Consider the following 144179-nt stretch of genomic DNA (forward strand, 5'->3'; position numbering starts at 1 on the left):
GCGCATCTAACCTACACTATTCCATGTACGTCCATATGCTTGTCCAATGACGACTTAAATGTGCATAAAGTTGGCGAATCTACTACCGTTGCAGGCAAAGCATTCCATACCCTTACTACACTCTGAGTAAAGAATCTACCTCTGACATCTGTCCTATATCTATCACCCCTCAATTTAAAGCTATGCCCCCTCGTGCTCGCCGTCACCATACTTGGAAAAAGGCTCTCCCTGTCCACCCTATCTAACCCTCTGATTATTTTATATGTCTCTATTAAGTCACCTCTCAACCTTCTTCTCTCAAACGAAAACAGCCTCAAGTCCCTCAGCTTTTCTTCGTAAGATATTCCCTCCATACCAGGCAACATGCAAGTAAATCTCCTCTGCACTCGTTCCAAAGCTTCCACATCCTTCTTATAGTGCGGTGACCAGAACTGTACACAATGCTCCAAGTGCGGCCGCACTGGAGACTTGTACATCTGTAGCATAACCTCATGGTTCTGGAACTCGATCCCTCTATTAATAAAAGCTAAAACACTGTATGCCTTCTTGACAACCTTGTCAACCTGGGTGGCAACTTTCATGGATCTTTGTACCTGGACACCGAAATCTCTCTGCTCATCTCCACTACCAAGGATCTTACCATTAGCCCAGTACTTTGCATTCCGGTTACTCCAACCAAAGTGAATCACCTCACACTTGTCCGCATTAACTTCCATTTGCCACCTCTCAGCCAGCTCTGCAGTTTATCTATGTCTCCCTGTAACCTACAAAATCCTTTATCTCTATCCACAACTCCACCGACCTTAGTGCCGTCTGCAAATTTGTAAGGCACCCTTCTACGTTCTCACCCTGACTCACTGTGTAGGACACCGTGACTGACTGTGGACAATTATATCAAGCTTCCTGGTTTTGTGTCTGTACTCGATAACCAGACAATACAGCAGGCGGGTGAGCCTGGTAGCTCTGGCTGAGGGGAAACGCTACTGAGGGCAGGGTAAGACAAGGCAATAATTCCGTGAGGATTCAAGTCAGCTCAAAGTGAGCGTGTACAAACACGGAGTGAGCAGCCCAAAGGGACAGTCCATGAACTGGGTGTCTGTGCCAGAGCACAGTGTCCTTGCAGCAGCATTGAGTGTGTACAAACACGGAGTGAGCAGCCCAGAGGGACAGTCCATGAGTTGGGTGGGTGTCACTGAGCACAGTGTCCTTGCGGCAGCATTGAGTGTGTACAAACACGGAGTGAGCAGCCCAGAGGGACAGTCCATGAGCTGGGTGTGTGTGCCAGAGCACAGTGTCCTTGCAGCAGCATTGAGTGTGTACAAACACGGAGTGAGCAGCCCAGAGGGACGGTCCATGATCTGGGTGTGTGTCACTGAGCACAGTGTCCTTGCAGCAGCATTGAAACGAGAGTTGTCAGTGCACCATGAGCTGCAGCGTTGAAGTATAGAAGCGTACTGTCAGTGGGTCACAGATGTGCTGGGATGGCATGGTGAGGCTGGCATGTGACAGATACCAGCATTGGTGGGTGTGGAGTACATGCAGCATCTGTGTGTGCAGTGTCCCCCGAGATGTTGGTGTCCTAGATAGAAGGCTGAAGGCGCAAAGGGCGAATTGAAGTCACCAGTTACTATCTCTGACTTTCATGTCAAATTCACAATATTGTTTTTCGCACAGTGGGAGGGAGGGCATGAAGCTGCAAATTGATGAGGAGAGAGCTTCTGAATGTGGCTGTTGATCATCAGTCATCATTCAGTCAGCATCTTGCCACTCGTGCGCTCAACTTTTGTTGGAAAGAACAGTCCAGCACAGGAACAGGCCATTCAGCCTAACAAGCCCACACTAACACATGATGCCCTTCTAAAGTTAAAACAAAGGTTTTTGCTCCGATACCTTCTGTGTCATTCTGTTCCCTACATACTCTTCTCTGTGACTAGATGCCTCTTAAACCTTGCTATATTAGCTACTTCCCTTCTACCAGTGCATTCCAGGCACTTCCACACCCTGTATGGAAAAGCAAAATATATACTTGCCTATCATATCCCCAAAACTTTCTCTCTTTTACCTAAAACCTACGGCCCTGAGTAATTGATATTTCTGCTCTGGGAAAAAGTCTCTAACTGCCCTTCTATCTATGCCTCTGATAATTTTGTAAATACATGTCAGGTAGCCCCATAGCCAATGATGCCAGGTCCACGCAGACCATGTTTGTTCAATTTCTCCTTCTGGCTAATACCCTCCAAACCAGACAACATGCTGGTAAAACTTTTCCATACCCTCTCCCACACTTCCACATCGTTCTGCTTGTGTGGCAACCAGTACTGTACACAATATTCTAAATGTGCATAAAACTAGGTTTCTCTAAAGCTTCAATGTGACCTGCTAATTTTCATACTGCATGCTCCGATGCATGTCTGCAAGTTGGCCGTCAGTCTTCTTGATCACCATAAAAACCCGTGTTACCACTTTCAGGGAAGTGTGGAGCTGTACATTAAGATCCCTACGGATGCTGATGCAATCAGTAGTTTTTCCATCCACTTTATACTTCTCTCCTGCATGAGAACTTCTAAAATGTATCACGTCACAACTGTCCAGATAAAGTTCCATCTGTGTTTGCTCTGTCCAAGTCTGCAGCTGACCTACATCCTGCTGTATTATCGGGCAATCATCCTCACAATCTGCAACTCTGCCAATCTATTTACAGATCTCCAGTCACAAAAACACTGTTCCACCACGACTTTGTTTTCTATGACCAAGCAGTTCTCCATCCACCTTACTAACTGACCGCTTATCCCCTTTCACTTCACCTTCCGTATCAGCCTTCCATAAGGAACGATATCAAAGGTCATGCTAAGGTCCAAATGGCCAACATGCCCTCATCAATCAATTTTGTCACTTCCTCAAAATAATCAATCAAGCTTGTGAGACAGGATATTCCCCACACAACTGCGTTGCCTGATGCTAGTAAGTCCATACTAGAATACTGTTGGAGCTGCATTCATTCAGACAAGTGATTATTCCATCATATTCCTGACATGAACCTTGGAGAGTGGATTAGATTCCTTACAGTGTGGAAACAGGCCCTACAGCCCAACCAGTCCACACCAACCCTCCGAAGAGTAACCCACCCAGACCGATTTACCTCTGACTAAAGCACCTAACACTGTGGGCAATTTATTATGTCCAAATCACCTGACAGGAAACCCACACAGACACGGGGAGAACTTGCAAACTCCTCACAGACAGTCACCCCAGGACCTTGGTGCTGTGAGGTAGCAGTGCTGCCCACTGAGTCACCGTTCTGCTCTTGATGGTTACCATAGAGTGGGAGGTATGTCGGGCCATGATGGTTACTGTACAGTGGGATGTATTTGGGGCCATGACAGTTACTGTGCAGTGGGAGGTATGTCGGGCCGCGATGGTTACACTACAGTGTGAGGTATGTCAGGCCGTGATGGTTACTGTAAAGTGTGAGGTATGTTGGGTGGTGATGGTTACTGTACCGTGGGAGGTATTTGGGGCCATGACGGTTACTTTACAGTGGGAGGTATGTCGGGCTGTGAGGTTGCAGACAGAGTTGTATAGAGTTTGATTCTGCTGCTGCCGATGGCCCATTGCATCTTATGGATGCATCGTCATTTGTTGCTCAATCTGTTTAAAGTTTGTCCCATTCATTGCCCAGAGAGCTTCATATCATGGTGAGGAGGGTCTGCAAAATGTGAAGATAACCCTTGCTTCCCACTGTGCATTGACCATTCTTACCGATATATTAAATGGAGAAGTGTATCTGCAGCAGGCAGATCGGTGGCAATGTGGTCAATGATATGTTTCCCTTTTACTAATTCCCTTATAACCTGCCGCAGAGCAGTCTAGCAGCCACAGGATCCAGCATCAATGCTGAGCACTGTTTGATTTTATACCAACGACCTGCCCCCTCTGCCGTGTTGTGGTCCTGTCAGTGGGTCAGACCCTACCAGTGAGGATGGTGATGTTGCCTGGGACATAGTCCTGTTCACATAACCCTGCTCAGAGGCAATATTTAAATTTTATTGATTAGTCTGAGGGAAATATACAGCAGGTCACTTTTACATTTTGTATAATGAAGAGTTAATATCACTGTTTCTTACATTTTTAAAATTAACCAAACACCGTTGTTCTCCGTTGAAAACAATTGAAGTGAACAATAATTACAACACCAGAGTACACAGCTAACTATTAAATAATTCAGTGACTGTAGTAAACAGCCGATTCATGTTCAGATCAGAGAGCACACCATCTTGCAGGCAGCAAAGCTGTTCAAAATGACTTTGAGAAAAAGGTCTGAATTCAGACACAGTGTTACTGGCCCTCACCACGACCTCCAAACATTGGCCATCTTCACAATCTGTTCAGAGAGCTTCCAAACTGGAGCTGGGCTGTTACTCACACAATGCCTCACAACAGACTGGTCAGAGACATACCTGAACAACGGGGAGATGTGTGTGGTGCTGATTGGTCAATGGACTAGAACATAGCACTGATCGAGATGCAGTTCAACATTTGTAACAATGACCTGTAAACAGCCATGTCTTGCAAATATATCGCTTCTGTGTGCCACCTAAAACCTTTAATTCTATACCTTAGACCCGATTCTGAATGAAGGTGTTATAAAGGTAGTGGGCTTCTGCAGCATATGGCATCTTTCATTGAATCCCTCATAAACCATATCCAGTGTATGTTAGTCCCACAATGTCAGTATCCAAACAGAATTGTACAGCTCCATTGATGGTCAGCGTGACCCCAGCCCAACGATTTGTGTGTGACTTGAGCTGGATATTTCTGTGTAAATGTTCACAGCATTGTTTTCACCATGAACAGTAAAGTCTCTTTGCTGAAGTTTCGATAGCCTTTCATAATACCAACTTTTAGATTGTCCAATAAGCATTTTAACCCCCCTTTATTCCGTTCACTTTTATAACAACAATATGATGAAAACAGTGCCCAACTCATTGTAAGGAGCATTGAAATGATGGGTCTCATTGTCACTACCAAGACCACGTTATTATTAAGTACAAGGTCTTCGAAAATATACAACTATTTTCCCTTGTACTAATATTGTGAACGAATAGTCGACTCTCCTGTTCCTCAGATACTGCCTGAACGAGTGTGCTTTTTCAGAACCACACTTTTTGACTCTGATCTCCAGCATCTGCAGTGCTCATTTTCTCCCTGGTAATATTCAATCATAATCATTTTCATAGCAACAATATCGCTGTGTGTTTAAACATGTTCCAGTCTGATCTGAGTACATTTTGAATTGCTTCTGTCTATCTCAGAGCTCAGTAATGTGGGATGTGAATGTCAGTGTCTGTGTGATGCTCGGTATGTAAGCCATGCCTCTGAGAGACTGTCCGATTGTTTCAAACATCATTTCCCTTCAGCTGTTCACAATAAGCAAGGTACTGCCTGGACCCCTCCAGCCAGAGGACACAAAACCCAAAGCACAGTGTCCAGCACTGGGCATGACAATATTTTTCATTTTAATTTATTCATAGAATATGATTGGGATGGTATTTACTGCCCGTCCCATATTGCCCTTGAGAAGGTGGGGGTGAGCTGCCGCATTGACCCATTGCAGTCCATGTGTTGTAGATGCGCATTACGGAGGGACGTTGAAACAGTGACACTGACAGAACAGCAATATGCTCCCCATTCAGGATGGTGGGCGGCTTGGAATGGAACGTGAACATGTTGATGCTCCCATGTGTCTGCTTCCCTTGTCCTTCTTGATGGTCGTGGTTTCGGAGGTACATTGTAAGGAGACTTGGCAAATTTCTGCAGAGCACCGTGTAGATGGCAGGTATTGCTGCTACTGAGTGTCAGTCGAAGAGGGTTGAAGCTGTACTCACACAGGCAAATGGGGGTATTTCATCACACACTCATTCAATGTGTGTCTTATAAATGGTTTGCAGGCTTTGGGAAACCATGAGGTGAGTTATTTCTGCAGGATTCCTAGCTCCTGACATATTCTTGTTGCCAATCAATTTATATGTATCAAAGTGTGGCACGGGAAAATAGCACAAAAGGTCAGGCAGCATCTGAGGAGAGTCGACGTTTGAGTATAAACCCTTCACAGGAACGGGTAATGAAATTATATAGTCAGTCGAGTTCTGGGTAACTGGAATCCCCGGGACATTGCTAGGTGAGTGTTCAGTGATGGTAGTGGCATTGAACGTTGGAAGATATGGTTCGAGTTTTTATTGTTAGAAGTAATCGTTGTCTGGGAAGTGTGTAATGGAAATGGTATTGTCACTGTAGAGCACACGACTGCATATTTCCAGGTCCTGTTGCATTTGGACAAGGACTGTTTCAGGATCTGAGTAAATCACAAATGGTGTTGTACATTGGCCAATCATTGGCAAACGTCCCCTCTTGTGACTTTACAGTGTAGGGATGGTCATTTATGATTGGGCCGAGGGCAGAGAGAAATCTTATTGCTCACTGATGCTGTCCCTCTCTCTAAGCTAGGGAGCTTGCTTTTAGTTCCACCTGGTCCAGATTTGTCTAAAACCATTTCTGAGCAGAATAGTGTTACAATATCTTCCCCATGGAGCGGAGAGAGGACATGGTTAGCTCGATCAGTTGGATGGCTAGATATTAATGCCTACAGTGTGTGTTCAATTCTGCACTGACTGGGGTGACTAAAGGACTGTCCTACTCAACCTCTCCCTTACTTGAGTCATGATGACCGATGAGTTAAACTGCCACCAGCCCTCTCTGTCTTACAAGAGAGCAGCCCTATCATCATGTCGGGGTTTGGTGCCTTACCTTTCCAATTTTGATCTTAAGGTTTAGTCAGAAACCCCTCTCCCGGGGTGTTTTTTTGTTGTGCATCATTAAAACCAGCGTTCAATGACCCCAAGGGCTGAGAGCCCAAACTGAGCTTCAGTGAACAGGTTGGTGTTGAGGAAGTGCTGCTTGATCCCACTGTACATGACATCTTCATCACTATTAATAATAGGGATTAGAGCAATGGTGAATCATTGATTGTCTGATGTTTTGTCTGTGTGTGTACAAGACACACCCGGACATACCTTCAATGGCACCACCATCACTGAACACCACACCTAGCAATATCCCGGGGATTACCATTATCCAGAACTGGACTGACCATATCATTGAACCCACACCCGGATAGTTTCCCACATTGTCAGGTATGTGTCAGTGCTGTAGTCCAGCAGGGACAGCTGGATTGGAATGATATCAGGGCCCACAGCCTTTGCATTCTCCAATCCCTCCAGCCGTTTGTAGGTACCACATGCAGAGAATCGAATTAGCTGAAGACTGCCATATGGAGGGGACTAAAATAGATCATCCCATCGATACTTCTGGCTGAACATTATTGTGAATGATTCACATTTAACTTTTCTATTGCTGTGCTGGGCTCTTCCATCATTGAGGAAGGTGGTATGTGGGTATCCTCTTCATCCATTGAGTTGTTTGATTGACCACGCAATTCAATCTGACTGCATGCGACAGGATTGCAGAGATTAGGTCTGATTTACTGATTAGATCTGTCTGTCACTAGCCATTTATGCTATTTGGCGAGTAAGTGGTCCTGTTTGGTAACGTCGCCTCTTTTTGAGGTGTACCTGGTGCGGCTCTTGGCTAGACTCCTGTATTCTCCATTGAACAAAGGTTTATCCCCTGGCCTGATGGTCAGATTAAAGTGGAGCATATGCCAGGCATGGACAGTGAAAATTATGCAGGAGTAAAAAAATCTGCTTATGGAGGTAATGACCCATATCACTTCACATCGGCCAGTGCTGAGTTCTAGATCTCTGAAATCTGTTCCGTTTAGAATGGTGAAAGGATCTCTCAAATGTGCGGTCATGCGTATACACACACACACACACACTCACACACATTATTCACAACGTAAAAGTGGGGCGTTGTCTCCAGAAATACTGTGTGTGGTAGTCACTGTTCCCAATATGGCCATCGTGCAATGTGTCTGCAGCCGGTAGATTGGTGAAGAGGAGGTAAAGTATGTTTCTCCCTGTCAGTCGTTCCCTTGCGACCTGGTGCAGGCCCAGTCAAGTAGCTACAACCGTTTGAACCCAACCACCTTGATCAGCAATACTGCTGCTGAGCCCCTCTGGGTGGTGGTTTTAAAATGACCGACTCAGTATAGATTCTCGAGACTTGCTTTCCTATCTCTCTAACATCTCTAGTATTTCTTTCCTCTCTCTGCAACATCTCCAGCCTTTCTTTCCTCTCTCTGTAACATCTCCAGTCTTAACATCTCCATCCTGGCTTTCCCCTCTTTGTAACCTCTCCAGACTGGCATTTCCCTCTCTGTAACATCTCCAGCTTTTCTTTCCTCTCTCTCCTTAACATCTCCATCCTTGCTTTCCCCTCTCTATAACATCTCCAGCCTTGCTTTCCTCTCTCTCCTTAACATCTTCAGCCTTGCTTTCCTATCTCTGTAACATCTCCAGTCTTGCTTTCCTCTATCTGTAACATCTCCAGTATTTCTTTCCTTTCTCAGTAACATCTCCATCCTTGCTTTCCCCTCTCTGTAACATCTCCAGCCTTGCTTTCCTATCACTGTATCTTCTCCAGACTTGCTTTCCTCTCTCTCCGCAACATCTCCAGCCTTGCTTTTGTATTTCTGTAACTTCTCTAGCCTAGCTTTCCTATCACAACAACATCTCCAGCCTTGCTTTCCCCTCTCTGTAACATCTCCAGCCTTGCTTTCCTATCACTGTATCTTCTCCAGACTTGCTTTCCTCTCTCTCTGTAACATCTCCAGCCTTGTTTTCCTCTCTCTGTAACATCTCCAGCCTTGCTTTACTATCTCTGTAACATCTCTTGCCTTGCTTTCCAATCTCTGTATCGTCTCCAGACTTGCTTTCCTCTCTCTCTGTAACATCTCCAGCCTTGCTTTCCTCTCTCTGTAACATCTCCAGCCTTGCATTACTATCTCTGTAACATATCCAGCCTTGCTTTCCTATCTCTGCCACAGCTCCAGCCTTGCTTTCATCTCTCTGTAACATCTCTAGCCTTCCTTTCCTATCTCAGCATCATTCTGGAATAGTGGTGCTGGAAGAGCACAGCAGTTCAGGCAGCTCTGCATCACCTACAGACTTGCTTTCCTATCTCTGCAACATCTCCAGCCTTGTTTTCCTCTCTCTGTAACATCTCCAGCTTTGCTTTCCTATCGCTGTAAAATCTCCAGCCTTGCTTTCCTCTCTCTGTAACATCTCCAGCAAAGCTTTCCTCTCTCTGTAACATCTCTAGACTTGCTTTCCTCTCTCTGTAACATCTCCAGTCTTGCTTTCCTATCTCTGCAACATCTCCAGCCTTGTTTTCCTCTCTCTGTAACATCTCCAGCTTTGCTTTCCTATCGCTGTAAAATCTCCAGCCTTGCTTTCCTCTCTCTGTAACATCTCCAGCAAAGCTTTCCTCTCTCTGTAACATCTCTAGACTTGCTTTCCTATCACTGTAACATCTCCAGTCTTGCTTTCCTATCTCTGCAACATCTCCAGCCTTGTTTTCCTCTCTCTGTAACATCTCCAGCCTTGCTTTCCTATTTCTGCAACATCTCCAGCTTTGCTTTCCTATCTCTGAAACATCTCCCGCCTTGCTTTGCTATCTCTGCAACATCTCCAGCCTTGTTTTCCTCTCTCTGTAACATCTCCAGCCTTACTTTCCTATCGCTGTAAAATCTCCAGCCTTGCTCTCCTCTCTCTCTAACATCTCCAGTCTTACTTTCGTATCTCTCTAACATCTCCAGACTTGCTTTCCTATCTGTGTGACATCTCCAGACTTGCTTTCATATCTCTATAACATCTCCAGACTCGCTTTCCTATCTCTGTGAAATCTCCAGACTTGCGTTCACCTCTCTGCAACATCTCCAACCTTTTCTATGTAGTTCTCAGTATCTCAGATGTTCCGGAGTGCATCCAGCTCCAGCTCCCGAACGTGTCTCCCAAGAGCTGGATCTGGGTGTACTTCCCACACACGTGTACTCATCACGAAGTTGAAATCTCCCTGACCTCCCACTTCCTGCAGGAGGAACATGCGACTGTCCTTAATGCCATCTCGACTACTGTAAGGCTAGAGTTAAAAGGAGTTACCTGAGCTTATTTGCAACTTTTGCTGAGCTGCTGCTCACTAAAACCACTCACATCAAAGCACGACTACCTACTCTGCGACTGGCAGCATGACTACGGAAGACTCCGCATTTTGTTTTGGCGAGGAAAGGAGGGAAACACTACAGTGAAAAAGTGATAAGGCCAAAACACTCCTTGACACCAGGCACATAATGACCTTTTCGTCAGTGCAGGTCACTGCTTGACCTTGGAAGGTGTCTTGCTGAGGTCTTCCTTCTGGTAGTGGTAACTGCGCTAATGCAAGCGTTCCCCCGACATCCAAACCGCGTTGTCGCAGTCATCTGGTCTTTTCTGTCTATCAGTACTGCATTTCTGAATACCTTGAATCTATTGACTGCATTCCAAACTGCGTCTCACTCCCCAGGGAGAGCAGTTAAAATTCCACTAAACACAGGCTATTGGACAAAAAGGTTTCCCATTTGACATATGAATGACAGTATGCCAATCCGCTTGCTGATTCTGCTTTTCCTTTCAATTTGCTGATATTTATTCTGACAACCCTCCATTCAACTTTCCTGTATTTTCCCCGTAACCCTTGTTTAAAAATCTGTCCGTCTCAGCCTTGAAGATATTTAGAGATCGAGCCTCAACAGCCTTCACAATTTTCTACAATTGTTTCGCTCCCACCGATGTGAGACTTGGTGTTCTTTTAACCCATTGCGTTTTTTTCTAGCAAAGTGTCCTATTCGATCACACCACCTTTGTGGCCAGATGCAAAATTTTAAAAAAAGCACAAATTTTCTGAGCCTGCAATCTCTTCCCTCATCGTCCACATCAGCAGAGGATACAGTTCATCCAGATCTAGGGATTTGCCCACTTTTTATCCTGCATGAACTTCCAATTCTTCCTCAGCTTGTGTGTCACTTTGCTTAAAACACTCTATTAGGGACTGACATGAATCCAGGTACTGGTTCTCCAAAGTGAAGTACGTGTTTAACATACTCTCTGGCTCTGTGCACAGGCTGCTTCCTCGCGCCCTAATACACCCTATTCTTTCTCTTGTTAACCTCTTGCCCTTAATAAACCGATAAAATGTCTTTGGATTATTGAAACTATTGCACGCTAATGCTTTTGTTAACTCCCTTTTTGTTCTTCTACTAACATTTCTTAAGTTTAGCCCTATATGTTCACTGCTCTTCCGGCACCCATTTTTGTACACGCATTGATATTAGAAGTTCTCTGGAATAAATGTCAAGACATGTTTTCCCTCTTAAAAACATTCACTGCTCGAATGAATGGTTGGAATTGAAATGCCTGAATACAATAATCCCATTATTGGATTTACACAACTCAATGAATTGGTTACATGTCTGCTCCTGTACACATGGAGTAGGGGCAGCAGTATATTTCTGTAACAGCCTCGAGGACTGAGTTGAGGAGCCACACATGGCGTAGGGGCAGCAGTTGGCCATTTGGCTGCACCATTCAGAATGCTCATGGCTGATCTTACTGTGTCTGTCTATCCGTCTCCTGTCTGTTACCAATAAACATTGACTCTCCTGTCTAGCAAAGATCAGCCAAGCTCAGACTCATACAATTAATGATAAGTTCCTAGGGAGTATTGCTGAACAAAGAGACCTTGGAGTGTAGGTTCATAGCTCTTTGAAACTGGGGTCGCGGGTAGATAGGATAGTGAAGAAGGCGTTTGGTATGCTTTCATTTATTGGTCGGAGTATTGAGTACAGGATTAGGGAGGTTATGTTGCGGCTGTACAGGACATTGGTTGGACCACTGTTGGAATATTGCATGCAATTCTAGTCTCCTATCTATCGGAACGATATTGTGAAGCTTGAAACGGTGCAGAAAAGATTTTCAAGAATGTTGCCAGTGTTGGAGGTTTTGAGCTATAGGGAGAGGCTTAACAAGCTGTGGCTGTTTTACCTGGAGCGTCGGAGGCTGAGGGGTGACCTTATAGAGGTTTACAAAATTATGAGGGGCATGGATAGTGTAAATAGGCAAAGCATTTTCCCTGGGGTCGGGGAGTCCAGAACTAGAGGACATAAGTTTAGGGTGAGAGAGTAAAGATATAAAGGAAACCTAAGGGGCAACATTTTCACGCAGAGGGTGGTACGTGTACGGAATGAGCTGCCAGACGATGTGGTGGAGGCTGCTCCAATTGTAACATTTAAGAGGCATTTGGATGGATATGTGAATAAGAAGGGTTTGGAGGGATATGAGCTGTTTGCTGACAGGTGGGACCAGATTGGATTGGGATATCTGTTCGGCATGGACGGGTTGGACGGAAGGGTCTGCTTCCATGATGAACATCTCTATGACTATGATTCTATAAACGAGTATTCACAGCTCTCTGAGGATGAGGACATCACAGGTAGCACAACACTAAAGTACAAGGGACGTCCTTATTTCTTTGTTGGACCTGTTATTTTAAAACTGATCATCAAATCTCCACCTCTTTTCAGAAGTAAAGAAAGAATGATAAGGAATAAGCATAAACCATTCCGGATTCCAAACATGTCCCACACTCCCACAGACCTTTTCCAATCGTATATGTATCAAACCCAGCCTCTGCTGCTGTCTCAGGAAGTTAATATCTGATAGCATCACATCACATCAGCATGTAAAACGGAGCAGAATTAGGCCATTCGGCCCATCAAGTCTGAAATGCCATTCAATCATTCCTTATGTGTTCCTCAACGTCATTCTTCTGTCTTCTCCCGAGAATCCTTGATCCCTTTATAAATCATAACTTATATATTTGTGTCTTAATGACACTCGTGTCTGTGTATGTGTGTTCATCTGCTTGTTATCTGTGCATTTGTGTGTCTACGTCTGTCTTTCTGTGTATCAGCCTGTGTGTTTTTATCTCTGTTTGTGTCTATTTGCATGTGACTACATGTCTGTGTGTGTTTCTACGTGTGTGCATGCCTATCCCCTTGTATTTATTGTGTTTGTTCGTATATTGGGGTGCTTACCAATATTTCTCTGTATTTCTGTGTCTGCATCTCTGTGCAGTGAGGTATCTGAGGGTTTTTTGGGGTAGTGAAAGGACTGTCATTGGAACTGTCATGGGTTTAAAATGAGAATTGTCTTTCACTGAACACTGCTCCTTAATCGGTAGGTGGGACATAGATGTTTCAGATATTCCACGTGAGGCATCCCATTCCACTCCATCTCATAGTAGGGTCCTACCCACATGGCGAGGGGAGGGAATGACGGAATGGATATCGGGCACTCCAGCACCCGGCCTGGCCCTTCCTGTCCTATTCCAGGCTGTTTCTCTTGGAATGGGACAAAGGGAGGGAGGGGGTGAGGGCAGGAGTGGGTGGCCCTGCTGTTAGTGCTGGTGGAGGTGGGGCTGGGGGGAATTGTGAGGTGTCCGGAATGAGTCAGTCGACAGTTTTGAATCCATATAGTGTTATTAGTATGGGTGGTATTGCGTAGGTGACGGAGAAAGTGAGGGAAAGAAGTTGCTGAATTCAATAGTGAGAGTGGTAGTTCGTGAGCCTTATTTGGAGATAGAGCATGAGGATTGTCTGGGTATAGGTGATATAACAGGTACACAGTGAGTGTGAGGGAGCAGAGAGAATACAGTGACCTTTATCCTGACAGAGCGGGGAGGATATTGATCCTTTCCCGTCTTGATGGACATTTCTTCAGATCATCTCAGCGTCAAGATGAGTCTCCCCCGAATGTCTTGTCCAAGTCTAACACTAATAATGACAAAGGCCTGTCCTTCAGCTTCCACAGAATCAGTTTGGGTAGAGCTTACAAATGGGAAGGAGAAGCAAATGTTGGTGTGTTATATATCGAAACCAAAACGGCTGCAGAAAATGTGAGCATCACATGCACTAGAAATTAGATAGGCAAGTATTGTAGATACCGCAGTCTTATTGGATGGTCTCAAGTTGCATCTAAACTGCATCAACTGAGTGACTGCTCATGCTGTGTAAAATAAATTGCGTAAGTTTATATGAGGTGGGATGAAGAGTATGCTGTGAAGCAAACTAGAGAGCTGGTTATTTGAGATTTGATGTTGTGTGGTCAGAAAGACGAATTACTAACCGTGCTCTGAAGCAGTTTTTAAGGAATAGTGACGTTAATATGGTGGATTGTACACTGTGTCTGTATACAATATAGAATACTTCATCATTCTGGTTAAACATCATCGAAGCCTTGAGTCCAGAGGGTCATGTTTGCTCCAGCGAATTGGGAAAGTTAAATATATCATTCAGTGGGAGGCAAGCAATGGTTGTTGGAGTCATAGAGTCCCACAGCACGGAGACAGACCCTTTGGTCCAAAATAGTCCATTCCGACAAAATGTTCATCCACGCTAACCCCACTTCCCTGCCATTGCCCCGTATTCTTGTCATACTTTCCTATCCGTGAATTTGGCCAAATGATTTTTAACGGTTGTGAAAGTAGCCAACTCAACCTCTTCCGCTGGCAGCTCATTCTATATGCGTAAAAGTTTCCCTGTGTAAAAATGTCTTCCTCAGTTTCGTTTTTATTATTTTCCCTCTAGCCTTAAACTGATTGCCTCTAGTCTGTGATTGCCCAACACTGGGGAAAAAAGGCTGAGCCCCTGCCTGTCATGATTTTATACACTTCTATCAGATCCCCCTCAGCCTCATACACGCAAAAGTAAAAGGTCCTAGCTTGTCCAACCTCTCCCTATAACTCAGATCATTGAGACAGCAACATCGCTGTATATTTGTCCTGCACTCTTTCCAGCTTAATTGCATCTATGACTCTAACAACCATTGCTTGCCTCCCAGTGAACAAAACTGAACTTAACGCTACCAGTATGGCCTCACCAGCACCCTGTATAACGGCAATGTAACTCTCTAATTTCGATACACAGTGATATACACTGATGAAGGTCAGCGTGCCAAAAGCTTTCTTCACTGTCCTGTCTACCTGTGAATCATCTTTCCGAGAACCATGCACCTGAATTCCAAGGTCCCTCTATTCCACTACACTCCTTAGGACCCAACCAATCACCATGAAACTCCAACCTTGATTTGACTTGTCAAAATGAAAGAACATTCACTGATCTATATTAAAAGCCATTAACCATTTCTCAGCCCACTTCCCCAGCTGATCAAGGTATTGCTATAATTTCTAAATTTCTGATAACCTTCCTCACTCTGCATAGTGTTGCCTGTTTTAGTGTCGTCTTCATACTTACAAATCATGCCTGTACATTCTCATCTAAATCATAGATATATGTAACATATAATGGTATGAGCACCAGCCCCTGATTCATTCCAATAGTCACAGATCTCCAGTCTGACCAGCATGCTTGCAGTATTACCCTCTGGTTCCTATAATCAATCCAGTTTTGTATCGAATTCGGCAGTTCTCCTCAATTCCATGTGATCTATCCTTCCAGAGCAGCGTGCCATGTGGAAGCTTCCTGAAGGCCTTACTGAAACCAATCCAGGCTATGTATACCACCTTGCCATCCTCAATGTTGCTGGTCACTTCTTCAAAGAACTACAAAAGATTTGTGAGTCATGATCTCCCATGCACAAAGCCGTGCTGACATTTTTGAAGGGCTTTTGTCCGAAACATCGATTTTCCTCTTCCTCGGATGCTGCATGACCGACTGTGCTTTTCCAGCACCATTCTAATCTTACTCCGAATCATACCATGTCGTTACAAATGCATGTATATCCAATCTCTCCGAACCTTCTCAAGTAACTTACCTACTAGATTTTAGGTTTACTGGCCTTTAGTTCCCAGGTTTATCTTTGTAGCCTTTCTTGAATAAAGGCTCAGCATTTGCAACCCTCCAGTCGTCCAGGACCTCAGTCGTTGGCCAGCGATGACGGAAAAGAAATAACCAGGGCACCCTCAATTTCTTCTCTATCCTTCTGCAGTGTTCCTGAATACATCTGGTCAGGTCTAGGAGATTTATATAAATACTGCAAAGTCTGAAAAACATGTCTATGTATTTCAGATGCAAACACAAACGAAAGGGAAAGTGACTCAATGATGGTTAACATAACAAATTGGAAAATATATTAATCATAGGAAGTGACTTCAGAAGAATTCCAGATATTGTGGAAACCTGACAATTCTCAGAAATTAACGGTCCAGGAAAGGAAGGCCATGAAACTGATAAGGAAATCAAAAAGTGAACGTGCATGCTAATCTACGATCTATATTTCAAAGGAAACAAAATAAAAGCATGGTCAAATGTGGAAATTTGTAATCGGGAGATGAGAGCTTATTGTGGAGGATAGGGAAATGGCCAAGAAAATAACGAGTTACTTTGCTTCTGTCTTCATGGAGGAAGATCCAGAAATTGCTAAGTCTGACGAAACAGATGTACTTCCTATTAAATGTCAGAAATAAATCACCAAGAGAAGCATTAATTGCTCTGTTGATGACTGTGTTTTATTTTCCAGTACATTTCCGTAGTGCATTTCCGAAACTGCACCTAACCATTGGAGTGGCATCGATCTGCTCCTGTGTAGCAGGTCTGAAGGGCTGAATAGAATGTCAGACCACAGGGTTGAGACACGAGTGGGCGATTCGGCCCTTTGACACTACTTCACCAGTAAATGTAGTCGTGGCTCACCTCATTGTACTCCCAGCTGCACTTGTCTCTCCATGCTTCATTATCCCTGATTCACCTGTCTATGGATAATCAGACGAAGCCATCTTCGATATAATATAACATAGACGTATGTAACTAATATAACTAACGGAGAAGCATGGTGACTCTGTGGTTAACACTGCTGCCTCATATCACGAAGGACTTGGGTTCAATTCCAACCTTGGGCAACACTCTATGTGGAGTTTGAACATTCTACCTGTGTCTTTGTGGGTTTCCTCCCAATGGTCCAGTTTTATCTCACAGTCCAAAGATGTGCAGCTGAGAGTGGTTTAGCTATGTTATAGTGCCCAAAGATGTGTAGGTTAGGTGGGTTAGTAATGGGAAATATAGGGTTACATGGGGGGCAGGTCTGGGTTGGATGCTGTTCAGTGGGTAGGTGTGGATTCAATGGTCAGAATGTCCTGCTTCCTCACTGTAGAGGTTGTATGACAATGGTAACAAGGTTGGACTACACAAACACACAGTGGGTATCTACCTGATCCACTCTCCACAAGATTTTGTGCATGTCAATAGATCAGCACTTAGTCCATGTCTAACCTGTTAAAGCCTCCATAATATAAGGCCTTCCTCTCTGGAATACGTGAAGTGAAACATCTCTCAACTGCTTCCAATGTCATTATATCATTTCTCAGGTAAGAAGACAAAACAAATTACGCAGAGATGAGTTAAAATTTTGTTTTCGCGGTATTTTGAGTCTTTGTAACACTCTTCTCCGCCGAGCATTGGAGGCAGACATATTAAATATTTTTGAGGCGCAGACAGAAGGTTCACAAATAACAATGAAGTCAAAGATTATTGAGGAATGGGCAGGAATGTGCAGTGTGTGGGAAATTCTGACAGTGGTACAAATGACCCTGTTCCATAACATCCAGAAATATAATGCAAAACGAAATGATAAAATAGATAAAAATTTAACATGCAACAAAACAGTATCAAATTACCATAGGGCTTCTTTGTCATTAGAGAGAGGCCACGCGTGGTGGTTTGTCCTGAGGGTCACCACACGTCGGGAGATGGGATGAGGTTGAGAGAGCGTCCCCTTTATGGTAATCTCTGTCAGTGTGAGGAATTGAACCTGTGCTGTTGGCCTCCCAATGCATCACAAACCAGCCATCGAGCCAACTGAGTGGGAGTCAGTATAACTGTTGCAGACAGAAACAGTCACAGACAAAGGAAAGGAGAAACTTTCATATCAAGGTAAAGGAGCAATTCAGATAACAGTCAAGTTAACGGCTAAGGATGAAAACGTTCTCTGCTAGAAATTGTATTTTGTAACGAGCCAAGTGGTTAGAAGCTGTCTTTGGCTAAAAACAATAAGATGAGTCAAGTGAAATAACAAGAATTATTATTTAAAAATTGAATATCTATAACCATAAAATAAGTGTTTTTTTTATTGTTCTATGTAAAATGTGATTATAATTACATAAAAGTATAAAGCTGAAGGAATATATTGTGTGCGGGGTCCATCTGTATGGGAAATACCCTCGAACAGGTGCTTGAAAAAAAACAGGTTAAATGTGCTTCAGTGTCATCCGCTCAGTGACAGAAACCCAGGGAATTCAATGACTGAAAGTTCGAGGTGAGAGAACCAACAGACCAGCTGCGATCTCATTATATACTAGAGCACGTTTGAAGAGCTGAATGGCCTCATGATATATTTGAATTGTCTCTGTATTGAAAAAAAAGCATCCCTATTCCTTGGGCATTCCTTGACATTTTCCTGAAAATGGGAATTATTTGAAAGATTATCTGGAATATTCCTTAATCCGTATTCTCTCGAACATTCTATTGCTATGTGGGGGCATTGCAAAGGCACGAGAGAAAGAGAGAGAGAGATAGAGGAGAAAAAGACAGATAGGGAAGGTGCGGTATGCCGCAGTGAGAGTGGAATAGCATTGGCCTTGTTTTGGGGGTGGGTGTAATAACAGATATACAGTGAGTGTGAGGGAGCAGAGAGAACACCCTTTTCCTGACAGAGCAGGGAAGATTATTGATGCTTGTCCTGTACTGATGGACATTTCTTCAGACCACAGATACTGCACTGAGCTGGGTGGTGAGATCAGACCATACTGGGTGGGTCTGGTAGTCTGGCGTCCTCTGAGACGAGAATGGTCCCCATCTGTACTAGCCCATCCACATATCCTGGTCGACAAATCGTGATGTATTTGCCGCTTATCTTCCATGCTGGGGGTAAACTGTGAAGCGCAGCTCCGAACTGAGAAAGCTCAAAAGTGTGCCCATTGGCCTTTAAAAGGTGACACCAGGCCCAGGGATCACGGAATAAACAGGGAAATCCGGGTGATGGTAAATAACTCCAGCCATGGTGGGTGGGAGAATCGGGGTGGCTTTGAATGAGAGGGACACCATGGGGTCGGGTGGTTAGGTAATGAGGTGAGTTTGATCAGATAGCTCAAGGAAACTAGCTCGACATCGTGCAGACATCCCTCTGTCACATTCAAAAAAAATGTCACTGATATAAATTCTTGTTACATTCAGCCCAACGAGTCATAGAATCGGCTGTGCCCACTCACAGTTACAAAGCTGCATAACAAATGCTCATCCAAAAATCCATCACTTGAACTCACACCACTATCCCATTCACGCATCATTCCTGGCAATACTGGCTCACCTTGCAGGATTCTGTCGAAATATCTTCATTTCAACATTATGAAAACTGTGATCTTCCATGAAATTGTCTCTCAATCTTCTTTTCTCGTTTTCCCAAAATCTTTTTGTTGCAATTTAAACTGATTCCCTCACCATCTCTCTGGCAGTGGTTTTCATACCCACAGCACCCCCTTGGCATGGTGCAATGGAGATGTGGAGATGTAAATGGATGGGAGGTTCACATCCTGTCACTTCCAGCATGGGCTGCAAGTTTCCCCACACTGGGCAGGGATCGAACACAGTGTTATTGAGCAATGTATTGAGGTGGTGTCCACGGCTCTACGTGCTGGGAGGGTAACTGCTCAGGTTTACAGATTAATTCACTGCTCTTCACTGCACAGCTCCCCATACTGAACAGGTTCTTTGTTCACTTTTATAGAGCAATATATTTGTGTAGGCTACATTTCACCCCATGCTGACTGAAAGTTTCGTCCGGGTTTCTGAATCAAAGCACCGGTGTGATCTGCACTTCTCCCTATGTTGGACAGATAGCTAGTGGACCGGTGAGTCCTGCAGAGTGCACCATCCTGGACAGATTGCTGGATTGTACTGAGGCTGTTCTGTACAGTCTTCCATCCTGGACAGATTGCTGGGTTGTACTGAACCTGGTCTGCACAGTGCACCATGCTGAGCAGATATCTCATCTGGGCTTACACGTGTCTGGGCTGGATCTGTGAGGTGGATTGTGTATGCAATATAATTCCTGATATAGCTATCACTCCTCCACCTCAGTGCATTCCACTGTCGAACCGCGTATTTCTGCAATATGTTGTCCATTAAGTAATTCACCAATTAAAACGTCAAAATCTTTCCTTTTTGTATGGAACCGAGCAGACCGCCCCTCACAACACATAACGGAGGTAGTCTCGACTCGACCGTTTTCTTATTTTAAAGGTAAATGTGAGGTGCTGTGCTTGAGATACAATTCGTTTGGTCGAAATATTTGACTTTAAACAAAAAACAATCTATTCAAACACTGTAGACAGAATACAACAACAACAACAAGAGGAACTTGGGAAAAAAACGTAATTCTACTGGAAAACCTAAAATAATTACAGGTTATTTAACTACTAAACAATAACTGCTCCAATATAGTAACATCCCATAAACATACATTTGTCACAAAACAAATTCAGCAAACAGATTGTCTCACGGGAAGTTCTCCAATCTAGGAGGAAAGAACATCAAAAGCCAATTCTGAGAGAAATATCAGAGAGTGTGTAGCAGCCAGGAAAGTTTTCCACCCTTCCAACCTTGCTGAGACCCCAACATAACTGGTGAAAGGAAAAACTAAGAATTCTAGTCCCGTGAGAGTTTGACCATCACTCCACACGACCAGGCCGCATCTGCAAGGACCACAAGGAACGGACTGTATATACACCGTCTATGCCATTGTAGGAGCCTCTTTAAAATGCCTAACCGCACCTATGCCGTTAAATTATGGTAAGATAAATGTCAAATTTAAATATAAATAAATAAAACGAAAGGATGCAGCAGGCCTAGTGATCAGACACAGATGGCCTTTGGAGCTCAGCAATTCCCATCCTGCCACAACATATAAGGATCATTGAGCTAGTGAATACAAAGCATCATCACTCTACCTCACCTCTAACTTTACAATTGGAGATGTGCTATTAGCCCAATATTCAGCGATGTCAACATCCCAACCAGACCAATTATTGTTGTGACATATGAGGGTTGTATTGAAAAGGGTTTACTGGAGCTGATTGTGACTGTGATTGTTGTCAACTTCCATGGATCCTAGCTGTGTCATTAGAGTGTTTCCCTCTTCTATTAGTAAGGACCTTCATTCAACCTGTTATATCATATTATCAGCGACAGCGTCATCCTCAAGACGATTGGGCTCAGCAGCTACAGGGACAGGGAAGGGAAGAGAATCTTAGAACAACAGACTGGAATGTGCCAACAATAGACAGGAGTTTATCTGTTGGTCTTTACTATCTTTCTCGGGATTGGCCATGGTTAGAGTTGCTGATATGAGCCATATTGATGATTATTCAAGCAGGTTACTATCCCATCCTCGCTATTGCTTGTGTTCCTGGTAAGCCTATCTCTATCAATTCTATAAACGATGGTGAAAATTATTGCTAGTTCTGCTATTTATATTTAACAAATGCATAATCTGCTATCTTCACTTTCAGACACAAACTCCACTTCATTTCCATCAATTTCAGACTCCTCACTCATAGACATCTAAGGATCAAGACTGTTCCAATCCTTGAATTTTCCATTTGCCCTAAACTGTATAAATCTCTATATTCTCTCTGCCATCAAATCTGCCTACACTCACCTCGATAATATCTCCAGTCTCCACCTCTGCCTCAATGCTGTTGCTAAATTATCCATCATCTTGCCCCCATGTTAATTTCTGATTTTATGGCTCCACTTCTTTTCTGACCACGCTTCCCGTTACAAATATTTTGACCACAAACCTGTTCTTGTCACTCCACCTATTTCATAATAGGCACCTCATATCAGAGTAATAATGTTACTGGCCGTGTAATTTAAAGGCACAAGTTATGATTTTAAATGCATTGCTTCAAATCCTTCCACACCCGATGACAGAAGTTAAATTCAAATGGCAACAATTGAAATGAAATCTCATTTTACAAATAACAACCATAAACAATCAGGATTTCTTTTATTATTTCACTGATAGTTTCTTTACCAATGCTTAAATGTGACATAAAAGATTGGCTCCATATTGAATTGACAAATGGTCTCGCAGTCAACGGCAATTAGTGACGGCTAACAAATGCTGGCATTACCAGTGATGCTGACATCCTGTGAAACAACAGCATTAAAGGTGAAATACAACAAGGAACTGTGGATGATGGAGATCCGAACTAAACTTCTCTAGCGTTTGAAAATGTTGGAGAGTCTCAGCAAGTATGACAGCCTCTGTCAAGAGAAAAACAGATAAAGTTTAGAACCTAGTTACCCAATATCACAACTGAAAGCAACTGGGAAATAATATTATTTATATCAGTGATGGTCGGATGAGAGAGGGGGCGGTTAGTTGATTGGATGTAGAAATGTCCAGCGACAAAGAGCGAGAGAGAGAGTAAAATGAAAAGCAAACACAGAGACTGCTGAGAATGAATCAAAAGGAAACTAAAATGGGAGCTGATTCTAAACTTCCCCTTTTACCATATTCCTGAATATCTTGCAAATTTAGATGTGTCCCTGTTTACATTGAGTTATATCCCCTCTGTCTTTCTCTTCTAAGTGTGATGATCAACTCCATAGGCAATGCTGGTGCTGCATTTATAGTTACTCAGATACAAAGAAACGGAATGTTACATTGTCAACTGATTTTTTTGCAGAGGGGTACTGTAACTGTAGGACTGTGCAGAGATGTAACTGTTTTTTTTCTGCTAAGAACAGAAACATTTTCAACACTGAATGGGTGCACCGTGTGTGGGGGGATTTCACTTCTCCTGTCATTTCAGAATAAAGGGAGATTCTGTGGAAGCTTTTCTCTGGTTTGTGTTATCAGCTGCCGCGTCCATTCAGAGAGACCCAATGGTATAGTGACCCCACTCTGGACGAGATATGAGCACTGCATTTACAGAGTGTTCTGGGTCCATGGTAAACAAGTGGAGGCGAGGCAACACAGAAGGGAAGCTCCGGACACAGGGAGGGACAGGGCACTGCATGATCCTCCCAGGGATTTCCAGGAATATTTGTCTAAGTTGGGCCCATTCCAAGTGTAAAATATGAAACCAGCTTCTTTGAAAAATGAGGTGGTCACTGAGCTGTTTCCCAGCCTACAATATAGCCTGTAAACTCACAGCAGGGAAAGGACTGTGCTGACAACTCACCATGAAGTGAACTGGATTGATTCTGGATCTTTCCAGGTCAGTGTGAGTGACATAGACATCACCATGAAGTGTAGTGGGTTGACTCTGGAACTTTCCAGGCACGAGTGAGTAACATATCTGGAATGCAGTCCTCCGATATAACACTAGCTGATGGAAGTCATCTGGCTGCTGAGAGGAATACATTGGTTCTGTCTCCACGGAGGAAGGTGTAGAAACTAACTTCCAGAAATACTAGGGAAGAGGGGCCCTGGTGAAAATGAGGGGATGCATGAAATTAGAATTAATGAAGAGTATGTCTTTGAAAATCTATTCGAATTGAAGCTTGGTATGTTGCTGGATCTGATGAGCTACATTCTAGAGTATTGATGAGGTGGCAACAGAACTACTGAAAGAATTACTGATTATTCTTCAAAGCTGGTTAGATTCTGGAGGGATTCTGCAGACTGGAATATGGCTATGGTTCCCCTAATTATTTAAAACAGGACGGAGAGAGCAAACAGAAAACGATAAAGCTTGCTGTCAGCTATGAGAAAAAAACATTGTAACCTTTTATAAGGAATGTGACAACTAGACACTTTGAAAATAATGATATGATAACATTCGGCCTCGATTCAAGAAAGGGAAATGATCTTTGATAAACCTGCTGTAGTTGTGGAGATTGTCCATTGTGATATCGACAATTGACAACCAGTCGGTATGGAGTTTTTAAATTTTCAGAAAAAAGTTTGATATGTTTGTATACTGGTGAGTTGGGAATGTTAGAGTCCATGGGTAGGTAGGGGTGGAACACACAGAATGGATCAAAAAATGGTTAATGGACAAAATGAAGAGAGTAGTGTTTTTCTCTGGGTGGAAGGCTTGTCGGGTATCAAAAGGATCAGTGCTTGGGCAATAGCTATTCGCAAGATATAACACGATTCAGATAGGAACAACACATTTAATGATTCCATTTAAGTTCATTAAATCGTCAGAGGTTGGGAAGTGCTATTGTTGAAAAGGACTTGGATGTCCTTGGTTATAAGTCACTAACAGAATTCGGATGGGACAGAAGTAATTATAACTGAAAATGATATCTGGCCTTTCATGCAAAATACTTGAAGTACCACAGCAAATTATACCTTACTCAATGGTTGTGTTTTGTTGAAAGAGTATTTGGGGTATTGTGTACAGACTGAGTCTGTTATATAAATAATGATCTCCACGTCACCGAGACAGTGCAAAGGAGTTTCACCGCATTGAACCCTGGCATGATGGTACTATCAGGAGAGAATGCAATAATTATAAGTTTAACCTGTAGCACTGTGAGAGAATACGAAGTTGAAACGGACACTCATTATGTCCCAAACAGCCATTGATAGGGTGGGAAATTCCATACTTTCCATAGGATGCTCGATTCCAAATGGTTTACGTGCCTGTGCAGAGACCTCATTTCGATTAACAGAGAGGTACAGGCTTTGAATGAACTCTGAACACTATAATACACGGTTACTGTGTGACCGTCCACTCAACGTTGTTTCGATCGCAATACTGTCAGCAGCCACAATACCTTCATTCTGAAACAGTTAGCTATTCTCCAACAGCTTCTGACTTTCAGATAGGATGTAGGTCTGCTCTCTCAGCGATGGAAGATGCCTTTGAAACTGGTTTAAAAATTGTTTCCATGCTAACATAACACAGTTGTACTATAAGTAATGAAGCCACGAAGAATACCATGAAACAGTCCATCTGTGCAGCCCCTGGTCTATTTGTTTGTTATGTTGGAACATCTCTGACACATTCCTCTTCCTGTGTTAGTGACTTGAGAAGCTGAATGACCTCTTCCTGTTCCTTTGTAAGTGACTCCAGATGTGAAATGGTCACTTTCTGACCCCTGTAAGTGATGTGAATGCGTGAGCAGACTCCTTGTCTACCTGTGTAACGTCAGAAGGGACTGGATGGGCTGTCCCTCTTCTTGTCCAGTAGTTTTGATGGGCTGAATACCTTTCCCATATTCCTGTGAAGCCAGATTGAGATACTGAGTGAACTCCTCCGTTTACTGTGGAAATGTGCAGCGCTGTTTCATGAATGTTACCGACAGTTTAACAGCACAGGCTTGAACGTTGTCTCAGTCTTGTTGTACATGGACACAGACTGTATCAGGAGGTCAGGGATGACGAAGCTTTCTGAATATCGTGTAACAAACAGTAAATATCCCCACTTCTGATTGATGTGGACTCAATGGGGTGCTTCCTCACAGCAGGGATTGCTTTCTGACAGACTGGGTTTGCCTGGGCTGTGGTTGTTACTCTGAGGATTTCCTGCAGCGATGTTCCACGGCTGAGATGATAAACATGTTCCATTGTGCTGTTAATGACTCCAAACACTGGAGGGATTGCAATGGATTCTGATGAAGTGCAATTTTACTCCGGCTCCTTGATGTTATCTTCAATTAAATACTGCCTTGATATCAGGGCCAGTCACTCTTTGGTAGGCCCTTGTATTCTATCGCTCATAGTGATAGGTCATGGTGTAGGATCAGACAGTGATTTCTCCAAACAGAGGGTAGTGAATATCAGCAATTCTCTATTCCAGAGAGTCAGGGGTGCTATAGCAGTAAGTGACCTCCAACTGTTCCTGTCTAGCAAGTTGGAGGGTCTGAATGGAACATCAGAACAACAGCAGGGTTAGACTGTTATACACTATTAACCTTCTCCACCAGGCTCTAAGATTGTGGCTGATCAGGTTATATTCTCAGCCCCACTTTCCTGTCTGTATCCCATTATCTGTGACTCACTTCTCTGTCAAATATTTAACTCCACTGCTCCCATTAGGTCCAGTGGCTTAATGGATAAGGCACTGTTCTATAGAACCAGCGATTGTGGGTTCAAGTCCTACCTAAGTATTTGAGTAAGATAAAATCTGAAGCATCTTCTGCAATTATGTTGTTGTCCTCTGTACGATTGTACACGTTATTTTGTGACTTCAGGGTGGCACGGTGGTTCAATGGTTAGCATTGCTGCCTCACAGCACTAGGGACCCAGGTTCGATGTCAGCCTTGTGTGACTGCCTCTTTGGAGTTTGCATCTTCTCCCTGTGTTTGCATGAATTTGTGGGTGGCATGGTGGCACAGTGGTTAGCACTGCTGCCTCACAGTGCTAGAGACCTGCGTTCAATTCCCGCCTCAGGAGACTGACTGTGAGGAGTTTGCACGTTCTCCCCGTGTCTGATTGGGTTTTCCCCAGGTGCTCTAGTTTCCTCCCATAGTCCAAAGACGTGCAGGTCAGGTGAATTGGCCAAGCTAAATTACCCGTCGTGTTCGGTAAGGGGTAAATTTAGGGGAATGGGTGGGTTGTGCTTCGGCGGGGCGGTGTGGACTTGTTGGGCTGAAGGGCCTGTTTCCACTTTGTAAGTAATCTAATGACCCTTCCCTTTTAAGGCAGAGATTGATAGATTATTGTTGTCTCAGAGAATTAAGGGCTACGGGGAGAATGCGGGTAAGTGGAGTTGAAGTGCCCAGCAGCCATGATTGAATGGTGGACTGGACTTGATGGGCCGAATGGCCTTACTTCCACTCCTATGTCTTATGGTCTTAACTAACTCAGCTTTGGATGAATGTGAACAAAGAGGCACCACATACCTGTGGAAAAGAGATTTCCCACTCAAAAGGTCCTTTTAGAATTTGTCCTCATCTCTCTTACAGTTTCATGCAGCACGGAGACCTGTCCACATAATTCAGACATCCCAATCTGATCGAGTCCGAAATGCCAGCATTAGGCTCATATTCCTTTAACTGCTTCCTATTAATATGCATATCCAGATGCCTATTAAATTTCTAACTGTATAGCCTCCATCACTTTCTCTGAGAGCTCATTCCATACACACACCACAATCTGCATGAAAATATTGTCCCTTTACTATCTTTCTCCTCTCATCTTTAGCCTTTGTCTGATAGTTTAGGACTCCCCTATCCTGGGAAAAGAAAATCTTGGCTGTTCAGATTATCCATTTTCTTCATGATTTTATAAAACTCTATAATGTCACGTCTCAGACTCCGATGCTCCAGAGTAAACAAGCCGCAGTCTGTCCAGACCCTCCCTGTAGCTCATCACTCCATATCCGGAAATATCCTTGTAAATATTTTCTGCAACCTGTCAAGTTGAACAGCATCCGACCTATAGCAGAGAGAACTGAATTAAACACAATATTCTAAATCTGGCCTCACCAACATCCTGCCCAGTTTCAACATGATCTCCCAGCTCATATACTCAATGAACTGATCAATAAGGCAAGCATACCAAACCCCACCTTCACCACCCTATCTATCTGCAACTCCACTTTCAAGAATCAATGAATCTGCACACTATTGTTTCACAACATTCCCCAGGACCTCACCATTAATTGTATAGGTCCTGCCCTATTTTACCTTACCAAAATGCAATACTTCACATTTATCTAAATTTAACTCCATCTGTCACTCCTTGGTCCATTGGCCCATCTGATCGACGTCCCATTGTACTCTGTCACAAACCTTGCTGGCCACTGCACCTCCAATTTTAATGCCATCTGACGTTGGAGGGTGTTGCTGTTTCCTTTTCCAGTCCCACTCCTCCAATGCTCACAACAAATTTTAAATGTAATCAGGTCGGTGATATGGCTGATGATAAAGGTCTCAGACTGGGTCAGTGACAGGAACAAATCAAGCAGATTTCTTTAGTCAACCACAAGTAACTAATAGAACTAATGGAGGAGCATGGTAGATCTGTGGTTAGCACTGCTGCCTCACATCACTAAGGAGCTGTGTTCTATTTCAACCTCGGGCAACCATCTATGTGGAGTATGAACATTCTCCACACGTTTGTGTGGTTTTCCCCCCACAAGGATGTGGATCTTAGAGTGGATTGGCCATGCTAGATTTCCCATAGCGCACAGACATGTTTATGTTAGAGGGGTTTGTCATGGGAAATATACGGTTACATGGATAGAGTCGGGGACAGGACTGGGTGGAATGCTGTTCAGTGAGTCAGTGTGGACTCGATGGGCAGAATGTCTTGTTTCCACACTGTCAACGATCAATAACAATGGCAACAAGTTTGGACTGTACAAAGACCCAGTTGATATCCACCTGCTGCACTCTCCTCAAGGTTTTGTATAAGATCAACTCTAATTCCAAGAGTAACCTGTTAAAGATTCCATAATATCAGCCCTTCACCCCAGGAATATGTGAAGTGAAACATCTCTGAAAAGCGTCCAATGTAATTATCTCCTTGCTCTGTTAAGGAGACAAAAAAGCTCATACGCAAACGAGATTAAGTTGTTTTCTCAGTGTTGTCAGTCTTTGCAACTCTCTTCCCCACAGAGCATTGGAGGCAGAGATATTGAATATTTTTGAGGCACAGACAGAAGGTTCATAAAAAAACAAAGGAATCTAGGATTATCAGGGAATGGGCAGGAATGCACAGTGTGGCAAAATGATCACACTGCTCGAGAACATCCAGGAATATAATGCAAAACGAAATGATGATATAGATAAAATTTTAAAATGTTACCAGTGATAGAATAATGTTCCAAACGACCATGGGGCACTTCTGCCATTAGAGAGACCACTCGTGGTGGTTTAACCTGAAGGTCACCTCACCTTAGGTGATGGGGTGAGGTTGAGAGACCGTCCCTGTCATGGGAATATCTCTCAGTGTGGGGAATTGTTGGCCTCCCTCTTCATCACAAACCAGCCATCCAGCCAACTAAGTGGGAGACTGTGGAACCGTTACAGACAGAAACAGTCACAGACAAAGCACAAGAGAAACTTTCAGTAAAAGGAAAAATGTTTAAGTGTCTCCTGCTCAGTGACATGAACCCAGTGGGTTGAATGACTGAAAATTCCTGTCACACGGAGCTGAGAAAACTATCAGATCAGCCACGATCTTATTAAAAGATGGAGCACGTTTGAAGGGCTGAATGGCTTCACGATGGATTTGACTTGCATGTGACTTGAAAAAGAAAAATGTACATCTCAACTCCTCATCTGTTTATGGTACAAACTAAGGCATTGACAAATGCCTGAAAATGGGAATTATTTGGAACATTTTCTGGAAGATTCCATAATCGGCATTATTTAGAACATTCTATCATCGTATGGGGGTGTTGTAAAAGTGAGAGAGAGAGGGAGAGAGAGAGAGAGGTGTGAGAGTGGTGGACCATGAGCTTTGTTCAGGGGTAGGTGCTGTAACAGATATAGAGTGAGTGTGAGGGAGCAGAGAAAATACAGTGACGCTTAATCAGACAGAACAGGGAAGGTTATTAATGCTTGTCCTGTATTTATGGACATTTGTTCAGACCGCAGACACTGCACTGAGCTGGGTGGTGAGCTCAGGCCATGCTCGGTGGATCTGGTGGCGTGGGCCACTCTGGGAAGAGAATGGCCCACCTCTGTACTAGCCCATCCACCAGAACTTCAATGCTCTTGTCAGCAAACCATGGTGTAATTGCTTTTTATCTGCCATGCTCAGGATAAACTGTGCAGGCCAACTCTGAACTGAGAAACCTCAACCGTGTGCCTATTGGACTTTTAAAGCTGGCACCAGTGCCCGAGATCACAGAATATCCAGCATCCGGGCAATATTGAGTACCTCCAGCCATGATGAGTGGGAGAATCGGCTGGCATAGAATGAGAGCGAAACAATGGGGTGGGGTAAGTAGTTAATGAGATGAGTTTGATAAGATAGCACAAGCAAACTACCTTGGCCTCCTGAGACGATCCCTCTGTCACAATCATTGAAAATGGCACTGAGACAAATTATTGTTAGATTCAGCACAATGAGGCGAAGAATCTGCTGACTTCGCTCCTAGTCACAAAGCTGCCAGATAAATGTTCATCCAAAGCTTCATCATTTGAACTCACAATGGCCAGGGAAATAGACAGGACAGTTTTACTCACACTAAATGTCCCGTTCGCAATTCATTCTTGAGAATATTGGCTCTTGTTGTAAGATTCTTTCGAAATATCTTCATTTCAGCATTCTGAAACCTGTGATTTTCCATGAAATTGTCTCAATCTTCCTTTCTCTTTTTCCCAAAATCTTTTTGTTTGTTGGTATTTAAACTGATTCTCCCGCCATCTCTCTCTGCCAGTGATTTTCACACGTACAGCACCAACTTGTCATGGCACAATGGATATATGGAGCTGTAAATGGATGTGAGATGCACATCCTGTCACTTCCAGCATTGGCTGCAATTTTCCCTACGCAGCTCAGTGATGTAGCACAGTGTTACTGAGAAATGCACTGGGATGGTGTACACAGTTCTACATACTGGGAGGGTAACTGTTCCTGGTTTGCAGATCAATGCACTGCTGTGGTCTGCATACTTTTCCGCTCTGGCTAGATTGTGAATTGTATTGTACATTGCACCAGCCTGGTCTGCACAGTGCTCCCTGCTGATCACATATCTCGTCTGGGTTTATAGATCAATGCACTGCTGAGGTCTGCACAGTGTTCCACTCTGTAACGATTGCAAGGTTGTGTTCAGCAGTACATGATACTGGTCTACACAGTGCTCATGCTCAACAGCTTTCTCCTCTGGGTTTGTGGTGTCTGGCCTGGATTGGGAATGTGGTATAACTAATCCTTTCAGATGATCTGTCAATGCCTTTATTATTGTTCTCATTCATGTGATTGATCCTCCAAATTCTGACTCCTTCGGCCAGTCCCATTCTTTCATCTACCTCCATAGTTCGACAACATGTGAGTTATCGTTCAGTTTTAATGTCAGTAAAACTGTCCTGTGTATTTCCCTGGCCTTTGGCATTGCTCACCCTTGAGCATCGGGATTCATTGCTACAACCCTCAGTTAGGTCACCCCTCAGACACAATTCTCCAGGGAATATAGCCCAGTCCATTCATACTTTTTGCGTAGCTCAACATCACTCGCCCCCGCCTGCACCGTCAACATACTTGTAAATTATTGCTGCACCATTTCAAATTCAATAATATCTTTCCTATTGCGGTGAGAACAGAATTAAAGGCAGTGTTACAGAAATGGCTGAACCTAGTGTGTAGATGAAAGTGAATATTGCAGATGCGGGAAATTAGACTCGAGTGTGTGGAAAAGCATAGCAGGTCAGGCAGCATCGGAGCAGAGGACCGATGCTTCCGGCAAAAGACCAATTCCTGATGAAGGGTTTTTGCCCAAAATGTCCAAATTTCCTGCTCCTTGGATGCTGCCTGACCTGCTGTGCATTTCCAGCACCACAATCTGAACCCAGCGTATAACCGAACTCCTTTTGCCAAGACAGCAATTTCCCCTCCCACGTGGTCGACGGTGCCCTCCAACACAGCTTATCTGCTTCCCGCACCTCTGACTTCGAATTACACACCTTGAAATGCAAGAAGGAAAGATCACCCCGGTTCCTCACTTTTCACCGCACCAAGCATCCGTATATCCTCCCTCCTTTGCCCCACCTACAAACAGATCCCACGACCAGGGATATATTTCTCTCCCCACCCCGACCTGCGTTTCATAAAGAACATTCCCGGCGCGGCTCCCTTGTTGGGTCCATGCCACCCACCAACTCACCATCCACCCCTGGCACCTTCTCCTGCCACCGCAAGAATTGGAAAACCTGCATCCTTATCTCGGTCCAAGACACCAATGTATCCCTCCACATCCTTCGGAGATTTACCTGCACTTCCACACACGTCGCCGACAGTATCCATTGTTCCCAATGTCTCCTCAACATTGAGGAGACAGGACGCGAACCTGTGGAACACTTCAGAGAATATCTCTGGGATACCCGCACCAACCAACCCCACCAACCCGTTACTGAACACTTTAATTCCCCCTTCCACTCCGTCAAGGACATGCAGTTCCTGGGGTTCCTCCACCACTCATCTTCTGCCTTGGGACCCTGCAACCACGTGGGATCAATGTGGATTTCACCAGTTTTCTCAAATCCGCTACACCATCTAATCCCAGATTCAATCTTCCAACTCAGCACCTCCCTCATAACGTGTCCTACCTGTCCATCTTCCATCCCATCTATCCACTCCACCCTCCTCTCCGACATATCACCTCTAACCACAAATTCATCGACTTATCGCAATCTCATCTACCTTCCATCGACCTCATCCTCGTCCCATTTTTCTCTCAGCATTTGGGCCACAAGCCTCTTTCCTGATGAAGGGCTTAAACAAGAAATTCTGATGCTCCCCTGATGCTGCCTGACCTGCTGTGCTTTTCCAGCACCACATTCTCGACTCTGATCTCCAGCGTCTGCAATCCTCACTTTTTCCCTTGTGTTAATGTATCCAGAAATTTCCCCACCAGACATCTTTTGCAGGTGGTCTGTTATTTTATCCCTTTCCCCTTTATACACAGAGTGGGACATATACAGCTCTGCAGTGCTCTGACAATGCTCCCACATACAAGGAAAAAGTTAAAAAGATTGTAAGATTTATAGTCCATCTGTCAGTAACCCTCACCATTCCATCCAGACTGAGTAAATATTGCCTTCAATTGTGAAAAGGGATGTTATGTAAGGAAGGGATTAACTGAACCTGTTTGTTCAGTGACTGTGATTAATGTAAGTCTCCATGTTTTGTAATTATCCCAGTGGAAGATATCTTCTAATTATAAATGGGCTCCATTCAATGTGTTTTGCCATAGTATGAGCGGGAGGAGCACCGACAGCACTAACAGGGAACATCAGCTTCAGACAGAGGTGGAGGAGAGATCAGAATTGGAGAATATTAGACTGGAATGTTCCAAAAATTGATCAGAATCTGAGAATATTGGGCTGGAATGTTATAACAATGGACAGAAGTTTATCCGGTTATGTTTCGTCTCTTTCGACACATTATGATTGGTTGCCATTATCATCGCGGATCAATTATGCTCTTCTCATTATTCAATGTATTTATTATCCTCTCCTATCTATCGTTGGTGTCTTTGGTAAGTATCACCTTTCAGGGTTCTTTTTTTCTGTAAACCAGTTATGACTGCATTACTGTTCTTTCATATAGTCTTCACTTCTTGCCACTATTATTGTTCATGCTGAGACTCGGAATCCAGATATTCACTCTGCACACCACGATGAACTGCATCAGGGAACGTGTTCATTTACTGTCTCCCTAGTTGCTCCTGGAAGTGTTACTCATGGGTCTCTACGTTGACCTATTCACGTGAACCATTGATTCTCATCCTTTTTATTTTAATATTGGAAGCGTTGGCGTAATTGTTCTCTATTCCGTTTAAAAACTCCATGTTGTTGTGCCAAGCTGGGAATTTGTGTTGCAGACGTTTCGTCCCCTGTCTAGGTGACATCCTCAATGATTGGGAGCCTCCTGTGAAGCGCTCCCATGTGTTGTTTCCTCCGGCATTTATCATGGCTTGTCTCTGCTGACTCCGGTTGTCAGTTCCAGCTATCTGCTGCAGTGGCCGGTATATTGGGTTCAGGTCGATGTGTTTGTTGATAGAATCTGTGGATGAGTGCCATGCCTCTAGGAATTCCCTGGCTGTTCTCTGTTTGGCTTGTCCTATAATGGTAGTGTTGTCCCAGTCGAACTCATGTTACCTCTCATCCTCATGTGTGGCTAGTAAGGATAGCTGGTCTTGTCATTTCCTGGCTAGTTGGTAAACATGGATACGGATCGTTAGCTATCTTTCTGTTTGTCCTATGTAGTGTTTTGTGCAGTCCTTGCATGGAACTTTGTACACTACGTTGATTTTGCTCATGCTGTGTATCGGGTCCTTCATCCTGGTGAGTTGTTGTCTAAGAGTGGCTGTTGGTTTGTGTGCTTTGATGAGTCCTAGTGGTCGCAGTAGTCTGGCTGTCAGTTCAGAAATGTTGTTGATGTATGGTAGTGTGGCTAGTCCTTTGGGTTGTGGCATGTACTTGTTCCGTTTTCTTTCCCTTAGACATCTGTAAATGAAACTGCGGAGATAGCGCTTTTGGCGAATACATTGTAGATGTGCTCTTCTCCCACTTTTTGCAGTTCTGGTGTGCTGCAGTGTGTTGTGGCCTTTTGAACAGTGTCTTGATGCAACTTCTTTTGTGTGTGTTTGGGTGGTTGCTTTCGTAGTTCAGGACTTGGTCTGTGTGTGTGGTTTTCCTGTATACCTTTGTGGTCAATTCCGTGTTCTCTGTAACATCACATCTAGGAATCGAAGTTGGTTGTCCTTTTCTTCCTCTCTAGTGAATCGGATTCCTGTGAGTGTGGCATTGATGATCCGGTGTGTGATCCCTATTTCTGCGTGTTTAATGATTACAAAGGTGTCATCCACATATCTGACCCAGAGTTTGGGTCGAATTTGAATTTGTTTGTTCTAACCTTTGCATTACAGCTTCTACTGAGTCCAGGGATGGGTGAGCCCATGGGTACGCCGTTGATTTGTTCATATATTTGGTTGTTGAATTTGAAGTGTGTTGTGAGGCACAGGTCCAGTAGTTTGAGTATGCAGTCTTTGTTGATAGTTTCCCCCTCTTGTTGTCTGTTCTGTATGTCCAGCAGGTTGGCTATTGTTTCTCTGGCTAGGATTTTTTCGATTGAGGTGAACAGTGCCATGACATCGACTGAGATCATAGTCTCTTCTTTCTCTATGTGTATATTTCTGATGATGTCTAAGAATTCCTGTGTTGACTGTATAGAGTGTCTGGATCCACTGATCAGATATTTCTGTTTCTGTTGTAGTTCTATAGCCAGTTTGTGTGATTGTGTCACTGGTAGTGATACTATGGGTCTGAGTGGGATTTCTGGTTTGTGCACTTTAGGTAGTCCATAGAATCTGGGGGTGGTGTTGCTTTCAGGTTTCAATCTCTGTTGGTCAAACCTGGTGCCGGAGGGAAAGACAACGGAATGAGGACATGCCACAACCCAAAGGACTAGCCACACTACCACACATCAGCAACAGTTCTAAACTGACAGTTAGACTGCTACGACCACTTGGACTCATAACAGCACACAAACCAACAGCCACTCTCAGACAACAACTCACCAGGACGAAGGACCCGATACCCAGCATAAGCAAAATCAACGTAGTGTACAAAATCCCATGCAAGGACTGCACAAAACACTACATAGGACAAACAGGAAGACAGCTAATGATCCGTATCCATGATCACCAACCAGCCACGAAACGACATGACCAGCTAACCTTAGTAGCCACACACGCAGATGACAAGCAACATGAGCTCGACTGGGACAACACTACTATTATAGGACAAGCCAAACAGAGAACAGCCAGGGAATTCCTAGAGGCATGACATTCATGCACAGATTCTATCAACAAACACATCGACCTGGACCCAATATACCGTCCACTGTAGCGGATAGCTGGAACTGAAAACCGGAAGCAATAGCGACAAACCACTACAAATGCCGGAGGAAACAACACATGGGAGCGCTTCACAGGAGGCTCCCAATCACTGAGGATGCCACCTAGACAGGGGACAAAACGTCTGCAACACAAATTCCGAGGTCAGCAAACAGAACCACAACAACGAGCACCTGAGCTACAAATCTTCTCACAATCTTTGATCATCTAAATCTTTTCCTTGAATAATGCCATCTTCTGTGTTTAAAGTGAGTGTATTTCCCTCTGTTTCTATCCCTGACCATGATTAAGAGCTTTGTAGTGTCTGTGATACCAGCCTTATGTAGCTTCAGAGCCAATGAATTTTCTGGATTCCCAATAATCTTCATTACCTTGTATGTATTTTCTATTGGTTTGATGCTGTACCTGACTTGCCTTATCGCTCATGGCTGCCTTGTCCTCCTATGTGTATGTTTCAGCTTCTTTGCGATGAATTTTCTAATCTTCTGAATTATCCCCAGATAAGGGGATGGTCTTTCCTGATCGGCTCTCCTTCTAATTAACTCGGGCCAGCTCCTCCCGAATGTCTTTGTAGTCACATTTCTCAATTATAATCACAATACATCAAGAAGAGAGCAAGAGGTAGAAATCGAAAGGAGTTTTGAGAGAAGCGACATGAAGAATAATTGGGGGGATTTCTTAACTGGATACAAAGAGAGAAGGAGAGAGTGGATATAGATGTGGAGATGAGAGAAATGCAAATACTAGATTATCGAAAGAGGTAGATGTATATCCCTCAATGTTTTGGCAATTTATCTCTGTTGTCGTCTTTTGTACAGTGCATGTACAACAGAGTAATATGTTCAAATGCTGGGTCTGATGCCAGATTTCTTCTCTCCAATAATAGGACAGACACTAGCTTTGGACAGAACATATTGACATCCCAGTAGAAAGGGGATTAACTGAAATAAGTTGGGATACCATAAGTAAGATTTATAACACACATCCTGATAAGAATGAGAGACAGGAGTAAGTGAATCCCAGAAAAGAAGGAACTTTGTGGGAAGAGGAACTTATCACTTCAGATGAGGATCAAATAATGGTTTAATGCTTTATAAATGTTATAAATCATGTGCATCATTTTTCGTTAACAATGTCTCCGTTGTTCATTCAGGATGTGTTGTACACATATGAATCATCTTCCTTATCTGAACACACATTGATTAAACTGAGTATATAAAATCATCTTTCCTCCATTTCAACTCTCCAGTTGTTGTGCTACCAGGATACATGAATACCAACTAGCCACTAAAAGACATGACCTACTATCACTAGTTTCTATACATACGAACAAAGAAGAACACAACTTTGACTGGGACAACACACACATCCGAGGACAGGCAAAACAAAGACACGCACGAAAGTCTGAGAGGTATGGCAATGTAACCAGAAATACATTAATAAAGACAGAAACTTAGATCCTATCTACCTTCACTTGATATAAAGAACTGAAAATGAAATCACCCAACTTAAGAAACCAAAACCGATAAACATAAAGGCGGGGCATACCGCCAGTGAATCACCGGAGAGGCTCACTGACGATGTTAACTAGTCATGGTGACGCAACATCTGAAAACAAACCTTCAAGCTCAGCTAGCTAACTCACATACATATAAATTGTTATTTCTACTTTTAATAGTGGAATTTGGGACTTCTCTGTCACTCATATTTGAACAGATTACGAGACGAAGTGAGCTTTTCTGGGTGTGCGGTTTTAATTAACAGAGGGGTTCAACATCGACATCATAATGGTATAAGGGCTTGTCGTATGGGATTTCGACAGATTTGGGGGACAAAAGCTCCAAGCAGATTCCATCACTTGTCAGTTAAATAAAACAGATGAGAAAATCCATTAAATTTTGGTTCCTTGTGGTTGGTTAAATTAAAAGAAATGGCTTTTAACATTGCTAAAGATGTTCTGGGATTTGAAGATGATTCCCAACTTTGCGAAGTAAGTTTAGAAAGACAGAGGAAGTGAATTCTTTTAGAATTAACAAATAGATTAGAATTGGGTTTCACCAGGGACAAAAGGAAAGCTGAAATTCTAATGGATTTGGTCAATCACTTTGGTGTATCTGACAAACAGACAACTGCAGGAGAGTTAGAAAAACTTAAATTGCAAATATTGCAACTTGAGTTAGAAGATAAAGAAAGAGACAGAAAGCATGAGAGAGATAAAAAGATTAAGAGAAACAGACGAAAAAGAAAGAGAGAGAATTTGAAATTCAGAAGTTGGGCGTTAGGTAAGAAAGTTAAATTAGCAGGAAAGAAAGTTAAATTAGCAGGCGGCACGGTGGCACAGTGGCACAGTGGTTAGCACTGCTGCCTCATAGCGCCAGAGACCCTGGTTCAACTCCTGCCTCAGCCGACTGACTGTGTGGAGTTTGCACGTTCTCCCCGTGTCTGCGTGGGCACCCTCCGGGTGCTCCGGTTTCCTCGTGCAGGCCAGGTGAATTGGCCATGCTAAATTGCCTGTAGTGTTAGGTAAGGGGTAAATATAGGGGTATGGATGGGGGTAAATATAGGGGTATGGATGGGTTGCGCTTCGGCGGGGCGGTGTGAACTTGTTGGGCCGAACGGCCTGTTTCCACACTGTAAGCAATCTAATCTAATATGAAGGGAGGACGTAGGGATATATACAACTATGTTAATACTTTGCCTAATTTCGGTGAGAAAAAAGTCAAAACCTTTTTTATTACATTGATAATATTGTCTTGGCAGATGGTTTGTCCAGGGAACTTGTGGGTAAAAGTGGTTCAGACTAAACCGGTGAGCACAACTAGTGAGATATGTGCAGCGCAAGCAGATGAGGGGTCAAGAGATTATGCAGATGTAGAACAGGCCAATTCGAGTATTTAGTAATTGGTACTAGAAGCATATACAGAGGTTCAGAAATATGGAGACGGAACGAGGCCAGAGTTATGTTTAGCTTGAAAGAATTAAACACAGTCATTTTGATAGATGATTGTGGGCCTTAAACATGGGGCTCGATGGGAGATTATTCTGTAGGACAAGATGTTAAGATTTCATCTGAATGAAACAGAAAGTTCAAGAAGTGAGAAGCGCGGCAGAAATGGCAGGTAAATATGCATTGGTGCATGAGATTAAATTTAGCTTCAGGGAGGATTTTCATCCTGTGAAGCATAGAAACTGGGAGAGGGGTGATCCTACGCTACAAGACATAGAGTAAATCACAGTGGCAATAGTTTGCCACAGGTGAAAAAAGAATCCCAAGGGATTGAAACGTGTTTAACGGTCTCAGGTGTTTTCATTACAATGGAGTGGAACACTTAAGGTTACAGTGCCGATGGTTTAAGAAGGGCACTGAGAATACGTGTTTTCACTGCAGTAAGCTGGGACACACAGTGCTGGGCGTTGAGGCGTTGAAGAAAGTCACTTTGGGAAACGAAGTGGTAAAAGAGGTTAAGACAGTGACATTAGTGAAATCGGTAAAAGAGACCCCAAGTGGAGCCGAGGAGCTGCAGGAGAGTGCACAACTTAGGCAGGAGCTGGGTATGGAGTCAGTGCCTGATCTCTATAAAGAATTCGCCTCTGTAGATAAAGTTTACTCAGAAAGAATAGGGGGAGAAGGACAAGAAGTTATAATTTTGTGAGAGACGGGATCTGCTCAGTCTCTAATATTTGAGAAGTGAGGCGCCGGAAAAGCACAACAGATCGGGGAGCATCCGAACAGCAGGACAATCGACATATCAGGCAGAAACCCATCGTCAGGAATATGGCGGGAGGATTAGAGGGCTGATAGATAAATAGGACAGTAGGAGCTGGGCTGCCGTAGGGTCACTGGGAAGGTGATCGAATGATGTAGTTGGGAGTGATAGTGATATGTCGGAGGGGAGAGTGGACTAGATAGGTAGGAAGGAAGATAGAAAGTTGGGACAGTTCAAGAGGGCAGTGCTAATTTGAATGGTTGGATCTTGGATGAGGTTAGGGAGGGGAGATTTGGAATTTGGCGAAGTCAACGTTGATGTTGCATAGTTTGAGGGTTCCAGCTGTCCTGCCACCTATCCACTTCACCCTCCTCTCCGACCTATCACTTATCCAGCCACACAGTTTTCAACTCTGATCTCCAGCATCTGCAGTCCTGTCAGGATTGCCAAAATGATTGGAATAAAGGCACCCCGTTAAATTGCTTGCCATCGGAGATGGCCCAAATAAATCTACTCAGTTTACTTCCTTTGAGTTAAAGTTCAAACATGAAGTGAGAGGTCCTTTGAAATTAATTAAATATTTATTGACAAGACCGAAGTCGGAGATCTCACATTTGGATTATGTATGTGAGGTGAGGGAGAGAGTAGATGCAGTAGGTGAGTTAGCTAAACGGCAACCGAAGAGGGTACAACATAGAGTGAACCAGGGAGCAGACAAAAACTTTGGACCTTTGATGATTTCGCATGGGGATGACGTATTTGTATTTCCACCAGTGCTAGGAAACCCTTCAAAGCCATGTTTAGTCGCCCCTTTCAAATTCAAAATGTTGAGTCAGTTAAACTATCTGGTCAGTTAAACTAACTATACCGGATATGCCAAAAACGTTATCGGGTATGCCATGTGAATGAATAATGCTCCAGCCACATTTAAGACTCAGGAACAGAATTGAGGTCAGATGTACAAATTGTGCAGTTTATCTGTATGATGTAGTGATCTTTAGCAAGTGATTGAAAGCTCACATGTTACAGTTGGCAGAGCATGTTGAACGATTACAAGAAGCAAACTTGGTAATAAACTTAAAGAAAACTGAATTCGCGAAGGCAGAGGTGAAGTTCTTGGGACATTACATTGGACATGAAAGGTTGACCCCATGGAACACAAAGACGAAGGGCTTTGAGGAATTTCCACGAACATCCTCGACAAAAGAGGTGCTTCGATTTTTGGAACTGAGCGGAATCTATCGGAAGTTTGTTCCAAACCTCAGCAGCGTATTGGCACCACTGCTGGATTTATTAAGGAAGGAAACATAATTGTCCTGGACAGAACAATTCCACAGAATTTAGAACATAGAACATAGAAGAATACAGCGCAGTTCAGGCCCTATGGCCCTCGATGTTGCGCCGAACCAAGCCCACCTAACCTACACTAGCCCACTATCCTCCATATGCCTATCCAATGCTCGTTTAAATGCCCATAAAGAGGGAGAGTCCACCACTGGTACTGGCAGGGCATTCCATGAACTCACGACTCGCTGAGTAAAGAATCTACCCCTCACATCTATCCTATACCTATCACCCCTTAATTTAAAGCTGACTCCATACGTGGAAAAAGGTTCTCATGGTCAACCCTATCTCAACCCCTAATCATCTTGTACACGTCTATCAAGTCACCCCAAACCTTCTTTCCTCCAATGAAAACAGCCCAAAGTGCCTCATCCTTTCCTCATACGATCTTCCTACCATACCAGGCAACATCCTGGTAAACCTCCTCTGCCCCCGTTCCAGTGCCTACACATCCTTCCTGTAGTATGGCGACCAAAACTGCACACAATATTCCAGATGCGGCCGCACCAGAGTCTTATACAACTGCAACATGACCTTAGGACTCCAGAACTCAATTCCTCCACCAATAAAAGCCAGTACACCATATATCTTCTTCACCGCGCTATTTACCTGGGTGGCAAATTTCAGAGATCAGTGTACATGGACACCAAGATCCCTCTGCTCGTCCACACTACCAAGTATCCGACCATTAGCCCAGTACCCCATCTTTTTGTTATTCATACCAAAGTGAATCACCTCACACTTACCCACATCCAGATGCATTTTGAGAGTTTTAAAGCAGGATTAATCACCACACCAGTTTTAGCTACACCAAATATTTTGAAACCCTTTGAAAATTGTGTTTGATGCTCTGGATATAGGGGTCGGAGATGTATTGATACAGAAAGATGATGATGGAATTGAATGTCTAATTGGCTACTTGTCAAAAAAACTCAATATCCACAAGAAAAAAAAAACAAAATCTCCATTATTGAAAAAGAATGATTGAGTTCCGTACTGCCCTAACAGTATTTTAATATTTATATGACAAACAAATTGTCGGAGTTGGTTGTCGCATTTTTGGAATACTTAAAGTCCAGAATATGAGACTATTTCATTGGAGTCTTATGTTACCGACTTTAAAACTACAAAATGTACATGCTGTGGGTTCTAAACATTGATAGCAGATGTGTTAATGCGAATCTAACGGAAAAAAAATGGAGATAAGATTTGTTTTTTTTCCATTGTTATATATGTGTACGGAATTAATATGAATAGTATTACTGAGATTAATGACTTTTGTATTTCATAATGACGGGATTAAGAATTAAAGGAAAAGAAATAAAGCCATCTTTTTATGCTGATGGTTCATTTTATTTCTGAAGGAGGGAGGTGTTATGAAGCCGAAAGCATGTCTGGTCACGTTAGTGACAAAACGGGTTTTGCTGAATAGAAAGTACAGCCACAGATGCCAACTAAAGGTCAGCCTGATCCACGTGTCACCATTAGCTAGGAAATGGATACCTGAGTTTTGGTTGCTGTTTTGACAACAATTCAGATACAACCAAAGAGTTTGAATAGCGCTTAGCAGGCCAGAGGCCAACGGAATTTCGATATTATTGTTTGGACACCTGGAAAATATGAAATTTATTGTAACATGGGAAGTATATAAACGCAGCATTTTGAACTCGAGAGGGAGAGCCACTGCCATCCTACAACAGAGTAACTCCTGTAGAGCAGGAGTGCTAACTGGCCATCTCAAACACTCTGTATCAAAGATACATGTTCATGTAAAACCTACTTGCAGTAAAAAAAATGACCCAGGGAGATCAGCAGCTGCAAGTGTGAACACTGTGGGGAAGATGGAGATTGTGTGGTCGTGAGATTGTAATGTTTAATATGTGGGATGGTGGAACAGCATATATTTAAAGAGTTGGAGTCAGATAGTAAGTAGTTAAGAAAAGAGGAACTTTTTATTTGTGAATAGTTGTTGTTTAGTGTTCACTATTAAAGTTAACAAACTAACTTGTTAATTTTTGTTTAAATACTGGAATGTAGGAGATCTGTGTGGTTCACATTTTAACAGATTACAATGTGAAGCGAGCTTCTCTGGGTGTTTGGTTTTAATTAACAGAGTGGTTTGACTCCACCTTGTAAATATTCACCCACGCTAAACCCATTTCCCTGCAGTTGGCCCATATCCTTCATGTCCTTTCCTATCCACATATTTATCCAAATTCTTTTGAAATGTTATTAATGCATCTGCCCAACCATGTTACGATAAATCTGCTGGCAGCTCATCCCCATACCATCCTCTGTGTAAAGAAGTGGCCTCTCAGGTTCCCTTTAATTCCTTCCCCTCTCACCTTAAACTGATCCACTCTAATCCTGAAACCTCTAAACGTTGGAAAAAGTCTGAGAACATTCACCCTATCCATACCCCTCATGATCTCATACAGCTCTATAAGGTGTCCCCTCAGTCTCCTACACGCTAAAGAAAAGGTCCCAGCTTGTTCAACCTCTCCTTATAACTCATTGGGTTCTGGCAACGTCCTTGCAAATGTCGACTGCACTCTTTCTAATTTCATAACACCCTCCCCATAACAAGATGACGATAACTAAACAAAATACTCCAAGTGCTGAATTTCCATAGCCATGTGTACACTGCAACATAAGTTCCCAACTTCTTTTCTCACATGTTTTGCCTGATGAAGGGCAATGTGCCAAAAGCCTTCTTCATTGCCCTGTCTACCTGTGACTCCACTCTCCGGGAACCGTGCACCTGAATTGCAAGGTCTCTCTGCCAATTCCACCCCTCAAGGCTCTCCCATTCACCGCGAAACTCCGACCTTGATTTGAGTTTCAAAAATGCAAGACCCCACACTTCTCTATTAAATTCCATTTGCCATTTCTTGGCCCATTTCACCGCCTGGTTAAGGTCCTGCTGCAATTTCTGATAAACGTCCTCACTGATCACGACACAACTTATTTTCGTGTTGTCTGCAAACTTACTAATCATGCCCTGTATATTTTCAATCAAACCAGAGATAACAAACAGCAATCGATCCATCCTCCGGTCTGACAAGCATTCTTCCACTAAACCCTCTGGTTCCTACCATCAAGCCAACTGTGTATCCAATTGGCCAGTTCCCCCAGCATACCACGAGTTGGAACCTTGCAGAGCAGCCTGCCATGTGAAACCTTATCGAAGGCCTTACTGAAACCCATAGAGACTACGTCTCCTGCTCTGTCCTCGTCAACCTTCTTGGTCACTTCATCGAAGAACTTTAAAAAAATTGGGAGGTATGATCTTCCACTTACAAGTCTATGCTGACCGGTCCGAATCAAACCCTGTATATGTAATTGGTGCAGTCAATGGTATGATGTGCTTCATTGTACGATGTTTCGAGTACATAAGTAAAGAATTTCCTGCTGTTGTAGAGCCTTGCTGAGAGAGCATTTGGGGCACAATCTACACAGTTGATCACCTTTGTAAGGAATAATCTCCTTACCACAGATACAGGTGTTGGTAACATGAGGAAAGAGTGGAGAATCTGAGTGTTTAATCAGTAGAGATGTGAAAGATGAAGAAATGGTGATGCTGAAACACAAGGAGTGGCAGCGATCACTAATTTCCAAAAAAGACATTGATATGGTGAGAAATTCCATATCTTACCCAGGATTAATTGGTGTGATTTATTGTCACGTGTACCTCAGTACAGGGACACACTTTATTTATGAGCAGTGGAGGTAGACCATAATAAGCATGGCCAGACAGATCATAGGGTGTAAATAGACTTGGACAGAGTAAAGCATACAGGTTACACTGCAATCGACAAGATCAACATGAACAAGATCAGCATTATTTGAACATGGAGTGTCAATTCATCAGTCTAACGTGGCTTTCCTAACAGTTTATATGCATTAATTAACCCTCCCCACGTTATTGTGCACTAGTGTGAACCCGTACTGAACGCCAACTGGCTCACAATCCTCTACAGCAGCCACAATACCTTCTATCTGAAACAGGCAGCCATTCCCACCAGCTTCCGCCCTACATAGAGAATACCAGGCTGGCTTCTCGGTGATGGAAGATGCCTTCTTGAGACTTCACAGAAGTCATTTGGCTTCCCTCCTCACCGCGAGAAAACCTCGATAAAGTCCCACGTGTGTCTCATGAGCAACGGAGCCAGGAGGAACAACGTGGAGCAGCCTGTCGGTGCAGACTCTGCTCCAATTGTTCATCATGTTAGAGCATCAATTAGGAGACAGTGAGCACTGCCGATGCTGGAGATCAGAGTAGAGAATGGTTTGCTGGTAAAGCATAGCAGGTCAGGCAGCATCCGAGGAGCAAAAGGATCAACATTTTGGGAATAAGCCGTTCATCAGGAATCAGCATAAGTTACCTCATTCTGTCCCTGTGTAAGTGCGTTGAGGGGGGAATAGCCTCCTCCTGACCCTGCATAAGTGGCTGAAGGGGCTGAATGTCTGTCAATGTTTCCTGTGGAGGTGGCTCAAGGGACTGAAGGGCTTCTTCCTCGTCTGATTGGATAGGGCCAAGGGCCTGACTGTGTTACCCCTGGTTCCCGTTTGACAGCTCGATGTGCTGGCATGTGTGATGATGCTGCAGTTTTAAGAGGTTATTTTTGTTGTGGTTTCTTTTAAGAGAGAGATTGAACGATTGTTACCAAGCTGGATAGTTAAGACCACTCGAGCAGACAGCTAGGAAGGCCTTAGTCTTAATTTAATGCAGCCTGAATGGGTGTGACCAGCTGTCAAAGATTAGTATCTCTGGGTTTTGGTTTCTCAGGAACATCAGAAACTATTGGGGTCTCCACAGAGTTGGAAGCTTCAGTGAATGCCTCCTTGCTGCTACTCTCTCTGAATTTTCTATTGATGTTGTTTTTAATTCCTGGATTGGACAAGTGTTTGTGATAATCTGTGTCTGAATATTCTTTTCTCCCAGGGGCTGTGTTTATGCGATTTTCCTATATTGGAACAGTTCATCAGTAATATTTCCTAGATCTATTGTTCTGTTAACTTGTCCAGTAGAATTACGTTATTCTAAATTCCTCTTCCTTTGGTTTAAATTTATCTTTCGTGTTTAACTAGATGGTGTTTTGCTTCACAGCGAATAGTTTGACCAGTCACATTGCATTTGGAACAGACACTTTACATTTCCATGAAAATAAGAAAACATTAGAGTCTAGGCTACCACCTTCAAATATTTTCAAGTGGTTCTGGTGTGGTCCATCACACTAGACTCCCTCTCTTCCTGAGTAATAGGCTGGAGGCACTGAATCGGCTGCCCCTGTTCATCTCCAATAGTGTCAATGGGCTGAATGACTTCCTCATATTCCTGTGAAATCAGCGTGTGGTGCTGAATGAACTCTTATTTTACTTTGGCAACGTGCAGTGTTTGTGTCATGAATGTTACCGGCCCTTTAACAGCAGAAGCCTCCACGGAGTCCGTGTCTTGCTGGACATGGACACAGGCCAGTTCAGTAGATGAGTGGAGTGAGGGGATTAAATTATTCTGAACATTGTGGAATCTTCAGTGACCATCCCCACTTCTGATCTTATGGTGGGGAGGATGGGGGCGGGGAGACATTGATGAAGCAGCTAAAGATGTTTGTGAAGGGAAAGCTACATCTGTAAAGAGAGATGAGGGGCCTCTTTCATACCCAGCCTGGGTTTTCCAATTACATTTTCCAAATCACCTCAAAGCGTGTGGGTCAGTCTTGAAGGGCCGAATGGTCTCCTCTGTTCCTCTGCATCAGGTTATAGGAGTAAGTAGACTCCAACTGATCCTGTCTGGCTACACTTCCTTTGCGCCATGTTTGACTTGGAACACTGGAGAATTTACTCTGATTCCCAGTAAGTCCAGTTTTGTTAAGCTCTTTGATGTTAACAAAAGGCAGCCACTGTCTTGATATCAGGGCCAGTCATTTTTAGCTAAACCCTTAAGCCAACCTCTTTTGTTCGCATCAATAGACGATGATATAGGACCAGCAAGTGTTTTCTGCAAACAGGTGGGATTGAATGTCACGATTTCTCTTCGCAAGTGTGTGGTGGAAGCTAGATGACTGAAAGTATTTGAAGAGGAGGTAGATGGATATGGACCTGGCAGAGAGTTGAGAGTTATGAATAATTGGGTATGAACGAGGATTAGAGACATACAGCAGATCAGCCATGAACTTAGTGAAGGGCAAGGCAGGCTTGGGGAGTGAACGACCTATCCCTGTATCTGATGATCTCACATTCTGTTATTGGAAAGTTAGTGAGTGTAATTTTTATGAATGTCTGTTATTAAATGTTGCAGGCAGGAAGATCAGAGGATTTTATGAGCCATCTCTGGGTGAGGTATGGGAGCTGTACTCACAGTTAATCTGGGTCTATAACATGACCAACAAATGGAGCACAAGTTGCAGAGAGGGGAAGCTCTGTAAAGAGAGATGAGGGGCCTCTTTCATACCCAGCCTGGGTTTTCCAATTACATTTTCCAAATCACCTCAAAGCGTGTGGGTCAGTCTTGAAGGGCCGAATGGTCTCCTCTGTTCCTCTGCATCAGGTTATAGGAGTAAGTAGACTCCAACTGATCCTGTCTGGCTACACTTCCTTTGCGCCATGTTTGACTTGGAACACTGGAGAATTTACTCTGATTCCCAGTAAGTCCAGTTTTGTTAAGCTCTTTGATGTTAACAAAAGGCAGCCACTGTCTTGATATCAGGGCCAGTCATTTTTAGCTAAACCCTTAAGCCAACCTCTTTTGTTCGCATCAATAGACGATGATATAGGACCAGCAAGTGTTTTCTGCAAACAGGTGGGATTGAATGTCACGATTTCTCTTCGCAAGTGTGTGGTGGAAGCTAGATGACTGAAAGTATTTGAAGAGGAGGTAGATGGATATGGACCTGGCAGAGAGTTGAGAGTTATGAATAATTGGGTATGAACGAGGATTAGAGACATACAGCAGATCAGCCATGAACTTAGTGAAGGGCAAGGCAGGCTTGGGGAGTGAACGACCTATCCCTGTATCTGATGATCTCACATTCTGTTATTGGAAAGTTAGTGAGTGTAATTTTTATGAATGTCTGTTATTAAATGTTGCAGGCAGGAAGATCAGAGGATTTTATGAGCCATCTCTGGGTGAGGTATGGGAGCTGTACTCACAGTTAATCTGGGTCTATAACATGACCAACAAATGGAGCACAAGTTGCAGAGAGGGGAAGCTCTGTAAAGAGAGATGAGGGGCCTCTTTCATACCCAGCCTGGGTTTTCCAATTACATTTTCCAAATCACCTCAAAGCGTGTGGGTCAGTCTTGAAGGGCCGAATGGTCTCCTCTGTTCCTCTGCATCAGGTTATAGGAGTAAGTAGACTCCAACTGATCCTGTCTGGCAGCTTTGAGGGGCTGAATGGAATTCAGAAACATAGGACTGAGGAACAGAAGTAGGTCATTAGATACTTTGAGCCTTCTGCACCAGACACTAAGATTGTGGCTGATCAGGTTGTGGCCTCAGCCCCACTTTCCTGCCTGTATCCCATTATCCGTGACTCATTTCCCTGTCAAATATTTAACTAATTCAGCTTTCAATCAATGTGAACATAGAGTCACGATAAATTTCCAGTGAAGAGTATTCTGACTTGAAAGGTCCTTACAGATTTTTTTTTTGTCATACCTCTTCTAGAATCAGAGAGTCATGCAGAACGGAAACAGACCCATTAGTCCAATCTGTTCACTAAGATCAGATATCAAATCTGATCTCGTCCCATTTGCCAGCATTTGGCTAATATCCCTCCTCTTTCAGATACTTTTTAAATGTGCGATTGTAACCTTCTTCACCACTTCCTCTGACAGCACTTTCACTGCACACACCACTCTCTGTGTGTAACATTTATCTTCAGGTCCCTTCTAAATAATTTGCCCTCCCGCCTTCAACCTATGCCCTCTTGTTCAGGACTCCCAATCCTGGGAAGCAGAACGTGGCTATTCAGAATATCCATGCCCCTGTTGATTTTATAAACCTCTATAATGTCTCACCTCAACCTCTGACACTCCAGGGAGAAACACCTCAACCTAATAAACATCTTTCCTGAAGCTCAAACCTCCAGTCCGGCGACCGAGTTGTATGCAGTATTCTGAAAGTCGCCTCACCAACATCCTGTACTGATGCAACATGCCCCCCCAATTCCGATACTCAATGCTCTGTCTAATTAAGGCAAATGTGCCAAATATATTCTGCACCATTCTGTCTACCTGCGACTTCTCTTTCAAGGAATAATGTACCTGCAGCCCTTGGTCCTTTTGTTCCACAACACGCTCTAGGACCGTCCCATTAATATCTGCCCTGATTTGCCTTCCCAAAATGCAAATCCTCGTATTTATCTAAATTAAACTTCATCTGTCACTCCTTGCCCCTTTGTCCCATCTAATCGTGGTCTTGTTGTACTCTGAGATAATCTTCTACACCACATTTCTGATGAAATCTGTAAACTTTCTAACTATGGCCCCAATACTCACATCCAAGTCCTTTACATTAATGGTGAAATGCAGTGAACTCAGTACTGATTCTTACAACACACTGCTGCTCACAAGTCTCCAGTCTGAAAGATATCCCTCTTCCTTCAAGCCAATTGTGACTAGCTTCCACTGTATCCCATGTGACTGAAACGTCCTAATCAGTCTACCCAATCAGAATGCTTTGACCACCTTGCTGAGGTCCATATAGACAATGTCTACCAAACTGCCTTCATCAATCTTCTTGGTCACCTCTTCATAAAACTCAACCAAGTTAATGAGACATGATTTCCCATGCAGAAATTCACGTTGTCTATCCTGATCAGCCCTTGCCTTCCCAAATGCATTTAAATGCTATTCCTCAGAATCACCTCCAACAACTTACCCACCACTGACATCAGGCTCACCAGTCTATAGTTCCCCGGCTTTTGGGTCATTGTTTCATTTTCTAGTCCCACTCCTCCACTGCTCACAACAAATGTTAAATGTAACCAAGTCGGTGAAATGGCCAATTTTATGGGTCTCAGACTATGTCACGGTCGGTTTTAGGAATAAGGATGGCTCGTTTCTTTAATCTGCTAAAATAGCACGTTTATGATCGAGAGCAATGTTATTCAAACTATGATGGAAAGATGAATGGTAACCGATTTGGATATTGAAAATAAAGAATCGATATTTCCCTTGCTATAAACATTGACACACACACACACATACACACACACACACACACACACGCACAGAGGAAGATGTGTTGGGTAGGCTACAGGTCATTAAGGGGGACAAATCCCCAAGACCGAGTGGGATCTATCCCAGGTTGCTGAGGGAGGCGGGAGAGGAAATAACTGGGGCCATGACAGATACCTTTGCGGCATTCTGAAGTACAGGTGAAATGCCAGAGGACTGGAGGGTAGCTTATGCTGTCCCCCATAAAAGAATGATAGTAGGGATATACTGGGAAACCAAAGACCAGTGAGCCTGACGTCAGTGGTGGAAAAGTTGCAGGAGAAGGTACTGAGAGATAGGATCTATTTATATTTAGAAAAGAATGAGCCTATCAGTGACAGGCAACATGGTTTTGTGCAGGCGAGATAGTGCCTTACCAACTGAGGAGAGTTGTTCGAGGAAGTGACCAAGTTGATAGTTGAAGGAAGGGCTGTTGATGTCATTTACAAGGACTTTAGAAAGATGTTTTATAAGGTTCCCCATGGTAGACTACTGGAGAAATTGAAGTCATATGGTGTGCAGAGTATTCGAGCGAGGTGGATAAAGAACTGGTTGCGAAACAGGAGACAGAGAGTAATACTTGATGGGAGTTTCTCGAACTGGAGAAAAGTGACCAGTGGTGTTCCACAAGGGTCAGTATTGGAGCTACTGCTGTTTTTAATATATATAAATGATCTGGAAGAGGGCACTGTTGGTATGATTAGCAAGTTTTCAAATGACACGAAGATTGGAGGTGTAGCAGAAAGCACAATGGACTGACAGAGAATACCGCAGAATTTCGATCGACTGGAGCGTTGGGCGGAAACGTGGCAGATGGTTTTTAATCCAGACAAATGTGAGGTGATGCATGTAGGCAAAACTAATTCTAGAGCGAATTTTACAACGAATGGAAGAGCCTTGGGAAAAGTTGATGTGCAGAGAGGTCTTTTTTTAGATTACTTACAGTGTGGAAACAGTCCCTTCGGCCCAACAAGTCCACACCGCCCCGCCGAAGCGCAACCCACCCATGCCCCGACATTTACCCCTTACCTAACACTACGGGCAATTTAGCACGGCCAATTCACCTGACCTGCACATCTTTGGAATGTGGGAGAAAACCGGAGCACCCGCAAGAAACCCACCCAGACACGGGGAGAATGTACAAACTCCACACAGAGAGTCGCCTGAGGCAGGTATTAAACCCGGGTCTCTCGCACTGTGAGGCAACAGTGCTAACCACTGTGCCACCGTGCCGCCCACGAGGAGTATAAGTCCATTTTACCCTGAGGGTTGCTGCACAGGTGGGTAGAGTGGTCCAGAGGGCATATAGTACACTGGCCTTCATTGGACAGCGTATTGAGTATAAGAAGTGACAAGTCATGTTAACATTGTCCAAGAGATTGCTTTGGCCGCATTTAGAATACTGTGTACAGTTCTTGTCGCCACATTACCAAAGTGATGTCGACGCTTTGGCAAGGGTGCAAAGAAGGTTTACAAGAATGTGGCCTGATATGGAAGGTGCTAGCTATGAAGAAAGGTTGAGTAGGTTAGAAAAAAGGAGATTGAGGGGGAATGAAGGTTATGACATGGTGGAGAGAAACAAGCTGTTTTTTTTTCCCAGGGTGAAGGATTCAATAACGAGAGGTCATCGTTTCAAGGTGAAAGGTGGAAAGTTTAAGGGGGATACACACGGCAAGTACTTCACAGAGAGGTTGGTGGGCGTTTGGAACGCGTTGCCAGCAGAGGTGGAAGAGGCAGGCACGGTAGATTAATGTAAGATACAACTGGATAAATGCATGAGTAGGTGGGGAGTAGAGGGTTATAGATGCTTAGGAATTGACCGACAGTTTTCAACAGTAGATTTGGATCGGCTCAGGCTTGGAGGACTGAAGGGCTCGTTCCTGGGCTGTAAATTTACACGCAAACACGCAAGCACACACACACAGACACACACAAACACGCACGCACACACACACGCACACACACACACACACACACACACACACACACAAACACGCACACACACACAAACATGCACACACACAGACACACACACACACTCGATAAACAAAACCTCTGCAATTTCACGTTGAAAGAACTTTGCCCAGATATTAGTGTAATTCATGACAAAAGTAAAAATTGAGAGATTGCACAAAATGTTATTCTGCTTCTGAAGATATTTTACTCACACAAGATGCTCACAATGGGATTTAATCCTGGAATAGTTGGATTTGGCTGAATTCCCTTTGCATTAGGTAGTGAGGAGATTCCAATGAATTCGGATCAGGGATCACCCAAAGGGTAACTCAATAGCTAGCACTGCTGCTTCAAAGCACCAGGGACTTGGGCACGATTCCAGCCTTGGGCGACAATTTGTGTGGAGTTTGCACATTCTCCCCTGTCTGCATGAGATTCTAATGGGTGCTCCAGTTTCCTCCCACAGTCCAAATCTGTGCAGGTAAGATGGATTGGTCATGCTAAATTGCCCACAGTGTTCAGGGATTTTTAGGTTCGTTACATTAGTCATGGGAACGGGTCTGGGAAGTTTACTCTTTGGAAGTTTGGTATGTACATGTTGAGCCGAAGGGTCTGATTCCACACTGCATGACTTCTATAAAAACAAGAATAGAAACGATGACTATATATTTTTTTAAGGTCGCACACATTGCTGTGCTGAGGAGCAACAAGGAGAGAGAGTGCAATAGACCGTTCCTTCTCGGGCAGATTACATTTTCTCCCTCTCCCAACTGGATCACATAGCAATGTCATCCTCTGGACCATGTGAGGTCTCCTTGCACATTGTCCAAACTATATCTCCATCACATTCCCTGTCTCATGTAGGTGCATCTTTGCTGCTACACAGAGCTATACCCTTAGCAGAAAATGGCCTCGGTCGATTTGAAGATATGCTTATATGTCCCTGCATCATAAAAAAAATAAGATGTTTAATGTATTCAGAACACCTGTGTTAAAATGAATGCATTGTTTTAAACAAATACAGAAATTGCTGGAAAATCTCGGCAGGTATATCAGTACCCAGATGCCTCTTACATGCTGTAGTTGTTCCAGCCTCCACCACTTCCTCTGGCAGCTCATTCCATATGCACACCACTCTCTGTGTGAAAAGTTACCCCAAGATCCTACTGAAACCTTTCACTTCTCACTTTCAACCAATGCCCTCTAGTTTTGGACGCCCCTAACCTGGGGGAAAACCCTGACTACTCACCCTATCCATGACCATTCTGAATTTATAAACCTCTACTGCTGCGAAATGTGACTCCAATCAACACGAATGGCTGTACTTTCAGTCATCCCGGGCCTAAATTCTGAAATTCAATACTGACACCTCTTCCTTCTCCATCAAGTCACAATTCTAAATCTATTTTAACCAGTTTGTTGAGAGGTATCATGAGACACTTCTGTGGGAATTACAACGAGACCTTTGTGCCCAGAGGTGTGTTTGTTCATCAACCTGTTCTGACATGTTTTGACATACCTCTGCAACAGGCAGCACTTGCATCCAGACCTTCTAGTCCAGAGCTTGGATCACTACTATACAATTTGAGGAATAGGAATCAAATCCAGAGTTCTGGCTCAGAGCCAGCTACACTAACCACTACACTACCATACTCAGATTTTGGGTCATATTTTAAGTGCCAGCTTTCAGCTCGGTGTGGATTTATTTTGAGAAGGTTACCATTACAGAACTACACAAAACACATTGTATTGTCATACAAGTGCAACATATTTGTCTCAACTGTAGAATGTTGAGTGCACGTGCTGTGCCTTCGAAATTGACTGTGAACATAGTGAGTTTTGAGAAGGTTTGCAGCTCAGGTTGATGATTTGGATGTAGGTTTGTTCGCTGAGCTGAAAGGTTCATTTCCAGACGTTTCATTACTTTACTAGCAAACATCTTCAGTAGACTTTATGCAAAGCAATGCTGAAACTTTCTGCTTTCTACTTATATGTTTGGGATTCTTTGAGTTGGTGATGTCATTTTCTTTGATGATGATATTTCCTGTGGTGAAGTCACTTAATGTTCCTTTTCTCAGTGTGTGGTAGATGGGGTCTAACTCGATATGCTTGTTAATAGAGTGCTGGATGGAATGCCATGCTTCTAGGAATTTTCGTGCATGTTTTTGTTTGGCTTGTCCTTGGATGGATGCATTGTCCCAGTCGAAGTGGTGTCCTCCTTAATGTTTATGTGAGGATACTAGTGAAAGACGGTCCTGTCTTTTGTGGCTAGTTGGTGTTCATGTATCCTAGTTTCCTGCCTGTTTGTCCAATGTATTGATTGTTACAGTACTTGCGCGGTATTTTTAAAATGATATTAGTTTTGGTCATTGTCTGTATAGGGTCTTTCAAGTTCATTAGTTGCTGTTTAATTGTGTTGGTGGGTTTGTGGGCTACAATGATGCCATGGGGTCTGAGTAGTCTGACAGTCATTTCCGAGATGTCCTTGATGTAGTGGATGTTGGCTATGGTTTCTGGACGTGTTTTGTCTGCTTGTTTTGGTTTGCTGCTGAGAAATCCGCGGACTGAGTTCATTGGGTACCCATTCTTTTGGAATACACAGTATAGGTGTTTTTCCTCTGCTGTGTGTAGTAACTCTGTGCTTCAGTGTGTGTTGACTCGTTGAAATAATGTTCTGATGCAAATTCGTTTGTGGGTGTTCGGATGATTGCTTCTGTAGTTCAATATTTGGTCCACATGTGTTGTTTTTCTGTGGACGCTGGTTTGAAATTCCCCATTGGCTGTTAACTCTACTGAGACATTTAGGAATGGCAGCTGGTTATTGTTTTCATCCTCTTTAGTGAACTTTATGCCAGTAAGGGTATTCTTGATGGTCTTGACAGTTTCTTCTAACTTGTTTCGTTTCGTGATGATAAGTGATGATCCACCTAGCGGACCCAGAGTTTGGGTTTGATTATTGGCAGAACTGTTTGCTCAACTCTCTGCATAAATGCCTCTACTAAGAACCCTGATATCGGAGATCCCACGGGTGTTCCATTGGTTTGTCTGTAAAGTTTGTTGTTGAAGGTCAAGTGTATGGTAAGGCATAGGTCAACTGGCTCAATGATATTCTCCTTGTTGATGAAGTTAGTGGTGTTTGGTGTCTGTGTCTTTGGGTCTTCTAATAGTGTAGGAGAAAGTGAGGACTGCAGGTGCTGGAGATCAGAGCTGAAAATGTATAACTGGAAAAGCGCAGCAGGTCAGGCAGCATCCAAGGAGCAGGAGAATCGACATATCGGGCATGATTCCTGAAGAAGGGCTCATGCCCGAAACGTCGATTCTCCTGTACCTTGGATGCTGCCTGACCTGCTGCGGTTTTCCAGCAACACATTTTCAGCTTTTCTAATAGTGTAGTCAGTGTTTCCTTGGCCAGGTTAATGTCCATTGAGGTAAACAGGGCTGTTACATTAAAGGAGACCATAATTTCATCCTCTTCTATCTTAGTGTCTTTAATGGTCCTCAGGAATTCTTGGGTGGAGTAGATGGAGAGGCGTGAACCTTCTACTAAGTGTCTTAGTCTTCGGTGTAACTCCTTGGCCAATCTGTAAGTTGGTGTTTCCAGGTAGTGAGACTATAGGTCTGAGCGGGGGGTGGGACTCCTCGTCTGTGAATTTTGGATCATCTGTTGAAGCGTGGGGTGTTTGATCCATCTTCCACTGAAGGTGTTACCTAGTAAGGCAATGAAACGTCTGGAAATGAACCCTTTAGCTCAGCGAGCAAACCTTCATATATAACTATTAACATCTTTAATTGCTGTTATCTGTAGTCTACAATATTAGGGAAAGAAATCCTGCAGACTCACTCTGCCCAATGAAGGGTGTAAAATATATATTTATTACTCAACACCAGAGACGAATGAAGAGCTTAATTTCTGACCCCCAAAAAGCGATCACTATTCCCCACCTCTAACATGCGACTGCTCTCTTCCTAAAACCATGAAATGATACCAGGCCGGTGATTACTGTCCAGCCTCTCCTCCCCACTGACTCTGTCTGCAATCTGTGTCTCCTCCCCCTAACCACACAAGGCAAACCAAGCTCAGGGTCTTTGAGAAAATCAAGGCCAGAGTGTGTTGGCCTGCTGGAGAGGGGAAGGATACTTTAAATTGAAGGGGGAGGATGAGGTGGCAGTAATATCATACACTGGGCTAAGGGGTGGCAGATGGAGTTTAGTTTGGATTAATGTGAGATAATGGATTTGGTAAATCAAACAAGAGTAGGACCTGTACAATTAAAAGTAGGGCCTTTGGCAGTGTTGTATAACAGAGACCTCGGCCATCAGGTATAATTCTTTAAAATTTGCATCTCATGTAGATCGTGTGCTCAAGAAGGTATTTCGCACACATGCCTTCATTGGTCAGAACTTTGAGTATCGGAATTGGGACGCCATGTTGTGTTTGTACGGGCATTGGTGAGACCACTTCTGGAATACTGTGTCCAATCTGGTCATCCTGCCCGTTCATTCCAAAGGCACACCACCCTCGGGGTGAAAAATCTGTCCCTTCGGTCACTTTTAAATGTTCCCCTCTCACCTTAAACCTATGTCCTCTAGTTTTGGACTTCCACTACCCTTAGAAAATACCTTGACTATTCACTTTGATATTACTGACCTCGATATTATTAATCTGAATAGAGTTCAGAAGAGATTAAACTGGATAATGCAGGGAATGGAGGGATTGAGAGATAAGGAGAGGCTGGGTAGTCTGGGACGATTTTCACTGGAGAGTATGAGATTTAGTGGTAACTTTACTGAGGTTCATAAAATCATGAGGGGTACAGAAAAGCTGAAGGAGTGACGTCTTTTCCATCGAGATCGGGATTCAAAATTGAGAGATATTTTAAGGTGCGAGGAAAAAGATTCACAAAAGTCATGTGAGGTAATTATTTTAGACATAATCTGGCTTGTGTGTGGAATGAACTTCCAGAGGAAGTAGTGAAAGCAGGGACAGTTACAATGTTTAAAGTACATTTAGATCAGTACATGGATAAGACATCAGTTTGGTGCTGTGGAGCAGCTGCCCTCTCCATCCCCCAGAGCGGATCCCTGTTGGTTTTCACCCTCTGCCAATGCCTGTGCAGTGGCGTGTGGAGGCCAGCAGAGGGTGGCATTCCATCACTAAACACCACAGAGACTGCTCGACCTGCCCCACTCAGATACACACACAGGAAATGTGAGGACACAGCATTGAGATCATCTGGTAATTTAAACCAAACATAACGAAATGCTCAATTCATCTCACAAATAGTTAAAACATGAGTGACAGAGAACTCCCAAATTCCACTGCTTAAATAACAATATCAATTTGTTTTTTCACTCTGAAAGTGAACATTTTACATCAACTATTCACAACTCTGAGACCCCTTTTTACTGCTTATTACCTGACTCCAACTCGACAGCAATATACTGTTTCAATAAGATGTTCATTAAAGTTACATAAACTAACAGCAGCTGTTTTTTCATCTGAACTTACACCAATTTCCCTTTTCCCATCTTTCCTGGGAAGACTGACTCATGTTACAGAATGCTATCGAAGTGTCTACATTTCAGCATTCTGAAGCCTGGGAACACATCCTTCCATGACACTGTCTCTCAGTCTCCCCCTCTCTATTTCCGATACCCCTCCCATGAAGTGATATTTAAACTGATTCCCAATCCATCCCTCAATGACAGTGATGTCCACACCCACAGCACCCCCTTGTCATGACACAATGGAGATATGGAGCTGGAAATGGATGGGAGCTGCACTTCCTGTCTCTTCCAGTATGGGCTGCACGTTTCCCTACACTGGGCAGGGATCTAACGCAGTGTTACTGAACAATGCAGTAGAATGGTGTACAGAGTCCTACATGCTGGGAGGGTAACTGCTCCTGGTTTACAGAATAATTCACGGCTGATAACTGCACAGTTCCCTGTGCTGGTCAGACTAACCGGTTGAAGTTTATAGATAAAGCAATGATGTGGTTTGTGTAGCTCCTTATGCTGGTGGATATTTGTTTCAGGTTTACACATTAGGGCCCTGTTCTGGTCTGCATAGCACCCCGTGCTGGACAGATACCTAGTCCTGGTTTATACATCAATTCACTGCTGTGGTCTGCACTGCTTCCCAGGCTGAATACTTGCTGTAGGAACACCGCAATCCAGGCAGCATCAGGAGGTGTAGAATTGGATGTTTCAGGTGTAGACTTCCTTCAGGGCTCTTGCAGAAGTTTGACGCCAGAAACATCGATTTCTCCACCTCCTGATGCTGCCTGGCCTGCTGTATTCTCCTAGCCTCCTGCCTGTCTACTTTGGACTCCAGCATCTGCAGCTTTTCTGTCTCTATCCCGGCTTCCCGTACTGGAAAGACGTTTAGTCTGGGTTTGAAGATAAGTATTTTGACATGATCGGTGCAGTGTTTCACTCTGGACAGATTGCTGGATTGTACTGACCAGTGCAATGGATGAATCTGGACAGATTGCTGGATTGTACTGAGCAGTACACTGGCCTAGTCTGCAGAGAGTTCCACGGTGAACAGATATCTCCACTGGGTTTATGATATCTGGGCTGGTTCTGTGAGGTGAATTGAGAAAGTGGTGTATCTAACCATTTCAGCTGATCTGGCAATGCCTTCAGTTCCCATTCCTGTGATTGTACCTTCTGTCTCTAACCCCATTAATGTTACAGTGTGTCCAGGCACAGTACATCATGTTGGTGGTGTGGATAGGGTAGAAAGGTGATGGACAGGTCAAGGAGTTCCCCGGAACGTTCCGACCCTACCATTCTATAACTGACATTCCCCGGAACGTTCTGTCCCTGACATTGTTTGTGAACGACCGGACGCCAGTTAATTGAACGAACGATAAGATCCCGAGGGAAGAGATCCCGTTCCAGTGATAAGGAGACACTGTTCCGAAGGCCCCTCAGGCAGTTAGAGGGGTGAATACGTTTTCCCTGTGTTTACATTTCTTCACGACACAGGATCAACCCCAATTTCGACCAAAATACAAAATTCCCAAACTCCGGTTGTCTTCAGGAATCCGGGAGAGAATCCTTCAGGACAGCAACGTTTCCACCCTCTGTATTAAGAACTCGGAAGAAGTGACCTGTGTGTGTTCTCGAGTGATCGAGTGTGTGGGAATGTTCTAGAAACCATCTGTCTTTGTGCATTTCTTGTGGTTTATGTGACATTTTTGTCAGTAATTCCGACCTTCCCATTTGTTATTCCAGCTCCAATTACTTTGATAAATACCTGAATACAGGGACACATTTGAAAATCTCACTGGGTCCCCAATCAAACGGGCCCCTTTACCTCCAGGTTAATGGATAATGATTTTGTTTTCCTTCATCACAGTTAACGTAGTGACCATCTACGTCCTGCTCTATAAAGATTGTGGATTGTCTCCATGTGTCAGACGTTACCTGGGGGCCATGGCAGCGGCGGATCTCCTGGTCATTATCCTCGACCTGATACTGAGACACATTCCCATCGTTTATCGGGAACAGTTTTATTTCCTGAAGGACTCGGTCCCTGTGTGTAATATCCACGCCGTCTTAGTTTATGCAGCCACTGACTGCTCTGTCTGGTTCACAGTCACTTTCACCTTTGATCGGTTTGTGGCCATTTGTTGCCAGAAGCTGAAAAGCAATTATTGCAGTGAGAAAACGGCGGCTGTGGTTCTGGGAGCAGTGACTGTGCTGTGCTGTTTAAAGAACATTTCCTGGTATTTTATGCTCATGGCTCGGTATTTGCTGGTGAACTCCCCCTGGTTTTGTGATGTAACAGCCGTTGTTCTGTACTCCAGTGTCTGGGTCACAATCGAGTTCCTCCACCACATTCTAACGCCATGTGTCCCATTTCTACTGATTCTGCTGCTCAATGTTCTCACTGTCAGACACATTTTAGTGACCAGCAGAGCACGCAGGAGACTCTGCGCTCACACCAATGGGGACGCTCAGTCTGACACAGAAATGAGAAACCGAAAAAAATCCATCATTTTACTGTTTGTGATTTCGGCCAATTTCATCCTGTTATGGTCAACGTTCATGCTGTTTTCTGTATGGAGACGGATGTGGTTTATTGGGTATCGGTCTGTGTTTCTCCATTGGTTTGTGCAGGAATTGGGCTTCATGCTGCAGCTCCTCAGTTGCTGCACAAACACCGCGATTTATGCCGTGACCCAGACTAAGTTCAGGCAGCAGCTGAAGAATGTGCTGAAATATCCCTTCACCCAAATCCATCCCTAAATCAAATTCCCTCATTAATTAATCCATCCGGGATTTTCTCATTTCAGTTCAGTGTTTCAGCGCTGGAGCAGCCTGTCGCTATGATAACAGACTGAGGGTAGCGCTGGTTTGTCCATCCTTATCCCCCAGGGAGGGTTACATGGAAACATTTCAATATTTCTCACAATTCACGGGTCGGTGAGATAAGGCACCATCCCACTAACTGTATCCATCACTTCCATTTGTAAACAATAAAAATGTTGATTAAATCGTGCCGAGCAGCAGAGTGACCGATGTTGTGTGTCTTTGCGTTGGAGAAGCTGAGTTGGAGATAGACAGACTCAGCCCCAAGTCCTGGTCCGCAGGGAACAGGAGGACACTGTGCCCTGAGCTCAGGAGCTGGAGTTTAACTTCCTCTGTCCCCGCCTGCAGCCAGACCTCCCCATTTCGTATCGCCCACTCTTTCTCATAATTTCTCTCCCTCTCTCTCTGCACAAACTCTCTCTTTCTCATCACCTCGGAGGTAAAGGGAAGAATCAGGAAGGCAGAGTGTATTAGACAGAGAGGGAGTGATGGAGGGTGTAGAGAGATTCATCCAAATAGAAACTGAGGGTTGTGGGGTCGGAGAGAGAGAGACACAGAGGGAGGGGGAATCGAGAGTGAGAGAAGGTGGAGAGAGAGAGATGAGCAAGAGAGAGATAGGGTGAGGGAGAGACAGAGATAGGAGGAGATGAGGGACGAGAGAGAGACAGAGGGAGGGAGCGAGATGGAGGGGGCGGGCGAGACAGAGCGGAAGCGAGTGCGCGCGCGAGAGACAGTGCGCGCAAGAGAGAGCACGCGCAAGAGAGAGAGAGAGCACACGTGAGAGAGAGAGAGAGCGCAAGAGAGAGCACGCACGCGCATGAGAGCGTGTGTGCACGCGCGCGAGAGAGAAAGACCAAGACAGAGAGGGGCCAGGAGAGAGAGAAAGGTGGTGAAAGAGATAGGGGAGGAGAGACAGAGAGAACAGAGAGAGAAAGATTGAGGGGGTAAGAGAGAGACAATGGGTGAGAGATGGGGGCAAGAGAGAGACGGTCAAAGAGTGGAATGAGACTGAGTGGGTCGAAAGAGGGAAAGAGAGAGGGAATCGAGAGAGAGAAAGGGTGGAGAGAGTGAGAAAGGGTCGAGAAAGAAAGGGGGTGAGAAAGAGAAATGAAGTGCGAGAGAGAGCGAAAGAGAGAGAGAGAGGTGCTGAGAGAAAGAGTGGGTAAGACGGGGAAGTTTTTCAAGAGAGAGTGGGTGAGAGACAGAGAGATGGATGTGAGAGAAAGGATGCAAGGGAGAGAGGCGGGGAGAGACAGAGCGTGAGGGCAAGAGAGAGCGTCAGAGCAAGAGAGAGAAGTAGGGGCAAGGATGGGGAGAGAAAGATTGTGCGAGAGATGGCGAAGGATGAGAGGTAGAGAGCGGAGGCGAGAGTGAGACAGAAGAGGCAAGAGAAAGAAAGAGAGAGCGAGATCAAGAGAGAGAGGGATCGAATGAGAGAGCAGGTGAGAGATAGAAAGAGGGAGCGAGAGAAGGTTGTTGAGAGAGAAAGAGAGGGGCGAGCAAGTTGAGAGAAGAGAGAGAGTGCGGGTGAGAGAGAGATAGAGAGATGGAGACGTGACGGGAGAGAGTAAGAAGCAATGGAGGTGAGCGAGAGAGTGGAGAAGGAAAACAGAGGGAGGGACGAGTGAGAGCGTGAGAAAGAAAGGGGGAGCAGAGATAGAGGGGGCGACAGAGACAGAGGGGGTGAGAGAGAATAGGGAGAAAGAGACAGAGCGAGAGAGGGAGGGCCGGGAGAGAGGTGGGACAAGACAGGGCGACGGGAGAAAGAGAGAGAGGGCGAGAGTGAGACGGGGGTGAGATCGAGAGGGGGGGCGAGAGCGCTGGGGGTGAGAGAGGGGGGAGAGAGAAAGAGAGGGGGCAATAGAGAGAGGGGCGAGAAGACGAGGGGTGAGAGAGAGCGAGAGAGTGGGGAGGCGAGAGATGGATAGGGGCGAGAGTGAGAGAGGGGATGAGAGAGAAAGGGGGTTGAGAAAGAGGGGTGTGAGAAAAATTGGGGAGGGCGATGAGTGAGAGAGAGGGGAACGAGACAGAGAAGGGGCGAGAGGGAGGGGCGAGAGAGCGCAGGGGCGAGAGAGAGAGGGTGCGAGAGAGAGGGACGTGTGGGGGATCAGAGATGGGGGAGTGAGAGAGAGAGCAGGGACGAGACAGAGAGGGGGCGAGAGAGAGAGTGGGAGAGAGAGGGGGCGAGAGAGAGAGCAGTACAGAGAGAAGGAACGAGAAAGGGGGGTGAGAGACGGGGTGGAGAGAGAAAGAGGGGAAGAGAGAGAAGGGGGTGAGAGACAGAGGGAGGTGAGAGGGAGGTGAGCAAGACAGGGAGAGTGAGAGAGTGGGCGAGAGAGAGGGGGTGAGAGAGAGAGGGGACTAGACAGAGAAGGGGAGAGAGAGAAGGGGCGAGAGAGAGAGAGGAGGCGAGAGGGAGGGGGCACAGAGGGAAGGGGTTAGAAAGATGTTGGGGATGGGAGGAGTTCTCCGGTGGGTCGGTGTTGGAAGGAGAGGTGGTGGACGAAGGAGAGGGTGGGATTCAACTGGGTTGGGGGAATTGGGCGGTTTAGAACCGGGTTGGAGGTCGGGGGAGGTGTTGGACTGGGTTGGGGGCGGCTCTGATGGTCAGCCTGGGGTCAGTGTGTGGACGGTGGTGAGGATCAGGCTAGTGGCAGGGTGTGGACAGCGGTGAGGGTTAGGCTGAGTGCGGTATGTGGATGGAAGTGAGCGTCATGCTGAGGGCAGTGTGTGGACGGCAGTGAGAGTCAGGCTTGGGGCAATGTGAGGATGGCAGAGAGGGTCAAGGTGGGGGCGGTGTGTGGATGGCGGTGAGGGTCAGGTTGGGGGCGGTGTGTGATGGCAGTGAGGGTCAGTCAGGGGGCAGTGTGTGGATTGCAGTGAGGGTAAGGCTGAAGGTGATGTGTGCACCATGGTTCGGGCCAGGATGGTGGTGGGATGTGCACGGCAGTGAGGGTCAGGCTGGGGCGGTGTGTGGATGGCGGTGAGAGTCAGTCTGGGGATGGTGTGAGGACCGTGGTGAGGGTAAGGCTGGGAACAGTGTGTGGAGATTGATGTGTGTCAGGCTGCAGGCAGCGTGTGGATGCCGGTGAGCGTTAGGCTGGGGGCTATGTGCGGACCGCGGTTGGGGCCAGGCTGTGGGCGGTGTGTGTATGGCAGTGAGGGTAAGGCTGTGGGCATTGTTGAACAACAATGAGGGTCAGGCTGGGGCGGTGTGTTGGCAAAGATGAGGGTAAGACTGGGTAAGGCTAGGGGCCGTGTGTGGGCGGGAGTGAGAGTCAGGCTGTCGGCAATGTTGGTCGGCCGGGAGAGTGAGGCAGGGGGCAGTGTTGGCAGTGATGAGGGTCAGGCTGGGGGCGGTACATGGGCGGCGTTCACGATCAGGCTGTGGGCAGTGTTGGATGGTAATGAGGGCCAGTCAGGCGGCGGTGTTCGACGGTGGTGAGGGTCACGCAGGGGGTGTTATTGGACGACAGTGAGGGTTTGGCTTAGGAAGTATTGGAGTCCGGTGAGGGTTAGGCTGGGGCAGTGATGGACGGCGGTGAGTTTCAGGCTGGGGACAGTCCATTGACGGCAGTGAGGGTCAGGCTTGAGCAGTGTGGGGACGGCATGAAAGTCAACAAGGAGCGGCAGTGAGGGTCAGGCTTGGGCGGTGTTGAACGGCCGTGAGCATCAAGCTGGGGGCGGTGTTGAACGGCGGTGAGGATCAGGCTGGGGGCTGTGCTCAACAACAGTGAGGGTCAGGCTGCGGGCGGTGTGTGGTGGCATTGAGTGTAATGCTGGGTGCAGTGTGTGGTCTGGGGTGAGGGGCAGGCTGGGGGCGGTATGTGGGTGGAAGTGCGGGTTATTCTGGGGGTGGTGTATGGATGGCGGTGAAATTCAGGCTGGTGTCAGTGCATAGGCAGCGGTAGGGGTCAGACTGGGGGTAGTGATGAACGGTGGTGAGGGTGAGGCTGGGGGAAGAGTGTGGACAGAGGTGAGTGTCAGGCTGGAGGTTGTGTGTGGACAGCAGTGAGGGTCAGGCTGGAGGCGCTGCATGGACGTCAGCGATGGTTAGGCTGGGGACAGTGTGTAGATGGCGGTGAGGGTCAGGCTGTGGGCAGTATTGAATGGCGGTGAGCATCAAGCTGGAGGCGGTGTTGAACAGTGGTGAGGGTCAGGCTGGTGGCAGTGATGAATGGGGGAGGGTCAGGTTGGAGGCAGTGTGTGGGTGGTAGTGAGGGTAATGCTGGGAGCAGTGTGTGACTGGCAGTGAGATTCAGGCTGGTGTCAGTGCATGGTCGGCAGTAAGGGTCAGACTGGGGGCAGTGAACAACGCCAGTGAGGGTGAGGCTAGGGGCCGAGTGTGGACAGCAGAGAGGGTCAGGCTGCAGGCGGTGAGTGTCTGGCTGGGGGTGGGGTGTGTACGGCGGTGAGGTTCAGGCTGGAGGCGGTGTGCGGGGAATGGTGAGGGTCAGTCTGGAGGCGCTGAGTGGACAGTGGTGAGGGTCAGGCTGAGGGTGATGTGTGTACGGCAGTGACAATCTGTCTGGGGACAGTGTGTGGACAGCAGTGAGGGTCAAGATGGGGATGATGATGTTGGCGGTGAGGATCATGCTGGGGGCAGTGAGTGGACGGCAGTGAGGATCAGGTTGGGGGCGGGATGTGGGCGGTGGTGCGGATCAGGCTGGGGGAGGCGTGTTTTTGGTGGTGAGGATCTGGCTGAGGATGGTGTGTGGACAGCGGTGAGGTTCTGGCTGACGGTGGTGTTGAATGGTGGCGAGGGTCAGGTTGGGGTCGGTTTGTGGACGAAGTGACGGTCAGGCTGGGGCAGTGTGTGGACGGCAGTGAGGTTCAGGCTGGTAGCTGTGTGTGGATGGCTGTGAGGGTCAGGCTGGGGGAGCTTTGTGGATAGCGGAGTGAGTCAGGCTGGGGGCGCCCTGTGGGCAGCAGTGAGGAACAAGCAGGGGGCAGTGGGTGGACAGCGGTGAGAGTCAGGCTAAGCGCGGTGCGAGGACGGCAGTGCGGGTCAGGCTGGGGGTGGTGCGTGGATGGTGGTGAGGATCAGGCTGGGGGTGGAGTCTGGACAGCGGAGAGGGTCAGGCTTGGGGCAATGTGTGGATGGCCGTGAGAGTCAGGCTGGGGGTGGTGTAGGTCAGGTTGGGGGTGGTTTTGAACTGTGTTGCGAAACAGGCTGGAGGCAGTGTGGGTCACGTTGGGGGCTCTGTTGGACGGTGCTGTGAGTCAGGATGGGGGCGGTGAGGGTCATGTTGGGGCCAGTGTTGGACGGTGTAGGGAGTCAGGCTTGAGGCGGTGTGAATCAGTTTGGGGGCGGTTTTGGATGGTGTTGGGAGTCAGGCTGGATCAGTGTGTGGATGTAGGTGAGGGATAAGCTGGGGGGGGCGGTATCTGCACGGCGGTAAGCGCCAGGCTGGAATCAGTGTTCGATGGTGAGGATCAGGTTCGGGGCAGTGTGTGGACAGCGGTGAGGCTCAGGGTAGGTGAGGTGCGAGGATGGACGTAAGGGTCAGGCTGAGGGTGGTGTGAGGATGGCAATAGGCTGGGGATAGTTTCTAGATGGCGTGAGGGTCAGGCTGTGGGCAGTGTTGGGCGGCAGTGAGGGACATGCTGGGGTCTGTGTGTACATTGCGGTGATGGTCAGGCTGGGGGCAGTGTGAGGATGGCAGTGAGGGTCAGGCTGGGGGCGGTGTGAGGATAGTGGTGAGGGTCAGGCTGGGGTGGTGTGAAGATGGCGGTGAGGGTCAGGCTGGGGGCGGTGTGAAGATGGTGGTGAGGTCTGGCTGGGGGCGGTGTGTGGATGGTGTTGTGAGTCGGCCTGGGGGCGGTGTCTGGATGGTGGTGAGGGTCAGGCTGGGGGCGATGTGTGGAATGCGGTGATGGTCAGGCTGGGGGCGGTGTGACGATGGTGATGAGGGTCAGGCAGGGGTCAGTATGAAGATGGCAGTGAGGATCAGTCTGGGGGCGGTGTCTAGTCGGTGGTGGGGGTCAGGCTGGGGCGATATGTGTACAGTGGTGAGGGTCACGCTGTGGGCAATGTGGGTCAGTTTGGGGGCTGTGTTGGACAGTATTGGGAGACAGGCTGGGGGCGGTGTAGGTCAGGTGAGGGCGCGGTGTTGGACAGTGTTGACAATCTGGCTGCGAACAGTGTGGGGCAGGATGGGACAGTTTTGGACAGTGTTGGGAGTCAGGCTGTGTCGGTGTGTGGACAGCAGTGACGGTCAAGCTGGGGGTGGTGTGTGTATGGCAATGAGGTTCAGGCTGGGGGCGGTGCTCGATGGTGACGTTCAAGTTCGGGGAAGTGTATTGATGGTGGTGAGGGTCAGGCTGGGATTGGTGTGCGGATGGCAGTGAGCATCAGGCTGTGTCGGTGTGTAGATGGCGGTAAGTGTCAGGCTGGGTCTGGTGTGCGGACGACAGTGAGCTTCAGGCTGGGGGCGGTGCGTGGATGCCGGTGACGATGGTGTGTCGACAGTGGTGTGGGTCAGGCTGGGGGCAGTGTGTGGAAAATGGTGAGGGTCACGCTGGGGTTTGTGTGTGGACTTTGGTGAGGTTCAGGCTGGAGGCGGTGTGTGTACATTGTATAGTGTCAACCTGGGTGCTGTGTGTGGATGGTGGTGAGAGTCAGACTTGTGACATTGTGTGGGGACGTCGGTGAAGGTCACACTGGGGCAGTGTTGGACGGCGGTGAAGATCAGGCTGGGGCCGGTGTGCAGACGGCAGTGAGGGTCAGGCTGGGGTTGGTGTGTGGACGGCAGTGAGGGTCAGGCTGGAGGCTGTGTGTGGAATGCAGTGAGGGTCAGTCTGGGGGCGGTGTGTGGACGGAAGTGAGGGTCATTCATGGTCATTGTCTGGACGGCAGTGAGGGTCAGGCTGGTGGCAGTGTGTGGACGGCAGTGAGGGTCAGGCTGGAGGCGGTGTGCGGGCGGCATTGAGCGCCAGGCTGGGGGCAGGGGGCGGACGGCAGTGAAGGTCAGGCTGGGGGCGGTGCGTGCACGTCAGATAGCGTCAGCCTGGGGGCTGCGTGTGGACGGTGGTGAGAGTCAGCCTTGGGACAGTGTGTGGAAGTCAGTGATGGTCACACTGTGGCAGTGTTGGACGGTGGTGAAGATCAGGCTGGGGCAGTTTGCGGACGGTGGTGAGTTTCAGGCTGGGGTTGGTGTGTGGATGGCAGTGAGGGTCAGGCTGGGGGCTGCGTGTCGATAAAAGTGTTGGTCAGACTGGAGACGCTGTGCAGGCGGCAGTGAGAGTCCGGCTGGTGGGAGGGGGCGGACGGCATGTGATGGTCAGGCTGGGCGCAGTGTGTGGACGGTGGTGAGATTCAGTCTGGGAGCGGTGTGTGTATGGCGGTGAGGATCTGGCTGGGAATGGTGTGTGGACAGCGGTGAGGTTCTGGCTGATGGTGGTGTTGAACGGCAGTGAGGGTCAGGCTGGGGTCGGTTTGTGGGCCGAAGTGACGGTCAGGCTGGGGGCTGTGTGTGGATGGCAGTGAGGGTCAGGCTGGTAGCAGTGTGCGGACAGCTGTGAGGGTCAGGCTGGGGGAGCTGTGTGGATTCCAGAGAGGATCAGGCTGGGGACGGTGTGTGGACAGTTTCAGGAGTCGGCTGGTGGCGGTGAATGAATGACAGTGAGGGTCAGGCTGAGGGCGGTTAGGGTCAGGCTGGGGTGGTGTGTGGATGGCTGTGAGGGTCTGGCTAGGGTTGGATTGCGGACCGCAGTGCGGGTCAGGCTGGGGGATGTGCGTGGACGGCAGTGAGGATCAGACTAGGGGAGCTGTGTGGACGGCAATGAGTGCCAGGCTGGGGAGCAGTCTGGACGGTAGTGAGGGTCAGGCTGGTGGCGGTGTGTGGACGGCAGTGAGGGTCATGCATGGGCATTTCGAGGATGGCAGTGAGGGTCAGGCTGGGGGAGCTGTGTGGATTGTGGAGAGGGTCAGGCTGGTTGCAGTGTGAGGACAGTATCGGAAGTCCGGCTTGTGGTGGTGCGTGGACAGCGGTGAGGTTTAGGCTGAGAGTGGTGAGGGTCAGGGAGGGGGGGGATGTGGACGGCGGTCAGGGTCAGGCTGGAGGCGGTGTGCGGGCGGCGTTGAGGGTCAAGCTGAGGGCAGGGGCGGACGGCGGTGAGGGTCAGGCTGGGGGCGTGTGTGTGGACGTTGGTGAGGGTCAGGCTGGGGGCGGTGCGTGTTCGTTGGATAGCGTCAGCCTGGGTGCTGTGTGTCGACGGTGGTGAGAGTCAGCCTTAGGACAGTGTGTGGACGTCGGTGTGGGTCGCGCTGGGGACAGTGTTGGACAGTGGTGAAGATCAGGCTTTGCTCGGTGCGTGGACGACGGTGAGGGTCAGGCTGTGGGTGGTGTGTGGATGGCAGAGAGGGTCAGGCTGGGGGCTGTGTGTGGATTGCAGTGAGGGTCAGGCTGGTGTTGATATGTGGACGGCAGTGAGGGTCAGGCTGGTGGTGGTGTGTGGACGGCAGTGAGGGTCATGCATGGGCATTGTGTGGATGGCAGTGAGGGTCAGGCTGGGGGAGCTGTGTGGATTGTAGAGAGGGTCAGGCTAGAGACCGTGTGAGGACAGTTTCCGGAGTCAGGCTTGTGGCGGTGTGTGGACGGCGGTGAGGTTCAGGCTCAGAGTGGTGAGCATCAGGGAGGGGGCGGTGTGTGGACGGCGGTGATGGTCAGGCTGCAGGCAGTGTGCGGGCGGCAGTGAGGGTCAGGCTGGGGGCAGGGGGTGGATGGCAGTGAAGGTCAGGCTGGGGGCAGTGTGTGGACGGTGGTGAGATTCAGGCTGGGGCGGTGAAGTTAAGACTGAGAGTGTTGCATGCACGGCAGTGAAGGTCGGGCTGGGGGCAGTGTGTGGACGGTGGTGAGGTTCAGGCTGGGGCGGTGAAGTTAAGACTGAGAGTGTTGCATGCATGCCGGTGAGGGTCAGTCTGGTGGCAGTGTGTGGATGGAGGTGAGATTAAGGCTGTGGGTGGTGAGGTTAAGACTGGGGGTGGTGCATGCATGGCGGTGAGGGTCAGGCACGGGCCAGTTCATGGATGTCGTTGAGGGTCAGGCTGCGGGTGCTGTGTGCGCGGCGGTGAGGTTCAGGCTGGGGGCGGTGCGTGCACGTCAGATAGCGTCAGCCTGGGGGCTGTGTGTGGACGGTGGTGAGAGTCAGCCTTGGGACAGTGTGTGGACGTCAGTGAGGGTCACACTGTGGGCAGTGTTGGACGGCGGTGAAGATCATGCTGGTGCAGTGTGCGGACGGTGGTGAGGTTCACGCTGGGGGTGGTGTGTGGATGGCAGTGAGGGTCAGACTGGAGACGCTGTTCAGGTGGCAGTGAGAGTCAGGCTGGTGGGAGGGGGCAGACGGCGTTGATGATCAGGCTGGGGGCGGTGTGTGGACGGTGTTGAGATTCCGTCTGGGAGCGGTGTGTGTATGGCGGTGAGGATCTGGCTGGGAATGATGTGTGGACAGCGGTGAGGTTCTGGCTGATGGTGGTGTTGAACGGCGGTAAGGGTCAGGCTGGGGTCGGTTTGTGGACCGAAGTGACGGTCAGGCTGGGGGCTGTGTGTGGATGGCAGTGAGGGTCAGGCTGGTAGCAGTGTGCAGACGGCTGTGAGGGTCAGGCTGGGGGAGCTGTGTGGATTCCAGAGAGGGTCAGGCTGGGGACAGTGTGAGGACAGTTTCAGGAGTCGGCAAGTGGCGGTGAATGGATGACGGTGAGGGTCAGGCTGAGGGGGGTGAGGGTCAGGCTGGGCTGGTGTGTGGATGGCGGTGAGGGTCAGGCTGGGGTCGCATTGTGGACCACAGTGCGGGTCAGGCTGGGGGATGAGTGTGGACGGCAGTAAGGGTCAGACTGGGGTAGCTGTGTGGACGGTAGTGAGTGCCAGGCTGGGGAGCAGTCTGGACGGTAGTGAGGGTCAGGCTGGGGGAGCTGTGTGGATGGCAATGTGTGTCCGGCTGGGGGCAGGGTGTGCATGGCAGTGAGGGTCAGGCTGGAGGCAGTGTGTGGACCCTGCTGAGATTCAGACTGGGGGCGGTGATGTCCAGGTTGGGGGCAGTTTGTGGACAGCGGTGAGGGTCAGGCTCTAGGCGGTGTGTTTACGGCAGTGTGAGTCAGTCTGAGTGCGGTGTGTGGACAGCGGTGAGGGTCAGGCTTTGGGCAGTGTGTGGACTGCCGTGACGGTCAGTCAGGGTGCAGTGTGGGTCACGTTGGGGGCGGTGTTGGGAGTCAGGCGGGAGGCGGTGTGAGACAGATTGGGGGCGGGTTTGGACGGTATTGGGAATCAGTTTGGGTCGGTATGTGGACGTCGTTGAGGGTCAAGCTTGGGGCGGTATGTGTACAGTGGGGAGTGTCAGGCTGGAGGCAGTGTTTGATGGTGAGGGTCAGGTTTTGGGCAGTATGTGGACTGCGGTGAAGGTCAGGCTGGGGTCGGTGTGCGGACAGCAGTGAGGGGCAAGCTGGGGGCCCTGTGCGGATTGCAGTGACGGTCAAGCTGGGGATGGTGTCGGATCGTGAGGGTCATGTTCGGGGCAGTGTGTGGACAGCGGTGAGGGTCAGGTTAGGTGAATTGTGAGGATGGAGGTGAGGGTCAGGCTCGGGGCAGTGTGAGGATGGCAATAGGGTTAGGCTGGGGGCGGTGTCTAGATGGCGGTAAGGGTCAGGAAGGGGGCGGTGTCTGGATGGTGGAAATGGTCAGGCTGTGGGCGGTGTTGGGCTGCGGTGAGGGCCATGCTGGGATCTGTGTGTGGATTGCGGTGATCATCAGGCTGGGGGCGGTGTGAGGATGGTGGTGAAGGTCAGGCGGGGGTCAGTTTAAAGATGGCAGTAAGGGTCACTCTTGAGGCGATGTCTAGATGGCGGTGGGTGTCAGGCTGGGGGCGATGTGTGTACAGTGGTGAGGGTCAGTCTGTGGGCGGTGTGGGTCAGGTTGGGGGCTGTGTTGGACAGTATTGGGAGGCAGGCTGGGGGCGGTGTAAGTCAGGTGAGGGGGTGATGTTGGACGTTGCTGGAATGGTGTGGTTCATGTTGGGCAGTTTTGGACGGTGTTGGGAGTCAGGCTGTTTCGGTGTGTGGACGTAGGTGACGGTCAAGCTGGGGTCAGTGTGTGTATGGCAGTGAGGTTCAGGCGGGGGAGGTGCACGATGTTGACGTTCAAGTTCGGGGAAGTGTGTTGATGGTGGTGAGGGTCAGGCTGGTGTCAGTGTGTGGATGGCAGTGAGGGTCAGGCTGGGGACAGTGTATGGAACGCGGTGACGGTCAGGCTGGGGGTGATGTATGGATGGCAGTGACGGTCAGGCTGGGAACGTTGCGTGGACATTGGTGAGTGTCAGGCTGCGAGCAGTGTGTGGATGGTGGTGAGGGTCAGGCAGGGGGCGGTGCGTGTACATCGATTAGCGTCAGCTTGGGGGCTGTGTGTGGACGGTGGTGAGAGTCAGCCTTGGGACAGTGTGTGGACGTCGGTGAGGGTCACGCTGGGGGCAGTGTTGGACAGCGATGAAGATCAGGCTGGGGCGGTGTGCAGACGGCGGTGAGGGTCAGGCTGGGGGTGGTGTGTGGACATCAGTGAGGGTCAGGCTGGGGGCTGTGTGTGGATTGCAGTGAGGGTCAGGCTCGTGGCATTGTGAGGACGGTGGTGACGCTCAGTCTGGTGGCGATGTGTGTACGGCAGTGAGGGTCAGGCTAGTGGCGGTGTGTGGACAGCAGTGAGGGTCAGGCTGGTGAGCTGTGTGGATTTTGGCGAGGGTCAGGCTGGGGGCGGTGTGAAGACAGTGTCGGGAGTCAGGCTGGTGGCAGTGTGTGGACGGCAGTGAGGGTCAGGCTGGGGGCAGTGTGTGGACGGCAGTGAGGGTCAGGCTGGGGGCGGTGTGTGGGTGGCAGTGTCGGTCACACTGGGGGTGGAGTGTGGCCGACGGTGAGTGTCAGGCTGGGGCGGTGTGTGGACGGCAGTGATGGTCAGGCTGTGGCGTGCTGTGTGGGGAATGGTGAGGTTCAGGCAGGGGGCAGTGAGTGGGTGGCGGTGAGGGTCAGGCTGGTGGCAGTGTGTAGACGGCAGTGAGGGTCAGGCTGGTGGCCATGAGTGGACAGCAGTGAGGGTCAGGCTGGGTCTGATGCGTGAGGGAGCGGTGAGGCAAATGCTGGGGGCGGTGTCTCGGGGCAGTGAGTGTCAGGCTGATGGCAGTGTGTGGATGGCTGTGAAGATCATGCTGTGGCAGTGTGTGTATGGTGGTGAGGGTCAGGCTAGTGGTGGTGCTGAATTTCGGTGAAGGTCAGGCTGGTGGTTGCATGTGGACCGCAGTGAGGGTCAGGCTGGGTGCAGTGTGTGGACAGCAGTGAGGGTCAGGCTGGGCACGGCGTTGAACGGCTGTGAGCGTAAGGCTAACGGCGCTGTGTGGATGGCAATGAGGGTCAGGCAAGGGTGGTGTGTTGATGGTGGTGAAGGTCAGGCTGGGGTGCGGTGTTGGATGGCGGTGAGTGTCAGGCTGGGGGTGGTGTGTGGCCGGTGGTAAAGGTCAGGCTGGGAGCGATGGGTGGACGGCAGTGAGGGTCAGGCTGGTGCGTGGTGTGTGGGGGAGCGGTGAGGGTCAGTCACAAAACTGCACGAAACACTACATAGGACAAACAGGAACGCAGCTAACAATCCGCATCCATGAACACCAACTAGCTACGAAACGACACGACCAGCTATTCTTAGTCGCCACACACACAGATGACAAGTAACATGAGATCGACTGGGACAACACTACTATTATAGGACAAGCCAAACAGAGATCAGCCAAGGAATTCCTAGAGGCATGGCACTCATTCACAGATTCAATCAACAACACATAGACCTGGACCCATTATTCCGGCCACTGCAGTGGACAGCTGGAACTGACAACCAGAAGTGGCAGATACAAACCACTATAAATGCCGGAAGAAACATCACAGAAACGCTCCACAGGAGGCTCCCAAGCACTGAGGATGTCACCTAGACAGGGGACAAAACGTCTGCAACACAAATGCCCAGCTCGGCGAACAGAACCACAGCAACAAGCACCCATGCTACAAACCTTCTCACAAACGTGGAATTCATGAAATCTAATTACCAAAAGCTGCAATGTTCCATTCTCCAAGGGTTGCTGGCCCAAATATCGCCATTACATTTGCAGATGACATGAAGATTGGTGGAGTAGCAGAAAGCATAGGGGACTGTAAAATATTGAAAGAGAATATAGATAGACAGCAGAGTTGAGCGGAGAATTGGCAGGTGGAGTTGGATCCAGGCAAATGTGAGGTGATGCATTTTGGAAAGTCAAATTCGAGAGCCAAGTAAACGGAAGAGACTTGGGAAAAGTTGATGAGCAGAGAGATCTAGGAATTCACGTCATTTGTACCATGAAGGTGCAGCACAGGTGGATCGAGTTGACAAGAAGGCATATGGCATGCTTGCATTCACCGGATGGGGCATTGAGTATAAGAGCTGGCAGTTGATGCAAAAATTGTACAAGATTTTGTTTCAACCCCATTTACAATGCTGTGCACAGTTCTGGTTGCTAAACTACGAATACGATGTTGACGTTTAGGAAAGTGTGCAGAGAAGATTTATGAGCATGTTGCCTGGTATGGAAGATGGTTGCTCTGAGGTGAGATTGAAGGGGAGCTGATTGACGTCTACAAAATCATGAAGGGTATAACCAGGACGTATAGAGATAAGCTTTGTCCCAAGTGAGGATTAAATAACGCGTTCAAGGTGAGAGGTGAAAAGTTTAAGAGAGATTTACGTTGGAAGTGTTTTTCACAGAGGGTGGTAGGTGCCTGTAACGTCTTGCCAGCAGAGGGAGTAGAGGCAATCACAACAGATTCATTTTAGGTGCGCCTGGACAGATGCATGAGTAGGTGGGGTGCAGATGGATACAGATGCTGAGGAATTGGGTGATAGGTTTAGACAGTGGATTTGGATCAGCTCAGGCTTCCACGCCCAAAGGGCCTATTCCTTGGCCGTAAAGTTTCTGTTCTTTGTTCTTCTTTGTTCACTACACTACCAAATTCATGCTACATTGCTGCATCTCAGAGAATGACATTGTCAATTCCAATTATCACAGAGGGAATGAGAATATGAAATGTGACTGTGTCGGGATGAAAGTGATGTACGCTGGGTTGGAGTGTTTATTGGGAGCAAGAGGCTGATATGGAGACGATGTGATCAAGAACAGCTCTTACTGTCAAAGTAACAAAACAGCGCATTGTTAAGGAAAATTCAGAGAATGCTTTCAATTAATCTACCTCCCGATTAAGGCTCCAGCACGCTAACCTGAGCCAATCTGCAGTGCAGTTAATATTGCTGTTGTATCATGATAATCTAATAAACGGAGACAAATATGTCCTTCCTCCCCGACTTAAACCAGGAACACTCCCAGCTTGGGCATTTCATGCGTCTCTGTGCCGTCATAGAAGAACCACGTGCTCATCTTCAAACCAGTCAATCAACTTCGATACCGTGGTTGTGAGATCAATTCTCATGTAGCACCTTTTGCAACATGGACCTGAGATTATTGGGGTATCAGGCTCAGGAAAAGGACACAGGGCAGCACTGAGGAAAGGAACATTTATTCGAATATACCTCTATCTGTGGACTTCTAATTCATTTATTTCACTTGCTCATTTGGCTCTATTTAGTCTATTGTGTGCAGTTGTGCAATTCGCATGATAGCACGGATATTATAGCACTGGAAATGATGCAGGGCAGATTTACCAGGATATTGTCTGGGTAGAAGAGTTTCAGTTACGCAAAGAAATTGGATAAACTGGAGGCGTTTTTCATAGAGCAGCAGAAATTGAGAGGAAACATGATTGAGATGTACAAAATAATAAGGAATATGGATGGTGTAGACTGAAATAAACATTTCTCTTTGCTGGTGAGATTGACCACGGGGGGAGGGGTAGAGTGGCATAGACTGAAGAATAGAAGAGGAAAGATTTGAGTGAATGTGCAGACAAATGTTTTGAAACAGCGATTGTTTTAAATTTGGATCAGTGTATGCAAAGGTTGGAGAGGCAGCAATCCTTATAACTTTCAGAAGCAGTCAGATGTGAATTTGTGACGCCAAGATATACAAGGCTATAGGCCAAGTGATTTTTTAAAAAAGAGTTTGGATAGATAAGCAAATGTTAATTTCCAATATTAACAAATAGGCTTCTTTTTGCATAGAATTCCTGGGTAGTACCACCGCTTGTCACTGCGCGAGATCGGGTTCAATTCGCTTCCAGGATGTGCGCTGGCATATTGGGAGGGTTCAGTGGGTAGAACTGCGCCTTTCGGCGCCAGAAACCCGCATTCTATTCCAGACTTGTTTGACTGACTGTGTGGAATTTGCACGCTCCTGTTATCTCTCTCCCGTGTGAGTTTCCTCTGGCTGCTCCGATTCCTTCCCACAGTGCAAAGGTGTGCAATTCAAGTACATGGCAAACAAAGCCTCAATATACTGTAAGTGTTGTAAATAAGAGACAAAAGTCAGAAGTGCAGCTCGGGGAAAACAGAATGACCATTTCGGGTCAACAAACCCATCCTCTGAACTGTTCTTAATTCGCAATGTTAACTCTGATTTCTCTCAAATGATGTTGCCTGGCACGCTGAGCTTTTGGAGTAATTTCTAATTTTGTCGGTGGATCATAAATGCAGGTTTAGAAAGATAGTGTGGGGGAGTGTGAATCTCTTCCACGGCACAGTGCAGATTCAACTGGCCAAATAATTTCTTTCTGCACTGTGTCGAATTCTATTAACTCTGAATCTGTACTTTTTGTCATTTTTTTCAGTCCTTGGTTTTCACATCTCTCCTGTTACGTGAATTGCAGAGCAGGACAATCGACGTTTTGGGCATAAGCCACCACCAAACCATTACTACCTGATGCATGGAAGATGAACACCTCATATTCGGCCTTTGGACCCTGCAACTACACGGGATAAACGTGGACTTTAACGGCTTCCTCATTTCCCCTCCCTCCACATTATCACAGTCTGAAGTATCCAACCCAGCACCCCCTCCGGACACATTCATCTTTCCCCCTCTGGCTTATCTCATTCTCACCGCCTCGATCCACCATTCGCTTTCCCAGCTACCTTACATCCAACCCAAACGCCCTCCCATTTATCTCTCAGTCCTCACCCACAAGCCTCATTCCTGATGAAAGACGTATGCCAGAAACGTCGATTCTCCCACTCCTCAGATGCTACCTGACCTGCTGTACTTTTCCAGCATGACAGTATCGCCATGGCGAAGATAGACGAGCTCAGCTCAGGCTCCTTAACTCAGAGCGGAGAAGGCTGAGTGAGGAAATGATTAAGGTGCACATTAAGGGGATCCGCATGTGTGATAGGAATAAACTTCTTATGGGAAAAGTTAACATCCAGGGATCTCCGTTAATCACAAGGGAGAGGATATTCAGACGAGATATAGGAAGAACGTTTTCACTCTGAGAGTGCTGTTTGTTTGGAATTCACTGTTTCAACGTGTGGTAAAGCTATGAGTCATCAAAATATTTCAGGAGTATTTAGCCGAATGCTCGAGAAGCTAGAGCACACATGGATAAAGACCAGGTACTGGAAAGTGGAGTAAAAATAAACAGATGTCTGATGAAAGAATCGAAACTGCACAGAAAATACAAAGCATGCAAGCATGGGAAGGGTAAAGGCATGGAAAATAGGTGCGAGCTATTATAAGGGGTGAGCGGAATGCTACACTCGTCAAGATGTCACTGGGGCAGGATGGGGCTGATGTGGCAGAATGGGATAAGAATACTGGAATGTTCCTGCACTAATTAACTGCGTCAGACTGAGGCTGAAAGTTTTCTATGGCAGGCTGAGATAATAACAATTAGTAAAGTCAGCCTTGCCTGCAAAATATAATCATGGCAGGTTGGGACGAGTCGTGACATACTTAGGACATAACTTTAAATAATTGATTGTAGAGTCATCCTGCCTGAGACGCTTGTAGCAGGATATGACATTAAATATCTAATCAGTGGTGAGTAGAGCCAGCTTGGGACTGGAAAACATTGTGATATATGGGGTAGCTAAGTATCTAATCATGACAGGTTAGTCTGGGATGGAAGATCATTGTAGCACAGGTGGCAGTAGAATACCGAATAGCGACAGTCGAATAATATTAAGTAGAATTAGGAAAACATCATAGTGGCAGAAGTAGAAAGAAAATGGGAACTAACACCATTGGTTTATTGTATAGCTGGAGTGAAGTAATTCTGACTAACACAATTGGACATTCAGATAAGCTAACACAACCTGATTAAAGAAAAGGTATGAAGAGATGGAGTTTAATTCAGAGAAATGCCAGATGCTGCATTTTGAGAAAGCAAATTTTAGCAGGACTTATGCACTTAATGGAAAAGTCCTGGGGAGTGTTGCTGAACAAAGAGACCTTGGATTGCATTTTCATCGCTCCTTGAAAGTGGAATCTCAGGTAGATATGAGAGTGAAGAAGGCGTTTGGTATGCTTTCCTTTATTGGTCAGAGTATTGAGTACAGTAGTTGGGAGGTCATGTTGCGGCTGTACTGGACATTTGGTTAGGCCACTGTTGGAATTTTGCGCGCAATTCTGGTGTCCTTCCTATTGGAAAGATGTTGTGAAACTTGAAAGGGCTCAGAAAAAAATTACAAGGATGTTGCCAGGGTTGGAGGATTTGAGATATATGTAGAGGGTGAACAGGCTGGGGCTGTTTTCCCTGAAGCGTCGAAGGCTGAGGGGTGACCTTATAGAGGTTTACAAAATAATGAGGAGCAAGGATAGGATAAATAGACAAAGTCTTTTCCATGGGGTCGGGGAGTCCAGAACTAGTAGGCGTAGGTTTAGGGTGAGAGGGAAAGATATAAAAGAGATCTAAGATGTAAAGTTTTCACTCAGAGAGTGGTACGTGTATGGAATGAGCTGCCAGAGCATGTGGTGGAGGCTGGTACATTGCATCATTTAAGAGGCATTTGGATGGGTATATGAATAGGAAGGGTATGGAGGGATATGGGCCGCGTTCTGGCAGGTGCGACTAGATTGGGTTGACAGAAGCGTCTGTTTCCATGCTGTACATCTGAATGACTCTATGACTCTATGCCATGGATCCTGACGTTGAGTGGCATTCAAGAATTTGCTTTGGAAATGTCATGGTTATTGTTTGCAAATAAAAGCTCTTCTCCTTGAAAAACTCCCCGCATCTCCTGGTGATTGTTGACATTTTCTCCACGACAACCGCAACTTTGGGTGCAGTGAAATTGTGGCGATTGCAGCTCCGTGGTGCAATGAAAAGCGTGTTAGCTTTCAACAACTTTACGAACTTTGCCATTCAATGTTTGTGGGTTTGAACCGTACCAGAATTGGTGTTTACTTCAATTTTCAGCCTAATCATTGATTGTTGTGCTGATTCATCGCCACTTCCTGTCGTCTGGAGTTCTCGTCCCGGCTACTGACGGCGCGCAAAAAGGTAAATTCATTACCTTTTTGGTTGTAAGTTTTTACAGAATCATATCGTTTGAACCATGATCAGACCAGAATCAGATGCTCAGACCCAAAACCTGCAAATTTCGTTCAGAAACCCAATGTCTGTGAACACATTTCCCCTCAAAGTTGCACAGATGTTTATGATTGCTTAAATGTCATTATCCCGTTGTGTGACACATTGTTGTGGATGAGCTGGTGAAAGACATTGACGTGTTTGCTCAACCATGATGAATTAAAAAGGCGGGACGAACAGGTGTTTGGAATAGCCTCCTCCTGTTCCACTCTTTCTGTGCTGTTTCTTCCAGAGGGCTTTCAACAATAATTTGATGAGGGCAATGTGAATCGACACTATGGAATATCAAAGTACTTCCCTTTACACCACCGCTCTCAAAGTCAGAATAGACAGCTCCAATTGTACTTTAGATCAGATAGTGAAGGATTCTCTCAGGCGCTCTGTCAGACTGCAAACTATCTTCACACTGTTTTCCAATTGGGTACATGGAGCAAGCAAACGTGTGAATATTGGGATTCCGGGACAGATTTACACTCTTCTGGTCTGCAGTTCTGGTCACATGAATTTCTGACATGCTGAGTCGTTCTGTGCATTCTTACTACTGTAATTGAATTTATTCTTGCATACCATTCTTAAATCTTCAATATTCATGGAAACTGTGCGTCGTTTTCTTGAATGTAGGAATAGTGAAGATTATTGATGAATGCAGTAAGTTTCATGTTACCTGTATGAACTTTCAGAAGGAAGTTGGTGACGTTTCATTGATTAAGTTCTGTGCCAATTGAAGCTGACTGAAGGAAAAGCCCTGCGTCAGCGGCAATCTAACATTGTCTGTAACCAACGCAGGAACCAATGGAAACCCATTTCTCAATGTAGTCGGTTTTTCACATTTTTGTCTCCCTTTTGTATCCTTTTCATGAACCTGTTGCTTCCATAACCACAGGTTCATGTCAGTTTCACCTTTTCAGCATTAGCTTTAATTACAGAACCAGACGGCTCAGGGAAATGAGGCAGGGTGAGCGACTGAGCTATTATTGCAGCAGCACATCGCCACCAAAAAATCCCACAGTGTTATGTTTCAGTGGTTAGCACTGCTGCCTCAACAGAGTCCCAAATTCTATTCCAGCCTCAGTGGACTGTCTGTGTAGAGTTTTCACATTCTCCTGGTGTTCCATTTTCCTCCCACAGTCCAAAGATTGTGCAGGTCAGGTGTGTGGCAATACGAAATTGCCATAGTGCATTTGTCAGAGGGGAAATGGTTCTGCTTGGGTTACTCTTCGGAGGGTTGGTGTGGACCTGTTGGTCCGAAGGGCCTGTTTCCATGCTGTAGGGAATCTAATCATCATAGCAGAAGTAGAGCAGTTGAGTTAAAGTTCCCAAGGTATGTGTTGGTCACGTGACAGTTTCGCTGTCTGTGGCTCCAGTCGCGCAATTGGTCAGCGCCTCGTACTTAAAGGTGCATAAAATGCCTCGGTTGTAAGTTCAATGCTTATCAAAAGATGCTGTTGCTGACATTGATCAGGGATTATTGAAGTATTAGACAGAAACGCTGTTGAAAACATTGTTGAGTAAAGTAGCATTTATTTAAAACCTCCAGTTTCTGACGTGGGGAAATGTTTTGACTTTCGGAAACATGCCAATTATTAAACGGAAATCTGCAAATTTTCCCCAGTTGAATATCCATCTGTGGATAAGGAAACAGAGGTTAAGTTTCAGCTTGATGACCTTCCTCAAATCGCTTACCCAGCACTGGATTACATCCTGGGAATGTCTGTTTTACTGGTTTCATATCATTCCATTTCCTGAGAGTTGCACAGCTCATTAAACCAATCGAAATTATTAGATTTATCTCTTTGTGTAGGTTGAATGTAGTCAGTAAACCTAGTAAAGGATCTGGACAAGTAATTTTACTGTTGGAAGGAACAGGGGGTCAAACTGGAATCATGTTGTGTCTTGACGCAGGATTTCTCAAGCGGAGATCAGAGAGTATTAAATGGACTCATTCCCCTTTCGGTTCATTATGACCAAATGTTCAAGGAAACAGATGGCAAAGATAATGATCTTTTACATCGAAAGGCCAAATCTTGCTCACTAGAGGCACCACAGAGTTACAGATCTGATAAGCGGTGGAGATTATTATCCTTGTGGAAACATGAGACAGTGACACAATTAATCCCACGCTGCTGGTCTCACTTTTCTAATAAACCAGTTAGTCAGCGGACTGAGCTAACAGACTTCCATTCAATGCAGAGCTAAACCAAACAGCTCAGTGCATTTACATTATATAATATTTCGTGTAGAATGAGCTGCTGCACCTCCCAACTCCACCAGCTCTTCTTATATTTAATATTTTCAGTTGCATGTGCCTTGCAATTTCTTTCCTATGAATGTTAACCAATTCGAGAATATTTCCCTTTTGCATCCCCGTCCAGGCAGCCCAGAATCCCTATCGCTGTTTAATTCACTCCTTCTATGCCTGCACTTGCTTTTCAAATATTCTGAAAACAGCTGCTAAACCGCTTGTATTTATGAAAATTCATCTCCGAATTCAATAACTCTCCGAATAAAGAATGCCTTCTCCAAAGATCTTTCTCGTGCCCCGCTGGGTTTGAAGCTCCAACCTCTAGTTTCCACTCACCTCAACGAGGAAATTTCCCTCGAATTTACTCTGAACAACTTCACATCAGCTGGGTGACCTCTCTTCGGCCACAAATAAATCCTTCCTGATTTCTCCCGCATTATTCTTTATCTATGCCACATCTCATTAAAACCCCTCTATTCTTTTCTAGTGGCTTTATCACCCAGTAAACCCCATTTCCATCGTTTCTAACGACATGGTATCAATTGAACCATTGTCCGAGTCATTCCTAATGTCTTTATATTCCAATAAATGCTGCTCGTGTCATTCATCATGTCTTTATATCACAGTAAATTTCAATCTGAGATAGGATGCCGAGTCCAATCAATGCATGAAACCTCACCTCTAAGATATGCAATCTTATGACCGACAAAAGAAAAGTGCAAGCAATTTCAATTACAGCTGAATAGATTGGTTGCAACAAAATCAGATAAAATCCCAATCACATACGTGACTGTTGTTCTTATAGTTATTTCTTCTCTACGTGTGCTGAAGTAACATAGTGAGGGATCAATTACTATTGCTAGACATACACAAGGGGGCGTATGAAATGCTGATGTTGTGAGATCAGAGCAGTTTTTTTATGATGTAGATTATGATGTTCGAATCTCAGTCTTAGGAATTAGACGGAGAGTGATTTTGAGCGAAATTTGAGCAAGGACGTCTACCCCATGACGTAACATTAATTTGTGTGGTTGTTTACCTCATTTGTTTGTATTGCCTCGTTGACGATTTTGAAGTTGTCCCCTCGATACAAAAGTTCCGTGCTTTTGCACTACTATACAAAAGATGCAGTACAATAACACCCAACACTGATTCGGACAAATTGCACAGATATTGACCCCTAGAAACAACCCTTATGCACTCTCCTCGAGTCTGGAAAATATTTTGCTACATTCCCGCTCTTATGGTTCTTTTCATTACATCGGCTTCTGTTTTTCACGGATCCGATTCAGCAGATCTTGTGACTGAGTCATTTCTTTGTATGTGTTCAGATCTGTGAGCAGAATATCACAGTCCATAACCCAGAAGTCAGACCATACTCAGGGAACCGTCCTCTGCTCTTGAACATTTCATGAACACCAAGAAGAAATATCTATGCTCTTCAAAATGTACTAACCTATTTTTCAGAAGCAAGATAAACAGTTCTAGGTTTCTGCTTTTGTTGTCACACGGACCAAGGTTGTAAATGCTGGAATTAATTGAGACTGTCCGCCCTCCCACATCCATTTTCTCCGCAGGAGGTGTTAAGATGATGGTTTCAATCGGATTCTTCTGCAAAGAAGAATCTTATTACCCATTAATTTCTAGTTTATGGGCCCACCAGTCTCCCGCTGGGCCTCTCTGTTAGCACTGACGACAGCAGTTTCCCGCAGTATTTTTGGAGTATGTACCTTCGAGGATGACATCAAAAGATATTCACTGTTACTGCGTGATACTCTACCAATGGAGACAGCTCTACCAATGGAGGCAGCTCAGTCCACTGGGATGGGATAAACAGCATTGTCCCGCATGGGGAAATTCTGCAATGTGTCCTGCGGATCAGACACATGACACTTTATCATTCAGATCATACCAGAGTGAGAGCACTCGAGAAGGCCAATTGGTCATCGTACCTGTGTTAGCTCGGGAGTTACAAAAGATGGGTTAAAATGGAAACACTGGTGATTATATCAGGTTTCAAGTGCTTAAGTGAGGCTGGAAGCAGAAAAGGAGACACTGTGAAGCGAATGGGATCTGACTACAGGAGCAGCAAATAGTTTGTACTGTGCAGAGGAGAGCTTTGAAGTATTGAATTCTGATTGATGGGCCAATCATGCTTTCCTTGGCCACGATGCTACAGAAGACAATAAATCAGTGTCTTTCAGCATTGTGATGTCGCAGGCAAATATCGCCGTTACACTGCTGGAAATTCGATTTTTCCAATGTGTAGGCAGTCTGTGTGTAATGTAGCTTAAATGTTGAACCCTTTCTCATAAATAATTCCACTCCATCTCAGTGTGTTGTATTTTCTCCTTTCCACTTTACCTGTCATTGTGCCTGCACTGAAATTGATTTGCTCCTTCTGCATGTCTTTAACAGTCTGGGTGATATGATGCAGTTGTACTGACCCACCTTCTGACAGAATTTTCCACTTCATTTCAGCCCGCCCTAACTTCGCTATCTGATACCATTCCAGTTGTTCCGGTGTTAAGTGCTCGTCTCAGATCCAGCCTGCCCTCACCCAAAATAAACGCAAAATTCAGTCACACTGTGATCACTGCACTCGAGGAGCATCTTCACTCTGACGTCATTGATTATTCCAAGGAGAAAGTTAGGACTGCAGATGCTGGAGATCAGAGTCTGGAGTGTGGTGCTGGAAAAGCACAGCAGGTCAGTCAGCTTCCGAAGAGCAAGACAGTCCACGTTTAAAACATAAGCCCTTCACCAGCAATAAGGCATGTGATTTGAGACTGAGAGAGAAATGTTAGGGGTGTGGGGTTGGGGGGAGTTAGCTGAGAAACCGATAGTTGGATGAAGGTGAGGGAGAAGACGATAGGTTAGAAGGAGCAGTGATGGAATATGCCCAGGTGGCGTTGCCATGTTTGACTTGGGACTTGGGGGAAGAGAAATGAATCCAGACTTATCCCATGAGGTGGCAGAGTCCCAAGGCAGAATGTACACCCTTCCTCCTCCAGATATTGGGTGGTTATGGTTTGGTGGTGATGGAGGACCAGGATCTCTACGTCTTTGATGGAGTGGGAGGGAGTGTTGAAGTGCTCAGTCACGGGATGGTGAAGTTGGTGGGTGTGGGTGTCCCAGAGATGTTCTCTGAAATGATCTGCAAAAAGGCGCCCTATCCCCGACGTAGAGGAGACCACACTGGGTGCAACGGATGCAGTAGATGCCATTGGAACTGGTGCAGGTGAATTTCTAATGGATGTGGAAGGGTCCCTTGGGGCCTTGGACGGAGATGAGTGGAGTGGTGTGGGTGCTGGTTTTACCCTTCCTGCAGTGGCATGGAAAGATGCCAGTAGTAGGGTGTGGGCTAATTGGAGGTTGAAGACCCGATGGGGGGGTGTTCTGGGAGGGAATTGCATTTTCAGAATCATAATAGGGGTTGGGAGGGAAATATATATCTGATGGTGGGATCTGTTTGGAGATGGCAGAAGTGGTGGAGTATGATGTGTTTTATATGGAGGTTGGTGGGGTAAAGGTTGAGGACCATGGGGTTCTGTCCTTGTGGCGGGACGGGTGGGGTTCAAGGACGGTGGTGTGAGAAGTGGAGGAGATGCAACGGAGGGCATTGTCAACAACGTGGGAAGGGAATTTGCGATTATGGAAGAAGGAGACCAACTGGGACTTTCTGAGGTGGAATTGGTCATCCTGGGAAAAGATGTGGTGGAGGCGGAGGAATTGGGAATAAGGGATGGCGTTTTTACACGAAGCGTGGTGGGATGAGGTGTAGTATTGGTAGCTGTGGGAGTCGGTGGGCTTGCCGTATTTCTCTGTAATTAATCATTCCCTTGAGATGTTGATGGACAGGCCCGGGAAGGGGAGGGAATTTGCCAAGATGATCCAGGTGAATTTAAGGTCGGTCTGAAAAATGTTGGTAACGTTGGTGAACTGTTCAAATTCCTCGTGGGATCATGCAGTGGCGCCAATGCATTCATCAAAGTAGTGGAGGAACAGGTGGAAAGAGGGGCCAGTGTAACTGCAAAAGACGGGCAATTCCACATATCTGACCAAGAATAAGGCATAGCTAGGTCACATGCGGGTGCCCATGACTACCCCTTTGGTTTGGAGGAAGTGGGAGGATTGGAAGGAGAAGTTGCTGAGGTTGATGACTGGTTAAGCCAGGTGGAGCAGTGTGTCAGTGGAAGGGTACTAGTTCGGATGGGGTAAGACGAAGAAACAGAGGGCATGGAGACTTTCACCATGGCAGATGGATGTGTACAGGGACTGGACGTCCAAGGTTAAGATGACGCATTGTGGGCCAGGGAAACAAACGTCTTGGAGGAGATGAAGTGCATAGGTGGTGTCACGAACGTCGGTGGGGATTTCCTGGACTGGGGAGACAGGAAGGTGTTGAGGTAGGAAAAGATGAGTCGGGTCAGACAAGCGCAGTCTGAGACAACAGAACTAAGGAACGAGGTAGAAATGGAGAATGTGAAGTTCATGTAAAATGAGGTTGGAGACTGTGGATGGGAGATTCCTAAGAGGTGATGAGATTACGATTGTCTGGGAGATGATGGGAGGTGAGGCTGTGATCGGGGGCAGTAGGAAGAGTGGTCTGCGAGTTGGCGTCTGGCTTCAACAGTGTGCTTCACGCCGACTCACAAACATCATTCCTGATGAAGGGCTTACGCATGAAACGTCCATTCTCCCGCTCCTCGGATGCTGCCTGACCTGCTGTGCTTTTCCAGCATCACACTTTCGATTCATTCATTATTTCGGTTTCATTTCACACGACCAGGTCCGTACTGTCTGTTTGCCTCTAGAAAGCACTGTTCTCATAACGTGCTGCAACATCTGCCAATCTCAAACATAAACAGAAATTGTTGTAAAACCTCAGCAGAGCTGGCAGCATCTGTGCAGATGAATCACAGTTAACGTTTCAGATCCACTGGGTCCGTCCCTCCACAGATGCTGCCAGACTTTCTGAACTTTTCCAGCGACCTCTGTTTTTGTTTGATTTTCAACATCGGCGGTTCTTTCACTTTTTTTTTGTTATTTTCTATGAATATGATTTGGCTCACGATTATGTTAAATGTTTTGAATATCACTGCAATCGAATGGCCAGATTGCACCAGCCCGCTACTGCTACTTGGTTCACGTGACCAATGCCTTTCCACTTGGTCACCGTGCCTACAGCTGCACGGCATATAAATTTTCAAAATTACCGTATTCTCTCAGATTGGTAATCAGGAGTGAGATTGTTTGAATTGTTGAAACAGTAAGATAAACTGAGAAAATACAGGATATTAAATGGATAACCATAAGGGAAAGACAGAACAGTGAATGATATTTCTCTGGCAAAATCTAAATGTCATTGCTCAAGATTCCGAAAATGCTATCATTCACAAACATACCACAATTTCGAATGTAACCTTTCGGACAAGCAATGCAAGCAGATTGCAAAATCTTAGTCTGAAACTCTTGCTGCAACTGCTTTAGTTTTAATAAACACGCACATGGGCTTTAGCGCTGTAATGATCTCTTAAACTGTCGAAGGAAATCCTTGCCTTCGAGAATACACGGAGAACGTTCACTGATTCATCCCAGTAATGGCAGGACTGTCCTCTGGAAGCATATATATACAATTATTCAATGCTCCGTGGAGTTTCGATTAAGAGGGGAAGGGAATGTCTCCATTCACAAATTAATAATTCAGTAGAACTCAATGCAGGGACACATAAAGTGATGAACAAATTGGCCAAGAACACGGACATACGTCAATTACTATGTGGAAAGTGTTGATTTCAGATCCACGGTGGCATTTCGTAATGATATTTACAGTCCAGAATCAGTCTGCACTGCAATGACTAGAGGCCGACTGTGATGTATTTGAACTGCAGTGACCATTAGAAATAGCTGAGACTCACTCAGGTCATGGAGATTTAGACAAATTATATTTAAAAAGCAAAGAGTTCATCACATAACCGTGAAATCTTTAGGTCACCCTCAGTGGGGGCATTGTGTGTAATCTTTGACCTCATTCTCACCAAAGGCATGTGAAGAGGTTAGTAAAGGCACACACACTGCTTATTGAATATCAAGATATTAGGAAGCCCAGGGATGGGGTTTCCCGAGACATAAAGACATCAGAAAGGATAGAAATGGTTTCATCGGCATGATAGACAGAATGAAGGAGTGTATTCATGAGATATGGAAATGCTGGACCAGAAACACTCAAGTTTTAAAGTAAACAAAAGGGATTTACACACAATGTGTGGTTTGAAGTGACTAAATCGGGGAAATTCCCTCTTTCGAGTCAATCAACAACTTTAGTTAGAGTTTCAAAACTCTTAGTGAATGATTAAGAAAAGCTTGGAAGAGAATTTCTTCCATTCAATAAAGTTACTGAAATCCTGAATGATATTCCAGAAATAAACTGGAGATTTCTGATTTCGTAGTGTTTTAAAAGACGCACGAACAAACATACAAGGAGGAATTTACCATTGAAAGAAAGGAAGCGTGTCGGTGTGGATTAATTTCGAATTTGGTTGTTTTCAGACACAAAGGCAGTTCGTGATCACGTACAGCTGAATGAGACTGAGTATCTTCACGTTTTAAATATTTGTAGTATGTTTGTTGATCATGGTGTCATTATTCTGAAAAGGTCGTTTCTCAATCCACAAAAACTGGTACTTTTCCATAAACTTGACTTTGCTCAATATCACCTTCCATCCGTACCTCGTAACACGACGACAAATCGAAGCTGCTCCATGTGAGGCTCAAATTTAAAACTTTGGCAGAGCACAGCCCACGATACTGGCACAGAGATACCTTGCACTGGTCACCTGCAGCACTGAAGCGACACATTACTGCTTACCTCCACATTCCTGGCTGTACTTTAACGGTAAGGAACCGAGTTTCTCTGATTCTATAGCTGGTAACTGGCATTATGCGATCATCTTCACCAGTGGTTCTGACCCCGTTTGAGGAATGTGGTGAGCTACTCATTGCAAAGATGTGCAGTCTGTTGAAATGTGCAAATTCAACATTTGCATTCCCTGACCCATGAGCCTTTTATTTTCTTTTTCATCGGTAGAAATGTTAAAATCGTCATCTCAACAGACTCAATGACGGATCTCCATTGTTTCTCTGACATCAAATTCCAAAGTGTAAACACCTTTGAATTCTTCCACCGCAATCTGCTGTTTGGGAAATGCACTTCCCCGTGTGTCAACTGCTGCTCCCAGCATGCGCTCTGGCACTGCTCTCATTTTCCTTCTGACACTTCCTCACTGTGTTGCTGTAATCATACAGTGACCTGGTGTCGTACAGCCCAGGAAATGATACAGATAAAGGTTTTTGCATTGTTTAATTCAATTGTCAGTTTAGCCTTATTTAGGATTTTGAAATTGTCTGTCCTGTACGCAAGGGCGTGTCAAAAATATCTGAGCAGAAGAAAGATGTTCCGAATAATGACATTGAGCACTGTGCACTCTCCTCGAGTTTGGAAAAAAATTCCTCACACACAACTTCACATCTCCTGCTGTCACCAGCTCTCCACTCCATTGACTTCAAATCTTCACAGAATTCAACAGATCTTTTTGCATAACCATTTCTTAATTTTTGCACTGATTACTGTGAGCAGAGTGTCACAGTGGGAGTGCGCTTGCCCCACACCCAGAGGTCAGACGATACTCTTGGAACCATACCGTGCTATTTATCATTTCACCAATACCAAGGAGAAACATCTGTGGTGTGCATAATTTACGAACTTCACTTGTTCATAAGATCAGAGATACCATCACTTACCTGACGAGGTGGCCGAGAGGTTACGGTGATGGGCCGCTAATCCAGTGTGATCTGCACGTGTGGGTTCACATCCCACTCTCGTCGCTGTTACCGACGATTTCCGATGTTGCTATCTTTGGGTGATTGCAGCTGTCTTACTGAAATTGGAACACCAATGGTCAGTTTAAATGCATCGACGCTATTATAAAGTCTCAAAGAATAGTTTGAGGCTGATGTCTAAACTGCATTGAAATGTAGATTGAATTGGAATAATTAAAAGGAACGCCGTTTTCTTTTCCAAGTCAAGTTGCCGTGAACTTTTATCGTCTGAAAGAGATCCAGGAAACCAAATAACGAGAGATACGAAGTTCATGTTTATGCATGGGATTCTTAATAAGTGTTTTGTCAGGTGAAATCTGTAGCAGGTTGGGTAGAACTGTTTCACCTTGGTATGAGCACAGAGGCACAGCACAAAACAATGGCGATATTTCAAGAGAGGCAGGGGCTGGGTGTAGGAGTACCGATAACTGCTGTAAATGCACAGTAGAGAATTACCGATGTGGGTGCCGTGCATGGGCACGGACAGACTTACACATTGGTCTCATCCTTTCCCCTTGCTCTAGCCATTGGTGAAGGCTGGACATAAGACACATAGAAACACAAAATGTGGGAAACAAGCTCCCTCTCCTTATACACGCAATTGATGCCTCACTTTGAACTATGAAAAACTGGAGAAGTCAGCAAGTTAACTGCAGGGACTGAATCTAAACTGTGGATCAATAACCACAAATTAATGCAGCATAAACATGAAATGATTGCAAGAGTCTTTAAACAATATTTCAGTTGAATAAAGGGAAATATGGCGCTATGAGGGAGCAACTGGCCAAAGTTCAATGGTTCAATACCTTAACGGGGAAGACCATGGAGGAACAATGGCGGATATTTCTGTGTATAATGCAGAAGTTGCAGGATCAGTTCATTCCTAAAAGGAAGAAAGATCCCAGGAGGAGACATGGGCGGCCGTGGCTGACGAGGGAAGTAAAGAAACATATAAGGTTAAAAGAGAAAAAGTATAACTTAGCGAAGATAAGTAGGAAAACGGAGAACTGGGAAGCTTTTAAAGAACAACAGAGGATTAGTAAGAAGGAAATACGCAGAGAAAAAATGAGGTACGAAGGTAAACTGGCCAAGAATATAAAGGAGGACAGTAAAAGCTTTTTTAGGTATGTCCAAGGCAACAAAAATGGTAAGGACAAAAATTGGGCCCTTGAAGACAGAAGCAGGGGAATATATGACTGGGAACGAAGAAATGGCAGAGGAATTAAATGGGTACTTCAGATCTGTGTTCACTGGGGAAGACACAAGCAATCTCCCTGAGGTAACAGTGGCTGAAGGACCTGAACTTTTGGGAATTTCTATTTGCCAGGATTTGGTGTTGGAGATACTGTTAGGTCTGAAGGTTGATAAGTCTCCGGGACCTGATGGCCTGCATCCCAGGGTACTGAAGGAGGTGGCTCGGGAAATCGTGGATGCGCTGGTGATTATTTTCCAGAGTTCAATAGAATCGGGGTCGGTTCCTGAGGATTGGAGGGCGGCTCATGTTGTGCTACTTTTTAAGAAGGGTGGGCGGGAGAAAGCAGGAAATTATAGACCAGTTAGTCTGACCTCACTGGTGGGAAAGATGCTGGAGTCTATTATAAAGGATGAAATTACGGCACATCTGGATAATAGTAACAGGATAGGACAGAGTCAGCATGGATTTACGAAGGGGAAATCATGCTTGACTAATCTTCTTGAATTTTTTGAAGATGTAACTCGGAAGATGGACGAGGGAGATCCAGTGGATGTAGTGTACCTGGACTTTCAGAAAGCTTTTGATAAAGTCCCACACAAGAGGTTAGTGAGTAAAATTAGGGCGCACGGGATTGGGGGCAAAGTACTAGATTGGATAGAGAATTGGTTGGCTAATAGGAAACAAAGGGTAGTGATTAACGGCTCCATTTCGGAATGGCAGGCAGTGACCAGTGGGGTACCGCAGGGATCCGTGCTGGGACTGCAGCTTTTTACAATATATGTAAATGATATAGAAGATGGTATCAGCAATAACATTAGCAAATTTGCTGATGACACAAAGCTAGGTGGTAGGGTGAAATGTGATGAGGATGTTAGGAGATTACAGGGTGACCTGGACAAGTTAGGTGAGTGGGCAGATGCATGGCAGATGCAGTTTAATGTGGATAAATGTCTGGTTATCCACTTTGGTGGCAAGAACAGGAAGGCAGATTACTACCTCAATGGTATCAAATTAGGTAAAGGGGCTGTTCAGAGAGATCTGGGTGTTCTTGTCCACCAGTCAATGAAGGCAAGCATGCAGGTACAGCAGGTCATGAAGAAGGCTAATAGCATGCTGGCCTTCATAACAAGAGGGATTGAGTATAGAAGCAAAGAGGTGCTTCTGCAGCTGTACAGGGCCCTGGTGAGACCATACCTGGAGTACTGTGTACAGTTCTGGTCTCCAAATTTGAGGAAAGACATTCTGGCTATTGAGGGAGTGCAGCGTAGGTTCACGAGGTCAATTCCTGGAATGGCAGGACTGCCTTACACGGAAAGACTGAAGCGACTGGGCTTGTATACCCTTGAGTTTAGAAGACTGAGAAGGGATCTGATTGAAACGTATAGGATTATGAAAGGACTGGACACTCTGGCAGGAGGGAACATATTCCCGTTGATGGGGGAGTGCCGAACCAGAGGACACAACTTAAAAATACGGGGTAGACCATTTAGGACAGAGATGAGGAGAAACTACTTCACCCAGAGAGTGGTGGCTGTGTGGAATGCTCTGCCCCAGAGGGCAGTGGAGGCCCAGTCTCTGGATTCATTTTAGAAAGAATTGGATAGAGCTCTTAAAGAAAGTGGAGTCAAGGGGTATGGAGATATGGCTGGAACAGGATACTGATTAGGAATAATCAGCCATTATCATATTGAATGGCGGTGCAGGCTCGAAGGGCAGAATGGCCGACTCCTGCATCTATTGTCTATTGTCTAAACACATTTCATTAACAGACATTTCGTTCTAATACCCGTGTAGCTGAATGAAGCAGCAGTGAATCCCATTTTTACGCAGACTGATGCACTCAGACACATTTCCCCAAGAGTGACACAGGCCTCTGGAGAAAACAAGCAGAAAGTAAGATTACACACACTTGGCTGATATTGTCCCATTTCAGACTTCAACACCAGTGTCCATATACAGCAAAGAAAGGAAGCAATAAGCCTCTCCCGTCCGTGTGTTCCTGACCCATTCTTTCCCCATCACTCTGTAGTTTGTACTTTTTCATACCGTTCTTACTGACAAACGGGCTCACGACCATTTTTCCCTGTCCTGCCGAACCGTAAAGTTTGATGTCTTTGCTGTTTGAAGATCTGCCAATCTCAACCTGATTACACCGAATGACCCTTCCTCAACATCCTTCTGCAACAAGAAATTATACAGATCCAGAACTGTCCGAGAGAATAAATGCTTCCTCATCTCTGTTTTAATTGTGAGATCCACATTCTAATATGTAGGTAAAAATCGCACAACACCAAGTCATAGTCAAATAGGTTTAATTGGAAGCATTAGCTTTTGGAAAGCTGCTCCTTCCTCAGGTTTTTGTGGAGTACACAGTTGTAAGACACAGAATTTAATGCAAATGATTACAGTGTGACGCAACTGAAATTATACATTGAAAAATAACTTGATTGTTTGTTAAGTCTTCCATCTGTTAGAATGACTATGTTGGGTTCATTTCTTTCTTACTTAATTCGCAAAACTTTTTTTTCGTAGTTACACTCTCAGGTAAAGTTTAACAATTAATGTCAACCCAGATAATTTGTTGAAGGTGTTAATCCCTGTGTCCTGTGTCCATGCCATAATGTTTAGACTGACGCTAAATTTAAAAAAAAACACGCTGCAGCAAGGATGCTTTGAGGCATGGTACTTTGGTGAAACCGAGCAGATGTTACAGAACAGATGAATGGCGACTACACATCAATTAACAGACCGTTGTGCCCCTTCTCTGTTGGGGAACACTTCAGTGGTCCAGGACATTCATAGCAGCAGCGATGTGCAGAAACAGATTGGGAAACAGATTTTGAAAAGGTGCAGAAGCCACAGCGTAGTCGTCATAGGCGATTTCAACTTCCCAAATATTGATCGGAAGCTCTTTAGATCAAGTAGATTGGATGGGGCAGTGTTTGTGCAGTTTGTCCTGGAGGCTTTTCTAACTCAGTATGTAGATTGTCCGACCAGAGGGGAGGCCATATTGGATTTGGTACTCGGTAACGAACCAGGACAAGTGATGGGCTTGTTGGTGGGTGACCATTTTGGTGATGGTGACCACAATTCTGTGACTTTCACCTTGGTTATGGAGAGTTAGAGGCATGCAACAGGGTCGGTTTTACAATTGGGGGAAGGGTAAATACGATGCTGCAAGACAGGATCTGAGGAGCATAAGTTGGGAGCAGAGGATGTCAGGGAAGGATGTCATTGAAATGTGGAACTTTTACAAGGAACAGATACGACGTGTCGTTGATATGTATTAACCTGTCAGGCAGGAAAGAGATGGTCATGTGAGGGAGCCTCGGTTGACGAGGGAGGTTGCATATCTAGTAAAGAGGATGAAGGACGCTGACATAAGTTTGAGGAAACAAGATTCTGACAGAGCGTTGAAGGAATACAGGATAGCGAGGAGGGAGCTGAAGAAAGGGATTAGGAGAGCTAAGAGAGGGCATGAAAAACTTTTGGCGGGTAGATCAAGGTTAACCCTAAGGCCTTATATGCGTATGTGAGAAACATGAGAATGACGGGAACGAGGGTAGGTCCGACCATGGACAGTAGTAGGAGACTGTGTATCGAATCGGAAAAGATAGGAGAGGTCTTGAATGAGTACTTTTCTTCAGTATTTACAAATGAGAGGTGCTGTATTGTTTAGAGGAGAGTATGAAACGGACTGGTAAACTAGAGGAGATACTTGTTAGGAAGGAAGATGTGTTGGGCATTTTGAAAAACTTGAGTATAGACAAGTCCCCCGGGCCTGACGGGATATATCATAGGATTATGTGGGAAGCAAGAGAGGAAATTGTAGAGCCGTTGGCAATGATCTTTTCGTTTTCACTGTCAACGGGGTGGTACCAGGGTACAGGAGAGTGGCGAATGTTGTGCCCCTGTTCAAAAAAGGGAATAAGGTTAACCCTGGGAATTACAGGCAAGTTAGTCTTACTTCGGTGGTAGGCAAAGTAATGGAAAGGCTACTGAGGGATAGGATTTATGAGTATCTGGAAAGACACTGCTTGATTAGGGACAGCCAGCACGGATTTGCGAAGGGTAGGTCTTGCCTTACAAGTCTTAGTGAATTCTTTGAGGAGGTGACCAAGCATGTGGATGAGGGTAGAGCAGTGGATGTAGTGTACATGGATTTTAGTAAGGCATTCGATAAGGTTCCCCATGGTAGACTTATGCGGAAAGTCAGGAGGCATGGGATAGTGGGAAATTTGGCCAGTTGGATAGAGAACTGGCTAATTGGTCGAAGTCAGAGAGTGGTGGTAAATGGTAAATATTCAACTTGGAGCCCAGTTACAAGCGGAGTTCCGCAGGGATCAGTTCTTGGTCCTTTGCTGTTTGTAAATTTTATTAATGACTTGGAAGAGGGAGTCGAAGGGGGGTCAGTAAATTTGCAGACGATACGATGATTGGTGGAGTTGTGGATAGTGAGTAGGGCTGTTGTTGGCTGAAAGGAACTTAGATATGATGCAGAGCTGGGCTGAGGAGTGGCAGATAGAGTTCAAACCTGTCAAGTGTGAGGTTGTCCATTTTGAAAGGAGAAATAAGAATGCAGAATACAGGGTTAACGGTCGGGTTCTTAGTTAGGTGGAGGAGCAGAGGGATCTTGGGGTCTGTGTTCATATCTCTTTGAAAGTTGCCACTCAGGTGAATAGAGCTTGTAAGAAGGCCTATGGTGTGTTAGCGTTCATTAGCAGAGGAATTTAATTCAAGAGTCGTGAGGTGATTTTGCAGCTGCACAGGACCTTAGTCAGGCCACATTTAGAGTATTGTGTGCTGTTCTGGTCGCCTCACTTTAGAAAAGATGTGGAAGCTTTGGAGAGGTTACAGAGGAGATTTACCAGGATGTTGCTTGGAATGGAGAATAGGTCGTACGAGGATAGGTTGAGAGTGATAGGCCTTTTCTCATTTGAAAGGCGAAGGATGAGGGGTGACTTGATCGAGGTTTATAAGATGATCAGAGGAATAGATAGAGTAGAGAGTCAGAGACGATTTCCCTGGATACAACATAGTGTTGCAAGGGGACATAAATTTAAGGTGAAGGGTGGAATGTATAGGGGGTATGTCAGGGGTGGGTTCTATACCCAGATGTGGTGGGGGCATTCATTGCGTTGCCTGTGGGAGTGGCAGAGTCAGAATCATTGGTTACCTTTAAGCGGCAATTGGATGCGTACATGGATAGGTGCATAACTAGGACAAATGTTCTGCGCAATATCGTTAGCCGAAGGGCCTGTTCTGTGCTTTAATGTTCTATGTTCTCTGTTCTCTTGTACATTCGACCTCAGACTTTTGGGTGACCATCATCTAAGGCAGACTTCGAAACAGGTAGCAGCTGAAAGTGCCCGAGCAGAGGCTGATAGCTAAGTTCGATACCCATGGTGATGGCCTCAGCCGGGACTTTGGGCTCATGTCACAGCGTATGTGATACTATGACCCTATCTTCAAACCGAGACCCTCCTACACACACACACACACACAAACACACACACACACATACACATTTGTGGGGTGAATTTGTACTTGCAGAGTTACATTGTACTTTGCTCAAAAACTGCGTGAATCCATGAAAGTCTCTGTTAACTCATTTTATACAATTCGTATCAGTCTTAACATGATGGAACAGACAGCAGCGCACGGGGGCTAACACTAATTGTTAAAGTCCATCTGAGAATGTAACTTCAAAATACAACATTTTGCGCTTTACATATGAAATAAGTGAAGCTAACACAGTCATTCTAATAGATGAGAGATTTAGCAAACAATTAAGATATTTTTCAATGTATGATTTCAGTTCCATCACACTGAAAACTTTTGCTCCAAATTCTGTGTCTTACAACTGTGTACTCCACAACCACCGCGGTCCGAATGAGCAGCGGTCCGAAAGCTAGTATCTTTGCTGTTTTGTAATGTCAGGCATACATGTTCAGTTTACGATTTTCATAAGAAACAACAAATATTTTTCCCTGACTGAAAATCAGCATTGGGAAATAGCAGTGAGAGAGCTGAATTTCAACACCTTCACAACAAGGAAGACATATGCAATGCTTGCCAATTTTCTTGGTGACTTTGTTTTTGCCTTATTGGTTCAGTTGAAAAATGACAGTCATTGATTTTTTAAAAGCATGGCGAGAGGCCCTTCAGCCTATTAAATCATTATCAATCATCAAACATCTTGTTTGGAAACACAGTTCCCAGCACGTGACTCATGGTCTGGTATGTTGTAAAATTTCATTTCTTCAGTTAAATTGTCATTCAATTTCTTAAGGCCTTAAGTGGTACTAAACACCTCTGTGAACTAACAGTTCTGAGAATGAAACTCTTTCTCAGAGCCAATTGTCAGTTTCCCTCAAGATCCTGGGGAAAATGTTTATGCACTCCGATCTGAATTGGTGTACCCTGTTTCTTCTTCAACTTCCTTATTATTTCTATTAACTGGCTTAGACTCCAATACAAATGTGTATGTGCAGGTTGCAGAAGTCACGTGCTTGTACTTTCACTGACACTCTGTGTCGCTCGGAGCTGCAGTCCTTCCCCACGCTGATTCAGACAGCACTGTCCTTCCTGTGACATTTCCCATGGAGAATGGAAGGACAGGCATTAATAACCCGCATTGGAAACGGAGCGGCAGTTCTAAAGCTTTTACACTGCACCAGCGAGGAATTGAGCTCCGATATCCCGCATAACATGCGGCGACATTAACCATTATACTACCGAGGACAACAGTTTCAAAGGAGACACTTCAGCCCGTTGTGGCTCCATTTTTCAAAAATAACTGCTTCACGGCCCGAATCGCTTAGCCCATAGCTTTATAGGTATTGGCAGAACATATTCACATCTGAACATTTCTTCAGGTAATAAGGGTTCCTGCCTCCCTGACACTTACGGACACAGTATTGCAAATCCCAACACCTGCCTGCCTATAACGCTTTTCCACACATCTACGTAAACCTTTCTGTCTTTCTCATTAAATTTCTGGCCCCCTATGATCGATATCTCCGTCGATGGGAAACGCTTCTTTCAGTCTACCTAATACATACACTTCATGATTTTGTACACCTTAACCATGGCTTCTCGCAAACTCCTCTTGCACGGTGACAAACAATCCCAGTCTGTCCTGTCTTTCTTCATGACTGAAACTATTCAGACCAGACACTATCCGAGTGAATCTCTCCTGCACCTTTCCCAGTGCGATCACATCCAGAGACCTATGTGAACTGCAGCCAATTGTCTAAGTAGAACCGAATGAACCGTTTTTACGTTGTTGCACCAGCATGCGGTGTGGCTCTGCAGCATTTATTGGATTGTGGTCCGGGGACAAGTGGAACGCAAAGGAGCCATGGACGGCAGTTTCCTTCCCTCAAGGACGTCACTAAAACATATGGGTCTTTCATGCAACGGAATTGGCAAATCCTTAATTGGAGGTATTTCTTGCATTCATATTTTACAATTGTCGTGGTGTGGTGGGAATCAAACCCATCGACCTTGAAATGTTAACTGGCCTTTCGTATTAACAATCACGCGATAATACCAGTAGGCTACGCAGAAAGCCATCACGGCTGATCTGTTCCAATTGAGTCTCTTTTTTCCCAATTATTCTGTGTGTCCATTTATTGAGCCTCACGTTCCAATAATCTCTGGTCCATGTCAGCAAAAACCGCTAAAGGAGAATTGACCACACAGCTACGATATCCAAACGAATTGAATGATTTAAACGTGCCAATGAAGAGATTGGTGCATGGTCATCCAACAACAGTGAGTAGGTGGTATCAACGTGAAAGTGTATGTTAAATTGTGCAATACCTCAGTCAAATGAGACGAGGGTCGGAAAAGAGAGTTAGGGTGAGTGGGAGGGAAAGACATCTGCAAGAACTTTTGGGGTTAAATTCTGATACATGAAACGCAGAAATATAAGAGGACGAAATTCAATGGAAAACAAATCATCACCTCGGAGAATATTATCATGTAAAAACGAGTAATTTCTTACCGTGTTTCACCAAAAGTAAAACTTTGAGAGAACTGACTATCATGATGTAGAGTCGATCCGAAGTCGTGGCAATTACAATACAGTAGACGAAATACCAAACGGTTGCAGCACTCCACAGACCACGCTTGCGAACTGCAGCTAGTATTTTAGCAGAGGAATTGTCAGGAATAATATACAATATCAGGACTTAACGACAGGCATGTGGGAACTCAGAATGGGCTGAATCTTTAGGTTCACCGTCCCCAGAGTCTATGGAGATTCCATTAATGAGATTACAGGATATTATTGAAACGTATGTTTCAATAGCATTACAGTTTAACATCGGCCACTTCATCATTTTGCCCACACAAGGCAATAACAACTGCTGCACGCAATCACACTTAATTCCAGTTCCAGTGCCGGAATCAGGGAAACTGTGTGAAGCAGCCACGAAGATCCAATTGGAAGTTGGAATGGAATGATGGGAGAGCAGCGCATGTATTTCCGAGGTTGGGATTGATTCTGGTCAAAAACGGAGAGGAATTGAATACTTGCACTCCCCCCCCCCCCCCCGTTTATTATATTATAGTCATAAGCAGTGCATGTTGCTGAGACAGCCGATTGGCGCATCTAAAGAGTGTTAAGACTTTAACTTTGGGGTGGCAAGGTTCGAAATTTCATTTTCATGTTTGGATCAGTGTTTTTGACATTGGGAGTAGCAGCTGCCTTTGCTCGCATCCCCACAGAATCTGCTTCTTGTTCCCAGTAAATACTGCAACCTGGAGAAGGATTTGCTGTGGTTATATAATAAACTAGTCATCCTTGGGGACTCACACACTAATCTGGTAATGTTAAAATTCGTCGAATAAAACCTGGAATGAAAAGCGGCCCTCAGGAACAGAGAACATGACTTTAATTTCCTGCAATCCCATTCATGCATGTCCCTTATGCAGGGCATTCTACCATCTTTACCCAATCCTGCCTACTTGTGACTCCACGGCCAGAACAACGTAGCTGACCCTTAATCCGAGAATGCCGACCGTGTGGGGACGCTAGCCATTCGGCCCTTTTAGTCGACTCCATCCCTCCGATGCACATCCTATCAGACCCACACCCCATACCTACTCCATTTCCCTTCATTTCCCCTGGCTGATCGCAGTAACCTGCACCCCTTCAGACTGTGAGAGGAAAGTCACACAAGCAAAGAGAAAATTTGCAAACTGCACACAGTCACACAAGACTGGGATCTAATCCATGTCTCTTATGCAGCGATGCAGCAGCGAATCAGGATGAACAACAAATGCTCTCCTGAACAGTGACATCCACACCCTGTGGGCAGATCGGGAAGAATGAAAACATATTCACAACATGGACAACGAGACTTGAGTCTGCGTGGACATGATTTGAACCAATCGTTCACTCTGGGTAGATACATGGACACCGATATCACAGAGAAACCAGGGCAATGTGGGATTCAAATACCTGCGAAGTGGAAACTCATTTACTCAGTTAAACTGGGGAATGACTGTTCAACAGTCCCTTGTATGGGGAGGGCTCAATGTGCAAAGAAAACTCCAGAGTAACCAACAAGATTACATATCCCAGAAGGAGATCAATTAAACTGTCAATGCTGCAGTTAATCCTAACCAGCTGCTTGTTTAATACCGTCAAAAGTCATAGATTCATGTAACATGAAAACAAGCTTTTCACTCCTTCCAGCTCATACTGAAAATAATGCCAAACTAAACGAGTTGCATCTGACGTCTCCTGTAATTGTTGAGGGTTTATAATGCCCTTGTATTATTACTGCATTGTTAATATAAATGTCCAGATATAATTCTGTTCAAATCCTGGCACGGCAGATGCTGGAATTTTATTTCTATAAATACCTAGAGTTAAGAGTCTAATGATGTTTTTGAATCAGTTGTAGATCTGATTTACTAATGCCTGATAGAGAAAGAAACTGCCATACTTACCTTGTCTGGCTGGCATGTGACTCCAGATCCATAATATCGTGGTTGATTCTGAACTGCCGTCTGGGCAATAAATAATGGACTACATACGAATAAATAGCTATTTTTAAATCCCACTGAAACTTTCCAATTCATTTATCTAAATATCCTGTAAACATTGTAAATGCACTTTCATTCATTATTGCCTCAGGAAGTGAATTGCACGCATAACCCATCCTCTGTTAAAAACAAGCCTCTCATGTCTTATTTTAAATCTCTCTGTTTTCAACGAAAACATTTGCCCTCTCGTTTTGAAGCCACCTCCTTGGAGAAAAGACAGTTACAGTTAACTCTATCCGAACTTTCAATAATTTATAAATTTCGATCAGATTGCGTTTCAAACTTCAGAGTTCGAGTGAAAATATTCTCAGCCTATCCAGCCTTTTGTTTTAACATAAACCTTCCCCACTAGCCATACGTTGGTATACCTCTTCTAAACCGACTCCAGCTTAATAATTTCCTTGCTATGACTTTAGACAAGAACTGGATGCAGTACTCCAGATGAGACCTCACCCAATATCCTATTCAACTTCAACAATACGTACCAACTCCAATGCTTAAATGACTGAGCAACGAAGGCAGGGTGACAATTGTTTTTAACCAATCTGTGTATATGTAAAGCAAACTAAAAAGAAATATTTAACTGCATTCCTGGCCTCCGTGTTCCTCAATCTTATGCAACGCCCTATCACTAATTGTATAAGCCCAACTCATATTTGATGTAGCAAAATGCAATGCCTTACATTTATCCATATTGATCTCCAAGTAACATTTTTCAGCCAAAAAAACATTGGATTACGTTCCTTCTGGAATCTTAGATCACCTTCTTTGCAGTCTCCAATTCTGGTGTCCTCTGTGAGCTTATGAAACATGGCTTCTATGATTTCCATAGTTTTCTCATATTGGCCAACGATTTTTAATTATTTGTAGTGGTGATCATTTAGCAGTGTAAATTATGTAACAATTAGTCATGGAGTTAACCATGAGGAAGAAAGCCATAGACTGCAGGGAGATTGGAAACAATTGGCAAGAAAGAGTGCTGAAAGGAATTCAATCCAGTGAAGTGGGTGATAATGAATTTGGGGAGAAACAATGATACAAGAGTGAATACTGAGTGGTTTACAGTAATAAAAGAGAAATTGGAGTAAGCATTCACGAATATTTGGAGGTGATTGGACAAGGGATTAAGTGGTCTCGAGGGGTTGGAGTTACTTTCTATTCTTGACCGCAGGTGGGAATATAAGAGCAGGGAAATGATGCTGGAATTTTAACAACTGCCTGTTCAGAATGAGTCAGAGGACCGGCCACAAGTCTGGTCGTTGCATTCATCTTTTTTATGAAGAATGATAAAATAGAAGATAGAGGGCGGCAAGAGACCATTTGGCGCATCATGTCTGGATCAGCACTCAATCAGATTTTCGCTGACAAGGCTCAAAGTCAGGCTAGCACGTTCCTTGGAGGAGAACTTGAAGATGGAGGTCATTCGATGCATAGGTCCATTAGACAATAGAGCAGAAATTAAACCATTCAGCGCGGTGTGTCTGCTCTGCCATTAAATTATGGCAGATACTTTCTAAACCCAGTTCTCCAGCTTTTGCCCCATTAACCTTGATCTCCTTGACAACCAGGCTGCTACATACCTCAGTCTTACATATAATCACAGCCCTGGCTTCCACAGCCTTATCTGGCAACGAATTCCATACATTCACCACTCTCTGGCTGAATCGGTGTCTCTTATTACTGCTCTCAAATGTCTCCTTTTTTTCCAAAGCTCTGCCTTTGGGTTCTAGTCTCTACTAAAAATGGAAACAACTTCCCAGCATTCACTCTGTCTAGGCAATTCACGATTCTATAAGTACCAATTAGATTTCCTCTTATTCTTCTAAACTTCATCGAGTATTGACCCAGAGCCCTCGAACGTTCCTCATGTGTCAAGCTTTTCACTTCTGTCACCATAATGGTGAATCACCTCTGAACACACCCCAGCACCAGTGCATCCTTCCTGAAACTTGAGAACCAAACGGACACACAGTAATCCAAATGTGATCTGACCAGACTGTTACAGAGGCGCTTTTATATTCAAATATTCCAAAAATAAATGTCAGCATTGCAGCCGTCTTCCAAACTACAGCTTCAATCTGCAAGTTCATCTCAAGAGAATCCTGGGCTAAAATACTCAAGTCTCCTTGCACTACAGACATGTGCACCTTCGCCCCAGTTAGACAACAGTCCGTGTCTTTATTCTTCTGACCAAAGTGCAACACCTCACACTTTCCCACATTATGCTCCAACTGCCATTTATTTTCCGATGCTCCCTAGATGTCCATATCCTTCTGCAGCATCCCGGCCTCCTCAATGCTTCCTGTCCTTCTGCCATTGTATTGTCTACAAATTGACACACAGTGCCCTCAGGTACTTTACCTAGATCGCTAATGGAGAAAATGAAAAGTTGTGGTCCCAACACAGCCTTGAGGAACGCCACTTGTCACCAGCAGCAATCCTGAGAAGGATCCTTTTGCTCCCAATCACTGCTTTCTGACCTGCGAGCACAGCTTGCCTCTGAAACCATGGGCCCTTTTCTTATTCAGTAGCCTCCTTTGCGGCAAATATCAATGGCCTTCATGAAACCCAGACACATATCATCCAATCGCTCTCCTTGATCTACCTTCCTCGTTACTTCCTCAAAGAGGAGGTTTTGCGGATTTGTTAAGTATGGCCTCTACATGATGAAACATTGCTGACTTTGCTTTATTTTAACATGCACTTCCTGGTATTCAGAAATTTCTTCCAACGGAATGGATTCCCGGATCTTATCCACAACAAAGATTCGGCTGATTGTTCTGTAATTTACCAGCTTTTGTGTGATTTTTCAGTCTTACAACATCCTTTCTGATTCTCGCGATTCCTGAAAGCTCTCCACTAATGTATCCACTATTTCTTCAGATGTCAACCTTAGAACTCTGGAGGGTACTCTATCTGGTCCAGATGATGTATCGACCTTCAGGCCATTCAGTGTTTTTTGCATCTTCACAGTGATGGCCACTAGACTCACATCTGTTCCCGCATTCTCTTGTATGTTTGGATATAACTCATGTCTTCCACCGTGAAGACAGTCACAAAATACTTTTTCAGTCCCTCAACAAGTTTCTTCTTCCCCACTACTTTCTGTCAATTGTAATTTTCCGATGGCCCATTGTCGGCTTCCTCCTCTCTTTTGCACTTATATGAATAACGAACCAACTGCAGTCTTCCTTGATATTCTGAGTTATCTTATAGTTAATCTTCCCCCTCCTCATTTGTTTTGTTGTTGCCCTTTATGGATCTTTGTGATCTTCCCAATCCTCTGATTACCCACTGCCCTTTGCCACATTATATACTTTCTCCTTTGACTTTACTCTATCAATGACTTCCTCAGTCAGCCATGGTTGCCTCATCCTCCCTACACCATGCCTCATCTTCCACAGGATGTGTCTCTGATGTGTCTGCGAAATTACCCTCAGACACTCCAGCCAATCCATTTCCACCTTTCTGCTTTCTTGCTAGGCTCCTCTCCTCACCAATTTCACCCAAATCCTCCCTCATGCCTCTGTACTTGAATATATTCAACTTTAATATCGTTACCTCTGTTTGTATCTTCTCCCTCTCAGTGTACTTTCAGTGTAAATTCAATCAAATTATCGTCACCGCCTCCTAAGAGTTCCTTCATCTTCAGCTCCGCTGTCTCGTCTGCCTCATTGCACAACGTTAAATCGAGTATTGCCTGTTCCGTAATTGGCTCCACCACAAGCTGCTACAACAATCCATGTCGTCGACTTTCCACAATTGAATTGAAATTAAATGAATTGATTGTCACGTGCACTGAGGCACAGTGAAAAGCTTGTTCTTGCGATCAATGCAAGCATATCACAGAGTTAATTTGCAGAGATGTATAAGTAACATGCAAACATATAATAGAATGTCCTTTGTATTTTTCCGGGCCGAGTTCACCACTCACTGTAACCGTCTCTGATCTTGAATGGTACAGGTGCCATACCAGGCAGTGATACATCCAGACAGAATGCTCTCAATTGTGCACCTTTAAAGTTGGCACATGTATTCGTAGTGGTGTATCAAGTGATCATCACCACTAGCGAGATGACATGATCAGACATATATCCCTCTCCCGTCCCTGTCCACTATCCACAGTGACCATGCCCTACAGTAAACCCTGTTGCAATCTGCCTTCACTTCCAAAACCTCCCCCAACTTGCCCCATGGAGTCTTCCCCCTGCATCTCTGCTTTTCTCACACATAAATGCATAGAGCGGAGTAGGCTGTCCGGCCCTTCAAGCCTGCTCCGCCGTTCAATCATATCATTGCTAATCTTTCTAAAGACTCAAATCCCCACTTCCTCGCCCTCTCACTGTATCCCTTATTACCTTTATTTATTCAAATGAAGTATCGCTCTTAGCTTTAAAAACTTTTATTGAAATAGCGTCAACTTCTTCGCTGGGCACAAGATTCCATATATTAACATCCGTCTGGGTGAAGAAGGTCCTTCTGATCTCAGTCTAAGTCTGCTCCCTCTAATTCTGAGGCTACGCCCGCTTGTTTGAGTTTCACCCGAATGTGAAAGTTTCAGTAAGATTGCCCCTTCGTTTCTCTAAATTCCAAAGAAAATAATCCTAATATACGCAGTCGCTCTTTATAGGCCAACTCCCTCAACTTCGGAATCAACCTAGCGAACCTCCTCTGCACCCCTCCACCACCCCTCCCCCCACAAGTGTCAGTTCATCCGTTCTCAAGGAAGGGAACCAAAAGTGCGCACAGCACACCAAGCATAAACTCACCAGCACCTTGTACAGCTGTAACATAACATCTCTGCTTGAACCTTCAATGAACCTACGTTACATCTGTCCAAATTCTATCTCGATGCCCTGCTATTTCATCCTCGATAATAGATTCTAGCATCTTCCCCACTGCAAAAATTAAGCTAACTGATCAATAATTCCCAACCTTGTATCCATCTCCCTTTTTCATCAGTGGTGTCACAGTAGTTGCTTTGCAACCTGCACAGACGGCCACGCAGTCGAGTGAATTTGAAAATTTCCACTGGAGCACTTGCTGTTTCTCCCGCAATCTCCTTTCATGCCCTGAGGTGCATTCCCTCACGGCCAGGAGACTTGTCGATCCTCAGCTCCACTAGCTTGTCGAACACTACCTCTACCTTAATAATATTTGTTTCCAGGTCCTCACCTACATTTGTCTCTTTTTAACTTACTGGCATGTTATTAGCATCCTCCACTGTGAAGACGGACACAAAATACAATGCCTCGGCCAGTTCATCACATCGCATAACTAAATGTCCCTTCTCATCCTCGAAAGGACCAACCTTTACTTTAGCCACTCTTTCTTCGTTTTATATTTTTATAGAAAGTTTGCTATCCGTCTTTGTATTCCGTACTTCGTCATGTTTATCTTTAAAGCTTCCCCAATCTTCCAATTTCAAGCTTTTCTTGGTTACATGGTATGCTTTCTCTTTGACTTTGGTAGCCTCCCTTATTTTCGAAGTCACGCAGGGCAGATTATCCCTCTTCTTGCAGTCCTTCCTTTTCACTGGAAAATACTTTTGTTGAGCGCTTCTACAAAAAAATCCTTTCTGGAAGTCCTCCCCTGCTCGATATCTGTCCCACCAAATAATCTTTGTTTCCAGTCGACATTAGCCAGATGCTCTCTCATTCTATTGTTGTGCCCCGTTTACATGCACAGGATTTTATCTTCACAGTCCCCATCTGAATTCTAAGCTCTGCCATATTTTGATCTCTCGTTCCGAGGATGCCTAACTATGAGATCATTAATTATCCCTGTTCCATTACACAGGACCAGATCAAGGATTGCTTTCTCCCTTGTCAGTTCCATTGCATACTGTTCAAGCAAACCATCATGGGTACATTCATCGACCTCCTCCTCAAAGGTACTGTGACTGAGCTGGTTCAACCAAGCTACATGTAAATTAAAATCCCTAATGATCATAGCTGACCCATTTTTACAGGCATTGCTTATTTGTTTGTTTATTACCTTCACCAGTGTGATGTTAATATTTGCTGGCCTATAGACTGCAATTATCAGTGACTTCTTCTTCTCAGAATTTCTACTTTCCACGCAAAGTAATTCAAACTCATTCCCAATAGAACACTTATTGCCTGACCACACTGCCTTGATTTCAGCCTTGTATAACAGACAGACGCCAACTTCTTTACTCTGCTCTCTAAACTTCCAAATACTCTCGTACTCCTGGATGTTTAACTCCCAATTGTGTCCAGCCCTTAACCGTATCTCTATAACGGTAATAAATCATTTTCATTCGTGTTTATTTGTGCCATTAAGTCTTCAACCAAGTCACAAATGCGACCAGCATTCAGGTGAAGTGTCTTTTTGTTAGGTTTCTTGTCCGCATGATTTCTCTAATAATATTTCCGTTTGCTTCTTGTCTCTACTCACCTGACTATTGCCGTCTTCTCTCCTCTGTTTCCAATGGTCCAAACACCCTTCCAGGTGAAGCAACACATGAACTGCACTTCACGCAATCCAATCTACTGCAATGTGGTTTCCACTATCTTGGGAAATGAAGTTTGGATTCGGTGAACACATTGTAGACCACTCAAGTTCTGTCTTCAAGAAGAGTTCCAGCGAGACTCAGGGCATGCTGGAAGGATACCACCTCAGTTTGTATTTGAGGTGTCTGCAGCCTTCCAGATCCCATATCATTTTCATTTTTTTAGGGCCGAAACTCTCCCAATCCTATCACTCTATCAAACACACAAAGGCCCGGTTGTCACATAGCCTGCCATAACACACTACATATGGATCGCCACTAATAGTCTCCATTAACAGCTATTCACCCTGCCAGCCAGATCATCATCCACTCCTTTGTCCAACTGTTCTTCTCTCTATTTGAACTCTATCTGTCCCTTTCGTTTAATCCTTACCCTCGCCCAAACTATTTCTTCTGCAGATGAACCAACATGTTCCAAGCTATCGTCAGTTCTGAGGATGGTCACTGGACTCGAAATGTTAACTCTGATTTCTTTTTTCAGATGCTGCTAGACTTGCTGAGTTTTTCTAGCACCATCTGGTTTTGCTCTAGTTAGAGTCGGATATTGCGAATATTCCAAGAAGAATGACTGCGCATGACCTGGTAGAAACCTGTTACTCTGCTTGTGTAATGATCCCCTGCTCAGATGACAGAACTGTGTACCTCTTGAAAAGTTCTCTAGTGGATAGTTCCCATTACAAGGTGAGCCATCGGCATCAACTTCTTCGGTCAATGAAGACAGTAATAATTTCTACCGCAATTCTCTCCTGGATGTACTGAACAGCAGAGAGAAATAAAAGTCCCTCATGTCAAATGTGAACGGATTGGCGTCCACGCAGGAGTTGTCATCAAGTGCTGGTCTATTTTGGGATAGAAAACACTGAAACGCTTTCTCACTGTAACATTGTGCCATTGGGTATCAAAACTAAAGGTTTAATAGGTGCAAAGGCTGAAAACAGCGTCTTCCAGTTAAAATAGGTGAATGCAGTCCCTCCAATGTGAGAGTACAGTAGTGTACAATTGTAAAGATATATGGATCAATCACTTCACACATTCAGCTGGCAAGCAGTCCCTTTGTGAGAAGACATCTGTATAAAATGTAGGAAGATGCACTCAGAGGTTCTTGATCAGTTTTATATCTGAACTGAGATTATACTGGAGTTGTTGAGAGTCTTAAACGTGGACAAATCCTCAGCTCAGAGTGGAGTTGTAACTTACGTAACTTTGTGAGACAGAGCAATTTAAGGGATTCTGACCAATGTTAACATTCCTCTTTGGCCACAGGGAAGTTGGTCGAGGACTGCAGGACTACTAATGGGGTTCCACTTTTTTACATGGCAGGTAGAAAAAAACCAGCGAAATACAGCCACGTGAGTCTCACAGGAGTGGTCAGGAAACGTTTGGAGAAACCTTTGAAGGAGAGAATTTTTGCGACTTGTCCAGGCAAGGTTTGATCAAGGAGTCAGCATGGTTTTCTTAAAGGAGATGATGCATAACAGATCTGATTACATGATTTGAGGAAGTGATCAGATGTTCAAACAAGGGGAGTGAAAATGATGTCGTGTATGTGGGTTTCAGCGAGATCCCCCCACGGGGGACTAATAACAGGTTAAAAACATAAACAATTCACGATCACGAGGTGTCAGAGAAATTCAGCCAAATGGATCAGAGATCAGGTACAAAGCTGGCAAGAAGTTTGATTAAACAAATTGACATCACAGTAAAGACATGTACCAGGCTGACCCAGAACTGATTCTCTGCACAGATGGCAAGAATATTCTCCCCCAAGCAGAGAGTGCAGGCAGATTTCATAGGGGTACAAAACAAAGAGGATAATTTTAAATCTGTAACAGCATGGTGGCGAAAATTGTGAAACGATTAAAACAAGAATAAACTAAATGGAATTTAAACAAGCATCTGGCAGTAACAATTCATTTGTAATTGCCACTGTAGATTCCAGCCATCTCCTCGAATGGGTGAAAATGTCTTATAGAGGATTCTTAACGGCACTTCCTGTCTGCATGAGTATGTGTAAATGTTCCTTCTCCTGTCATTCAGTTCTGGCCATTGTGTTCCTTCTGGGAGCAAAGTCTTCCGGGGTCTCTCAGTCTGCCTCTTTGTTTATGCACCATTGGTTTATATGGGAAACGAGACTGCGGTTAGGGTATTAGGACTGAAGTGATGATCGAGGCTAGGAGCTTACTGGGAAGGCTGTTTGAGAAGTGTCTTACCTGGTCTGGGAGTAGCTTAGAATATCTGGATTCGATATTCACCTGTTTGGCCACGGCTCAGGCATTGTGGGTGTGTTCTGTGTGTGTTGGCAGGCATGATTTCTGTGTTTCGCCAACATGCTTCTGTGTTTTTTTTATGTGGTTATGGTGTGAGTGGGAAGTGTACCAGATTTTCTCCCACAGTTTGCCCTTTGATGAAGAGCATGTTGAAAAGTTGCAATGTAGCCCCGACAGGGGAGGCTATCAGTGGTGGGGCTTCGGTGTCAGAGAGGTAGTAGTCAGTGTCTGAATCTGACCGAGTGTAGTTTGTGTCAGGGTAAGGGATCTCACTCCAGCGAACTTGTACAAGCTGTGTTGTGAGGAGAGCAGGGGTAAAAGTGCTGTACAAAACCAGCAGTAACTCATAGGGAGGCCCATGGCCAGGATAATGATACCCACAACCACAATAAAGGATATCAGTACCTCTAGCAGTTCAGTGCCCCGTGAGCCATGCCAGGAGGTTGCCCAGGTCCACAGGTCCCAGTGGGACTCCGGTTCATTTGGGGCAGAAGCAGCCTGTGGAAAGTGGCATGACAGTTCCGTTATATTTTCGTTGGGTTCAGGGATGTAGGTACAGCAGTGTTTGCGAATGAAGGCCATGGTGTCCCTTTTTTTGTGCAGCCAGTAGTCCATGGCCATTCTGTTTTGTTGGTGACACAGTGCGATTGGCGACAGCCTTTGTATTCAGCTGGGCAAGACTTTCAGCCGTGGCATTTTATCTCCTCTAGCGTGGTGACCAACTGATGTGTCTCTATGTCGAGGTGCAGGGTTTCGTAAGTTGTCACAAAAAGGGGGGAGACGGTATCTCATCTGGGGCAGTGAGGGCGCGTTTCCTGCGGGGAATAAGCTTCTGAAAGGGAGACGACTGGGAGTGGTAAAGGAGTGCTACCACATACCACGTGCCAGCCCATGACAACGCCAGCCAGTGTATGCCTTGTGGCCGCAGACAAAATCAGTGTCATTGTATGTTCTTAGCAGGTGGGTTTGGGATCGTGTCCAAATATTATTGAAAATGGAATTGTGGCAGACATATTGTGGCCAAGTATACCTAGGTCGCTGCACTCTGCTACAGACCAGAGTACTGCAGAGGTCAAGAGCAGTGAGTTAGTGCACCAGATCCAGCCAGCCATACATGCAGATGGCTGGCTTCTCGTCATGCCGATCATACCTCTGTCTGAACCCCATGCGGTGGTGTCAGTGATGGTCAATATTGGGTGTTCATGTGAGAGGTTCTGGGCTGTGTAGAACCATCCTGTGAATTTGTCTAGGTGGTATCCTGCGGATTTCCAGTCGTCTTAGCTATTAGCCACAAGAATGGGCGGTCTGATTAGCAGACTGATCGTTGTGACCCCAGGGACCTGTCCCGTTTTAGCCACAATTCGGCCATCTATGCGGTGTTAAAAGGGACTGCGCAGTGGGGAATGCCTCCGTAGGAATGTTCAGGGAAACCATTACAGACCCACCAGCTGTTCTGGGTTATATCAAGGAAAACGTTCACCCACGGCTCACGGTGGATGAAGTCCCCTGTTCTGTTTGTCCTGTTTCCGATCAGTGATGATGTGCAGGTCAGACCAAGAGTGATGATCCCGATGGCTGAGGTGAGCAACTGGATCCCTCTGTGGTATGTGGAGCTGTAACCTGTTCTGCTTGGTTGTCCATCTGTGCAAGCGGAGCCCTCATTCACCGGGTAACATTCTGGTCTCCCTTAGAGCGTAACAGCTGTCGTGGTCGTGAGACAGACCAAGAGTGGTCCTTTCCATCTCGGGGAGAGAGAATCTTTTGGCAGGGACTGTCACGTTACATTGTGCTCAGTTTAAACGGGTGAAGTGGTTCCTGCAGTGGTGTGGACACCGCAGCTTTTTATTTGTTCTTTTTTGTTTTACCCCCACACTATTGCCTATCTACGGTAGTGTTTATGTTTCCCCAGCACCCATGTTGCGTGTGTGTAGGTTTGAGACACAGTGAAGAACACAAGATGCACGAACCTTAATTCAGTTTCCATCAGCTGGAAGAAAAGAAACACCCAAGTGCCCAGTACACTGCAGCTTTTGCAAATCATGGTTTAAAGTGATCCTTGAACCTAATCTAAGAGAGTTTCCTGTGTTCAGAGCAGCGCTGTGTCATTGGCTAGTTTTGGGGGTCCGGCTGTGGGAATGGGTCGTTCCATTCGCACTTCAAATGGTGTAAAATCCGTCGTTTCGTTTCCCTATCCTCTGACTGTGTAAACACCAGTGGTCGACCATCTAGCCAAGCGAGTCCTGTGTCCTGATGATTTTAGGGAGGGTGGATTTGAGGGTGGCGTTCATTGACTCCACCATTCCTGATGAATGGAGAATGGTACGTAATGTGTTATCTCCAGGGTATCCCGACAGCTTCCCAGTCAGCAGTAATGAGCTTCGCGTTGAAATGGGCCCCAATCCCCGTATGTTTCTCTGTGCCCTGACATAGAAACCTCTTGTAATAACGTAGTGACATGTTGACATTAACTAGGATATACTTGTCTTCCTCCTTCTGAGGCATGTGGGCAAGGTCAATTAGAAGGTGGGTGAAGTGACCCTCAGGAACTTTTATTTAGTCATGTTTGGCCATCGGCTTCCATGCATTTTTTGGTGGACAGGTGAGGCTCTGTGACAGCAGGGCTTGGGCAGCTGCAGTGAATCCCGCTGCATAGCAGGAATGGCTGACAGCATCTTGCTTCTGTGTCCGATTCCGTGTGCTGCCAGTGCCAATAAGTGCAGATAGGCTTTCAGGTAGACGATGCAGGGGTGGTAAGAACCTGCAGGGCCAGTGATTGTAGACACCAATGCGGGCCCATGCGGCCCTCTCATCTGGTGCGGCGGCTTGCTATGCTGCTCGGACTGCATCGAGAGGGTCAGGAGGCTCTTGCGGTTTCACCACGCTGTGTGGTCTGTAGGGCATAAGTAGCCAATGATAGTGCAGATTCCCGGGTGGCTGCATCAGCTGAGGCATTTGTTTGGGTTACGGGATCGGTGGTAGAGTTGTGGGTGTCACATTTTAAAATTGCGACTGCAGCAGGTAGCGGGACTGCTTCTAGGATGTTGGAAATGAGTGCTGCACGTTGGAGTGGTCTCAATGCTGAGCTGATGAACTTCCTCTGTTTCCATATTACGCCTAAATCCTGAACGACTCCAAAGGCACATCTGGAGTCTGTGTAGATATTGGCTGTGCAACCCTGTGCCAGATTGCAGGCTCTAATGAGAGCAAAGAGCTCTGCTGCCTGTGTGGACACCCCATCTGGTAAAGCAGCTGATTCGAGAGTGGTGAAGGGGGTGCAGATGGCATGTCCTGCTAATGTGTATAGGTCTGATGGCCGGAAGGAAGATCCGCTGTTGAAAAGAATCTGGTCAGGGTTTTCTGAGACCGGTCAGGACACCTGCTGAACTAGGCAATCGTGAGGACTGCAGATGTTGGAGATTAGAGTATACATGTGATTGGTGCTGGAAAAGGACAGCAGGTTAGACAGCATCCGACAAGCAGGAAAATCAATGTTTCTGGCAGAAGCCCTTTGTCAGGAATGCTGAACCAGGTCCAACCAATTGTGGTTGTCTGCGGAATCATGTTAGGTGAGCGGAATTAGGGTGGCGGTGTTCAAAGCTAGTTCGCGGTTTAGGGAAAGTTTTGCCGAGGTCACAAAGTGACCTCATGACCAGTTCTCAGAGTTGCAGGAAAATGTTGGATTGCTGCGGAATGAAGCAGCAGGGAGAGACAAAGTGGGACGAAAACAGTACACGGGTGATCTAGCACACTGGGGGTGGCCTTATCCACTGTTACTGTGGCTGCTACCACGGCAAACAAACATGCCAGCATTCCGCTCATAATAGGTGATAACTAAACATTATAACAATGTGGGCGGCACGGTGGCACAGTGGTTAGCACTGCTGCCTCACAGCGCTAGAAATCCGGGTTCAATTCCCACCTCAGGCAACTAACTATGTGGAGTTTGCACGTTCTCCCCGTGTCTACGTGGGTTTCCTCCGAGTGCTCCGCCCTGCAGGTCAGGTGAATTGGCCATGCTAAATTGTCCGTAGTGTCAGGTAAGGGGTAAAGGTAGGGGTATGGGTGGGTTTCGCTTCGGCGGGGCGGTGTGGACTTGTTGGGCCGAAGGGCCTGTTTCCACACTGTAAGTAATCTAATCTATAAAATGCAACAGGGCGATGGAGATCCCCATGAAGCTGTGTTAAAATGCAAGGCGCGAATCCGTCTCGCTTGCTTGCATAAAGATAGAAGCACTGTGAGTAATCGGGGACTGTCAGAGCAGGAGTGGAAATTATTTGTTGCTTCAGTTCAGTGAATGCCCGTTGCATTTTGGATGTTCACTTCACTCTGGCTGGCTGTTTAGGGGAAGCTGCCTCCAGCAGAGGTGCATCAATAGCACAATGGGCAGGAGTCCAGGGGCTGCAGTAGTTAACCAGCCCCAAAAACACTTGCAGCAGCCTGTTCGTGGCAGTTAGGGGAAGCTGGGTGATGACAAACAATTGCTCCTTGGACAGTGCTCTGAGGACACCCTGTGCTTGATAGACACCCTTTGCCCATCCTGTGCCAGAATGCAGACCAAGGCTGCCGTAAACTGCTGCATGGATTAGCGGAGGTGGCAGCTAACAGCAAGCCATCCGCATACTGGAGGCACGTGCTGTGGTATGGTAGGTGAAGGGTGGACAGGGTGAGGTATACTGCAGCAGCATAAATATGGGGCTTACCGAATATCCTTGGGGAAAGCCAGTCCATGTATTTTGGCAGCCGCCATATGTAAAAACATAAAGTTTCAGGGAACAACTTCATGGTGAATGAGGCTGAGCAAAGATCGATTACAAGATTATCAGGTGGAGGAGGCGGGGATACTGATCAGGATAGCATTTGTGTCCTGAACTACTGGGAAGCAGGGAAGAACAGTGGCACTAACAGCCTCCGATCATGATTTTCAATGCTTCGGGATAGTTAAGAAAGGAGCGTTGCATGAGGTGTGGGCACGAGGAGTCTGTGTTGCAGAGGTGATTCAATAACTGGTTTGATTCCTAATACAGCTGCGGGTGATTCGGGTATTCTCGTATTGATGGCAAATTGCTCCCTGTCTTAGTGTAACTGTATTTGATTGGGTGGACAACAGCTTGCCTGCATGGTTCTATTATTGTGCCGAGAGCGCACACAAAACTCGCCCTGTCCAAACAGTGCATGCTCGACGAAGGGGTCTGTCTAGTCTAAATGGTGTGAAATGTATTGTTGGATGTGCGACATACCCTATCATTGTTGTGAGATCTTTGGGGTGCCACGTGTACTTAATTATAAAGGAATTGTGCGGGACTGCTTTGCAGGCCAGTACAGCCTGCTCTGCGCTGGGTTGCACGTCTGCTGCAACACCCTGTGGTCTGGTAAAGTATCTGCCAGTGATGGCCAGTGGGGAGATGTGCTCCAGATGTGAGTCCATGAGTGGAGGATATGTTGATGCTCGTTCCCGGGTTGCAGAAGCTGGACAGTGAAATTGACAGACGAAACTGCCACCCACCAGAGAATGGGTGAAGGATAAAGGGGTAGTTGATATCCGGGAGCGGAGAGGGACAGGAAGGGTGAGGGTAGATTCTGGCTGGCACAACCAGGCGCATAAGCCATATATTAATCTCACAACTAACAGCAGGGCAATTCCAAAGGTGTGTTTCAAACATCCTGGAGCCTTCGTGCACCGCCACGTCACAGAAAGTGCTGAAAAGATAGAAAGAAAAAACACAATAAGAATGGGCCATAAAGAGTGAATTTCACCAATCACAGTCTCGATTCGATTGCATTTCCATTTCGCTGTCATACCGTGCAGCATACTTTCAGTCACTGTGTCTATTTTGCAGAATAAGAGTCCCAAAGAATATTCTCCATCCTAAAACTGGAGGTAGCATTTCAATCCGAGAATGACAGATCACATTGTGAGAATGCTCTGACCTCGTGGCTAATTCGAGATGTCACTTTCCTTGCCTTTTACCTTAAACGTGCAATTTGCTGCAGAGATGTTCACTCCTGGACATCAGCCACATGGATACCAACTAAGTTGGAAACCTGTGTGGGAATTGACGGGAAGCGACTCAATAAATTTTGCTAAATTCCATGGTGCTTATTACAAATGCAGGTTCTGTTCACTTCAATCTAAAAAGCAGTTTCTGAACATAGTAACAGAACTAATTACCTGACCCCACCCCCACTCCGGAAGAGGTCCTAACTGCACTCGAGTGCTTTTTGTTCACGATGAGAAGAGCTCTCACGCCTGAGTCACCTTCACGTCTGTGGTTGCTGAGTGAATCAAAAAGGAGTTTCGCCAGAGCTGCAACTGCCTCACTTCTCCACTCGCCCTCCCCGTTTACATTTTCCTGCTCCTCAGTGATTTAAAGAAAACCAAATGGATGCGAAGTCATTGTGTAGCCTCTCTGTCGATTCCTCTGTTTCAGTTCCAGCATGGCATAGATCTCGGGGCGCACCTTAATACTAGCGACGTTATGAAAACAAAGGTCCAAAGGTTCCTCTGAGAGTTTAATTTCTTTCATTGCTGTTGCTGATTGAATGAACCACTAACGTGCGAACTGCTCCAAAACATGATTCAGGACCTCTGGTGCCAATTCTCGCACGTTGAATAACGACAGACAGTTTCCAAACGAGGCCTTTCAGAGACGACTTTGGGGTACATTTGACAGACAGACAAGTTCAGGAATCCGTGGTGCGCTGGGACACCAGCGCATCAGCTTCTTCCCTGTCTTTGAACTGGGCCGCCTGCGCAAGGAGTGCAAATGTGGCACTGCTTTTCGTGTAAGGATCAGAACGCGGTAACTAAATTCTCAAACAGAATGGGTTATGATCAGAACCAGTTTGGATAAAAACTTTACAATGCTTTGCACAGTCATTAAATGGAATTGCATTACATTTCACTACGTGAGCGGATTTATTCAAGCAACTTCGAAGGCTGGTTTGCAGATGGGAAAGCAAGCACGAAAGCTCCGTTCTTGTCCATGTAAAAGGCTGCAGTTTAAGAACAAAGCAGTTTCTGCCCAGTCCCGAACTGGGGACCTTCCGCGTGTGAGGCGAACGTGATGACCAATACAGTACAGAAGCAACCCTCAGCCACCCCTGCTGCGGCTCAGTGGCATCCAGCACTGAAAGTTGAAGCCATTCTTCGTTTCACCTTTCTGTTTCCAATAGCTCGTTGTTGTCCAGCGTAATTGACATCTTGAAAACGTAAAAAGAAACACGTGAAAGTGATGACAAAATATAGACAAGGATGTCGTCAATGTTTGGACCATAGGGCGAGGTGGAATAGGCTGGGACGACTTTCCCTGCAGCATAATGGCTGCGACATGATCTTATGGAAGGGTTGTAAAGTGAGTATTTACGTGTTTTACCCAAGTTGGGGTGAGTTGAAAACTCGAGAGCATAGGTTTAAGGTGAGTGTGCTGAAATTGACAAAGGGCCTGAGTCACATTTCCCACACAGAATGTTGTGCGTGTATGGAATGAGCTACCAGAGGAAGTGGAGGAGGCTCAGAAAATTGCAAAGTTAATGTATGAGTTTCTGGATAGGATGGGTTTAGAGGGTTTGGGGCCAAATACTGGTGAACCGGACTTGTTTAAATTTGACTATGTGATGAGCATGGACGAGATACACCGAAGTATCTGTTTCCACGCGGTGTACCCCAATAACCTTGTGTTGCTTACACCGGCTTTACAGGATTACTGTTTAGCGGAGCTTGTCATCGCAGTCTGTGGCATAATCCTTTATTGTGTTCGACTGCTCACTGGAAAGGTAGTATTGCGAAACACTGCAGAAAGGAACGACTTCCTTACTTTTGCTCCGACTGACCATACTATGTGAAATTTTCCCAGATCCTCAGTTAAGGATTTTTACAGCTGGAAGTTACCTCAGAAACCCTGTCAACTCATAATGTATTGAGCGAATCGCAAAACAGAAAACATTTAACACGGAACACAAACAAAACTGGAATACCTAATGCATTTTCAGACACAGAAATGCATGAATGGAAAACGTGAGACAGTCCGAGGGCATGATTTATAAAGTAATCTCACAACTAACAACAGGACAATTCCAAACTACTCTTTCAAACATACTGCAGCCTTAGGGAACCACCACTTCCCAGACAATGCTGGGCAGAGAGAGAAAGAAAGAACCTAATAAGAATGGGCCATAAAAAGTGAATTTTACCAATCACAGTCTCGATTAGATTACCTTTCCCTTCCGATGTCTCCAGGACGGAAATGAAGGAAATGGGAGAAATTCAATAACATATCACATCGAAATCTGTTGGAACGATTTTCCCATTGGCCAGAAAACCAAATAACGACGAGTCGAGTCACCCCAGGACTTTGTTTCACAACAGCGATGAAATAACAGTCTCCATTCGGTTCCAGTACAAGCTAAACTTGCCTGGAACAGCACAGCTGCTTGCGATTTTCTGCGCGGGAGGCGAACACAATCAGGACAGACAGAGACACTTTGAAATATTTGGCACTATCCCACGCCAAAGATAATTTCCTCGGGACCGAGCCCATTTTTCTTTTGTTTTTAACATCAATTCAGTCGGGACCGAAACAGCATTTTCACAAGCTGCAGTTGATTATCAGAAATGGCAGTGGTGGGATTCGAATCAAAGCCCCTTTCGAGACTGGAACCGGGATCCATCGCCTTAGACCGCTCAGCCACACTACCTGCTGGGTGACCCATTTGCTTGCAGTTCCAATTATGCTCTCCTGCATAATAACACATGTGAAGTCACATGAAAATGGTTCCATGATCCCTCTCCGACTCGCACAGCTGCTGGGATGTGCCCATCTACAATATCAATTTCGCAGCAGATAATCATAGCCCATCAATCCAGACAAAATTCAATGGTAAGCTGAGTCTATCTTTTCAGCTCCAAATGTATCTGTGAGAATATATGTTCGGTTATGATTTGGTCAAATAACCATGAGCGGCTTGACATTACTGTAATTTCGATTCTTGCTTTGCTAAATGATTTCACCCATTGCTTGAAACAGGACGACTTTCACGTTTACACGGAACATGAAACACACTGGACTACAGGGAAAACGCACAAAGCTGAGCAGGCCATGTTCCACATCATACCGTGCAGCATAGTTTCAGTCACTGTGTCTGTTTTGCAGAATAAGAGTCCCAAACAATGTTCTCCACCCTAAAACCGGAGGTCGCATTACAATCAGAGAACAACAGATTACATTGTGGGGATGCTCTGACCTCAGAGCCAGTTCGAGATGCCACTTTCCTTGCCATTTCTCTTAACCGTGCAATTTGCTGTAGAGATGCTCACTCCTGGACATCAGCCACATGGATACCAACAGAGTTGGAAACCTGTGTGGGAATCGACGAGAAGCGACTCAATAAATTTTGGTAAATTCCATGGTGCTTATTAGAAATGCAGTTTCTGTTCAGCTCAATCTAAAAGGCAGTTTCTGAACGTAGTAACAGAAGTCAAAAGGTAATTACCTCACCCCACCCCCACTCCGGAAGAGGTGCTAACTGCACTTCATTGCTTTTTGTTCACGATGTGAAGCGCTCTCACGCATCTGTGTGATCTTCATGTGTCTGGTTGCTGAGTGAGTCACAAAGAACTGCCTCGCTTCGCCACTCGACTTCCCCGTTTAGATTTTCCTGCTCCTCAGTGATTTAAAGAAAACCAAATGGATGCGATGTCATTCTGTAGCCTCTCTGTTGATTGCACCTTTTCATTTCCAACATGCCATTGATCTTGGGGCGCACCTTAATGCTAGCGGCGCTATGAAAGCACAGGTCCAAAGCTTCCTCTGAGAGTGTAATTTATTTCATTGCTGTTGCTGATTGAAAGAGCCACTAACGTGCGAACTGCTCCAAAACATGATTCAGGACTTCTGGTGCCAATTCAGGAATCCGTGGTGCACTGTGACACCAAGGCATCAGCTTCTTCCCTGTCTTTGAACCGAGTCGCCTGCGCAAGGAATGCAAATGTGGTACTGCTTTTCGTAGAAGGATCAGAACGCGGTATCTACACTCTCAAACAGAATGGCATATGATCAGAACCAGGTTGAAGAAAAACTTTACAATGCTTTGCACAGTCATTAAATGCGGTTGCATTACATTTCACTGCGGGAGCAGATTTGTTCAAGCAACTTCGAAGGCAGGTTTGCAGATGGGAAAGCAAGCAAGAAAGCTCCGTTCTTGTCCATGTAAAAGGCTGCAGTTGAAGAACAAAACAGTTTCGACCCGGGGAATTTTTGCGTATGAAGCGAACGTGATGAGCACTACACTACAGAAACAAGCCTCAGCTGCGTGTTTTGCCGCTCAGTGGTATCCAGCACTGAAAGTTGAATCCATTCTACGTTTCACCTTTCTGTTTCCAATAGCTCGATGTTGCCCAGCGTGATTGACATCTTGAAAACGTATAAAACAACACACGCTTCCAACTCAGTTCCAACACGTTTTCAACTCAGTTGGTATCAATGTGGCTCATGTCCAGGTGTGAACGTCTCTGCAGCAAATTGAACTTTTAACGTAAAATGCAGAAAAACATACACACCAACCTGCACCAATACCTGTCTCCTGTTATTAAACAGTTATAGACAGAAACACAAGCACACAACCTTCCACAACTACCCTGTCTCCTGCCATTAAGCAAATATATGCAGAAACACACACAGCCGTGCATCATCACGCTGTCTCCTTCCATTAAATAGGTATACACAGAAACACACACAACTCTCCACCAAAACCCTGTCTCTTGCCAGTAATCAGATATACACTAAAACACACAACACAAGCCTCCACCACCACGTTGTGTCACACTATCAAGCAGATATACACAGAAGCACACACACACACAACCCTGCACCAACACCTTTCCTCCGAACAATAAACAGATGTACACAGAAACACACACAAATCTCTAAACCACCTTCCTGTCTCCTGCCATTAAACAAATATAACAGAAACACACACACACACAACCTTCAACACCACATTGTTTTCTGCCATTCAACAAATATACACAGAAACACACACACACACACACACACACACACACACACACACACACACACACACACACACACACACACACAAAATGGCCCACCATTACACACTCACCAGCAATTAAACAGGCATAAACAGAAACACACACGCATCTCGACACCATCCCCCATCTCCTGCCATTAAATTGACATAAACAGAAACACACACACACACAACCCTTCAACACCACATGGTTTTCTGCCATTAAACAGATATGCACAGAAACACACACGTGCACACACAACCCTTGACACCCAATTTCTTTCTTGTCATTAAGCAGATATACACAGAAACACACACACAACCCTACACGACCACCCTGTCTCCTGAAATTGAACAGATATACACAGAAACACACACACATCCCTCCACCACCACATTGTTTACTGCCATTAAACAGATATACACAGGAACACACACACACACGTACGCACACATAATCCTTGACACCCAATTTATCTCCTGTCATTGAGCTGGTATGCACAGAAACATACACGCAACCCTCCACCTGTCTCCTGTAATTAAACAGATATGTACAGAAATACACACACAAAAAACTCCAGCACCACCCTGTCTCCGGCTATTAAACAGTTATACACAGAAACACACACTCACCATCCTCCACCACCACGCTGTCTACTGCTATTAAACAGAAATCTCCAGAAACATACAGCAACCCTCCACCACCACCATGTCTCCTTTCATTAAACAGATACACAGAGGAGCACAAACACACACAACCCTCCATCACCACCCTGTCTCCTACGATTATACAGACATACACAGAAACACGCACATACTCCCTCCACCACCACCCTGTCTCCTGCCATTAAACGGATATACACAGAAACACAGACCCATACATCGCCCTACCACGACCTTGTCTCCTGTCATGAAACAGATATGCACTGAAACAAACACACATCTCTCCACCACCACCCTGTCCTCAGCAACTAAATAGATATACACAGTAACACACACATGCACAACCTTCCACGACCACCCTGTCTCCTGCCATTAAACAGATATTCACAGAAACACACACACAACCCTCCATCACCACCCTGTCTCCTGCCATTAAGCAGATATGCACAGAAATGCACACACACAACCCTCGACCAACTCCCTGTCTCCTGCCATTAAACAGATATACACAGAAACAAACGCGCACAACTCTCGGCCAGCACCCAGTCTCCTGCCATTAAACAGACATATGCAGAAACACGCACACCCATTCCTCCAACACCACACTGTCTCCTGCAATTAAACATTTATACACACAAACACACACACACACACACACACACAGACACACACACACACACACACACACACACACACACACACAGACACACACACACAGACACACACACATGCACACACCACCCTCCTCCACCACCCTGTCTCCTGGAAGTAAACAGATTTATACAGAAACATAAAGGCATATCTTCAGCACCACCCTGCCTCCTATCATTAAACAGACATACACAGAAACACACACACAACCCTCCACTACCATATCGTTTTCTGCCATTAAACTGATATACATAGAAACATACACACACAACCTTAAAAACCACCCTGTCTCCTGCAATTAAACAGATATTTACAGAAACATCCAGACAAGCCTCCATCACCATCCTGTCTCCTGTCATTAAAGAGATATACACAAACACACACACCACCACGACCACCCCTCGCCTATCATTAAAAAGATATACGCAGAAATACACACACACCACCCTCCACCAAAACCCTGTCTCCTGCCATTAAACACATATACATAGAAATACACACACAACAGTAAACCACCACATTGTTTTCTGCCATTATGCAGATATACACAGAAACACACGCACAACCATCAACTGCCGACATGTCTCCTGCCATGAAACAGATATAATCAGAAACAAACATATACCATCCTCCACCACCAACCTGTCTACTGCAATTAAACAGGTATATACAGAAACACACACAGAGAACCCTCCCCCACCACCCTGTTTGCTGCCATAAATCAATTATACACAGAAACACACACACACACAAACCTCCACGACCATCCTGTCTCCTGCCATTAAACAGGGATACACAGAATCACACACACACCACTACACAAGCAAGTTGTTTTCTGCCAATGATCAGATGTACACAGAAGCACACACACATCCTTCCACTGCCACCCTGTCTCCTGCAATTCAATAGATATATACAGAAATATTCAACCCTCCACTACCAACCTGTCTCCTGCAATGCAATCGATATATACAGAAACGCACATGCACAACCATCCACTACCACCCTGTTTCCTGCATTTCAACAGATATATACAGAAACACTCATACACACAACCCCCCACTACCTCCCTGTCAGCAGCGATTAAACAGATATATGCAGAAACACACACACAACCCTGCACCACCACCTACCACCTACCATTAACCATACGAACACAGGAAATAAAACAAACACGGACAAACAACCCCGCCCCACCAACACTCTGTCTCCTGACATTAAACAGATATACACAGAAACACACACACACACCCCTCCACCTCCACCCTGTCTCCTACCAGTAAGCATATAGACACAGAAACACAGACAACCTAACCTCAACCACCACCCTGTCTCTTGCCATGAAAAAGATATATGCAGAAGCTCACACACACACACACACACACACACACACACACACACACACACACACACACACACACACACACACACACACACACACACACACACACACAGTCACTCAAATCTCCTTGACCACCCTGTCTCTATCAAACAGTTATACATGGAAATATACACACACTCAAACTTCCACGAAATTTCCAGCTGAGAGAACGGCAGTTACGATGCGATTAGGCAAGATTTAGGAAGTATAAGATGGTGAAGGAAACTGCATGGAATGGGCACATTAGAAATCTGAAGCTTTTTCAAGGAAAATCTCCTGAGTGTCCTAGATAGATATGTACCTGTCAGGCAGGGAGGAAACTGTAGAGCGCGGGAGCCGTGGCTTACAAAGGAAGTGGAATCTCTGGTCAAGAGGAAGAGGGAGGCTTATGTTAGGATGCGATGTGAAGGCTCAGTTAGGGCACTTGAGGGTTACAAGGTAGCCAGGAAAGACCTAAAGATAGAGCTCAGAAAAGCCAGGAGGAGACATGAGAAGTTGTTGGCTGATAGGATCAGGGTAAACCATAAAGCTTTCTATAGGTATTTAATGAATAAAAGAATGACAAGAGTAAGAGTAGGGACAATCAAGGATATTAATGGGAAGTTGTGTGAGGAGTCGGAGGAGATAGGGGAAGCACTAAATGAATATTTTTCGACAGTATTCACTCTAGAAAACGATAATGTTGTCGAGGAGAATACTGAGGTACAGGCTACTAGACAAGGTTGGATTGAGGTTCACAAGGAAGAGGTATTAGAAATCCTGCAGAGTGTGAAAATAGGTAAGTCCACTGGGCCAGATGGGATTTAGCCTGGGATCCTCTGGGAAGCCAGGGAGGAGGTTGCCGAGCCTTTGGCATTGATCTTTAAATCGTCATTGTCTACAGGAATAGTGCCAGAAGACTGGAGGATAGCAAATGTGGTTCCCCTATTCAAGCAGGGGAGTAGAGACAACCCTGGTAATTATAGACCAGTGAGCCTTACTTCAGTTGTTGTTAAAGTGTTGGAAAAGGTTATAAGAGATAGGATTTACAATCATCTAGAAAATAATAATTTGATAATGGATAGTCAGCACGGTTTTGTGAAGGTTATGTCGTGCCTCACAAACCGTATTGAGTTCTTTGAGAAGGTGACCAAACAGGTAGATGAGAGTAAACCGGTTGATGTGGTGTATATGGATATCAGCAACGCATTTGATAGGCTATTGTTCAAAATGCGGAGGAATGGGATTGTGGGAGATATAGCAATTTGGATCAGTAATTGGCATGCTGAAAGAAGACAGAGGGTGGTGGTTGATGGGAAATGTTCATCCTGGAGTCCAGTTAGTTGAGATGTGCCGCAAGGGTCGGTGTTAGGTCCACTGCTGTTCATCAATTGTATAAACGACCTGGATGTGTGTAGAAGGGTGGGTTAGTAAATTTGCAGACAACACGAAGGTCAATGGAGTTGTGGACAGTGACGAAAGATGTTGTAGGTTACAGAGAGCTATAGATAAGCTGCAGAGCTGCACTGAGAGGTGGCAAATGGAGTTTAATGTGGACAAGTGTGAGGTGATGCACTTTGATCGGAGGAACAGGAATTCAAAGTACTGACCTTATGATAAGATTCTTGGTAATTTAGATGAGCAACGAGATCTAAGTGTCCAGGTGCACAGATCCTTGAAATTTGCCACGCAGGTTGACTGTGTTGTTAAGAAAGCATTAATAGAGGGATAGAGTTCTGGAACCATGAGGTTATGCTACATCTGTACAAACATCTGGTGCGGCCGCACTTGGAGTATTGTGTCCAGTTCTGGTCACCGCATTATAAGGAGTATGTGAAAGCTTTGGATAGGGTGCAGAAGAGTTTTACTAGGATCTTGCCTGGTATGGAGATAAGGTCTTCCGAGGAAAGTCTGAGGGACTTGAGGCTGTTTTCATTGGAGAGAAGAAGTTTGAGACGTGACTCAATAGAGACATATAAGATAATCAGAGGGTTAGATAGGATGGACAGGGAGAGCATTTTCCCAAGTACGGTGACGTCGAACACGACGGGGCATAACTTTAAGTTGAGTGGTGACAGATATAGGAGAGATGTCAGAGGTAGTTTCTTTTCTCAAAGAGTAGTAAGGGTATGGAATGCTTTGCCTGCAACAGTAGTTGATTCGCTAACTTTAAGTACACTTAAGTCGTCATTGGACAAGCATATGGACGTACATAAAATAGTGTAGGTTAGATGAGCCTCAGATTGGTATGGCAGGTCAACGCAACATTGAGGGCCGAAGGATCTGTACTGCGCTGTAATGATCTATGTTCTATATTCTATGAACACCCTGCTTACTGACCTTAAATGGATATACGCAAAAACGCACATGCATATACAACCCTCCACCACCACTCTGTCTCCTGCCAGTAAGCACATAGATACAGGAATACAGACACAATACTATCCACCACCACCTGTCTCCTGCCTTTGAGAAGGTATATACACAAACACACACGCATACAAATCACTCGATCACCACCCAGTTTCCTGCTGATTATCAGATATACACACAAACACACACGCAAAACCCTCCATCACCACACTCTCTCCAGCCCTTCTGTTTATATCACAGAAGCACGCACACATCCCTCTACCACAACCCTGTCTCCTGCCTTTAAACAGATATACACAGAAACACACATACATACAGAACGCTCCACCGCCACCCTGTTTCCTGCAATTAATCAGATATACAGAAAAACAGACACACGCAACCCTCCACCACCACTCGTCTGTCTCCTGTCATTAAGGAGATACTTACAGAAAAACATACACATCCCTGTACCACTACCCTAACACCAGTAATAAACAGACAGACACAGAAGAAAACACACACAGACAACCCTCCACCACCGTCTTGTTATCCTTGCATTACTGAGATATACACAGAAATACACACACAACTTTCGAACACCACCACTCTGTCTCCTATCATTAAGCAGATATATGCAGAAAAACACACACAACCATTCACCACCCCCCTATCACCACCATTAATCAGACATAAACAGACAACCCTCCATCAACACTCTGTTTCCAGGCATGAAACAGATATACACAGAATTGGCTGGCTGACAGAAGGCAGAGAGTGGCTGTCTATTGAAAGTATTCTGCCTAGACGACAATGTTGAGTGGGGTCTCCCAGGGCTCTGTACTTGGACCTCTGCTCTATGTAGATTTTATAAATGACTTGGATGAGGAGGTTGATGGGAGGGTTATTCAATTTGCAGATGACACAAAGTTTGGAGGTGTTAGCGACAGTATAAAGGGCTATTGCAGGCTACAGCGCGACATAGACAGGATGCAGAGCTGTGCTGAGAAATGGCAGATTGAGTTCAACCTGGATAAATGTGAAGTGATGCATGTTGGAAGGTGGAACTCGAATGCTGAACATAGGATTAAAGACAGGATTCTTGGCAGTGTGGAGGAACAGAGGGATCTTGGTGTGCAAGTACATAGATCCCTCAAAGTTGCCATACAAGTGGATAAGGTTGTTAAGAAAGCATATGGTATTTTGGCTTTCATTAACAGGGGGATAGTGTTTAAGAGCAGTGAGGTTTAACTGCAGCTCTACAAGTCCCTGGTGAGGCAATACTTGAAATACTGTGTCCTGTTCTGGTCGCTATACTATAGGAAAGATACAGAGGCTTGGGAGACGGTGCAAAGAAGGTTTACCAAGGATGCTGCTTGGACTGGAGGGCTTGCCTTATGAAAAAAAGGTTGAATAGGCTCGGACATCTCTCTGAAGAGAAGGAGGAAGAGAGGAGACCTGATAGATGTGAAAAAAATAATGAGAGGAATAGATAGAGTCAACAGCTAGAGAATTTTCCCCAGGGCAAGATTGACTGGTATGAGAACTCATAGTTTGAAGATATTAGGAGGAAGGTATAAAGGAGATGTCAGGAGTAGTCTTTTTTATACAGAGAGCTATGAATGCATGGAATGCGTTACCAGTGGTAGTGGTAGAAGCAGAGTTATTGAGGACATTTAAGCGACTTCGAGACTTGCACATGGATAGCAGTGAGTTGAGGGGTGTGTAGGATGTTACTATATTTTACATTAGGATTGAATCTCCCCAAAACATCGTGGGTTAATGGGCCTGTTCTATGCTGTACTTTCTATGTTCTATGTTCTTTGACAAGGGTGAGTCGTCCCCTGACTACCTAATGTCAACTGCAAAAGATGGTTAAAGACGTCATTGAGTTGCAAAGGTGTCAGCACTATAAGCATGTTTTGGTCATTGTCGATTTCTTTTCCTTGATGGGTTGAAGCTTACCCCACTTCCAACGCTACTGCTAAAACTGTTGCAAATATTTTACTCAAGGAGATTATTACCTGCTTTGGTATTGGATTTTGTCTACCTTCTGACAATGCCCCCCACACCCATTTTATTGGAGATATTAATGGGGAATTATGCTTCATTTTGGGATAAACCACTAACTTCACTGTGCTTATTGCCGACAGGCTGCAGCGCTGGTGGAGCATGGTGACAAGAGTCTGAAAAGTAAACTTGTCAAATGGACTTCTGAGACAGTTCTTTCCTGGGATAGGGTGGTGCCGCTGGTATTGTTCCACCTACAATAAACTCCGGTGGGGAAAACTCGCGTGGCCTTTTCGAGCGCTCTCACTCTCTATGATCTGAATGATAGAAATCACTGTATCTGATCCGCAGGACACACTACAGATATTATCCCATCCCAGCGGACTGAGCTGTCTCCATTGGTAGAGTATCATACAGTAACAGAGAATATCTTTTGATGTCATCCTCGAAGGTGCTTGCTACAAAAAAGTTGAACACTGTGATCAGCGCTAACACAGAGGCCCAGCAGGAGCCTAGTGGGCCCATAAACCAGAAATCAATGGATAAAGAGATTCTTCTTTTTCGAAGAATCGGATTCAGACCATCATCTTTAACACTTCCTGGGGTGAAAATGGATGTGGGAGAGCGGACAGACTCAACTGGTTCCAGCATTTACAACCTTGGTCTGTGTGACAACAAAAGCAGAAACTTGGTTTTGTTTATCTTACTTCTGAAAAACAGGTTAGTAAATTTTGAAGATCAAAGATATTTCTTCCTGGTGTTCATGAAATGATCAAGAGCAGAGTACTGGGTTATGGACTGTGATATTCTGCTCACATGATCTGAACACATACAAAGAAATGACTCAGTGACAAGATCTGCTGAATCGGATTCCGTGAAGAACAGAAGCTGATGTAATGAAAAGAGCCATCAGAGCGGGAATGCAGCAAATTGTTTTCCAGACTCGAGGTGAGTTCCTAGTGCTGTTTCCAGGGTCAATATCTGTACAAGTAGACAGAAACAGCGTTGGGTGTTATTGTACTGCATCTTTTGAATAACGGTGCAAAAGCACAGACCTTTTGTGGAGAGGGGATAAATTCAAAATCCTCAATGAGGCAAAACACACAAATGCGGTAAACAACAAAGCAACCACATAATTTGGTGTTATGTCATGGGGTAAACTTCCCTGCTCAAATTTTGCTCAAACACGCGCTCTGTCTAATTCCTAAGACTGCGAATTGAACAGTGAATGGTCTATGTCAATAAAAACTGCTCTGATCTCACAACTTCAGTATTTCATACGCCCCCTTATACATGTCTGGCAATAGTAATTGATCCTTCACTGTGCTACTTCAGCATACGTACAGAACAAATTATCATAAGAACAACAGTCACGTATGTGACTTGGATTTGACCTGATTCTGTTGCAACCAATCGATTCAGCTGCAATTGAAATTGCTTCCACCTTTCCTGTGTCGGCAACAAGATTGCATAGCTTAGTGGTGAGTTTTCATGCATTGAATTAGACCCAGCATCCTTTCTCACGTTGAAATATATAGCGATATAAAGACTTGATGAAAGACACGGGCAATGTTTACTGGACTATAAAGGCGTTAGGAATGACGCGGCCATGATGCCATGTCATGAGAAATGATGGAAATGAGGTTTACTTGGAGATAAAGCCACTAGAAACGAAAAGAGGTGATTTAATGGGATGGTGGCATAGATAAGGAATAATGCGGGAAAAATCAGGAAGACTGAGTTGTGTCCGAAAAGAGGTTATCCAGCTGATGTGAAGTTGTTAAGAGGAAATACGAGGGAAATTTCCGCGCTTAGGTGAGTGGAAACTAGAGGTTAGAACTTCAAACCCATCGGGGCACGACAAAGAAGTTTGGAGTAGACATTTTTTATTCTGACAGTTATTGAATTCGGAGATGAATTTTCGGAAATAGAATCATTTTAGGAGCTTATTCAAGAATATTTGAAAAGCGCGTGCAGGCAGGCAAGAAGTAAATTAGATAAATTAAATTAGATTACTTACAGTTTGGAAACAGGCCCTTCGGCCCAACAAGTCCACACTGACCCGCCGAAGCGCAATCCACCCAGACCCATTCCGCTACATGTACCCATGCTCCTCACACTACGGGCAATTTAACACAGCAAATTCATCTAACCGGCACATTTTTGGACTGTGGGAGGATACCGGAGCACCCAGTGGAAACCCACGCAGACACAGGGCGAATTAAACAGTGGCAGTGATTCTGGGCTGCCTGGATGGGGATGAAAAATGGAAACATTATCGAATTGGTTAACATTCATAGGAAAGAAATTGCATAACACCTGCAACTGAAAATGCGAAGGATGAGAAGAGCTGGTGGAGTTGGAAGGTGCAGCAACTCATTCAACATGAAATATTATGTACCAAAAATGCACTGAGCTGTTTGGTTTAGCTCTACATTAAATGGAATTCGGTTAGCTCAGTCCACTAACTAACTGGTTTATGAGAAAAGTGAGATCAACTTCGTGGGATTAATTTTCACACTTTCTCAGGTTTCCACAAGGATCATCAGCTCCCCCATTCACCTCATCTGTAATGCTCTGGTGACTCTAGTGAGCAAGATTTGGCCTGTCGATGTAAAACATCGTTATCATTGCCATCTGTTGGCTTGAACATTTGGTCATAATCAACTGAAAGGGGAATGAGTCCATTTAATACTTTTATCTCCACTTGAAAAATCCTGCGTCAAGACTCAACCTTATTCCAGTTTGACACTTTGTTCCAGCCAACATCAAAACTACTTGCCCAAATCCTTTACCAAGTTTACTGGCAACAGTCAAACTCAAGAAAGAGATAAATCTAATACTTTGGATTGATTGAATGAGCTGTGAAGCTTACAGGAAATTGAATGATATGAAACGATTTATACAGACTTTCCCAGGATGTATTCCAGTGCTGGGTCAGCGATTTGAGGAAAATTATTAAGCTGAAACTTATCCTCTGTTTCTCTATCCACAGATGGATATTCACCTGGGGAATATTTGCAGATTCTCTGTTAATAATTGGCATGTTTAACAAAGGCAACACATTTCCCCACGTCAGAAACTGGAGTTTTCAAATAAGTGCTACTTTACTCAACATTGTTTACAACTGCGCTTCAGTCTGATGCTTCAATAATCCCTGGTCAATGTCAGTAACAACATCTTTAGACAAGCATTGAACATACAAACTTGGCATGTTATGCACCTTTAAGTATTCGACTCTGACCAATTGCGCGACTGGAGCCGCAGACAGCGAAACTGTCATGTGACCTACACGTACCTTGGGAACTTTAACTCAACTGCTCAAGTTCTGCTGTGATGATTAGATTCCCTACACTATGGAAACAGACCCTTCGGACCCAAAAGACCACAGCAACCCTCCGAAGAGTAACCCAACCAGAACCATTTCCCTTCTGACAAATGCACGAACTCACCTGACCTGCACAATCTTTGGACTGTGGGAGGAAACTGGAACACCCGGAGGAAACCCATGCATACACGGGGAGAATGTGCAAACTCTACACAGACAGTCCACCGAGGCTGGAATTGAACGTTGGACCCTGTTGAGGCAGCAGTACTAACCACTGAACCACAACACTGAGGGAGCTTTGGTGGTGATGTGCTTCCCCACTGGTACCTCAGTCACTCACCCTGCTTCATTTCCCGGAACGGTCTGGTTCTGAAATTAAACCTAACGCAGACAAGGTGAAACTGACATGAACCTGTGATTATTGAAGCATCAGGTTCACGAAAAGGATACAAAAGGAACAAAAAAATGTGAAAAATAGACTACATCGAAAAATGGGTTTCAGTTGGTTCCTGCGTTGTTTACAGACAATCTTACATTGCCGCTGTCGCAGGGCTTTTCATTCGATCAGCTTCAATCAGGACGGAATTCGAATCAATGAAACTTCACCAACTTTCTTCTGAAAATCCATGCAGGTAACATGAAACATATTGCATTCATTAATAATCTTCACCATTCCTACATCCAAGTACACGTTGCATAGTTTGCATGAATATTGAAGATGTTAGAATGTTATGCAATAACAAATATTCAAATACAGTTTAAATCGTAAAGTAGGAAGAATGCACAGAAAGTCTCAGCATGACAAAAATTCATGTGACCACAACTGCAGCCCAGCAGAGTGGAAATCTGTCCCTGAATCCCAATATCCACACGTTCGCTTGCTCCATGTACCCTGTTGGAAACCTGTGTGAAGGAGCATGCAGTCTGACAGAGCGCCTGAGTGAATCCTTCACTATCTGATCTAAAGCAGCAATAGGAGCTGTCTGTTCTGGCTGTGAGAGCGGTGGGGTAAAGTGGAGCACCTTGATATTCCGTAGTATCGATTCACATTGCCCTCATCATGTTAATTTTGCAAACCTTCTGTAAGAAACAGCACAGAAAGAGAGGAACAGGAAAAGGCTATTCCCAACACGTGTTCTACACACCGTTTGATATCATCATGGCTGACCAAACACGTCAATATCTTTACCCAGCTCATCCACAACATCCTGTCACACATCTGGATAAAGTCATTTAAGCAATCGACAATTTCTGTGCAAGTTTGAGAGGGAAATGTGTTTACAGACAGTGGGTTTCTGAACGACGTTTGCAGGTTTTGCGGGTGAGCATCTGATTCTGATCTGATCATGACTCCGTAAAAACTCACAACCAAGAAGGTAAGGAATTTCCTCTGGTCAGTAGCAGGGACGAGAAATCCAGACGACAGGAATTGGCGATGAATCAGCACAACTATCAATGATTCAGCTGAAAACTGAACTAAACTCCAATTCTGGTGAGGTTCAAACCCACAAACTTTGAATAGCAATCTAACACGCTTTTCATTGCGCCACAGAGCTGCAGTCACCACAATTGTACTGCACCCAATGTTGCAGTTGTCGTGGAGAAAATGTCAACAATCACCAGGAGATGCAGAGAGTTTTTCAAGGAGTAAATCTTTTATTTGCAAACAAAAACGGTGTCATTCAGAAAACAACTGCTTGAATCCCCCCGAACCTCAGGGTCCATGGCATCGAATCATAGATTCATTGATATATGCAGCATGGAAACAGAACCTGCTGTCTAAATTGTCCATGCCGACCAGATATCCCAACCAATCTTGTCCCATCTGCCAGCAACTGGCCCATATTCCTCCAAACCCTTCCTATTCACTTGCCTCTTAAATGTTGCAATTGTATCAGCCTCCACCACATCATCTGGCAACTCATTCCATTCACGTACCACCCGCTGTGTGAAAATGTTGTCCCTTTTGTCTCTTTTTTAATCATTCCCCTCTCAAACTAAAACTATGCCCTCTAGTTCTGAACTCCCCGACCCAGGGAAAAGACTTTGTCTATTTATAATGTCCATGCTCCTCATAATTTTGTAAACCACTATATCCTTCGATGCTCAAGGGATAACAGCCCCAGCCTGTTCAGCCTCTTCCTATACCCCAAAGTCCAACCCTGGAAACATTCTTGTAAATCTTTCTGAACCCTTCCAAGTTTCACAACATCTTTCCGATAGGAAGGAGAACAGAATTGCACGCAATATTCCAACAGTGGTCTAACCAATGTCCTGTACAGCCGCAACATGACCTCCAAACCACTGTACTCAACATACTGACCAAAAAAGGAAAGCATATCAAACGCCTTCCTCACTATCTTATCTACCTGCGACTCCACTTTCAAAGAGCTAAGAACCTGCACTCCAAGGTCTCTTTGCTCAGCATCACTCCCTCAGACCTTCCTGTTAAGTGTATAAATCCTGCTCAGACTTGCTTTCCCAAAGTGCAGCACCTCTCATGTATGTGATTTTAGATTAGATTACTTACAGTGTGGAAACAGGCCCACAAGTATACACCGCCCCACTGAAGCACAACTCACCCATACATTTACCCCTTACGTAACACTACTGACAATAGCATGGCAAATTCACCTGACATGCCCATCTTTGGACTGTGGGAGGAAACCAGAGCACCCGCAGGAAACCCACGCAGACACGGGGAGAATGTGCAAACTCTACACAGCCTGAGGCGGGAATTGAACCCAGGACTCTGGCACTGTGAGGCAGCAGTACTAACCACTGCACCACTGTGCCGCGCACTATTTAAACGGCATCACATCTTACCATTTCTTTAATCATGCTTTTTAGCTTATCAGAATGCCCAACTGTGTTAGTCAGAATTACATCACTTTAGCTGTACAATAAACCAATAGTGTTAGTTCCCATTATCGGTCTTCTTCTGCCACTATGGTTTTTCATAATTCTACTTAATATTATTCGACTGTCACTATTAGGTATTCCACTGCCACCTGTGCTGCAATGAACTTCCATCCCAGACTAACCTGTCATGATGAGATACTTACCTACCCCATCTATCACAATGTTTCCCTGTTCCAAGCTGACTCTGCTAACTACTGATTAGATATTTAATGTCATATCTTTCCATCTACAAGCGTGTCAAGCAGGCTGACTTAACTATCAATTAATTATTTAAAGTCATGTCCTGTATTGTTAGGACTTGTCCCAAACTGCTATGATGATTTTGAGGAGGCGAGGCTGACTTTGCTGATTGTTATTATCTCAGCCTGCCATTTTAACCTTTCAGCCCAGTCTGACTCTGCTAATTTGTGTAAGAACATTCCACTATTCTTATTCCATCCTGTCACACTGGCTCCATCCTGCCCCAGTGACATTTTGACGAGTGTAACTTTCCATAGACCCCTTGTAACAGATCGCCAGTAGTTTCTGTGCCTTTACCCTTCACATGCTTTCATGCTCTGTATTTTCTGTACAGTGTTCGGTTCTTTCATCAGATATCTGTTTAGATTCACCCCGCTTTCCAGAACCTGATCCTTATCCATGTGTGCTCTAGCTTCTCAAGTATTCAGCTAAATACTCCTGAAATGTTTTGCTCACTCATACCTTTACCACACGTTCAAACAGTGAATTCCAAATAAACAACACTCTGAGCATCCTCTCCATTGTGTTTAACGGAGATCCCTGGTTGTTAACTCTTCCCATAAGAAGTTTGTTCCTATCACACATACCGAAACCCTTAATGTGCACCTTAATCACTTCCTCAGTCAGCCTTCTCCGCTCCCAGATAAAGAGCCTGAGCAGAGCTCATCTATCTTCGTAATGGCGATAGAGTCGTGCTGGAAATATATAGCAGGTCAGGCAGCATCCGAGGAGCGGGAGAATCGACGTTTCTAGCATAAGTCTTTCATCAGGAATGAGTCTTGTGGGTGGGGGCTGGGAGATAAATGGGAGGGGGTTGGAGTTGGGTGCAATGTCGCTGGGAAAGCGAATGGTGGTTCGAGGCAGGGGAGGAGGTGATATGTCAGACGGGGAGAGATGTATGGGTCCGGAGGGTGGTGCTGAGTTTGATGCTTCAGACTGTAATAATGTGTAGCGAGGGGTAATGTGGAAGCCATTGAAATCCACATTTTTCCCATGTGGTTGCAGGATCCTGGAGCAGAATATGATGCGTTCATCTTCCAGGCGTCGGGTGGTAACGGATTGGTGGTGGATTATGCCCAAAACGTCGATTGTCCTGTTCTGCAATTCATATGACAGGAGAGATGTGAATAACAAAGACTAAAAACAGGACAAAGGCTTACAGATACAGAGTTAATGGAATTAGACACAGTGCAGAGATAAACCATTTGGCCAGTTGAGTCTGCACTGTGCCATAGAAGAGATTCACACTCCCCCACTCCATCTTTCTAAATCCGAATTTATGATGCACCTACGAAAATAGAAATTGCTCCAAATGCTCAGCGAGTCAGGCGGCATCAGTGGAGAGAAATCAGAGTTAACGTTGTGAATTAAAAACAGTTCCGAGGAAGGGTCTGTTGACCTGAAACGGTCGTTCTGTTTTCCCCGAGCTGCAATTCTGACTTTTGTCTCTGATTTACAACACTTCCAGTCCATTCAGATTTTGTTTGCCATTGACCTGACTTGCACACCTTTGCATTGTGGGAAGGAATCGGTGCAGCCAGAGGAAACTCACAACAGAGAGAGAGAGCATGAGAGTGCAAATTCCACACAGTCAGTCAAACAAGTCTGGAGTCAAATGTGGATTTCTGGAGCGGAAAGGTTCAGTTCTACCCACTGAGCCCTCCCAATATGCAAGGATACATCCTGGAAGCGAATTGAACCGGATCTCACGCAGCGACATGCGGTGGGACTATCCAGGAATTTTATCCAAAAAGAAGCCTATTTGGTATTACTGGAAATTAACATTCGCTTAACTATCCGAACACTTTTTAAAATCACATAGCCTATAGCCTCGTCTGTCTTGGCATCACAAAATTCACATCTGAATACTTCTGAAAGTTATGAGGATTTCTGCAGCTCCAACCTTTGGATGCACTGAGTGCCAAATTTCAACCAACCGCTGTTTCAAAACATTTGTCTGCGCATTCACTCAAATCTTTCCTCTTCTATCCTTAAGTGTATGCCACCCTCCCCTCCCCCCTTGATCTTGTCACCATCAAAGAGAAGCGTTTATTTCAGTCTACGCCATACATATTCCTGATTATTTTGTACATCTCAATCATGTCTCCTCTCAATTTCTTCTGCTATAAGAAAAACACCTCCAGACTATTCAATTTCTCTTTATAATTGAAACTCTTCTACCTAGACAATATCCTGGTAAATATCTCCTGCATCATTTCCATTGCTATCATATCCGTGGTATCATGCGAATTGCAAAACTGCACAAAATAGACTAGATAGAGCCAAATGAGCAAGTGAAATAAATGATGTAGAAGTCCACAGAAAGAGGTACTTTCAAATACATTTTCTTTTCCACACTGCTACCCTGTGTCCTTTTCCTGAGCCTGATGTTCCATTAATCTATGGTCCATGTTGTAAAAGCTGCGACATGAGGAATGATCTCACAACCACAGTATCGTAATGGAATGATTGGTTTGGAAGTGAGGACATGGTTCTTATATGATGGTACAGAGGCGCATGAAATGCCAAAGCTGGGAGTGTTCCTGGTCAAACGCGGGGAGGAAGGGCATATTTGTCTTCGTTTATTAGGTTATTAAGATACAACAGCAGCATTAACCCGCACTGCAGATTGACTTAGCTGAAGCGTGCTGGAGCCTTAAGCGGGAGGTCGATTAATTGAAAGCATTCTCTGAAATCTTCCTTAACAATGCACTGTTTGTTACTTTGACAGTAAGAGCTGTTTTTGATCACATCGCCTCCAAATCAGCCTTTTACTCCCAGTAAACATTCCAATCCAGCGTACATCACTTTCATTCCGACACAGCCACATGTCATATTCGTAATCCCTCTATGATAATGGGAATTGGCAATGTCATTCTCTGCGATGTCGCAATGTAGCATGCAGTTTGTAGTGTAGTGAACACAGAGGAACAGAGAACACAGAAAATTTACAGCTCAAGAACAGACCCTTTGGATGTCGAAGCCTGAGCTGATCCACTGTCTAAACCTATGACTAAATTCCAAACCAACTGTATCCTTCTGCACCCCATCTACTCATGCATCTGTCCAGACGCACCTGAAATGAATCTACCGTGCTTGCCTCTACTACCTCTGCTGTTCAACACAATCCAAGTACCTACCATCCTCTGTGTAAAATACATCCAACGTCAAACTCTCTTAAACTTTTGACCTCTCATCTTGAACGTGTGATATCTCATTATTGAATCCCTCATCTTGGGGAAAAGCTTATCTCTATCCACCCTGGCTATACCCTTCATGATTTTGTAGAAGTCAATCAGGTCCCCCTCAACCTCGTTTTCTTTAATGAAAACAAACATTACCTACTCAACCTCTCTTCAGAGCTAGCACCTTCCATACCAGGCAACATCCTCATAAACTTTCTCTGCACTCTTTCATAAACGTGCACATTGTTTTGGTAATTTGGAGACCAGAACAGTACATAGCATTCTAAATGCGGCTGAACCAAAATCTTGTAAAATTTTAGCATGCCAACCCTTATACGTAATGCCCGGTACGGTGAAGACAAGCACGCCATATGCCTTCTTGTCCGCTCAATCCACCTGTGCAGCTACATTCAGGGTACACAGGACCTGAACTTGCAGATCTCTCTGCTCATCAACTTTACCCAAGGCTCTTCTGTTTACAGTATACTTGGCTTGAGAATTAGACTTCCAAAAATGCATCACCTCACATTTGCCTGGATTCAACTCCATCGGCCATTCTCCGCTCAACTATCCTGTCTATCTATATTCTCCTTCGTTCTTTGACACTCCCCTATGATTTCTAAAACTCCACCCATCTTCGTGTCATCTGCAAATGTAATGGCGGTATTTGGGCCAGCAAACCTTGGAGAATGGAGCATGGCAGCTGGTAGTAATTAGATTTGATGAATAAAATCTGGCTTATAAACCCACTCAGAGGAAAAGTGACAAAAAGTTTTAATTTGCTGAAAAACCCATTCTTTCATTTCCCTTCAAAAGGGAAATCTGCTGTCCTTAACGAGACCAGCAAATATATGACTCCAGTCGCACAGTAGTACGGTTCACCCATAAATTCCCTCTGACTCAGGTCAAGGAGAGTTAAGGATGAACAACAAGTGCTGTTCAGACTATCATGGTCACACTCCGTGGGAGAATAAGAAAGGAAAAAATGATACATGTATGACGGGGAGAATTGGGAGTCGTCTCAGCGTGGACTCAAATTCAACTGCTTATCTAGGCTAAACAGACACAAGGATACCCACGCCGCAATGAAGTCAGGTCCATGACGGTGGGGTCTGCAGGAAGGGATTCAATTACCTGCTGAAGTGTAAACTCACCTGCTCAGTCACAACTTGGACTGGTTATTCACCACTCACACATGCGAGAAGGAATCAGTCAGGAGACCAACCTGCCGAGTCACCATTAGGTTTACAAATGACAGCAAGGGTCCGATTCTGCTGTTATTTCAGGTATTCATCCTATCCAAAAATGAACCATGTTTGGATGCCTGTTTCCAGTGGAGTGCCACTGTTTCCTGATGGAGATCGATAATTCAAACTTAGTTGCAGGAGTCATGGTTTAGAAGTTTCCAGCAGATACTACAATTGTTTGTATAGTTGACTATGATGAATAATTTCAGGGACTGCAGAGATGTAACAATCAGATAGAAAGGAAAAATGGCGAATGAACTGAATCCAGACCAATAAGTGGTAATGAATTTGGGGAGTTGAAACAATAACAGTGGAGATTCTGAGTGGTGTACAGGAACAAAGAGATCTTGGAGTGGACATTCACAGATCTCTGAAGAATGTTGTTCAGGGAGATCAGTTGTTCGAGAGGGTTTTTGGATATTTTCTATTGTTGACCACAGGCTGAGGATGAGATTAGATCTTTAGCAAGCGCCAGTTTAGGAAACAACCAAAGGACTGTGCACAAGTCTGGTCAATGCAACAGTCAATTTTTTAAAAACAGTATGATAAAAGGTGGAGGGGTGAAGTATAACTCTTTGACCATCAAGACACCTTCATCACTCAATGAATTTACCACTGATTCCTCTCCAAATCATGCTGATATGTTCCTTGGAGGGTAAATTGCAAACGGTGACGTTTCAGTGCATCTTCAACCTTGTATTATAGTCGGTAAAGCTTTTGAACATTGAACGTTCTGTCAACAAAACCTGGGCGACGTACTCCAGTGAATCTTCTAGGTGGGGCATCTGCTGCAATTGTGCCTTAGCAATTAAGGGAATAAATATTCAGGTATTGAAGAATGTACAGTTAAGTGACTGCATTGTCGTGGAGGGTGTCCAGTTCCTTCAGTGGTATTGAAGCTGCACCCACCTAGGCAAATGGAGAGAGTTCTCTTAAAATCTAATTTGTGCATTGCGGACAACGTAGGCTTCACGGAGACGAGAATTGAGTTAATAATCAAACAAAGTCGACCAACTGACATGTTATAGTAGTCAACTTCTTCATATGGGCGGTCAGCTTCCATTTCTCTTAAATACTAGCTCCGAGGACGATTACACTGAGGAATTCAGTTACAATCAAGACATTGAATGTGAATCGAATATGATTAGATTCTCGTTTGTCAGAGTTATCATTGCTGCATTTGGTCCTGCTGTGGGTCAATCCGATTCTAATCGCTTTCTTTCTGATTTCAAGTTCCAATTCCCATCTGCGCCTGAACTTTCAACCTGTTTCCTCGCCGAAATTTCTCCACCTGTCTTATAACTTCGTAAGTACGCTGTAAGGGCCAGCAGAGATTTACAAACATGTTGCTAACTCTATAAAAATGAGCTTTGTGGAATGATTGGTTAGGCTGGGATTATTGTCGTTGAAACAAAGGAGGTGGAGGGGAGCTCTATAATCACACAATAACAATTATAAACGTTCAATATTCACTGGATCTTGACAGGGTTGAAACAGGCAGATGGCTTGCCCTATGGTGTGAGGAGAGCACCAATCGACATGAATATGAACACACAATTAGGTATTGCCTATTTATTTCAGAAATGATGAGTAATTTCTTTGCTCAGGGGCCAGGGAGCCTGTGGCATTTTTGTGGCACCCACTGTCGAGGTTGAGTTGTTGGGTATTTTCAAACTGTGCCAGATAGTTAATCAGAAAGATGATGGAACTTTGTCGAGGGAAGTAAGCAGAATCGTGTTGAAGATTATCAGATAAACCATGAGTTCATTTGAATGTTGGGGCAGACTCGATGGGCTGAGTGGCATACTTCCACTTTGTCTAACGCCTTATTTTATTCATAAGTTCAGAATTGTGAGGGGATGGGCTGAAGTGATAGGAAACGTTTATTAAACAGATGAGACAGATCAAGAACAAAGCTCATAAACTCAGGAAGAAGAAATGTGCTGTGGACTGGGTGCAACAAATGACACTGAGCGCAGCACAGGTGTCTCTGTCCAAAAGCTGTGGTTGCTGAAGGAAGTTGGTAGACCTTACACAGTTGGCAAGTCAGTGATCACACTGTATGATGGATCGTTGTATGATTCACATACAGCAGAAAGTTGTGGAAGAATGAACGGTTCGTTTCATTGGAGATTTTTTCTGCGGTTCCGATTCTGAGTGACTGTTTGAAATACTGATCAGAGCATTGTGTGAAGTGTTTGGCTAAAATACTCATGAACAACCCAACGGGATAAACGTGTGCTCCCGATCTCTTGTTATCCTTTTCTTTCTTTCGATGAAACCTCACAGAAAGACGAGATGGAATGTGGGGCAGAAAGAAAAGTGCGTTCTTTCTTATACAACAATTTAATACACAATTGAATAGAATGACTGCTCTCGCTCTTCATATCGACTTTAATGTGGTGTCGACTGCTCATCAATCTCCCGTGAAGTGAAGGGAAAGAACAAGTGTATACCAGAGGTGTGATGTGCAAAGAAAAACTGATGTAGCGGTTTGTGAAGTTGGCAACCAGAGTGTGACTCGAATCCGTGAATGTGGAGCACAACAGTATAATAACCCATCACCATATTCGCACGGTCTCCTCAGCACATTCTGTAAATCGTGACATGTGACCTAAGCAGGTTACATGCAGTGAAAGTCATGGAAGAGAAATTTCCAGAGCGGAATCGAATCCACGCCAATATGTTTCTGCCTTCACCAGAATTATAATGACAGCAAATTCCAATAAATATCCATGCTGGTCAGAATGAATAGCTGTCAGTGATACATTCTGAGTCCGAACTGTGTCAGAATCAAACAGAGAACAGGACTTTTACGTCATATTCTCACCTTCATTTGACTCATAATTTCTTCAGTCACTTTTTCTCTCACGTGGAGAAGCAGCCACGGAGAGGGAAATAAAGGCGATGTTGTGGATCAATGGCCTTTCTGATATGGCTGAACCTGTTTGTTCGTTTCATTTTAATTTTACTGCATCCTGACAATGTTCATTGTAATATCGCAAGTGAATTAGATTTATCTCATTGGAACGATTAATGTTGTATTCAAATTTGCTCCGACGTTATCTCAGCTAAAGGAGAATACTTCTTAGAAAAGCAGAGGGTTAAAGTGCAGTTTTGTTGCTCATTACTTTGGCAGATTTCACCGAGTATTAAATGGACCAAACATCATGGTGTTTGTCCTCACATCTTTAACGCATGTGATGAAAGCACGAAGTCGATCTCCAAGCAACTGGTCACTTCCTATTCATTATGTAATATCTTCCCATCGCAATAATAAAATCCGCTCAGTTCCATTTACAATGCCTTAAGGGGAATATTATGTCGAATCTTTAAAAACTTAGAGTTTTGGAATCGAATCTTATTCAGCTGCACATCTTCACGAACTGTCTTTACATTTAAAGTCAACCAAATTAGACATTGTTTCCCTGCAACTTCCGACCGACTACACCACAACCCTACTCCTTTACCTCGCCACACGCTGTCGCTCTCCTTGTGAAATTTATTCCTTGTATGTCACCAGATGTGCCTTTTCAAATATTTTGAAAAACAGATTCTCGGAGTGACAGCGATTCTGTTCTCATCATTTCTTTGTCCTTCAAAGGATTTGAATGCCTGACATCGAGAAGTTTTCTTACTTGAAAGAGGGAATTTTCCACCCATTTACTCTGTCCAAACATTTCATAACCGGAAAAAACCCACTAAGTCTTCCTTCATTCAGCGATAACTGTTCTCAATTTTCCAAGAAGAGAAGTGAATAAAATCTCATCCTCAGTTCACCCCCATCAGCATCTTCTCTAATGGCTTTACACTCCAGTAAACACCAACATTATCCTCTCCGATGGAATCACAGAATCCTACAGTGTAGAAAGGGCATTTCAGTCAATCGAGCCGGTGTCGACTCTCTGAAGGTCATCTCATCCAGACCAAGCTCCCCTTCCTATTCCCGTATATTTCACCTGAGGAAGAGTGAGCCCCGCCCCCCCCTTATGATTTCAAATAAACCAGTTGGACTATAACCTGTCGTTCTGTGACTTCTGACCTTGTCTCCGCCTTACCCATGACTAATTCACCTAACTTACTTAATTCACTCCCTGGACATGAGAGGGCAATTTAACTTGGCCAATCAACCTCACTCTCTGACCGAACAGCAGTGCGAATTACTGACACAATATTCCATCATAGTGAGCAATTGTTGTATCATTTTTTAATGGCTATATACCCTGGTAACTCAGCCTCATCAATGTAAATCAACCCAAATTCAATGTATTGTAACGCTACTCTGTCCATTACAATTTCATTCGTGATGAGGGAAATGTTTCTGAAATCATTTTTGAATGTTTTTACGCTGTTTCTACCTCACCGTTTTGCTTTCAGTAAACACTTCAATTCAGTATAAGTCTGCCAAATGCTTTTCATTTCAACACAGATACAATATACAGTTTGCTGATGTCACGTGTTTGCACTTTCAGTGACATTCTGCCTCCCTGAGAGCTGTAGCCCTTCCCCCCCCCCCCCCCCCTTGATTCAGGAAGCACTGTCCTTCCTGTGACATGCACCATCGAGATTGAAAGGACAGGTGTCAATGCCGGAACTTGGGAATGGAGTGACAGTTTTCAAACGTTTACACTGTCCCCAGCGGAGAATTGAGCCCTGTGACAGGCGGGGAAACTAACCATTATACTACCGAGGACAGGAGTGTCAAAGAAGGCCCTTCAGCCAATTGTGGCCACACTTATCAAAACAACTGCCGAATGAACTGAATCGCATTTCTCAATGCTTATCCCACAGCCTTATATTTTTAGATTAGATTAGATTAGATTACTTACAGTGTGGAAACAGGCCCTTCGGCCCATCAAGTCCACACCGCCCCGCCGAAGCGTAACCCACCCATACCCCTCCATCTACATTTTACCCCTTACCTAACACTATGGGCAATTTAGCATGGCCAATTCACCTGGCCTGCACATCTTTGTGATTGTGGGAGGAAACCGGAGCACCTGGAGGAAACCCACGCAGACACGGGGAGAACGTGCAAACTCCACACAGTCAGTCGCCTGAGGCGGGAATTGAACCCGGGTCTCAGGCGCTGTGAGGCAGCAGTGCTAACCACTGTGCCACCGCGCCGCCCACTATATGTCCTGGCATCACAAGTTCACATCTGAATATTTATTCAGGTTATAAGGGTTTTTTGCTGGTCTGAACAATGCAGGCAGTGTATACTAAATTCCAACCATCCACTGGCTGATAAAGTTTTTTGCACATCTTCTGAAACCTTTCTGTCTTTCTCCTTAAATCTCTGGCCCCTGCTGATCGATTCCTCCATCAATGGGAAACTCGTTCAGTCAAATCGGTCCATACCCTAAGTCATTCATGACTTCTCTACATCTCCTTAGCAATGTGACAAACAGTCCACTCTGTCCCGTCTTTCTTCATAACTGAAACTCTTCATCCCAATCAACATCCTGGCAAGTATCTCCTGCAATATTATCAGTGTGATGACATCCCTATAATAATATGACTTGCAAAACTGCACACAACACTCTTACTTGAGCCTAATGAGCATTTGTTTTAAAATTTCTGTATTAGTATGAGGGCGATTCTAGATAAGCAGAATTTATTACCCATTCCGAATTGCCCAGAGGGCAGTTGAGACTCAACCACATTGCTATGAGTCTGAAGTCACATACAGGCCACACCAAGTAAGGATAGCAGATTCCATCCTGAAATGACATCAGTAAACCAGATGTATATTTTTCAACAATTGTCAATGGATCTATAGTCGTCATTCGATTCTTCATTGCAGATATTTGCTGAATACAAATTTTACAATCTCGCATTGAAGGACTCATGCCCGAGTATCAAGACTATTACTTGGGTCTCTGGATTATCAGTCCTAAGAAATTATCACAAGACCAACGCAGAAAGCCATAAAAGCTGATCTTTTCCAACAAAATGTCTTTTCACCAAAACTGCCCTGGGAAATTTCCATGAGCCTGACGCTCCAATTGTCTCTGGCCATTGTCAGTAAAAGCTGCTACATGGGGATTGAGTTCACAACCGCGGTATCCAAATAGATCGACTTGTTTGAAGGTCCCGATGGTGGTATTGGGGCACGTTCGCCCAGCAACAGGGACCGCAGAAGCAGCACAGACAGATCAGTATGAATGTGAAAGAAAGTGATAGATTGTGCATTGCTCCAGAGAAATGGGAGGAGGGACGGAAAGGAGGTTTAATGATCGTGGGAAGGAAAGAACTCTCCAACAACGGGTGTGTTTGAATCCTGATATATGAAATGCAGAGATGCGAGAGAGCAGAATTTTAAGGTAAGACAATTAATTTCTCAGCATGTGTCACAAAAAG

This window comes from Chiloscyllium punctatum, chromosome 34 (assembly GCF_047496795.1).
Source record: "Chiloscyllium punctatum isolate Juve2018m chromosome 34, sChiPun1.3, whole genome shotgun sequence".
Lineage (NCBI taxonomy): Eukaryota > Metazoa > Chordata > Chondrichthyes > Orectolobiformes > Hemiscylliidae > Chiloscyllium > Chiloscyllium punctatum.